The 144,179-nt window shown below is 33.4% G+C and overlaps 2 protein-coding genes across 2 annotated transcripts; one reads left to right on the forward strand and one right to left on the reverse strand.

Moving 5' to 3' along the window:
• Window positions 1-1,963: 1,963 nt before the first annotated feature.
• On the reverse strand, window positions 1,964-90,176 carry LOC128983944 (uncharacterized protein K02A2.6-like). Its single transcript, XM_054403220.1, has 3 exons — window positions 90,017-90,176; window positions 5,770-6,019; window positions 1,964-4,832 (listed from the first exon to the last, which is right to left on the reverse strand). Exons 1-3 carry the CDS (start codon window positions 90,174-90,176, stop codon window positions 1,964-1,966), a joined length of 3,279 nt encoding a protein of 1,092 aa, XP_054259195.1.
• Window positions 90,177-112,514: 22,338 nt separating this feature from the next.
• Window positions 112,515-113,765, forward strand: LOC128983946 (uncharacterized). Its single transcript, XM_054403222.1, has one exon. The coding sequence runs from the start codon at window positions 112,515-112,517 to the stop codon at window positions 113,763-113,765; it is 1,251 nt and encodes a 416-aa protein (XP_054259197.1).
• Window positions 113,766-144,179: the final 30,414 nt, after the last annotated feature.

The following is a 144,179-nucleotide window of genomic DNA, read 5'->3' on the forward strand; positions in this document are numbered from 1 at the left end:
TTGCTTGTTGATTTTTCTACATTCTGTTTTCTGATTTGACCAGACAGAAATTATACATCTTATTTACTTTTCTTATTTATTTTATTGCATCATGCTGTTGCCAATATAGAACAGTTGCTGAACCTAGTAATTAACAACTGGCCCTAAAATGAGGCTATTAGTAATGTAAGGAATAATAATTGATACATCAAACGACAGTATTCTATAACAAAAGCACTTACACTTATATCACACTATTAGTGAAACATCAGTTTTCAAGGTTTTGAAAGTGTTGTATGTGGATAGTTTGAAGTTTATTCAAAAGTATGCTCTCAGGGTTTTTCCACTGTAGATTCAAATTACGTGAGTGAATTAAACTCGTTCTTTTTCAAAGTATCCCCGATGTCAAGTGTTTAATTAGTGTTTTTGTGTTGTTTTTATTAAACATAATTTAAGATACCATACAAACTCATAAAGCGAAACGTGAATCTACATTCAACATCAGATACTATGAACCGTTTTGTAACGTTATACTAATGATTTTAACATGTGAAAAAACATCCATGTTTTTAGTGGGTGAAAGAAGAAAAATAATTTATTCTAAAGGTTTTAGCAATACTTTTGAATCATACTGATGAAACATAAGATATATATATTATATGTATAGTTGAATACTCTGAGGTTAGGATGAAGTTATATTTTGACATTGAGATGTTTACCACTTTAACCAATCTGGGGAAGAGAAAGTTTCATTTGCCAATCAACTTTTCCTTCGTTTCGACAGCGACTGTACCTTTTGCAGTGACATTTATCAAAGCCACAAATACATTGGTTGGTTACTCCATCATAATCCATTTTTAACTTTATTGATTATAATAAAGCAAAAAGATTAAAAAGTCTATTTACTTATTTAATACGCAAGCAGGTTTTTTGTGACAATTACTCCTCCGAAATTACTGAACCGATTGACATGTTTTTGGTGTCATAGGAAAGAGCGTAACGTAAAGTTGTGCAGGAAACTTTCTTTTTAGGGAAATAATTAGAGAGTGATGCCCCGGGACCCTTTAAAGTTTCATAGTTCTCCTTAAGATTAACATGGGAAACAAACATTTTTATGAAACTCCAGCTGTTGTCAGGAATTAAAAATGAGAAGAAGAACATATGGTATAAAACAGTCAAAAAGTTTGCTAATTTAACAGTTTGCTACAAACATTTACTAACTTGGTTGAAATGAAATATTTACTATTTCAATTTGGGTTGACGTAAATATTACAATGGAATAAAACGACAGAGCCTGGGTAAATTTATATAGGCTACTAAAAAGAAAACTGAATTAACACTGCGCTGCATTTTTTAGTAATCATTGAAGGAGCCGATTTGCAAACTATGGAAACATAGAAAAGTCATAGAACCAGCGAGCACATAATAATAATAATAATAGAGAGGACACGGCGTTTAACCAAATGCACTGAAAGTGTGGCCAAATCCGCCATCTTGGTCCGTCATACAGCCTGAATCCAAGACCCGCGAGCACAGTTCGCATTAAAAACCCCGCGACAAATACACGATCATAAACAACATTAATAGTTGACAAAAATTGCTGAAATTTTGCATACTTGTAGATCTGATACTGAGGATAACGATGGTGTTAATATAATGTCGTAACCTAACCGTTACGTTAGAAAGTGGACAGTAATTATAAAAGAACCACTTACGATCGCTGTTGGACATAGAAGACGGAGCCGTGACGAATCATCCCACTTCAGGGCCCAGTGCACAGTGCAGCAACCCCGCAAAACATAATAACTCTTCCGTTACTAATAATTATGACTGTTCATATATGAAACTATAATGACTTCTACTACACTCGTCTTGCCCCAAAAAAAAGTCAATAATATAAATTCAAAATTAACTCAAAATTAAATAAATTCACTTTCAATATAATGCAACAAAAATTTCTTCTTCCCATTATTCATTAATTATTTTACAAGTCCAGCCTGTGAGGCTTTCGCACAGTCCGTCCAGACTTCCTCAGCGAGGGTGGTGGGCTGCACTGTGCTAGCGGCGACGCAGGAGTTGGCTGAGGCTGGGCTTGCCCTAGGCTCTCCCTGGGACTGGTAGTAGGCCTAGGTACAGGTGACATCATCAGGGGACTAGTTGGTCGATCCTCCGGCGGGGGTGAATTCTTGGGTACTTGGGGTGATACAACGGGATCCTTGGGTGATACAAAAATCTCCTCCTCTTCTGCATACCGAGCTCTCAAGTGGTCTGCATGACAAAATCGGGGTTTTCCACCAATGACACTCACAAGATAGGTGACCGGACTTCTCTGTATAATTATTTTGCCAGGAACCCAAGATATCTTTTCATTTCGGACAGTTTTGACATAGACTGCCTGACCTTCTGAGAAAAATCTACTTCTTCCCCTAAGCCTATCAGCTGCATCTTTTTGTTCCCTGTGTTTTTGATCAATGGATGACTGGAGATTCGGTTTTAACATAACCAACTGTGTGCGAGGCTTCCAAGACAGGAACATTTCTGCAGGGGTTAAGCCTGTAACTGTATTTGGAGTGTTGCGGTACGCAAACAAGAAATTATCTAATTTCATTTGAAGAGTGGTACGCTGAGAACGCTGATGTTCCTCAATCACTTGACGCAAAAGGTTTTTCTTGACCTCCTGAACACTTCTATCTGCAGATCCATTTGAAGCCGCATGATACGGGGGAGTTAATGTGAACTTCACATTGTTGTTATGCAACAAGGTTTTGAACTCTTGACTAGTAAAAGATCTTCCGTTGTCCGACACCAGTTCGACAGGCAATCCATACGATGAAAACAAGGTACGGAGTTTCTCAATAACCTTGGAAGAATTCATGGAACTCATGATAAATACCTCTAACCATTTAGAGTATGTGTCAATCAAAACTAAAAGTTGCTGTCTCGACTCTGGATCCTCCGCAAAGTCAATGTGTATCCTCTGCCATCGAGTTGATGTTGTAGGCCATTGCTGCAACGGTACTTTAGGTACCGAATTCCTAGTTAACTGACAAGCAGAACAAGAAGCCACTACGTCCTCAATCGACTTTTCCATGCCTGGCCACCAGACATAACTTCTCGCCAGCATCTTCATGCGGGTAACTCCCGGGTGTTGATCATGCAACATTTGAAGCACAGATGAATACAGTTTCTTTGTAATCACTACACGAGAACCCCACAGCAAACAACCTTGTTCCACGGACAACTCGTCCTTCTTCCTTAGAAAAATAGCTAGTTCCGGCTCAACAGAGCTCGTCCAGCCGTACATCACAAAATCTCGGACCTTCGAAAGAATCGGATCCTTATCCGTCATTTTACCTATATGCAAGGCAGTAATAGGTGCAATGTCCTTGACAACACAGAAATTGTTCATCACTTCTGTACACACATCTACATGTGAAACAAAATTAGCATCCAGCTCTATAGGTTCCGCTTCTGCTAAGGGTAACCTAGACAACGCATCAGCGTGAGGGACATCCACTCCCTTCCGGTACCTAACCTCCAAATCATATGCTGATAGAATCAAGGCCCATCTCTGCAGCCTAGCTGCCGCCATACTAGGAACGCCCTTTTTAGAGCCAAAAATAGCCGTCAACGGCTGATGATCAGTCTGTAGAATACAGTGTCTTCCATATATATACTTATGAAACTTTTTGACTCCAAAGATCAAAGCCAGAGCCTCCCGATGTAACTGGGAATAATTCCGTTCACTGGAACTTAGCGTTTTCGATGCGAAGGCAATTGGCCTTTCCTGCCCATCGATAAGATGAGATAGAACAGCAGCCACCCCTCTGGGACTCGCATCACACGTCAGAACTATGGGCTTTTTCACATCATAGTGAACTAACAAACTTGAGTCCAACACCCATGATTTACTCTCCTGAAAAGTCTTAGAACACACCTCCGACCACACCCATGGATGATCCTTATGTAATAAGTCATAAAAACAGCTTATTCTAGCAGACAGGTTAGGTATAAATGCATGATAATAATTTATTAGACCAATATAGGCTCTTAACTCTTCCTTAGTACTAGGCTCAGGCGCTTTACGCAGCGCAGTTAACAAACTTTCTTGTGGACGGAGACCATCTCGGGTAATCACATGTCCTAAATACTCTATTGATGATTGCAAAAACTTACACTTTTGTTGGTTTACTCGAACACCAAACTCATCAAGGCGTTGCAGCACTTGCGCCAGACGGGCGAGCCCCTCTTCCTTAGAGCGAGCCGCTACTAAGACGTCATCTAAGTACGCCACCGTTCCTGGAAGACCTGTTAAAATTTGGTCGATGGCTGACTGAAAAATTGCAGGAGCTGAAGACAAACCATATGGTAGCCTTTTTAATCGATACAGACCCTTATGGGTGGCTAAGGTCAACAGATGTTGCGATTCATCCGCTACCGCCAATTGCTGATACGCATTTGAAAGATCAAGGCAGCTAAAAACTGAGCAACCGCCTAGAGTTGCAAAAATATCTTGAGCCTGTGGAAGCGGATAATGTTCCATTTCAATACACTGATTAAGAGTAATCTTATAATCGGCACAAAGCCTAACACCATTAGGCTTAGGGACAACCACAAGTGGAGTGCTCCACTGTGAATTAGTAACTCTGTACGCAACATCCTCTTGAACCATGCGGTCCAACTCACTCTCAACTTTCTCCCTTAACGCAAAAGGCACTGGTCTCGCCTTACAAAACTTAGGGACTGTCCTCTCCTTTAAGACAATATGAGCCTTAACACCCTTAATTTCGCCCGTTCCAGGCTGAAAAACTGACTTAAATTTACTCTTCAACTTAGCAATGTCCAAATCAGAACTGTGATCCACAGTGGCTTTACATGAAAACACATTTTGCCAATCTAACCTCAACTGACCTAACCAGTTTCGGCCCAACAGAATCGGTTGACTCTTACTTTCTAAACTAACTACTGTCAAAGGCAAACTCGCCTGCTGATTATTATATTTAACATTGACATTCACTTGTCCCAGAACAGGTACATCATGACCTGAATAAGTAGCAAGTTTTTACATTTGCTGGCCTAAGTTTGAGGTTAGAAAATTTTTCATAAAATATCTCAGAAGGACATATAGTCAAGGCACTGCCTGTATCTAGAATCATTTCTAAATATACATCATTAGCCACTAGGCATACCTTATAGCCGTTGGGGAGCGAGCTGGCGTAGTGGTTAGAGCGCGGGACTTCAGTCCCTGAGGTCCCGGGTTCGATCCCCGCCAAGTCACCAATGGATTTATCTAAGTGATAATGCCGCAACCCCTAGGTCTAGCCTGAAGTAATGTGAAAAAACAATCCCAGGCTCGTGCCTAGCGTCCTATGACAAAAAAAAAAAACCTTATAGCCGTTGTCTAATCCTGATTTAAGGTTGTACAGACCTATCTCTGTCATTGGAACTTCTAGGCCTAGGCCTACCTCTTCCTCCACTTGATGGACCCCCATCCTAGGTGTCGACTTTTTACCATGGAAACTAGAAGATTTCTTGGCTTTACACACTTTCTTGAGATGACCTACTCTCTAACAACCGTGACACTTGTAATTGGCGAACGCACACGCACTAGGCCAATGACCCGCAGAACCACACCTCCAGCAAGAGTTTCTAGAATTTTGATTTTCACTACTCCTATGCATGAAAGTTTTAGGCCTATTTTGACTTTTCACATTGATTTTCGCAATGTCCCCACGAGGTTGCACAAATAGGCTTGACTGCGATTCGGCCTGTTCCAGCCTGAGCGCTAACGCATAAGCTTCGTCAAAGTCCAATTCCTCCGACAACAATTTCTGCCGGATAGTTTCATTAGAAATGCCGGAAATCACTTTGTCCCTCAAAGCGTCTTTCAAAAAGGTACCAAATTTGCACGAACTAGCCAAATGTTTTATTGAAACCACAAACTCCGCTATGCTTTCGCCCGGCTTTTGCACACGAGAGTAGAATACATATCGCTCCGCCACAACCAACTTCTTGGGCGCATAATGTAATTTCAACAACGCTGCAAGTTCATCATAGGTCTTAGAATCTACCTCTACCGGTGATAATAAATCGGATAGGACCGATAAAACCCTGGGACCAATAACTGTAATTAAAACCGACACCTCGTTCTCCTTCTTAACATTGTTCGCTTTGAAAAAATGTTTCAGGCGCAACAAATAGGGCACAATGTCCTCCTCACTTGGATTAAATTCAGAAATCCTGCCAACACTAATACTCGCCATTTTTAATCATCTCAACTATAATACGCACTAAAACAACAACTGTTATCGCGTACTACCCTAACTATGATAAAAAGGTTTATTACCGACTGCGCCAAAATGTCGTAACCTAACCGTTACGTTAGAAAGTGGACAGTAATTATAAAAGAACCACTTACGATCGCTGTTGGACATAGAAGACGGAGCCGTGACGAATCATCCCACTTCAGGGCTCAGTGCACAGTGCAGCCACCCCGCAAAACATAATAACTCTTCCGTTACTAATAATTATGACTGTTCATATATGAAACTATAATGACTTCTACTACATATAAAATTATTAGTTATGATAGTAATTGATTTATAAATATTTGTATTACTTATGTAGTTTAATTTTTTACATTCAGACATGAAAAAGTTGTGTTGCGAGGAAATTTTTTATTTTTTGGTCAGAGTAATTTCGTCAGCGGGAAAGTTGTGGATAAATAACCAAATTTAACTATCCGATTCATCAAAAATTTTTATCGAGCGTGGTTTTCCAAAAATATCAGGTACAAAAGGGGTCCATTGCCGCTGCTCCGCGCCACGCCCGCTGCCCTGCCGGGCCGTCGTCTATAAATTTAGCGTGCAGTGTTTTAATGTTTTATTTATACTGTTGTACTGTAATATTGTATATATTAAAGACATTTTCAAATATATTGTCTATGAAGAATTTTCAACCGTTTAGCACAGTTTTTTAAGGACTAATTTGCTTTTAATATCATCCAAGATAAACTCAAGATAATTATGTAAGTTAAATAAAACTTCCCCAATATTTGTAAAATTACACTCAATTTATTGTCCCAGAAAAATTACAGTTTTATTGAGATGTTGCCCGACTTTATTTTTGTGAAGACTTTCGTTACTTATTTTACAGTAGTAGCGAACTCGTTTGAAATATATTTGAGCAATAATTTTAATTACAAAACAAAAATGATTGTTTTCTATTTCATATCCTGAGAAATGTGTACTATTTTTGTAAAAGAACAATCACTTGACTAGTTCTCAACAGGATGTAGGTTATCGCCATCGCACCAACTCTTCAGTATAACAGCGTTAGCTTAAGTACAAGTATTTTTTGTTTATGTGTTCTCAAACTGAATTTGCCCCATATTTTACAGCGGGCAGATACAATATTTGTTATTTAATTCTAGAATTATCAGTTTATTTTTTATTATAAATAATTTATTTTACAGCTGGAAACACTATTTGAATAAAGACCAGTTTTAATATGTCAACAATAATTATAATTGTATACAGTGTTCTGAAATATAGGAAATAAATTCATTCATTTAATATTTTTTAATTTGTTAAAACTAAACAACACGTTTAGTATTATGATTGTCTTGTATAAAAATATTTCAATAAGCCTAAATTAACGACTAACTAAGTGAAATAAATTAAAACCACTTAGTAATTTCCGAAAATAGTTTAATCATTAGTAGTACCCTACTTTTGTGTGTTTTAAAGAATTTCTCTTTTGCGATTGCCACGTAAAATCAAAACAATATTTAAGTTGAAATTGAAGGTCAATAACTCGGGTGAACTAACCCGATTGACCCGACACCCCAAAAACTGGAATGGGCTGTCGTAAAAGGGAAATCTAAGAAATTGCAAATGAAATGTATTCGGAGTAACATAAGGATTAACAATGTACTTCCAGAAAAACCTAAGTAATTTTTATACAAAAGTATTTTTACATTTAAACAAAGCCTATGTAAACAACCCTGACTCGAAGTATAGCAGACGACCAGCGCGTTGCAGACGCCGGGACTAGGCTAGCGCCGCCATCTTTGTCCGTTTCGTCGGCTAGTCAGACTACCACGCTCCTGCGCTCCGAGTAGCGCTTCTATTTTGTTATGTGTTCGCTGCATAGAACACCACCAAGGAGAAGATATAGAAATAATGTTTTTTTTTTATTTAATCGTTATTATGGACGATAAATATAAATCGTCATATAAATCGTTATAGACCTAATGTGGCTATGAGTGCGGAGTATGAGTAGGCTATTATTGTAGAAAACACTAAAAAACAAGATTAGCTTTTTTCATTATAAGATATTTACAAGAAATGTTGATTATATCGATCTGTTATGTACATCTTGAGTATTTCCATAATCTTTGAGTCGAATCTTTTAAAGTCATAAGAAATTATGACTGTTATTCGTTTTAAAATAACGCCTGTAATGCTTAGCAATTGCTCGAATTCGAGCAACATGGACACTAGTAAGTAATAATACTCTGTGTTCATACTTTAATACTGCACTTAGAATATATTAAATTCGAAACGGGCTATTTCAGTTCAGTAATGCTAAATAATTGTGTTTGTATCTGTATATTTTGTGAAATTCAACCAAAATAAGGTCTCTAGATGCTAAGCCATTGCTCATTTTTTTATAATTGTAGTTGTACGTATGTTGTATTTAATTCTTATTAAATTTAAATATAATTGAATTCTATTTGAACGCTTGTACTTATTTAACACCTATTTATATTCGTCATCTTGATTAAAAAAAAAATGAAGTCGATATGGTTTCTGAATTTACTGTATTTGTGAGCATATAAATATTGATTTTATAACAATGGTTAGCAAAGCATTTTAATGATACGCCCTTACAAGATTAAAAAAAATATTCTTAGTAAAGAGTTATAACTTTACTATTTTACTTCACTTTTTTTGTAGGAAAACTTTATAAACCCTGGTCTTGTCACCATCAAACATAGACCTTTTGTTAGATATCATCATAAGTACTAACGGCATATACATTTTTTTATAGTAGATATTGTAATGATCTATTGGAATCGAACCAGTGACCTTCAGATTTTGAAGGTAAGCACCATAATCACTTAACTACCTAACAATTAAGTGACAATTAAGTGAGAATTTTTAAGAATTGTAGATGACAACATTATTAGACACATGTAAACCTACATAAAGGTAAATTCTAACATGTTCTACGCGAAAAACACCTAGTAAACAAATGTCACGTAACAACCTATATTTCAGCCAAATATATACATTTTAATTCTAATGAGTACATTTCAAATCCAAAAAAAGCATCTTTGTTGATTTGTACGAAATGTTTTAGATTAGGGAATAATTGTCACACTGGCCATAAGCTTCTCCATTGGATATTATTACTTACCTCGTTGGCCACTTTTGTCAGCAGCACTGCACCTACCTATATACTCGAATTTTTTTAGCTCTATGTACATTCGTTATATTGAACTGATTCATGTATTTTTCTAAGCACTCTATTCTCAAACAAAATAAGCTTTTTTTGGATACACTGGTAAATAGTTATGGTTTAAATAGTATATCAACCACATGTTATATAGTTATTGATTATTGAAATGTTCTATGTTGGCAATAAGTTAAATCAAAACATCTGCCATACGTTAATCCACATATAAATCCCAAAGTACCCATGAACTTTTGAGAAAACTAAAAGTCACACTCCTATAAACCACATACTTAAAATGTTTATCATGACGAGAAACCCCGCGAAAAACCATACATTAATATCAATAAATTCATAAATTTGCGTTTTAAGGTCGTAATTCCTTTCTAAAAGGCACTTTCAATATACCTTATGTTAAAAATACCTCAGCTGTGCTTATTTGTTTGTTATTATTTCAATTTATTACCTTATTAAAATCAAGAGTGTGATTATTTGTTTGTATTATTGGGTGAGGTGAATAAAAGGTAGTATTTGGTAGTACGTACTTCTTTTCTAAGTATTTACTCGGTTTTCGGTGAATAAACATGCTAGTTGATACTAGCCTCTAGTACAAACTACGACTTGCAGGTGAATAAAATGCTAGTTCGTACTACCCCTAGTACATACTACATCACATAGGGAAAGTAGTATCTACTAGGCTTTTTCGGTGAATAAAAACCAGTCGGCGTAGTAGTTACTTCATTTTTATGTAGTACGATCAAGGGCATGCTTCAGTTTGGTCGTTTGCGAATATGGCGATGTTTTTACAAGTCCGTAACAGGAAAACATACCTTGAACGAAGAAAAATTGGTAACTTTAAGCAATTACTGCGATTTGAGAATGATAGTGTTGATTTTTTTACCAACGAGTTTTTGCCTGGCAATGGTGAAGTTGAGAGAAGAGGAGGGGCACTGTCATCTCGACAGAAAATTGAAGTTTTATTTTGTTATTTTGGTGATCCGGGTAAGTTGAGCTATTTTTAGTACAAATTAAAATACCTTCTTATCGGTCGTAAATTAGATTTAATTATATAATAACAAAGTGTTTAAATAAACGATATTTTTTAATTGGATTGAACATTAATTGCATATTAGGAATTATGTAAAATTGCAAATTAATTGTTTATTTTTTATCTCGATAGGATTGTTGCGTTTTGTTATTTTCTCTTTTTAGCGAATTTCCCTATAAGGAAGTAGCTATTACTGTAGGTGGCATGGTAAGACATAGGCCTGGGACCGATTTACTTTTTCATTTTGATGTCCCCAGAGGCCAAAACACCACCATTCGCTCAAATTTGTAGCAATGCTACTTACTAGTCACTCAACACGTCTGATACAACTGCAGGCGCTGTCAGGAATGACCAACGGAATAACGACAAACAGCTGATTATCGCCGCGCGCCTGTTTTGGCTTGTTTATTAGCGAATCACTCTAGTAGGTACTAGGGGGTAGTACGTACTAGGCAGGTAGTACTTACTACATCACATAGGGAACCCCTAGTACTTACTACCTAGTTCTAGCTAATTCTTATTCACTTCGATTTGAGCAAGTGCTAGAACTATGTAGTACGAACTATGTAGTATGTACTACATTTTATTCACCTCACCCATTGTATTATGTTTTGTTTATTTTAGCTTCTTAACCAAGAATAGTTTTATTAATACTTATGAAGTCAAACGGGGTGAAGCCCATCGTTAACAGTTAGTTATTAATAATTAGCGTTTAATGAAGTATTAACAACAGTTACTCACTTTTATATCAATCTATTACTTCTTGTAAAATAAATCATTTCAATTGTATAACCTTTTTCAATTATTAACTCTAACAAACATGCGTGCACCACACAGGGCACGACAGTATAAATTGATGTTGGTTTCTCTTGACTGTCATATGAACTTCAGAAGTTTTTCTAGGGACTAATATTGCACAGGTTTACAGGTTTAAGTTTTCATTTTCAACAAACATTTCGGTATATCGACGTAGAGACACTTTAACAAAGAAAAATAACTATTGCCGTAAACATCTTTTAATGTGTACAATCTAATGCGATTCTGCCGAAAGAAAAAATTGCACTTCCCAAAAATCTTCGTATCACAAACCTTATTTCACACAAATATAATTTACGACAGAACTTAGTTGAATGAGACATTTTAGGCTGTATAGTTAAAAAATTCACATATCTTCAAAACACAAATCCTGTACGGTAGGAAATTACTACATATGGTATGGCCTTAAAAAAATTCCACTTATATTTTGTTTACAACCTAAAACGTAATCATTTCTGAGACAGCTTGCAGAAAGAAACCGAAGGTCCATTAAACGAACATATACTGCACTGAAACAAACTTAAAATGTTAATTTCGACTGCTAGAATTTTTCAAAACTAAAAATGGATTTCTTAAAACACAAACAAAAAAATTTTAATTTTAGCTACGACATTCCCTTTATCTCAACTTTACTTTCTTTCTACAGTAGAATCATGAAAATCCATGTGTGATTGAATCACAGTCTGCCACTAAAATAATCTCTCATGTTCTAATTTCTAAGATTATGTAACAACGTATGATAACAGACATATGCAATTATTTGTCATGGTACTTCAATAACGATAAATGTTTATATGGGACTATCTTCTACGTGATATCAAAAAAAGCATTAACAGTATTCATGTTGAATTGTTTGCTTAGAATTATATTATTAGTTATTAATTGTTAAACAGATCTAACTAACACTCCTTGTCACAGACTTTCCTCACTCCTAGGCATGATTTGGTAAGGAGTTATCAGCGAAGGATAATATCCACGCATGTAAATAAAACTAAACGGATTAAGAAATGGACACATCTTGTCAGAACGTTAAGTATGTAATTTAATATAATGCACGTGTCCTCGTACATTTGGAAAACCTGAACTTAGAAAAGACAAAAGAACACTAGGGAATGGACACGTGGATCCGAGGTAAATGATGCGAAAAAGCTTCGTTTTGTGTTGGCTTAACTGAGGCAGAAAATCATCGTTTGGAAGCCCTCCACCCTCTTCTTTACTAGCATGATAACTTTTAAAAACATTAAACAAATTCAACGCCTACATCGATTGTCTGAGCAAACTAACGATTTATTATTTAATAATACGAGTAAAGAATTTAATTATTTAAACTGCAGTGTATATGGATACAGCCAATAGAATGAAACATTTTAAAAGGTAACATATTAAAAGTTGAGGAATCATATTTGAAGACACAAACCAAAGATAAATTTTAAGAGTATCCATAAACAATTTTTAAACTCCTAGGACTTTGATTTTACATTTACATTAAAGTATATAAGTTAATATTACATATTCTAGAGAGGTTTTAAAAGGTAATTAGATGTATACTTATTATATTAGTTGTGAGTCTTAATATGATGGTGGTGCTGTATATTGAATCAGTAATTGGGTTGGGTTTATTACTCATGTTACACGTAAAAACAATCTTCAGACACATGATAACAAAATGGTTTTATTCACTCACCCTGGAATTTATTTGATCTTCGATTTTATATAATTATAAAAATAAACATCAGAAAAAATGCCTAACTCTTTTACTCGAGAATAATAATATTTTTTGTCTGGATGCATGGATAATTCTTATTCAACCATTGGAATATAAATACCGTACTACTAGTAAATAATACTCATCATATATTTGAAAACAATAACTTTTTTGATGACACTTTTTAAAGGAGGGATTTTATCTTGATACAAACATTAAAACAAAAAGATTTATAGATTATTTGCTAAATATCCAGCATCAACCTTCAACGGCTACCAGTAGGCTACTGAAAATTTGCTTCTTACATATTTTATAATGCAGTAATATAAACATTTGTTCAAGGATTGTAATGCCACAAAATTCCTTTCAACATTGTGTATCTCAACCATTAATTCTTACATATTAAATCAATCAAGAATAAAAAACATAGTTGAAACTATTATGATTATTTTATCAAATCACGATTCTTGTTTAGATAGGTTATAAAATAAGACAAACCAACACAAAATCAAGTGTACGTATGTATTATGGTGTACACACTTACGTATGTATTATGGAAATGAATACTCTAAAATGTATGGCGGAATGTGTAAAACTTCTAAATTTTCTAAGGTAATAACCTCTGCAATACAATTGTGCAAAATAATAAAACTTTAGGTTACTCTTAAGAAAACTGTCACAGAAGAAGTTTTTATACTTTGTCTTATTTAGTTCCTTCTGAACCATTTTCTTTTTTTTATATCTTCTTTCAGTTCGAATCATGGAAAGAACTTATTTTCTTCTCTTTGATTATAAACTGTTTTGTAAAAGTAATTTAAGTTAATAGAATAGTTACGACAACATATTTATAAAATACAGGTGTTTATAAATTATTTATAGTGTTTATAAATTAATTATTTACATATTTATAAATTACTAGCTGTTGTACCCGTGCTTTGCAACGGGAAGAGAACACAAAATAGAATAGTTATTTGTGCAACTAGTGAGAAAAGTGAGCAATTGACTCACTCGAGAGAAATCCTTACTCACGAGCCTTAGGCGAGTGAGGAATCGTTTCTCGAGTGAGGCGATTTTACTTTGAACTCGAGTTGCACATTATACTTTTCCTACAGTTACCATAAAACAAATAAATTAGTGAAGAAACATAACCTATTTTTACACAGAAGTGAACTTTTAATATAACATTTTACGCCACACTACATTATTTTGACGAACTTACCACGCAAGGATTTAGTCCAGAAAACAGCTGTTTGCCGCCAGCTTGTTCAAATGGGGTTTCATTGCGTAATACTGTTCTGCAATGAGTTTTACCGGACACCAATCAGCTGATTATACTGTATTTGCGTGGCAATATAAACAAAAACATAACCTCTCATGACTAGTGATTTTTAGTCCTTTAGTTGGTGGAAATATATAAGGATTTGTACAGATTTAGTAGTATGGCGTAAACTATCGTACGTAACTCGTCCAAAATGTGCGTACCGGACTCGTATGGTAATCCCGTACTCGACTTCGTCTCGCACGGGAACGACCACACTCGTCCGGTAAACACTTATTTTCAGGACTAGTAACGTAATATACTATAATGTGAAGTGACAAATACAACAGTACAACAGCTGACCAGCTGATTTACAGCCAGTGCTGCCAACGTATTTCGCGCGCATACGACGTTGCCTGCATGTTACGCGCTCACTATTTCGTGAATTCACATTGCAAATCTGGAGTGAGACAAAGTAATTAGAGCGAGACAATGTTAACATTGTCTCACTGATGAGCGAATTGGCCACTTTGCTTTCTCAAATCAGTGAGAGAACATGTACATTGTTAGGTAACTGTAGGAAAACACTTTAATCTTTACATCTGTTGTATATATGTAATAGTTACACATCCGCCAACGCTTTTAGAAACAAAATTCAACTTTTATGGCCAAAATAGAAGCGTTTAAGTTATGACTTTTAAATCTGGTAAGTAGTGAATACCACAATTTTGGTTTTGACTAATTTTAAATCTTGTGTATGCTGATATGAGAAAACTGACCAAATCTTCGAATAAAACTTTATCATACATGATTCAAAAAAATCATCTGCCTTCATCTGCCTTAATTACACATCTTTTTTTTTTTCTTTATTTTTGACATTTTCAATTTCAATTTTGAAGTTGCAAAAATACTAATAATTAAATTTTAATGAACATTTTTTAAATTTCATTTTTCTTCATATTAAATCACAAATCCTTCCATCTACAGTTTCTTCACTCACAATAAATCATTAGCAAAACGGAGTATATTTTATCTATGGCAAAACTAAGTCAGCTGTTATAAACTTTAGAAATATTTTTGTGCCTTATCAATAGTCTTTTGAAATATTAAAGAAACTATATCTATACTATAAAAATGTTTAAACAAATAATTTAGCATTAAATACAGCAGACAAAACTAATATGATTATCAACGCATCAAGGACTAAAAAATGTAATAGCAAATACAGTATAATGTTTCATTGCATCTCTGATTCTACTCTACAAAAATATTAACAAACATCTTAATATACAAACCAGTTCTTTTAATCAGTTCCATCGTCCATTGGCTTTACATTTTCACACTTACCATAAAGTAAACTAGTAAACATAGTAACAGATATTTCATTGATTTTAGAAACAAAAGAACACTGTGTACTGCTTAGTTTTATGATATTTTCCTTGGTTTAATTTAATCAGTGGTGTGACAAAACACAATAGTAAATTTATCAAATAAAGTAAATGCGAATTGAAAGCTATGTTAAGATAAAATAAGAGTATTTTGTATTACCATTTGATAATTAAATATAGTTATACATATACAACAGATTTTAGAACACAAAAATCAACGACGTACAGTTGATTTTTGATGATATTTTTGAGTTTAATTTAAGCATAGGTTTAGCAAAACACAATAACTAAATTTACCTAAATATACATATAAAAAAAAAACAATGTGATGTGCAAGTTATGTTAAGTTAATCTAACTTATGTTAAGCAGTTCAAATTTATTTAAAGTAGCCTCCAAATTCATACAAAATATCTATACATTTTAATTTTCTTACTGTTTCCATGACAATATATCAATAACATTATTTTCATGACAATTTAAAAATCGAAAGCAGAGCCTGTGTTGATACAGCAATGCTTTTAGAATATATTTTTTATTTATATAATCATTGACATAGTTTTTGAATAAATCATCTTTGATAAATTTATAGATTAAATAAATCAACCACATAATTGTGTGAAATATTATATTTAACTTCATTGGATCAGCTGTCTTAAATTGTAAAATAATGCAATTTGGCAGTTGTTCTTCTTGTTTACCTACATTGAAATGTCAAAGCAAATGTAAATGTAAACATTGTGAGTATTCTCATTGCAGCCATGGAGACCAATCAATATTTACTTTTAAAATCCTCAACTCAGGACCTTTAAAGCCAAAGGGGCGAAGCCCACGGTCGGTATCGAAATTTGAATAGTCCTATAACAGTCCTTGGTATGGTAGCTATATTTTTGTAAAATTTAAACCCAGTTGGTTCAGTAGTTTTTGCACCTATTAGTAATACACATACAGACAGACACCATTAGATTTTTATATAATAGTATAGATTATAGCAGTTTACGCAACGATTGCGTAAAGATAGTGTTAACGACACGAGTAGAAAATTTAAGGTACGAGCCTTGGCGGTGCACACTAATTGCACCAATCAACAATTAAATTTGTCTGAAAAGCTGATTAGTTGAATTTCGAATCATTACAATTTTGCTTCTCCTCTCTCAATCCTTGAACCTCATTAATCCGTTACCCGTATTGTTATGAGTAAGACTATGCTGTTATGAAAGTAAACAATGCTGTTATGAGATACTTTTCAATTCTAAGAACTGTACTGAAACGGCTACTTTAAAAAACGGTCGTAGGTAAAATTATTTTTCGCTTACTAGATATTAAAACTGTAACAACTGCAGTAGTTTATTTGCCTACGCATAATACCAAGTGTCCCAAAAAGAATGATCAAAAGTAAACTGTACTAAACATTTTATTATAAAACATAAAAAGTTTACTATATAACTTGTTTCCCTTCCTTTTTCACCTCCTAACCTCTGCATGGTATCGGTTTATTTGCTCAAATAAAAACAAACCAGTGATCCAGCTCTGGCCACATATTGTGATGCATTTCATTTCATATTATTTCCAAAGGCTTTCATTTGCTTCATCTTTGTTTATAGTTTATCTATGCTTGATATCGGCATCGATACACTTATTCTTTCACAAATCCCCAGAAAAAAAAAAAAAAAAACACACACACCATAGATCTCGTCTCTATGAGGCATTCTATCTGCTGTGCTTTCAACTGCACCTCTTTATTGCAGCTGTATGTTTAGAAAATTCAAACGTTCCAACAACCATCTTAGTTGTAATGGAACAGCTGATTACTGTTGAAGGGTAATAAACAAACTTAAAGATGTTAGCCTTAAATTGCTAGTTAAAATAAATGCCAGCTATAGTTGACTTTTATACGACCCTGTTTGAATAAAGACCAGTTTTAATATGTCAACAATAATTATAATTGTATACAGTGTTCTGAAATATAGGAAATAAATTCATTCATTTAATATTTTTTAATTTGTTAAAACTAAACAACACGTTTAGTATTATGATTGTCTTGTATAAAAATATTTCAATAAGCCTAAATTAACGACTAACTAAGTGAAATAAATTAAAACCACTTAGTAATTTCCGAAAATAGTTTAATCATTAGTAGTACCCTACTTTTGTGTGTTTTAAAGAATTTCTCTTTTGCGATTGCCACGTAAAATCAAAACAATATTTAAGTTGAAATTGAAGGTCAATAACTCGGGTGAACTAACCCGATTGACCCGACACCCCAAAAACTGGAATGGGCTGTCGTAAAAGGGAAATCTAAGAAATTGCAAATGAAATGTATTCGGAGTAACATAAGGATTAACAATGTACTTCCAGAAAAACCTAAGTAATTTTTATACAAAAGTATTTTTACATTTAAACAAAGCCTATGTAAACAACCCTGACTCGAAGTATAGCAGACGACCAGCGCGTTGCAGACGCCGGGACTAGGCTAGCGCCGCCATCTTTGTCCGTTTCGTCGGCTAGTCAGACTACCACGCTCCTGCGCTCCGAGTAGCGCTTCTATTTTGTTATGTGTTCGCTGCATAGAACACCACCAAGGAGAAGATATAGAAATAATGTTTTTTTTTTATTTAATCGTTATTATGGACGATAAATATAAATCGTCATATAAATCGTTATAGACCTAATGTGGCTATGAGTGCGGAGTATGAGTAGGCTATTATTGTAGAAAACACTAAAAAACAAGATTAGCTTTTTTCATTATAAGATATTTACAAGAAATGTTGATTATATCGATCTGTTATGTACATCTTGAGTATTTCCATAATCTTTGAGTCGAATCTTTTAAAGTCATAAGAAATTATGACTGTTATTCGTTTTAAAATAACGCCTGTAATGCTTAGCAATTGCTCGAATTCGAGCAACATGGACACTAGTAAGTAATAATACTCTGTGTTCATACTTTAATACTGCACTTAGAATATATTAAATTCGAAACGGGCTATTTCAGTTCAGTAATGCTAAATAATTGTGTTTGTATCTGTATATTTTGTGAAATTCAACCAAAATAAGGTCTCTAGATGCTAAGCCATTGCTCATTTTTTTATAATTGTAGTTGTACGTATGTTGTATTTAATTCTTATTAAATTTAAATATAATTGAATTCTATTTGAACGCTTGTACTTATTTAACACCTATTTATATTCGTCATCTTGATTAAAAAAAAAATGAAGTCGATATGGTTTCTGAATTTACTGTATTTGTGAGCATATAAATATTGATTTTATAACAATGGTTAGCAAAGCATTTTAATGATACGCCCTTACAAGATTAAAAAAAATATTCTTAGTAAAGAGTTATAACTTTACTATTTTACTTCACTTTTTTTGTAGGAAAACTTTATAAACCCTGGTCTTGTCACCATCAAACATAGACCTTTTGTTAGATATCATCATAAGTACTAACGGCATATACATTTTTTTATAGTAGATATTGTAATGATCTATTGGAATCGAACCAGTGACCTTCAGATTTTGAAGGTAAGCACCATAATCACTTAACTACCTAACAATTAAGTGACAATTAAGTGAGAATTTTTAAGAATTGTAGATGACAACATTATTAGACACATGTAAACCTACATAAAGGTAAATTCTAACATGTTCTACGCGAAAAACACCTAGTAAACAAATGTCACGTAACAACCTATATTTCAGCCAAATATATACATTTTAATTCTAATGAGTACATTTCAAATCCAAAAAAAGCATCTTTGTTGATTTGTACGAAATGTTTTAGATTAGGGAATAATTGTCACACTGGCCATAAGCTTCTCCATTGGATATTATTACTTACCTCGTTGGCCACTTTTGTCAGCAGCACTGCACCTACCTATATACTCGAATTTTTTTAGCTCTATGTACATTCGTTATATTGAACTGATTCATGTATTTTTCTAAGCACTCTATTCTCAAACAAAATAAGCTTTTTTTGGATACACTGGTAAATAGTTATGGTTTAAATAGTATATCAACCACATGTTATATAGTTATTGATTATTGAAATGTTCTATGTTGGCAATAAGTTAAATCAAAACATCTGCCATACGTTAATCCACATATAAATCCCAAAGTACCCATGAACTTTTGAGAAAACTAAAAGTCACACTCCTATAAACCACATACTTAAAATGTTTATCATGACGAGAAACCCCGCGAAAAACCATACATTAATATCAATAAATTCATAAATTTGCGTTTTAAGGTCGTAATTCCTTTCTAAAAGGCACTTTCAATATACCTTATGTTAAAAATACCTCAGCTGTGCTTATTTGTTTGTTATTATTTCAATTTATTACCTTATTAAAATCAAGAGTGTGATTATTTGTTTGTATTATTGGGTGAGGTGAATAAAAGGTAGTATTTGGTAGTACGTACTTCTTTTCTAAGTATTTACTCGGTTTTCGGTGAATAAACATGCTAGTTGATACTAGCCTCTAGTACAAACTACGACTTGCAGGTGAATAAAATGCTAGTTCGTACTACCCCTAGTACATACTACATCACATAGGGAAAGTAGTATCTACTAGGCTTTTTCGGTGAATAAAAACCAGTCGGCGTAGTAGTTACTTCATTTTTATGTAGTACGATCAAGGGCATGCTTCAGTTTGGTCGTTTGCGAATATGGCGATGTTTTTACAAGTCCGTAACAGGAAAACATACCTTGAACGAAGAAAAATTGGTAACTTTAAGCAATTACTGCGATTTGAGAATGATAGTGTTGATTTTTTTACCAACGAGTTTTTGCCTGGCAATGGTGAAGTTGAGAGAAGAGGAGGGGCACTGTCATCTCGACAGAAAATTGAAGTTTTATTTTGTTATTTTGGTGATCCGGGTAAGTTGAGCTATTTTTAGTACAAATTAAAATACCTTCTTATCGGTCGTAAATTAGATTTAATTATATAATAACAAAGTGTTTAAATAAACGATATTTTTTAATTGGATTGAACATTAATTGCATATTAGGAATTATGTAAAATTGCAAATTAATTGTTTATTTTTTATCTCGATAGGATTGTTGCGTTTTGTTATTTTCTCTTTTTAGCGAATTTCCCTATAAGGAAGTAGCTATTACTGTAGGTGGCATGGTAAGACATAGGCCTGGGACCGATTTACTTTTTCATTTTGATGTCCCCAGAGGCCAAAACACCACCATTCGCTCAAATTTGTAGCAATGCTACTTACTAGTCACTCAACACGTCTGATACAACTGCAGGCGCTGTCAGGAATGACCAACGGAATAACGACAAACAGCTGATTATCGCCGCGCGCCTGTTTTGGCTTGTTTATTAGCGAATCACTCTAGTAGGTACTAGGGGGTAGTACGTACTAGGCAGGTAGTACTTACTACATCACATAGGGAACCCCTAGTACTTACTACCTAGTTCTAGCTAATTCTTATTCACTTCGATTTGAGCAAGTGCTAGAACTATGTAGTACGAACTATGTAGTATGTACTACATTTTATTCACCTCACCCATTGTATTATGTTTTGTTTATTTTAGCTTCTTAACCAAGAATAGTTTTATTAATACTTATGAAGTCAAACGGGGTGAAGCCCATCGTTAACAGTTAGTTATTAATAATTAGCGTTTAATGAAGTATTAACAACAGTTACTCACTTTTATATCAATCTATTACTTCTTGTAAAATAAATCATTTCAATTGTATAACCTTTTTCAATTATTAACTCTAACAAACATGCGTGCACCACACAGGGCACGACAGTATAAATTGATGTTGGTTTCTCTTGACTGTCATATGAACTTCAGAAGTTTTTCTAGGGACTAATATTGCACAGGTTTACAGGTTTAAGTTTTCATTTTCAACAAACATTTCGGTATATCGACGTAGAGACACTTTAACAAAGAAAAATAACTATTGCCGTAAACATCTTTTAATGTGTACAATCTAATGCGATTCTGCCGAAAGAAAAAATTGCACTTCCCAAAAATCTTCGTATCACAAACCTTATTTCACACAAATATAATTTACGACAGAACTTAGTTGAATGAGACATTTTAGGCTGTATAGTTAAAAAATTCACATATCTTCAAAACACAAATCCTGTACGGTAGGAAATTACTACATATGGTATGGCCTTAAAAAAATTCCACTTATATTTTGTTTACAACCTAAAACGTAATCATTTCTGAGACAGCTTGCAGAAAGAAACCGAAGGTCCATTAAACGAACATATACTGCACTGAAACAAACTTAAAATGTTAATTTCGACTGCTAGAATTTTTCAAAACTAAAAATGGATTTCTTAAAACACAAACAAAAAAATTTTAATTTTAGCTACGACATTCCCTTTATCTCAACTTTACTTTCTTTCTACAGTAGAATCATGAAAATCCATGTGTGATTGAATCACAGTCTGCCACTAAAATAATCTCTCATGTTCTAATTTCTAAGATTATGTAACAACGTATGATAACAGACATATGCAATTATTTGTCATGGTACTTCAATAACGATAAATGTTTATATGGGACTATCTTCTACGTGATATCAAAAAAAGCATTAACAGTATTCATGTTGAATTGTTTGCTTAGAATTATATTATTAGTTATTAATTGTTAAACAGATCTAACTAACACTCCTTGTCACAGACTTTCCTCACTCCTAGGCATGATTTGGTAAGGAGTTATCAGCGAAGGATAATATCCACGCATGTAAATAAAACTAAACGGATTAAGAAATGGACACATCTTGTCAGAACGTTAAGTATGTAATTTAATATAATGCACGTGTCCTCGTACATTTGGAAAACCTGAACTTAGAAAAGACAAAAGAACACTAGGGAATGGACACGTGGATCCGAGGTAAATGATGCGAAAAAGCTTCGTTTTGTGTTGGCTTAACTGAGGCAGAAAATCATCGTTTGGAAGCCCTCCACCCTCTTCTTTACTAGCATGATAACTTTTAAAAACATTAAACAAATTCAACGCCTACATCGATTGTCTGAGCAAACTAACGATTTATTATTTAATAATACGAGTAAAGAATTTAATTATTTAAACTGCAGTGTATATGGATACAGCCAATAGAATGAAACATTTTAAAAGGTAACATATTAAAAGTTGAGGAATCATATTTGAAGACACAAACCAAAGATAAATTTTAAGAGTATCCATAAACAATTTTTAAACTCCTAGGACTTTGATTTTACATTTACATTAAAGTATATAAGTTAATATTACATATTCTAGAGAGGTTTTAAAAGGTAATTAGATGTATACTTATTATATTAGTTGTGAGTCTTAATATGATGGTGGTGCTGTATATTGAATCAGTAATTGGGTTGGGTTTATTACTCATGTTACACGTAAAAACAATCTTCAGACACATGATAACAAAATGGTTTTATTCACTCACCCTGGAATTTATTTGATCTTCGATTTTATATAATTATAAAAATAAACATCAGAAAAAATGCCTAACTCTTTTACTCGAGAATAATAATATTTTTTGTCTGGATGCATGGATAATTCTTATTCAACCATTGGAATATAAATACCGTACTACTAGTAAATAATACTCATCATATATTTGAAAACAATAACTTTTTTGATGACACTTTTTAAAGGAGGGATTTTATCTTGATACAAACATTAAAACAAAAAGATTTATAGATTATTTGCTAAATATCCAGCATCAACCTTCAACGGCTACCAGTAGGCTACTGAAAATTTGCTTCTTACATATTTTATAATGCAGTAATATAAACATTTGTTCAAGGATTGTAATGCCACAAAATTCCTTTCAACATTGTGTATCTCAACCATTAATTCTTACATATTAAATCAATCAAGAATAAAAAACATAGTTGAAACTATTATGATTATTTTATCAAATCACGATTCTTGTTTAGATAGGTTATAAAATAAGACAAACCAACACAAAATCAAGTGTACGTATGTATTATGGTGTACACACTTACGTATGTATTATGGAAATGAATACTCTAAAATGTATGGCGGAATGTGTAAAACTTCTAAATTTTCTAAGGTAATAACCTCTGCAATACAATTGTGCAAAATAATAAAACTTTAGGTTACTCTTAAGAAAACTGTCACAGAAGAAGTTTTTATACTTTGTCTTATTTAGTTCCTTCTGAACCATTTTCTTTTTTTTATATCTTCTTTCAGTTCGAATCATGGAAAGAACTTATTTTCTTCTCTTTGATTATAAACTGTTTTGTAAAAGTAATTTAAGTTAATAGAATAGTTACGACAACATATTTATAAAATACAGGTGTTTATAAATTATTTATAGTGTTTATAAATTAATTATTTACATATTTATAAATTACTAGCTGTTGTACCCGTGCTTTGCAACGGGAAGAGAACACAAAATAGAATAGTTATTTGTGCAACTAGTGAGAAAAGTGAGCAATTGACTCACTCGAGAGAAATCCTTACTCACGAGCCTTAGGCGAGTGAGGAATCGTTTCTCGAGTGAGGCGATTTTACTTTGAACTCGAGTTGCACATTATACTTTTCCTACAGTTACCATAAAACAAATAAATTAGTGAAGAAACATAACCTATTTTTACACAGAAGTGAACTTTTAATATAACATTTTACGCCACACTACATTATTTTGACGAACTTACCACGCAAGGATTTAGTCCAGAAAACAGCTGTTTGCCGCCAGCTTGTTCAAATGGGGTTTCATTGCGTAATACTGTTCTGCAATGAGTTTTACCGGACACCAATCAGCTGATTATACTGTATTTGCGTGGCAATATAAACAAAAACATAACCTCTCATGACTAGTGATTTTTAGTCCTTTAGTTGGTGGAAATATATAAGGATTTGTACAGATTTAGTAGTATGGCGTAAACTATCGTACGTAACTCGTCCAAAATGTGCGTACCGGACTCGTATGGTAATCCCGTACTCGACTTCGTCTCGCACGGGAACGACCACACTCGTCCGGTAAACACTTATTTTCAGGACTAGTAACGTAATATACTATAATGTGAAGTGACAAATACAACAGTACAACAGCTGACCAGCTGATTTACAGCCAGTGCTGCCAACGTATTTCGCGCGCATACGACGTTGCCTGCATGTTACGCGCTCACTATTTCGTGAATTCACATTGCAAATCTGGAGTGAGACAAAGTAATTAGAGCGAGACAATGTTAACATTGTCTCACTGATGAGCGAATTGGCCACTTTGCTTTCTCAAATCAGTGAGAGAACATGTACATTGTTAGGTAACTGTAGGAAAACACTTTAATCTTTACATCTGTTGTATATATGTAATAGTTACACATCCGCCAACGCTTTTAGAAACAAAATTCAACTTTTATGGCCAAAATAGAAGCGTTTAAGTTATGACTTTTAAATCTGGTAAGTAGTGAATACCACAATTTTGGTTTTGACTAATTTTAAATCTTGTGTATGCTGATATGAGAAAACTGACCAAATCTTCGAATAAAACTTTATCATACATGATTCAAAAAAATCATCTGCCTTCATCTGCCTTAATTACACATCTTTTTTTTTTTCTTTATTTTTGACATTTTCAATTTCAATTTTGAAGTTGCAAAAATACTAATAATTAAATTTTAATGAACATTTTTTAAATTTCATTTTTCTTCATATTAAATCACAAATCCTTCCATCTACAGTTTCTTCACTCACAATAAATCATTAGCAAAACGGAGTATATTTTATCTATGGCAAAACTAAGTCAGCTGTTATAAACTTTAGAAATATTTTTGTGCCTTATCAATAGTCTTTTGAAATATTAAAGAAACTATATCTATACTATAAAAATGTTTAAACAAATAATTTAGCATTAAATACAGCAGACAAAACTAATATGATTATCAACGCATCAAGGACTAAAAAATGTAATAGCAAATACAGTATAATGTTTCATTGCATCTCTGATTCTACTCTACAAAAATATTAACAAACATCTTAATATACAAACCAGTTCTTTTAATCAGTTCCATCGTCCATTGGCTTTACATTTTCACACTTACCATAAAGTAAACTAGTAAACATAGTAACAGATATTTCATTGATTTTAGAAACAAAAGAACACTGTGTACTGCTTAGTTTTATGATATTTTCCTTGGTTTAATTTAATCAGTGGTGTGACAAAACACAATAGTAAATTTATCAAATAAAGTAAATGCGAATTGAAAGCTATGTTAAGATAAAATAAGAGTATTTTGTATTACCATTTGATAATTAAATATAGTTATACATATACAACAGATTTTAGAACACAAAAATCAACGACGTACAGTTGATTTTTGATGATATTTTTGAGTTTAATTTAAGCATAGGTTTAGCAAAACACAATAACTAAATTTACCTAAATATACATATAAAAAAAAAACAATGTGATGTGCAAGTTATGTTAAGTTAATCTAACTTATGTTAAGCAGTTCAAATTTATTTAAAGTAGCCTCCAAATTCATACAAAATATCTATACATTTTAATTTTCTTACTGTTTCCATGACAATATATCAATAACATTATTTTCATGACAATTTAAAAATCGAAAGCAGAGCCTGTGTTGATACAGCAATGCTTTTAGAATATATTTTTTATTTATATAATCATTGACATAGTTTTTGAATAAATCATCTTTGATAAATTTATAGATTAAATAAATCAACCACATAATTGTGTGAAATATTATATTTAACTTCATTGGATCAGCTGTCTTAAATTGTAAAATAATGCAATTTGGCAGTTGTTCTTCTTGTTTACCTACATTGAAATGTCAAAGCAAATGTAAATGTAAACATTGTGAGTATTCTCATTGCAGCCATGGAGACCAATCAATATTTACTTTTAAAATCCTCAACTCAGGACCTTTAAAGCCAAAGGGGCGAAGCCCACGGTCGGTATCGAAATTTGAATAGTCCTATAACAGTCCTTGGTATGGTAGCTATATTTTTGTAAAATTTAAACCCAGTTGGTTCAGTAGTTTTTGCACCTATTAGTAATACACATACAGACAGACACCATTAGATTTTTATATAATAGTATAGATTATAGCAGTTTACGCAACGATTGCGTAAAGATAGTGTTAACGACACGAGTAGAAAATTTAAGGTACGAGCCTTGGCGGTGCACACTAATTGCACCAATCAACAATTAAATTTGTCTGAAAAGCTGATTAGTTGAATTTCGAATCATTACAATTTTGCTTCTCCTCTCTCAATCCTTGAACCTCATTAATCCGTTACCCGTATTGTTATGAGTAAGACTATGCTGTTATGAAAGTAAACAATGCTGTTATGAGATACTTTTCAATTCTAAGAACTGTACTGAAACGGCTACTTTAAAAAACGGTCGTAGGTAAAATTATTTTTCGCTTACTAGATATTAAAACTGTAACAACTGCAGTAGTTTATTTGCCTACGCATAATACCAAGTGTCCCAAAAAGAATGATCAAAAGTAAACTGTACTAAACATTTTATTATAAAACATAAAAAGTTTACTATATAACTTGTTTCCCTTCCTTTTTCACCTCCTAACCTCTGCATGGTATCGGTTTATTTGCTCAAATAAAAACAAACCAGTGATCCAGCTCTGGCCACATATTGTGATGCATTTCATTTCATATTATTTCCAAAGGCTTTCATTTGCTTCATCTTTGTTTATAGTTTATCTATGCTTGATATCGGCATCGATACACTTATTCTTTCACAAATCCCCAGAAAAAAAAAAAAAAAAAACACACACACCATAGATCTCGTCTCTATGAGGCATTCTATCTGCTGTGCTTTCAACTGCACCTCTTTATTGCAGCTGTATGTTTAGAAAATTCAAACGTTCCAACAACCATCTTAGTTGTAATGGAACAGCTGATTACTGTTGAAGGGTAATAAACAAACTTAAAGATGTTAGCCTTAAATTGCTAGTTAAAATAAATGCCAGCTATAGTTGACTTTTATACGACCCTTGATAATACATATATTAAGCTGTAGATTAGATCCATTAGTTTTCGGGCACGATTTATATACTTACACTAGTACACAACTTACTAACTGATTTTATTCCAGTAAAGCTGTAAAAAATTGTAAGAAAACGATATTTTTCTGATCAAGAAATTAAAGTAATCATTAAAATAGTAATAGGTATTGAAGCATGACATTTGGTCTGCTATAAGCTATTTTAAACAAATACCCACGATGCAGATGGAAATTTGGCCTGAAGAATAAAATGAACAAAGGATTTTTTCTTAGGTAAGTAGTTCTTGGAGTTTAATAGGCATTCAAATCCTTTTTGAACATTGGAGAGGTTCCACAACGCATACCAATTCTTTTTAAAGCAATTTTTGATCACCTAATTAAGGTCAGCACAAACTTAAGATTTTTTCATTAAATAACCTTATTTTTAAAATCCAAAAATAGTTGTAAAACAGTTTAAAAAAAACAAATTAATGTAACATTTCTATATTATTAGTTTTTGTGTATTTTAAGATAACAATTTAGATGTCTAAAATAGTTTAATAGATCCAAAAACATACTTTTTTTCGTAATTCAGCTGTGAGCTTATCATGACGTGTGGCTATGCAGGATGCATCTTTATTAGAACTATTTAAAACACTTAAATCGGTAGAGCATTTCATCTTGAAGACGTGGAATTTTATTTCAGGGCCCTGTTAGAATTATGGGTCAAGGCATGTGGATGAGTCGTTCAGGTGAATATAAAAGAATTTATAAAGTCGTCGTCAGTAAAACGTAATTTCACGCATGTCACCAGATAAAAAGCTTTATCCACGTCATAAGCACAAGGTATGTGACAAAGCAAGGGTATGATGTTCGTTGGATACAAGCGGTTCTTACATTTGATAATTTTTCAACGAGATTCAAAAGGAATGCAATCCCTCTTACCAACGAATATTACGAATGGAGTAATTGAATGAGTTACGACTATTTTTTTGCTATTTACGCATGTAGACATTATGATTAAAAATAAATCTCATTTACAAAGAAATAATTTGAAATAGTAAAGCAGATATAATGTACTTATTTGTAATGGTTTTAATTTTGTCCAAATGCACATTTCAGTTGATTACAAAGGAGGCAGTTGTCAGTTAAAATTGGCCCGATTAGTCAACTTTTGAATAGCGTTGCTTATAGCTCTTTTTTAAACAACAAGCCCCAACACAAACTTCAATTTAATTACCGGTAGTAAATAATTCTAGTAGTGATTACTAATCATGATTACACCCCCCACACCTTGGTTTGAAACCCCACTGACCATTCACTTTCAGTTAACAAAGATATATAAACTCCTATGTATAAAACACAACTTTGTGATTCTCTTGCACAAATTAGGCAATAAATACTGAATTTATAATTCATAATTAAAAACTGTCCATAACATTCACAACACCAAGGATTGCCCGTAATGGTTATACGTCAACGTGGATAAAACAATTCTCGTGAGTTGGATGATTTAACATGTACTTCGTATGATATCATAATAAATAAATATATTCGGTAGCCTTCTGACTGTGGATGAGCTCGTGAAATACCCTTACTTCTGAAGCCATCAATCCTTCTGTCCAATCACTCAAGTCAATAAAACTTTGAGCTCCAACGTGCTGAGTCCACACAAGAGCTTTGCCTTCTTCTCTGCTTACTTTATCAGCATTTTTATCTACTGCTTACAATTTTTTGCCTTACCAAATTACAAAAATATGCTAAAATGATATTTTTTCAATTGTCCTACCCGAGCTGTTAATATGCTTTGGTCTTACATGTAAGGACATTGTAAGGCCAATATCTACATGGATAAAAAACAAATTATGATTGTCGATTTCTAACGTGATGAGCAGTTCTTAAATCACAAATGCAAAATTGTTTACCTTATTTTTGCAAGAGTTTTGGAAAGCTGTGTCTTATGCTCAGTTTTATGATGTATCAATTCTTACGCATTTCCTTTCTCAAACTCTATCAGAGAAATCAGTCTGCGGTTTTACGTGTTCTCCATAAGTAAAGCACGTGTTAAATAAAAAAGTTTCATATTACTAACTCCAATACGTGAACAATCGTTCCATAGAGACGACCATACAAAAATATTAGAACTATAAGATGGGAACATTTATTTGTCAAAAACAATAAATTATTAGTGGGTTCTTTCAACAATAAGACGTTAGAAGGTAAAAAGTAAAGTAATAAGGTGTATACGAACGCAAAAATAAAAATGCTAGATAAGTACTTAATAAGGTGTGCAGTTTATTTATTTTCAAAAATAAATCAAATAGTCCCACATAAAAGCTATTCATTGTAATAAACTACTCTAATCTTTAAATAATGTTTTCTCCAAATTGCCAGGAGTATAGTCAATGGTAATACCATACCAGCTCTTACAAACACTACACCTGGACAACTCTTCTATTTATCTGCTAATCCTACCTTGCAGTACGAAGAATGTTTACCAAGTTTAAACCTACGTATTATAACAAGCCAGCTTGATAAAAAATTTCAAACCCGTGTTGTATTACTTTCATCGTATAACCTATCCAAATTAGCTTATTTTTGACATTTAATTCAGTAATAACTCTTATAAATGAGTTGTATAGTTTCAAGGTTGAACATTAGCTTAGATGTTAAAAAACTGTTATTATAACTGTAAAATATCTCAACTGTTCAATACATTTTAGTTAATTAGTTTGTTAGTTAGTTTGAAATAAAAAAACAAAAGCTTAGTGGATTATTGATTTAACGTTTGGAAGAGTAACTTATATTTTAGTTTTTTTTATTGAACAAAAATATTTAGGGCTTAGTCTACGTGAGAGGTTTAGGGAATATATAAAATAACCCCGCCACAGCAAATCTGCAGACTAAGTGATTTACATTTGACTAGGTCATATTTATTGCAAAATATGGCCTTAGGATTTATCAATTCTTCGACTTTCCTCTATGGTGTGAAAAAGTTTATTTTTTAAAATATTAATAGTATACACTAATAGAAAGTAGTTGACGATTAAATGATATACAAATAGGTAAACGATTGACGAATCTACAGAGCTTATAACCATGCGACCGTTCCTAGCGGCCGAGACCGGAATCAAAGGCTGTTTAGTAATACTCCGAAAAGAGTGCTACTGCATTTCACTCCTATCAATAAATAATATCTTACTTGTTAATACATGGAATGTAGGTTTTAATTAGTGTTGCTTATCCAGGTTTGCTAAATTGGTTGAATTACTAGCATTAATAGATCATGATGGCTCAGTTGTGAAACTGTAAATGCTGTAATTTATCTACCGAGCTTTTAGTTTTTTGAGCCATTTTGATTTTCTATTCCGTCTATCAAGATACTGTACATTCCAAATTGAGATTAAAAGAAACAGAGACAGCAGCACAACTCATCGAAGTGATGCAGAACCAATGGAAAGTTTTGCTTATATTTTAAAAGTCAATCGTAGGCGTCCGTGGTGTAAAAGGTATTTAGATATTTGTATATTTGGTCAAAAAATAATTATTTTTAACATGAATATTATTTATTAGCCAGTCGTTCTATGCAACAAAAGACTTAAACTAAAGTTTGAAAACCCTTCCCTAATCCACCGTCTTCACCGATGGAGAACGATTTAGATTTTCTTTCATTCTCGTAATCTCTTAAATAGTTGACTGTATACATTATTCAACTGTATAAATATTTTACACATCTGTTAAATACGTTTCAGTTAATTATAAAGAAGAAATAAAAAAACTAATTTCGTTGTTAGCAGATTATTTTTTTATGTTATTGAATTACTCGTTATTACTCAGTATTTTGTAAAAAAGTCACTTTAAGGTTAACGTACTTCATTTAGAAATACCAATAAAAGATTACACTGTACGTGGAACTAAATCAAGACTAGGCCATGGAAATTAACGTTTCTTGTTATGTCACATGATTATATGCTGTTGGCAGCATTTGAATTTGTTCCCATTCATGATGAACCATTCATTGTTTACAGTTATTACATTTGAAAAATAATATTGCCAATTACACAAAATCGTACGATTAAGAGACAAGATGATTGCATACACGTATTTGCAAATAATCTAGAGAGAAAAATAAAGTACTTTGTACATAAGTAAGATGATTCACTTTGGATTTTGAGTGCATAAATCCTACTGTACAATCACTCAAGCCAATAAAGCTTTTGCCCTTCAAAAATAGACCAGTGCTTTTATCTTCCCATGTTTGCTTCTTTACTATATTTACAACCTTTCAAAGTATTTTGAAAACATAATTTTTGAATATAAATATATAAATAAGTAGTTCAATGAAATACAAACCGATATAAATACAACTATAGTTTTATCTGTTCAATGAGTAGTGTAGAAGTGTAGTAGAGTTTGGCTGTTTGACTATTAGTCTAAGAAAACCGAAACAAGTCTTACCTCAATTTCTGTCTGTCTGTCATTGACGCCGAAATGCCAATTTACGTGGACTACTCCAAGAAAACCAGAGTACCGATCAAGATTCAAATAGTTTTTTTCTATTTATTGGATTTATGAGAATATCTTTAGCTATTAAAATTTGGTAGGTATAACTAAAGATCAACGTTTTTAGGCAATCTGCAATGTTAAAATATATATCACAATAATTATATTATGTGAATGGAATTTATCTATTTTGTCGTAAAATATACTGTCTGGGTTCTAAATGTTAGTATATGCTATAAATATTTAAACATATTTAACTGAAGCAGTTTTTAAGTAAACCATCATGAATATTTATGCTCAACGTTTTGCAAATACCAATAGTTTGTAGACTGGTTATTGAGTGTTTATAATACTTTACCTAATTTTGTTATCGAACTCGTATTTACTATTTAATTACATATATTTAATCACTGTTATGTCATTTTTGATGATTTAGAAAATATTTAACTACTTTTAACCAGTTAGAGGGTAGCTTCCAATTTTTCCTGACTATGCCTGAAAGAGCAAAGCAATTTTTTATAAGTTATTGGATATCAAATGATCTATTCAAAAATAGATATCCGAGTGTCAATAATTTGAAAGGTAATTGTTTTGCATTACAACTCTCAGATATTGGGTTCACAAACTATGATTTGCATGTGTATAATAGTTTTGCATGTATATCTCGGAGAATGACAACTGATAGTCAAACAGTCTGCTGTTCAGAATGAATAAGGTTTCAGCCGACTACCAGATACCCGTCCGTACAACGGTAACACTTCAAGTCACGACAAAAAAATACAGTGACTAGAATGTTGGTCATAAGAGCATCTAAATAAAAATAATACTTGATTAGACTGTCTAATTTATATATGAATTTAATAGATTGTTTCAAGAAACAAACGTTGTACTTAAAGTTATTTCCAAGTTTTTTTCGTCAGCTAGACCAGACAAATAATCGTCTAAAGTGGCATTCGTTATTGGGGATGTACCGTATATCTATATTATGTACTTCTGGATACTTTCAATACTTTTAGAAAATGGGAAAAGGGGTTTTCATGGAATTTTTTATTAATTTTTTTTCAATGTGACATAGTCTGTCGAGAACCGATCCGTAGCACAAGGAAGACATTTAAGTTGAGTTTTGAATACCATCTAATCAGTAAGTCCCCATGCATATGGCCAAAACCAATACCTAGGTAAACCAATATTTGCTTAATGTTGAATTACCAAAACATTTGCTCTTAAAAAATACTGCATACTCTATAGTCGAAATGTTATTTTAGAATCACCTAAGTAAAAATCTATGAACAAAAACATTACAACCAAGCAATTGTGGTGCTGTTAACAACTATAACGCTACTACTTGTATTCTCAGATAGTAATTGAATGAGAATCGACTCATTCATATAAACATATCCTGAAGTACATCGTTGTTTGTTTCGTACTGAGGTTAAGACGCTCACTAAACAACTAATATTATCCTGCTGTAAGTGGTTTATTCGACAGAGGGTAACAATATCTGGTGTGCCCGTAAATGATTTACGCTGCTTTATGCTATTGGTATTATGGGTAATATTAATACAACTGTTCGCTAAGTTATAGGTTATTAATTAGATTAGTTGTGAAATTCACAACGTTATGTGTTTTGCCATTCAGAACACAAAGAGCTTGTATCTTTGATTTGCTTACTTTCTATCATTTTTTAAGGGTTGAAAGGTGACGGTCCAAACACTTGTCATGTTACAATCCTTTAATTGTCCACCCCATTCACAAAGACCATATGGGACTGAAAGTGATCTCGCTACAAGCAAGTGCAGTTTATGAAAATGTCCTACTGAATTTTTTCTTGATTCTACTTCTATAATTACATGTTAAAATGCTATTTGGTTTTACTCAAACCGAAGAAGCATCATAACAAAACCTTTATAATTAGCGCTGAAAATAGAATCGAGTATCCATGTTTTCTTAGTATATATTGTTAATTTTCTTTAAAATGGCGACCATACGAAAGTAGGTATTTCAAGCCAAGTATGAATGGAGATGAGTCTAGAATGAGTGGCACGATCTTGTAGTCTTGTTAGTGACTAAGGCCGACATGTTCCTTAGACACAGCTGTTAATTAATAGTCCATAAAGCCAATGGACACTGGACCTACAGTTTATGGTGGAATCTGTACCACATTTTTGCCTTGTAATTAACGAATTGTTCTAATTAACAGGATTGCACTGCAGCTAGTCGTAGTACTCACTAGTGTCGACGTTAATCCACACCGGGGAGTATCGCATCCACAGTGCGTGCATATAAATATCCACAATTCGTGACGTCCTAGTAGCTGGATCTCAGTTTTTACAATGAGATAATCGATTATTATTTGGTCACTAAATAATGATAAACCAATTTTTATAATTTTAATCTTAAGGAGGGTACACATTTATTTCATTAATACTTAGCATCTGTTACGTTTTGAATAATCAATTCTATTGCAGCCTCAATCATGAGATTTCAGTGATTGATGGGACGTTTACTTTAAGTGCAGTTGAGAATCTGCCTGTAATCTTAGTAAAGTATATTTTAGTCCCCTAAAGGTTGAGATGAAGAGCGCAGCTGTCTAGAATGGAGCAACAGCTAATCCCAACTTTGTTCATTTCACCTAATGTCGCTTCGCTAAAATGATTAAGTATATAGCCTAAGTAAATTAGCAACCATGGTGAGGTGCATATTCAAGATTATGAAGCAAACGAATGAAATGTCACTGCAATTTTGTTAAGTTTTACTATTTAGAAGTGATAGTGTATACGGTTTACAGCACATGCATAGGGAAACAATCTATATATTTAATACGCGGCATGAAACTTTGTGAACAATAAGGCTTTTTTGTTTTAAGATTTAACCCCACATATTATATACCAAAATGTTCATCTAGGTGTGTAGATGTGCAAACTGGCTTTAGATTTTCGAAATATATCTTTTTAAGGGCGTGGGTTGCCCTCAAAGTTCCTTCCATAAGGATAACATTGTGATTGATTTGAATCTTATTACATTCTGAAACAGATGTCAATACATTAGTTTTGTATAAAAAATAAATCCCATCTGTTTTGTTTGGAATTGAAATGTAAACAGTTTGCATGTTTTTTTTAACTAATTAGAACCCGGCAAAGAAATGTTACCTATAGGACACGTTGAGATAAAAGTTTTACATTTTATTTTCATTTAAACATTCCAAAGGACCTGACGACAAAGAAATATTGCCTACTATTTGAATTATGGTTGGCCTAAATATTACAATGGAATAGTAAAAATAAAACTGGACCAACACTGTGCTGCATTTCTTGATCAATAATTTAAAGAGCCAATTTGCAAACTATGGAAACATGGGAAAGTCATAGAACACCACCAAGTAGAAGAAATAGAAATAATGTGTTTTTTTAGAATTAATAATCATTATTATGGACAACCTAATGCGGCTATGAGTGGGAAACATTTGTAGAAGACACTTAAAAACATGATCATCAGCTTTTGAAAAGTGATAAGATATTTACAAGAAATGTTGATTATATCGAACTGTTATGTACATCGTGAGTATTTCCATAATCTTTGAGGCGACTCTGTTAAAGTAATCAGAAATTATGACTGTTTTTTATTTGAAAATAACGCCTGTAATACTTACCAATTGCTCGAATCCGAGCAACAGGCACACTAGTAATAATTTATAAGAGGAAAACGATGTAATAGAATTGTTGTATTTTTGGCAGATATAGGCAAGACGTCTACATAATCCAAGACGTCTGCAGGCAAACACAGCCATTAAGCTAATGGAATCTTACCGTCCCCAAAGGATTTACTAATAGTACTGTGGTCACATATACAAGACATATCTGTGCTACTGTTTGAGCTATCAGGCCAAATTCATTAGCCTACATATTTTTGGCATATTTGACATATTTTTTAATTGCTAAATAGCATTATTATTGTTTATAAGCCTACAAGTAAAACCTTATTATGTAGAAAAGGACATTGAATGTTTTGTAGATTGGAAAGATAATATCAAACATCAGACTCCAATAATTTTAAACGAACGAATTTCTGAAAATGATAACGCAGACAACTTTTGTTGGCAGATCATACTATTTTTGCAGTCCCATACAGCTTCCGCACAGTAAGTGGGCTTCTCTAAATCGGTTTATTATTGAAGAGGGTAGGTTTATATTTGGTTCATGTACCGATCATTCATAATACTGTTTGACTGAATCTCAAACAATGAACCAGTGAAGAGTTACCCTTCTCGAGTTTAAACAATTGAGCCAAGTCCAGTTAGAGCCGCATTGTATTGGATTATATCGCTGGAGTTTACTACGAATTGTCTCGTTGTGATAGTCTCGTTATGCAATTTTTGTATTTTAAACGTTTATTTTCTTACCTATATTCAAAGGTAACAATCTGTCCATACATCTATATAATATAATTCCACGCTACATGACAATTTGCCCTAGATTAGGTTATTTCTGTTTTTTAAGATTTACTCCCATATTATATTTACAAAAACGTATTTGTGTGTGCCACTCGCTTGAATGAAACACAAAAACCCCTGTATTTGCATTTGTCGGTTTACTTTTTAAAAATTACACTTCAGGAATCATATAGTTTAATTTGTGTAAACTAAAATACCTTCAATAGGTACTAAAAATGCCTGCTTTTAACCCTCAAAACACAAAATTTCCCAATTTCTCACCAGAGCTTTTTAAAGAGCTAAAAAACAAATAAGTTAACATATCAAAATATTTTTGTAAGGTTATTGATAACGGAGAAAATTATAAAAATTGTAAATTTAAAATTCCCACGTTATTCTAATGGAGATTATTGTATAATGTTTTAGTTTGCTTGTTTATGGATAAATTTTGATCAAACTTGGATCATTTATTTATTTTATACTAAGCTATTCATATTATACAAGGAAAAAAACACACTTTTATTTGTTTCCTTGTAGCAGCAAACCTTGGTACTCGTTAACGCTTATGTGAGTCGGTTTTACTAAATCAACAACTAAATCGGTTTTACTAATACTAAATGTTAGTCGGATTTAGTGAGTCGGTGGCCGGGGATAGTAGCTAGTACAGTATCATACGGTAACATTTGAAAGAGGGTTAAATTTAATGCAAATTAAACACAATACCAAAGTAACAACTCTTCATACAATGGTTTGAAAATAGCTTTAAATGTAAAATTTATTTTTATAAAAATTTCCGTTTAAATTGTATAGCTAAAAAGTTAGTAAAATATTTGATATTTTAATATTCAATAAACTAAAAACAAACTTTCTTATTTGTCTATCTTTAAAATGGTGTATTAACATTATTGGGTTATGTAGGGGGAAAATGCAGCTATTGTAACGGTATGTATTCCCCTCCTTGAAATACTTACTGTTACTTTGGGTGACGTGCTCAGGAATGAAACTCAGCACTGGCTTACATAACCCAACTTTATTAATTACTCAAAACAACACAAAGAAAAGGTAGAGTTGGCTAGAACTGTATGAATGATTTAGTTAGAAACTGAAACCCCAATTTGGAAAAGACTCTAAGCCCCAATTTTGAAAACCCTTAACATTTTCCTACCTGGAGCCCAAGGCCCTTGGCCTTGTCTCCAGCTCCCCCAGCAGGACCCCGTCCTCTGGTGCACCACACAAACACTACACACCAAAATGTCCCCTTAATCAAGTGCACTGGCCTACTTAAAGCAACAGCCTTCTGTAGGTTAGCACAAGTTATTGTTTAACAACACTACCAGCATACTCACAAAACATTGCCAAACACTACCTCTTTACAATATTTGACCCCTTCCATTACACTTTTCGTTAAAAATGTGATAAAGGCGCAGCACTTGGATTCATGGCGTTAATGCTAAAATACATAACAAATAACTGTATACCTCTAATTTCATTACCAAATTTGATCGTTAAATTGTAAACTTGTTTACTTACTTTATAATCAATCTGTAAAACTTAAATTAGCCTGTTAAAACAATTGTTTTGATTTACCTTGTCGTTTACTAGCGAACGGAAGTGGTTTACGGATTTTTCAATTGTAATGCGACAGAGAACTGCTGTGATATCCAGCACGCAGTCGCTGATATCCAAACAGAAGGCTTCCGTTTTGGGTAATTATACGTCAGTAGTCTAAATCCTTACCATTTTTTTGAGTGCAGGCTCTAGAACTAAAGAGCCTCCTCTAAGATTTAAATTTAACCATCACATGCATCAGTTAGATCATCATGATTTCCTCTACTCGATGTTGGAGAGAAATACAACTTTTAGGGATTGATCAGTCAACATCTATCCAAAGGAGAGTTTCTAACATTCACAACAAGCATTACTAAGTTTCAGAAAATCTTCACCTGCAGTTTTTTTCTACATAGCCCCCTAATGTTAATACACCATTTCAAAGATAGAATATAAGGAAGGTTTTTAGTTAATTTAATATTGGAAAATCAAACATTTTACTGACTTTTTTTAGCTGTACAATTTAAACGGAAATTTTAATGAAATGGATTTTACATTTAAAGCTATTTGCAAACCATTGTATGAAGAGTTGTTACTTTGGTATTGTGTTTAATTTGCAGTAAATTTAACCCTCTTTTAAATGATAACAGTTGTAATATCTTTCAAATGTGGGTTTGGCTTATAACGTCAAATTAACAGTGAAAAGTCCTCTTATTTGAAAAAATCACAAAATACGCCTTAGCAGCTAAACGGTAACGGTCAGGCTAGGGTTTATATATTTTTTTGGTTCCTTTTGATCAGTAGAATAAGCTGTTAAAATTCAGTAGTGACTATGATGTATTTTGTTGACATGGATTGGTTGCAAACAAATTCAAGCAATTTTTACCTGTTGTAGTTTAATATAAAGAAATTCTCAGCATGTAACGGATATTAGAGCTAGACTAACTAGTTTACCAAATCATACTTACTTTTTAAATTAATCAATAATATTCATACATTGCTTGGGTCTATTATGTTTTTTAAAATATTATCATGTCTTAATGTCACAAAGTACTGCATATACAGCCAGTTAACTTAATTTACATAATTGAAACAACGTATCTTAACTAAATACTAATTCTTGTAAATCATCTTGTACACATCATCAGGCAACATGTTACAAATGACCACTATATAGGCCGTCCTTAATAACCGTTACCTTAACGCTAGGGGAGTTGTCCCTTTGTCACATATCTCAGAAGAGCCATTATCATAATTGCCTTTTCCGCATATAGACGTTATTTCTTGTTGAGGAATTGTTATTCATGGATATGTTCACCAATGATGTATAAACATATTAGTTTATAGATAAGCTTTCCAAGACCGAATACTGAGTCTATCCGTCAAACAAAACACCATCTTAGTCGTAAAGAAAGTTTTAGTGGACGTGCTTTTCTATACAATGCTAAAATTAAGAGACTCACGATTTAAATTTGCTGAGGTGTATTAAGAAGTGACATAAAATGGCAGACCACCTTTTTCTTAGAATACTGACAATACAGCTCAGCATGTTGTCTTGTGTTATAGCCACATCTGGCTCTCCATCATAAATCTTGGGTATTGACTGATATTATACACATGGAACATTTTTAAAATATATAAAGTGTATTATTTTAGCTACAATGACAGTTTATCGAATGATTGTACAAATGATACGTCTATAAGGTTAATATAGTGATGCATATACATGGGAGAATAGGGCATTGTTGTGAACACAAGTGTGAGCAGCTATGAAATTTAATATTAAACATCTTGCCAAAAATTGAAGTGAAGTATATTTTTAATAAAATATGAACATTATTTAAGAGCTAATATGCCACAAGTATTCAATGGGCTTCTAGCAAACATCTTAAACCATGTCCATCAATTCTATTTGAAGAAGAGATAATAAATTATTATGTTATTCATCGTGACCCTTGGTTGGAATATATTATTGATATAATAAAAGGATTACCTTATCCAACCACAGTTTCGTTCATTAGAACTTCGTCAGGTCATTGTATGCAACCACATCATAATGTATTAATACATTGTGGTATGTCGAATGATTCTTTAAAACACTGTCAAAATAACAATAGTAAAAACTAGTCATGTTGATCAAATTATCAAAATAGAATAAAAAGTGATATAAAACTGGTTAAAAATGTAAAGGCTGGCCGGAGATATTTATTTAGTCAGTGACACTGATAAGACAGTGCTACTAAATAATTTTTTATTTAGTATAATTTTAAACAAAAATAGGTTTTAACTCAATCAAACATTTTAAATGGCTGCCATTTTAAAACGGTTAATGACTTTTAGTATACTTTTTAACAAAGATAATTTTTAATAAGATAAACATTTTTGAAAAATCTCAATGCTGTATCTCAAACCATTTAGGAGTTATTATTTTTTTGTAAAAAAAAAACATTAATACAGACAGACGAAAACTAGGCACCACAGACCCATGTTCCTATGGTGAAATGTGTTTGTTGACCTAAGCAATAACAATTTATACATATGTCCAGAGCGTTACGGGACACATAACGTTTTAGAGTACAATGTGAAATAAATAATTACAGATTCTTGATGGGTTTTATAAATTCAGTTATCATTGCATTGAAATGAGAAACATTCTTGATACGAATCTGCGTACATATCAATACACACATTTTTTTAGCAACCAAGAACCATTTAACCCTCAAATTGGGTTGGACTGCACCCAAACCAGATGCCTGGAGGCGTTCCAAATAATTAATGCATAAATAACCATAACTGTCTCCAACACTTGCAAACATATAGTCACAAACATTTGAACAAAGTTCGTAATATCAATAATGCCAGAACGAGATGTAACTATTTTGATAAAAACAATACGTTGGGAAAAATATTCGCAATAGAATATTACACTATATAGCTCATCCCACTCGAGATAAAACTCGTGTGTGGATAATGCCACATCCGCATTTTTTTACAGTAAGTGAAGAATCGAGTATTTTCAACATACGGTAGTGTAACAATAAATTAAATTACTTGATTTCGTTGTCTCATAGAGCTGTTACCTAAAGCATTCAATTTTAATCAAGCCCCTTGCAGTTCTGCAACAGTTAACTATAACATTTTATAAATATTTTTGAGAAAGTATTTGAATTATATTCTACAAAAGCTTTACCTAATTGTTATAATTAAATACACCCTGTTAATGAACACATATTTTCTCAGTGTATATATAACGGATACAGTTCCACAGAGATTTACGATACATTATAAGATGAAGCATTAGTTCGATGATATGTAAATTGGGTTTGAAGTTCTATTTATGCGATATACATGTAAACCTATCAATTGATTAAAAAAATTCAAGGAGGATCTTTTCAATACACCTCTTTCACACTGTGCTGCGGAGGTTATAATAGTTATAATAGGTTATAATAGTAAGCCTAGTTTTGTTTTACAAACAAAATACCATTTCATTTACAACTTCAAAAGTAGATCCTTTGAATGATTTTTAAAGAGGGAAATTTACAAATTCACCAATTTGTTTAGTGGTTTCTATTTTCATGAGCTAAACAAATTAATGTTTGAAATGGTATACCTTTTTTGTGACTACCAACACCTAGACTGAACTATACTGTACTTACCTAACAAATGGAAAAGAACACCATACTGTAAAAGAGTGGCAGGAGGCGCTCTTATGGTTCAGACCAAAAAACTGAAATTCAATATTTGTATAATGTGAGATATTTTGATCGAACAAATCTGATAATATATAGAAGGTTCTGTACGCAACTGTACCTAATATAACTGCACCTACTAACAAAAAATCATCAAGTATATATTGTGGTAATTCTATATTCATTAGAAAATATCACATATTTTGAAGATTATATTATTATTATATATTATTATAACGTTATAATATTATAATATATTATAATATTATAATATAATTAAATATTAAATATTAAATATAATTCCAATCGCTTTAGGCCCCTGTCACACGGAGCTGGTTTTTTCACCGCTAGTAACTAGCAGCTTGAACCAGCATAAAACCAGCATCGTGTGACTGATTCTCCAGCTGCTAGAAACACTCGCATGAGCTGGTATCTCCAGCCGCTGGAGGTTTTAAACAGTTTAATATTACAAGCGCTTGAAGAGTCACTAGCAGGTCACTTGACCACCCAGCTGTGGTCTCTAGCGCCATTCCACCTCCATCTGACAGTATCGTGCTAGTTCTCATAATAAGAAAAATGAATTTAAATTAATTTAATACATTTAAACTAATTAAGAACAAATTTAAAACTTCATGTTTAAAATTGTTGCATACATTGCTGTAATTCTCTCGTTGTTACGATTGCTACAGCTCACCTATATTAACTAAATAAATGTGTTTTTTATTAATAAAAGATAAAGAACTTTTGTTATAGGCCTACCACACCTTATTTGATTTTAGCTTGTTAATTTACATGCCTGCAGTAGATACAAAATAATAGTGTTTATATATTAACATTTCATTGTTTTCCTTGCGCTCTTTTTCTTCTTTTATGGCTGGTCATCGACAAAACATCACTTCTAATACAAACAGACGACATTATTTTTGTTAACTATACACCCCGTCCCAATTACATCCCCAGACTTGTAAGTTGTAGCGCTAGTTCTCCAGCTTCGTCTGACAGGATTTCTAGCGAACTAAAGCTGCTAGATCTCGCAGCGAGAACTAGCTGCTAAAACAAGCTCCGTGTGACAGGGGTTTTAGGAGTTTTCACAGTCATCCATACGTGTACATTTATAATTTCACAAAGATAAGATAAGATGGACAATGTTTGTACATATCAAAATACAAAAATATATGAATTACATTTTGATAAATTTTGCTTTATAGATAAGGCCGTAACGTGATATAAGATACCCATCAGTATACCCTTAGCTATTAGCAATATCGGGATTTGATGGAGCCATCCACGTGAAAAAAATTCCATTAACAAATAATTAGAGCATCATTGAATTTGAAAAGCTTTAGTACAGTATAAATACCCCCGCCGCAGCAAACCTGCAGACTTAGCGAATTTCCATCTGCCTGATTGGATTTAAACTAAAATGTCTCCTTAAAAATATCACATTTATTCCCTATTTTAACAGAATTAGTTTAATGAGTACTTAGGTTTGCTGCAACAGGGAGGGTAAAAAGTTTTTTTTTATGTAAAATATTAAAAGGTACTGTGGTTTAGTAAGAAATTAATGTATTTTCCAAATTTGATCAAAATATGTTCATAAACAAGCAAACTACAACAGTTGACTTATTCTCCATAAGAATAACATGGGAATTTTAAAATTACAATTTTTTTGAATTTTCTCCGTAACAATTAGGCGCATAATAACGCTTCAATATACTAAATTATTTGTTTTTTTAAGCTCTACAAAATGGTTTAAAAATAAATTGTGAAAGTTTGTGTTTTTAGGGTCAAAAATGGGAAAAACCTATTTTTACACCATAAAACCCCCCATAAGCCCCCGTTCCCATAGTCCGATCATGCTGGTTCGCGAACTCATTCAAGTTTATCCTGCCTTACACCTTCAAACCAAATTTGATCAAAATCGGACAAAAATTACTCAAGTTATCGTGCGGATGGACACACACACACACACATATATATATATATATATATATATATATATATATATATCTATATATAGATATATAAAAATTTGAACGAATGGTGTTTTTGGCCTCTGGGGACATCAAAATGAAAAAGTAAATCGGTCCCGGGCTTAAGTCTTACCATGAGACCTACGGTAATAGCTACTTCCCTATAGGGAAATTCGCTAAAAAAACAATTTAGCACAGTTTGGTTATTAAAAACAACAGAACCAGCGGAAAATACTGTATATAAAGTTATCTGGGAGTATTGATCCATTGTAAACATTGTAGGGGCTCAATCACTGTGTAAAACAACCAGAGTCGAGTTGTAGGGTATATAGAGTTCACATGAACCATTGATCACGTCAATGTACTGCGAGTGGGAGAACCAAAGGCTATTGAATCTGAAACGTTAGCGGTCGTGGCGTTTGTTCCAGAGCTTCTGTGTGTTAAACTCTCTTTAGCCGGGTTCTCTGTAATGAATTTAATGAAAAAACCAAAACATTGAAAGCCTTTCCTGGAATATTGATTTGATACCATTGATCTACTCCCCCTTTTCAGGTATAATGTTTATAGCTTTTAATCAGGGATATGGAGTACACTACAGTATTTACAAGCGGATTTATTATATCCACACCCATAGCAAATTTTGAACTTGAGTTATATTATAATAAACCCTGAAAACTACTATCGAGATAGTAAATAAAAGATAAAAGAATAGTATGGTAATACCTTTGTGAGTTCAGGTTATTCTCAACACTAAATCTCCAATCGAAACGTATTTCTTGATTCACCATTGTAAAATGTTATCTACGATCAGACTGGTTTTTGTAACTTACTGATTCACAACAAAAACATGTCTCGACATACGACTTTGTGGCGCCACTTCCGTTCCGGTAAACAAATATGTCATGCTTTAGCAAGTGTTGGGTAAATGTATAAAATATTGTTTATTAATGCTACAAGAAAGATTTTACATATTTTGTTTGTTATCATAATATTCTTTCGGATATCTTGCAATAAAAACGTCAGAGTTAAAGCTTACTAGCACATGAATAAAAGTAAATTTTAGAAAAGTAAGGGCAAGAGGAAACTTTATATTTGTGTGTCTTTGTCGCATAATGAGCCACTTTCAAGGTAGAGTATTCCTTCATAAGACATTTCCCAATATTTACACGCTAAATAACATCAAAAACCATCGATACAGGGATGATAGGATAAAATACACAACATATTCCATTTTTCAAAGACAAATACATTGTTGTTTTAAGGATAGTATAATTATATTACAGTGAAACTTAATCAACCTGATTAAATTTTTTAACACTTTTTCTATTCTGTTTTCTGTTATTGATATATTAAAACATGTGTTCTACATTTGAAAGTTAATAGTTAAATACCAATGCAGACCTAAATATTCAAATTTTAAAATGTTTCTACTAATAGCTTAGTTTAAAAAAATACATTGAAAATGTTAATAGATTGAAGTAATATTAAGTAAATCTATTTTAACTAATTACATTAGTATAGCTGATTTGTTGTAATACTAACTACTCTACCTATATCTAATCCAATAGTTTGCAGTACTAGTAATATTATTTTTGCCATTTTACGGCTTCATCTTTTTTACTTGGTGGATAATTCTAATGTAGTAACACAGCTATGTAATTTTTAACTCTGTGGTGATGTATTCTATAAAGAGAATATATATTAAAATTTTACAACAACCATCTCTTGTTTAAGAATCACACATTTAACAATACAATATCAACGGTAGTTGAACATACAATTCCAATTAGTGTAAAATGTTTTAGATTAACTCGTCTCACCTTGCTTGTAGACAAAAAGCTTGTTCTGGTCAAAGCAAACATTTAGTCTTCTCCAAACCTTTCCTGTTTTCGTCGTTACTGTCTGAAACAATATGTTACTTATACCTAATTTTGATCAAAAAAATTACATACTACTCATATTTTGTTGTTGTTTAAAAATGTTTAAGCAAGCAATACTCTATAGTAGAATTGTATAATCTTTTTTGATTTAAATATTCTATTACAACTTATTTTGAAACACTTTTACATTTTCTCATATTCTTTGACTTCATGGCTGGCAGTAATATAATTTTTCTCAATGCCTATTATTATGAATAAAAGGCTAGTATTATTCTTTGCTAGTTGAAATCAAACTTACTGTTTAACACTATTTTTAATTTTTTTCCCTATGTAAGGTTTTTAAATTTGGCGTACACTTTCGCTGTTTTTATGTTTGTAATAGTATATTACGTTACTAGTCCTGAAAATAAGTGTTTACCGGACGAGTGTGGTTGTTCCCGTGCGTGACGAAGTCGAGTACGGGATTACCATACGAGTCCGGTACACACATTTTGGACGAGTTACGTACGATAGTTTACGCCATACTACTAAATCTGTACAAATCCTTATATATTACCACTAACTAAAGGACTAAAAAGCACTAGTCATAACCCCTAAGAGAGTTACCTATGATTTTGCTCATAACCACTAATTGTCACCCAAATACAGTATAATCAGCTGGTTGGTGTCCGGTAAAACTCATTACAGTACAGTAGTACGCAATGAAACCTCATTTGATTAAGCTGGCGATAAACAGCTGTTTTCTGGACTAAATCCTTGTGGGAAGTTCGTCAAAATAGTGTTGTGTGGCGTATTAGCTATTTACCTTACAAGTGTAGTAAGAGCGTTTTTACATCACGCAGGTGAATGTTGTGATAATAATTTATCTAAGTGATGTAAACAGTAAACACGCTCTTGCGTAACGTGTAACGTACAAAATGTTACCTGACCCGACAATATACAGGAGGTTACGAACAATATTTTTCATTGTCCATTTCACTCATCTTCTAACATAGTAACGTTCATTTACAAACAAAAGCCAAGTTAGGAAAATTCTTCAAAACATAACCTTACAATCCAAGCGCACAGCTGATTTCTGGCGTTGAACGTCGTTGGCTCCATAGAGGTATATTTTTTAATGTTATTCAAATGTTCAAATTTCAATGTTATTTAAATGGGTTTCATTACCTCGCCGAGTGAGTTTTTTTCAACTTTATATCACTCGAGAAGTAAAGAAGTTGTATACTTGTATGCTTGGGATAGGGAAGTTTAACATGGCGGGTTAGGTAAACATATTTACAAGCTTCGTTAGGTGATAGGAATAAAGAAACTTAATGCATTTTTGTCGACTAAACAGTTTTTTTAAGATTTTTAAAATTTTGTATCAATAACTGAATGAGAAAGACTAAAAGCATAATTAAGCGTAAAGGGAAACAAATTAGATTAACAAAAAATGAATCGGTATATTATATTTAATTTTGTGTATACAGCTGGATCAGACTATCGTTATAATTCAAGGTGCAAAGTAGGCCTATATGTCCGTTCCTCCCTTGGACACAGTTGTATTCCTATCACTTTAGAATATTTTAAAATAGTTAACATCATTGTAACAAGTTCTTGAAATTGTGAAAAATTATTAACTAAAGAAACCTGTTATGTCAGCGTTATATAGTTGGGTAGCGGTAGTTAGTGATCGCCTTTTAATCAAAAGGTCGCCGTTTCCTGTTAAAGGTTGTTGTAGGCCGATACAGATCTCTAGGGACACACTCTGCCAGAAAGACTGTGTGGTCTCGGTGAGGCGATGGTGGTTGTCTTGTTAATGTTTAAACAATGACGGTCAAGATCCTTTCCGCCTTTTAACAGCCCCTCCGACAACAATAAACCCAAATAACTACGGTTAACTTTTTTTGTATATGCTATGACAACTGGTATGGATTATATTACATCTACTACATCTCCAATTCTAACAATATATTCTGTACTCCGAGACATAATGATTAAACCCAGCGGACCCCAGCGCCACATATGCGGGCTAGGATAAAGCTTGGTTTGGCTTTTGCAATTTGTTGAACACGAACTTTGGACCACAAGTTAAATACTACATTAGTGTGCATACAGCTAGTGCTCAACCACAATGTTTGCTAAAATAAAGGAACTTTAATTAAGCATGATTTACATAAATAATCCTAACTCATAAATATTCCTTGTAAATAAAAAAAATCTTGGAAAAAGTAATGCCCCCCAAGACCTTAAAACTTACCAAAACTTACCCCAAGTTAAAACATAATTATTCTGTTTTTTCTTCAATTTGACAATTATTATATCCTGTACATACAATCAGCTGATAATATTAAATTAAATGTTCTTTGTTTATTATGAATAAAAAACAAACAGAATAAGACTTCAGTTAGAGTTACTACATCTTTACATTATGAATCCTTGTTAAACTTGTTAATAAATAACTGTTATTAAAGTTGGTGTTTAATATACAATAATGGCGACGACTCAAAGAGAAATAAATCAAGCATTACTGTTATTTCTACAAGGGAAGTTTAGTGAAGAAAAGGAACAAAAGATTCGTCCCCCACTTCAAAAGTTGGAACCTTATGATGAAGGTAATGAAACATTTACAACCTACTTACTTAGGCTCACTAACTATCTTGAATTGAATGGATTAGGGGGAGAGCATGATGACAAAACACGCGTGCAGGTGTTAATTAGCTGCCTCAGTCCAAAGAATTTTCAACTCTTAAATGATTTATGCGCCCCAGACTTACCACATACTAAATCGTATAATGAACTGGTCAAGCTACTCAAAGATTACCTTTGTCCAACTCCAAATGAAGTTGCTGAACAACATAAGTTTTACACGCGTTCACAACAATCGGGTGAATCTATTTCCACATACATGAAAGAACTTCGTAGCATGACTCTACACTGTAATTTTTCCTGTACAAAATGCAAATCCAGTACGATTGACACCCACTTACGCACCCAGTTCATTAGAGGTTTGTACAGCAAAGAGATAAGAGAGAGGCTTCTACAAGAAGATTCCTTGACTTTACAAAGGGCGTATGAGTTAGCCTTATCTTTCGAGATATCGAAACAAGGTAACAATGAAATGTCATCACCAGCTATTGTAAATAAAATTAGTAAAACCATAAAAAACCAATCAAAATCCGACAGCTTTGTATCAATAGATGATCTGAAAGGCAAGTGTTTTAGGTGTGGTAAATCTAACCATAAAGCAAATGAATGCAAGCTACGCAATGCCACTTGTTTTACATGCAATGGTAAGGGTCATACTGCTGCTGTTTGTTTGAAGGCGAGTAAAATGAACAAAGGTAAGGCATTTCAAAAACAAATGGACTCTACGGAAAAAGATTATTCCAGTGAAAATGAAGAATTAGATGGTACAAGTAATTCTTTTACTATCACTGAAGAGCTACAACTCAATTCTTTGTCATCCAAATTCAATGACAAATACTTAGTAACACCGCTTCTAGATGGAGTACAATGCTCAATGGAGTATGATACGGGAGCTGCTGTATCATCTATGTCATTAAGTACCTTCAAACGATTATTCCCACACAAGAAAATTACAGAAGTCCCAAATGTTAAGCTAAAAACCTACACAGGGGAATCGATTAAGTTAAGTGGAACAAGTGAAGTTAAAGTTCAGTTAGGTTCGAAAACAATGGTAGGTAGAATTTTTGTTGTACAAAATAATGTTGATAATATATTTGGGCGCGAATGGATTCGTAACTTTGACATATCTATTCATGACGTAAATCACATGGAGAGTCCTAGTTCTTACAAGCAAAACATCCTAAAGGAAAATAATATAAAACAAGACATTTTTGACACATATGAATCCCTATTTACAAAAGAAGTAGGAATTGCACCAGATAAACAAGTCAATCTTCCATTAAAGCCTGATTCAAGACCCATTTTTATTAAATACCGTGTCCCTCCTGTTGCGTTAAAAACTAAAATAGAAGACGAATTGTGCTTACTGGAAGAAAAGGGCATCATTTCAAAGGTAACCAATTCAGAATGGGGAACACCCATAGTGCCTATATTGAAAGAAGATGGAACAGTAAGAATATGTGCTGATTATAAAGTAACTGTAAATTCCCAACTGCAAAATGATCACTATCCTATTCCCAGGATTGAAGAGATATTTGACAAGTTAAATGGAGGACAATACTTTACAACCTTGGACTTACATAAGGCGTATTTACACCTTCAAATGGACGATGATAGTGCCAACCTTCAAGCCATAAGTACCCATATGGGAGTTTTTAAGGTAAACAGACTTATGTTTGGAATAAAAACAGCTCCAAACATATGGCAACGCTACATGGACTCAGTTTTAACTGGACTGGAAGGTACTGCTGTTTTCTTTGATGATATAATAGTTCAAGGAAGGACTATTGAAGAAACAAAACTACGAACGATCAAGGTGTTGGAACGTTTGAAGGAAAACAACTTGCACATAAACAAGAATAAAAGTAAATTTTTTCAAGAGTCTGTGAACTACTTAGGATACAAAATTGATGGAAAAGGATTGCATAAGAGCCATGATAAGATAGAAGCTGTTTTGAAATGTCCCATACCCACTAACGTTACTGAATTGAAGCAGTTTCTTGGGCTTGTAAACTATTATCACAGGTTTCTACCCAACCTCGCAACTAAGATACATCCATTATATGAGCTGCTACATAAGAAGAAAACCTATACATGGACAAAACAATGTAATGATGCTTTTGAGGGCATTAAGAAGGAAATCACAACAGAGAGGGTTCTTACAACATTTTCACCAAACCTACCACTGACACTGGCAACGGACGCTTCGCCTCATGGACTATCTGCTGTTTTATCTCACAAGATGCCGGATGGAACAGAACGACCTATAGCTTTTGCTTCAAGGACATTAAGTAAAGCAGAACAAAATTACAGCCACATTATTAAGGAAGCGACTGCGATCTACTGGGGTGTTCATAAGTTTTTCCATTACTGCTATGGTCGAAAGTTTACACTTATAACCGACAACAAACCATTGTCTTCTATTTTCCATCCCTCAAAATGCCTACCACCCTTAACCGCCACTCGAATGTTACACTACGCTGTATTTCTGTCAGGTTTTGACTACGAAATACAGTATCGTAAAGCATCAAATCATGTCAACGCAGATTTCCTATCAAGGTTTCCTGTTAACAATACATGTGATCATCAAGAAACCTTAGATGAAACAGTATCAGACAAATACCTTTTACAAGTACAACTGAATTCCCTTCCTGTCACAGGTAATGAAGTAAGAAGGGAAACTATGAACGATCCAGAATTAAAGTTGGTATACAATGCACTAATGACATCCTCTTACATTACGAAGCCTGAACAATACAAAGGTTTAGAGGGAGAACTGTCAATTGAAAATGGATGTTTATTTCGAGGAGTTCGAGTTGTAATTCCATGTGCTTTACGAAAAACTATTCTGAAAGAACTACATGAAGCTCACACAGGCATAACAAAAATGAAAGAGCTAGCCAGGCAGTATTGTTGGTGGCCTACAGTGAATTGTGACATAGAAAACTATGTAAATTCATGTAAACCATGTGCATTGAATAAAAACGATCCTCCAAAGTACCATGAACCATGGCCAAACTCCAATATTCCTTGGGAAAGGGTGCACATAGATCATGCAGGACCATTCAGAGGTACATACTTTTTCATAGCAGTAGATTCATATACAAAGTGGTTGGAAGTAAAGGAAACAAAAAGCATATCTAGTTTCTCTACTATAAGAATCTTAAGAGAAATGTTTGCAAGATTCGGCATTCCAAGTACAATTGTTAGTGATAATGGTCCTGCGTTCATTTCACATGAGTTTAAACATTTTATGGAATCCAATGGCATCCAACATAAACTGATGGCACCATATCACCCAGCTTCAAATGGACAAGGGGAACGTTATGTACAAACTCTAAAAAGGAAACTAAGTGCAATGGCTGAAGAATCTGGAGACATCCATACAAACCTATGTAGATTCCTTCTACAAACCCGCAAAGTTATGAACATAAGCACAGGAAGAAGCCCTGCGGAGATGATGTTCAAACGGAGTATACGTACGAGAATTGATCTGCTAAAGGCGAAAAGGATCTCTGACACAGAAGGCGTTGGTACCTTAAGATGTTTTAGTACTGGCGATAACGTTCAAGTTCGAGACTACAGAAGTAATCATCCTAAATGGAAATTTGGTAAGGTGGTCAAAATATTAGGAAACTGCCATTATGAAGTTGAAGTTGGAGGTTTAATGGTTAAATGTCATGTTGATCAAATGCGCTCTACACTAGTATCTTTAAATGAACAGTCCGACAAAGCCTCAGAGTCTGAGTCACAGAAACATGCACAAGTGGTAAACAAACCAAATGACTCTCCTCAAGCATCACACAGGACAAAGAATTTTTATCCATCATCTGTAATAAGAAGATCTCAGCGAATACTGAAGAGGCAATAAGCTGATTCTTTTCCAGGGAAGATTATTATATCCTGTACATACAATCAGCTGATAATATTAAATTAAATGTTCTTTGTTTATTATGAATAAAAAACAAACAGAATAAGACTTCAGTTAGAGTTACTACATCTTTACATTATGAATCCTTGTTAAACTTGTTAATAAATAACTGTTATTAAAGTTGGTGTTTAATATACAATAACAATCTCTCTCTTGTCTATTATTGGTTGCAATTGACGAAAGCATCCTACCCCCATCAAACAAATAAAAACACCAAAAGTGTAATTTGATAGTATTACTGTAATGTTATAATTTGTTGTGTGTCAGAAAGATTATTATTTATAATAATAAGGTTCGGCCAACCAGAGTATTTACAACACTTAAGAATTAATGTAAGAGATATGTTTACTTTATAAGTGTATGAGTATAACTTTATGAGTGTAAAAAATGACTATTGAATAGCTGCTTTGGTCAAATTTAGACTTAACCTTTAGTTTTAATGTTCAAAATAAAAAACAATGAATATAAAGTTAGCAGTTAGCCCTTTGAACCAGAATCAAAGGAAATAACTACAGGGTGTTTTTTTAAAAACTTGCATCTTTATTTATGTAAAAACCGCAATAGATAGAAATATGCAGTTTGCGGGAATCATCTATTGACGTAGGGGGACCAATTGTTTTGAATTCAACGTTACATTCACATTCCCCCCTTTACCCCCCTGCCCCCAACTTAATTTTTTTAAATAGCAAGGTACCCCTTGTGACATATCAAATAAAAGAGCATGAAAAAAGAAAATGTTTGATGAAAAAAAATTGAAAATCGGTTCATAAATTTGTGAGATATTCCCCCCCCTCACCCCCTCGGAACTTAATTTTTTTTAATAGCAAAGTACCCCTTGTGACATATCAAAAGAAAGAGCATGAAAAAAGAAAATGTTTAGTGGAATTTATTTTTCATTTGATATGTCACAAGGGCGGGTACCTTGCTATTAAAAAACAAGTTATGGGTAGGGGAAAAGGGGGGTGATTATCTCACAAATTCATGAGCCGATTTTAATTTTTTTTTCACCAAAAATTTTCTTTTTTCATGCTCTTTCATTTGATATGTCACAAGGGGTACTTTGCTATTAAAAAAATTAAGTTCTGGGGGGTGAGGGGGGGAATATCTCACAAATTTATGAACCGATTTTCAATTTTTTTTCATCAAACATTTTCTTTTTTCATGCTCTTTTATTTAATATGTCACAAGGGGTACCTTTCTATTTAAAAAAATTAAGTTGGGGGCAGGGGGGAAAGGGGGGGAATGTGAATGTAACGTTGAATTCAAAACAATTGGTCCCCCTACGTCAATAGATGATTCCCGCAAACTGCATATTTCTATCTATTGCGGTTTTTACATAAATAAAGATGCAAGTTTTTAAAAAAACACCCTGTATATATGACTCACTGAATAAAAAGAAGTATCATTAAAAGTTTTTACTGTCAGTTAAATAATATAACAGTTTGTAAGTATCATATTTTGTTTGATAGTTAAACCAACCTTATATCCTCAAAGTAGGTAAGCTAGAATTCAATCATACCCCCTACGGAAATCAGACACACGGGCATTCTTCTCTCTACCAATGATTTATTTAGAAAATGTACCTCATTCAACCAAGTACAAATTTCCCAAGTGAACGTTTTCAATCGAATCGCTATACAATCCTATAAGTTATTTCTTATAACTACTTATGTTTTAAATAATAATAATTTCTTTTAACGTTAAGGGTAATTAAAGTTTACAATAAATTTAAATGAGTGATTCAGTAAACAAAGTATCGATTGTATGACTTTAGGATAGTCTATACACTGCTTAGACAAAATATGCTATTATTACTGGTGGGTACTATATATTAATCAACCTACAGCTCCGTGTATTGCGTTTGTGTAAAGAATTGAACTTATTGATTAGTAATTAGTATTTCGGATGTGCAAATACCATGTAAAGATTTTAAGGTGCTTTACTAATTATTAAATTTAAACTATTTGAACGTTCCTGTAATTGTTGAATATTTTGTTGTCTTTGTATGAGTATGAAGGGATCTCACACACAAGAACTGCTGATTATCTTAAAAAATACTGAGTTTATTACAGTATGATTGATTGAAGAAATACCAAATTTTAAAGAAAAGGATTCTTGTTATTTTGTGTGTAAATATATAAGTGAGTATTGAACCTCTTCAAGACCTTTTTTCCTTAGCATCTCAGAATCTGATGGGATTTTTTTAGGTAGTCCTTATAGTCCTTATGGTAATTTAAGATTCTATGCAGTTATCAATTTTTAAATTTTGTTCTTCATGGTAACTATACAATGTTAAATTAACATACACATATGTGTGGGTAACCCATTTGAGGGATATTTTTTGTTTAATATGGGGTGCACAACAACAACTTAATTGTGTTACTTAATTAACATATGATTTAACTGGTTTAAAAATACAAATACACATCACATCTGCTGAAAAACACACTGAATATTATGTTTTGCAACTAGCTGTAACCCGCGGGCTTTGCCCCGTTTAACTTCTTAATTTTCAAGATGATCTCGTTCGCATGGCTCAATCACGTCCTGACGTCCTGGTTGAAGTTCGTTCGCTACGCTCACTCACTTTTAGGTTAGAGCTCGTTTGCTGCGCTCACTTGCCTTCAGGTTAGCTCGTTCGCTACGCTAACTCGCCTCCAGGTTGAAGTTCGTTCGCTACGCTCACTCACCTTTTGGTTGCAAATTAGCTGTTGTCATAAATGTAAAAGAAATAATAGTGATGCATCCTGTTGGTAATCCTTGTAACTTAAATGTTATTGAACATCATAGAACAGAACCAACTTGTTTAATTGAAACAACTGTTAAGATTCATTAATTGCATTTAAATATGAGTACTCTAAATGTTAACATGGGAAACTCCAGAGCCACTGGGGTGGAGCCCAGACGTCGGAGGGTAAAATCCTTTCTTAGTGAGCGTCTACTAACCAAAAGGAATATGCCTGCCAAGTTTCAGGTTCCTAGGTCTTATGGTTTCTGAGATTTCGTGATGAGTGAGTCAGTGGTATTTGAGCTTTATGTATATAGATTATCATACAATAGAACAATCTATGGTGTGAAAACTAAATCCGAGTCAGGTACAGATAGCTACTTTATAATAAAAATCATATTATATTCAAGCGAAAAATTATTCAGTTAATTTTTAAACGGTAGGCAGGCTATACTATGGAATATATTTGAGATTAGGCGATTTAATTTTTCTAATGTTTTGTTTATTAATTTACTGAGGTCCTCTTTTGTACAAATAACACGTATGTGACGAAAAAAAAATCACTCAGTGGTACACTTTTGCCCAATAATCTATTTTATATAATGATGCTAACAATTGAGTAATTAATGAAAACGTTTAAATAACACATTTTGTTGATATTTGGTAAAACAAAGGATTAGATGGCAATACATTCTTTAAATAATGTTTTGTGTAAAAGGGATATGAGCTACCTTTAAACAGCTATTAGTTTACTTAAACCTGTAATTTGACTTTTTAAAACAGAAATTATAAACTTTTCAAGTATTTCCATCCCGTATTAGAGGTTTCTAAGACAGTAAAAACTCTAAAACGCATGGTGTATACAATCTTAAAAATAATATAAAATTTGTTTTGCATAAAATAACAGTACTATTTTTTTGACGCCATAAAACGTAAGCCAGTACAGGTTGATGGGCTTTCTTAAAGCAAATATTATGCAACTTAAGAGATTTTAAAACCTGGAAATGTACATTTTCAAGCGTCGTTTGTTGATTTATAGGCGGAATAAATATTTTATAGCAAAGTTTAAAGAATCTCCATTGTTTTTAGATTTACTGAGTAATTTTTCAAAATCATCTTTGAAATCTGATGTGCATTTAGATCCAAGAAGGTTATAAAATCAAAATAGTCCGGGTAGGAAGAAATCGTAATTTTGTTCTAAACACCGTGTCTCTTAACTCAAATAACATTGGTTGCTTAATTCAAATAGCTATTCGTTACAGCAAATGACATCGGTTTTAAAAACTATAGTTGGGAAAATAACCCTTCAAAAGCCTTAGTCGTTACCTTCTACTCTTATTAAAATCTATGTGGAAGGTGAAATAGTGCAGAGTAAATTACACAAATCTCTAACCATTTGGTTAAAAATGAAGGTAAATGCGTTTGATAAAGCAATATACAATGAATATGTGGACAATGTTTTCTTATGAGCTGCTGTTTGAGGACGTACTTTGCTCGATCTTTATCTCTGTTTACGACCTCAATATTGAGTTCATTGGAACGTTAGATAAAATATGCTAAGCGTTTGCAGATGTGCCTTTTTATTGATTTGATATGTTAAAAGAAATAAGAAGTAGCCACAAACTTGTTATCTTAAGCGACATGATGATAAAAAAAATAAATTTATAGTCACACTTATCTTGAATATTCATAAAGGGTGACTCACCTTAAGTGAACCAACTGCAACATTCTATTGAGAAAACTGCAATTATCGTATTATAGGACCCTTTATTTTTAAGATGTTTTTTGGGATGGTTTCGAATAATATATCCACCATTTTATAATATGGCCGATGACTTTTACACTTATCAAATTTCTTCCTCCCTGTGTTTATTGATAATTTTAAAATGTAAATGCTATCTAAAAACGTTGTTATTCTTAAAAATCTTTATCTTAAGCCAATCGTTTAGGAGTTACAGCGTGTACTCCTTAGAAAAAATTGCTTGTGAGGTACTTTCTAGATGTTGTAGCTCCTGAACGAGAAGTTTAGAAAGAAAATGCAAAGAATATATTATGCTTAAAATGTATCCATAAAATACAGAGTGTTCAGATTAATTATAAAGTTAACTGCCATATTGGAAAATGGCATCAATTTTTTAAACCATGGAAACGATTCTTTAGTTTATTTTATGCTCTTGAGAATGTGGATACAATTTTAATACGTATTTAATTTTTGCATTTCCTCCCTAAGCCAACTCGTTTATGAGTAACAAGATGCAGAAAGTACACCACAAGCCATTTCTTTCTTAGGTGAAACACGCTTTAATTCCTAAACGAGTTTATTCATAAAGTGCCATACCATGAATAAAAACAATTGTAAATAACATTTACATTCCGAAACAAACATAAAATACAAGGTGTCCCATAAGAAATAATATCAAAATTATTGGAAATGGCTTAGTATATTTCAAATTCAATACCATCCCAAAACCACATTTAAAAATATAGGGGAGTGCCACATAAGAAGTTAACTGTCCCTCTAATTTTTAAAAATTTAGATATTGGTTCACTTCAGGTGAGATGCCAATACAAATAGCCATAAAAAATGTTTACTTACAGATGACTTATTAAGCTGAATGTACGTGTATATGTGTATGTATGTGTGTATGCTATATGTATGTTGGTAAGTTCCCAGTTTGTATATTTACTAGGCAGTTTTCCTGTTTTACACCAAAAACAGTGGATAAAAAAAATAAAACAAACGTGCAATTTATACATTTAAAACATTTTTACTAAATATTTTGTAGTAGCACAGAAAAAGTAGATGTGGATGTACATAATGTTGTATGTTAAAATTTATAAAAAATTTTTTTTTGATAATGAATAAATATATTTGTAACAACATATTCTACATAAATTTAAGCTTTTTACGAACAAATATGAAACTTAGCGGTTGTTTTTAGATGCTGTATTAAGTAAATCAATCTTAATATAATATTAATGGCTGCACGTTTGCCACAAATATAAATAGAGTTAACAAACTATCAATATAACCGCAACTACTCTCTCTGGGGAACTGTAGTAAAGTAACTAATGACAACACGGACAGTAGAAGGTATGAACCACCAATCGTAATATAATGCATCTTTACGAGCTGTTTTACTCGTCTTTTATCACAGCATCCTAATTTTCTTTCTTGGAATGACGCAAGGGAGATTACTGTGCTACACTCAGTACCTAAAACACATTCTATTGCCCATTAGACAATCACCCTTAACAAGCAATATAAAATAAATTTGTAAATTGTATACGGTAAATATAATTTATGTTGATGTGTTTTAAATTACTATTTGTTAAACAAACTTATATAAATATAGTATAGTTGAATGTTGTTACATCTTATATAACGTCATAAATTAAATCAATGGTTCGCACAACTTTGAGCTTGTTACTCAGCCATTGTTATACATGTTTAACTGTAGAACATATATTAACTATTTAAAGGATCCCCTATAGGTCACTCTTTTTAATCCAAACAATACTCGTAAGATAAATGACTGTAAAACTAGGTAAAGATAATAAAAAAAGTCGGAAGTCTTAGACAAATCTGTAAGTTGACTTTATATTATAAATCACGTATACAGTACTAAAGTATAACAGTTATTCTGCTAAAAAATGTTCTTTCTGAAATATTAATAAAATCAAATTCATATATAAAGTAAAAACTAGAAAAATGTACGTTTCGTCACTAAACTAATTAATTTTTCAAATAAAATTATTTGTTTGAAGAATATTTAGAAGTTTGAGAAAAAAGAGTTTTAAATAAATATATAAATGCTTAATTGGACAAATTCCTAGGTGAAATAAAAAAAACCGTGGAAGCAAATATCTGGGTATTCAAATTATTGAACACTTAGGACAGGTAGCGTATACAATAATCCACGCAATAATTACAAAACGATCTGAAGGGTTCTTTAACTCTCATAATGCTTTACATTTTAAAATACTCGATTGCGCTAACTTTATGTATTTACGTATATTTTTCTAGACAACCGAGTTTAAACTAAAATAGATTACAAAATTGAGGGAGAAAACCCTATGGTATAAACCGTAAAGTTTTACTATTTATGCATAGAAATAAACATAGTTTACTTCCAAACAAAAGGTCGCACCTCCACGATCATCCATCTTGTACCCAACCACAATGTCAGTGACACTTTAACGAATCCTTCTTTGTGACCAAACACAAAAGCAAGCTTAACTTTGTTTAACGACTTAGTTACTGGTTTAATCTCCCAGCTTATATAGTTCATGAGACAAAACTCTCATTTTGGCTTTTCTACAACATTACATTCTTAGTGAGTTTTGACTATCCTCAACTTTACAAATGAAGTAATTGACATTAATTACGACATTATTGTTGATTGACTGTAGTATTATATAATGGTCTTGATTAGTTTACGGGTTATTCTGTTGGCGTTTATTGAATATCGTAGCACTAAGCTTACATTAGATTCAGAATACTTATTTTAAGATGTTAACATATACAATATTGATTATACAACATAATGGAACTTTATATTTTTCTAAGTACACTTATCTCTACACATATTCAAAATGTATTTTAATATTAAGATCGCAGAATTTAGAAAACGTAAAATTAAAAACTTTACCACAGTAAAATGGTCACTGGATACCAGGAAATTTATCCCTTATTATGGTTAGGAGAGTACTGGTTGTCCATGGTGTTATCAAAACTGGACATCGGCTGTCCTCACAATCTCAAAGGATTTGTTATCTTGATATCTTAAAGTACTAGTGATTAAAAGTATTAGTAGGATTATAAAGGTGTTTAAAAAGTCCTCTGGATCCTATTGAAGTTTAGTTTTAATCTTCTACACCACATTAAAATCAATTTTGTTGATACAATGTTTATATTCATAATACAACTTATCCCTCGAGTCAATTAATGTTTGCAATTTCAAATATTGTTCTGTGGATTCATTTTTTCACACTGCACATCAATAAAATTCTTTAACATTGCCCATATGAATTACTTAAAAGGCACCCACGCATGGTCTACTATTAACAGTTTTGCTACGTGAATTTGAACAATTCTTTACTCCAGCTATTTTGTGAGTTTTTATTGTGAAAATAAGTTGGCCTAGCAAAAAAAAAGCAACGTCCATACAAAGTAAATCTTCATATATTTTGTATAAACTGGTAAAGGAGGGCTCAACAGTTTTTCCTTTGATAATCTATTTGAGACGGAAAATTATATAAATAATTAATTGTTAACATTATTTTTGCATCTACAGTTGATAATGATTGTGGGATATGAGCAAATCCTTTACCTAAAACTTTTAAAGTATATTTTGTTGAGGTTAAATATAAATTTGCTTATCCTCATAAGCTTCATTTGATAATAAACTACTTTTACGTATTCTTTAAAATGGTTTCAGATCAGATTCATGCAGTGGTTGTATCCAACAACGACTAAAAGTTACCAGCATATGTAAATAAGGGTAAATAACGAGTTATTACAACTATTTACCCAATTTCGTCGGTACTTTAAGAACCACCTCTCAATGAGCGATGAACTGTTTGCAGATAGGAACTTTCAAAGCAAATATTGAACTAGCAGAATCGAGCTTTGCACGATCTTTGCCCGGAAGAAACACAGAACTTATTATTCGCTCTAAGCTAACGCTTCTTGATAATACAATGTAGAAGATAAAATATTTTAGTATGTATAAGAGATCAGTGTGTTGAAATTTAGTGTGGTTTAAATGATTAAAAAAGAAAAGAAACATCAGAAATACTGCGATCTATGAAAAAGGTTGAAATTTTAGGTTACAAAAAGTCTTTTTGCCTCGTTTTAGGTTTAAGTTCAACTGTTTACGCTTTCTCATGAGTTATTTGCACCATACTTCATTTAACTTAACACAGCCCCTTTAAACTAGTTAGAGCTTGATTTACTAAAGAAAAAAATGACATGTTATACCTACAAATAATTACTCAAATGAGGAAGTGTTTCCATTTCATAAAATAACAAATTTATCTTAGAAGTTGAGTATTCAGCTCTTGTATAAACTATATCGATTGTAAATAGATAAAGAATGCTAAAAAATCACAAGTTCACCGTTAGCAAAAAAGAGTCATATGAGTGTAAAAAAAGTAATAGTTGAAGTTTCCTAGAGCACGCATTATTAACTAGGTTTAAGTTAATATCATAAATTATTTTTAAACTGTTATAATTAAAAACTAATTAGATTGTTAAAATGTAGTCATAACGACTCTCCGGACGATGAGACACATTGTGACGATGTAATAATGTGTATTATTTGTATAATATAGCATATGTAGAAAAAAAACTTATACCACCTACGGTTAACTTATATCACCCAAGGTAAGATTAATAGTAGTATAGAAAGGTTGCTGATAAATTAAGTGCCTGTGAGCAATTGATACCTTAACTGTGTTTTCGGTCATGCCTGAAGACGTTTTTGATAAACTATTTGTGAAATTATTAATATAGCGGAGACCTCGGCGAACAAAGTCCCACGCTATCCCCTTCGATTTTTCCCTGGCAATGCTCAACCATGTAACTTTTGTTCGATTAATCGTAGTGAGACATTAGACTGTGGTGAGTTTTATATACGTGTGTCCCAGTATTTGTGTAACATGGCGCGGCCAAACAGTGGATGCTGTGTTTTACTGTCACATCTGGATTGACGTCGTAAACCTCGGTAAACACAACACTGATATTGGACATTAAACCAGTACTTTACCTCGGGGCCACTATAGCAGTACAAGTCTAGGGGGAGACAATGCAGACATCGGAATAGTGCTGCTAGCTAACAAGTCTGAACGGACTATTTACGGAGTATTTACTTATTGAAGGCACTTCATGCATAATATAGTCATGAAAGCATGTAGGACATATTAAGGTCTGGGAATTAATAGCAAGAATTAAAAATATTGTAATTGTTTGGAGCAAATAGACTGAAAACTGCCGGACTTGGTAAATGAAAAAATACATACCAAATCACAAATTTAACTAATGTATAATTATTGTTGTAGCAGTGAGGGGTTTGTTTTTAACTAGGATAAATAATCAATACAATCCTTCCCTAAAAACACTATGTTTAAAATTCTTTGAATCACCTTGCTGTTCTACATATATTTACGTAGTATTAAAAGAATATTAAAACTTTATTCACCAAAACTTCCCTACCAACTTTATTTATCTGGATATATTTGTCTGTTCGTAGGTTAACATTTTTGTATTCATACAGATACGGGTTTTCAGGAATAGATTTAACACGGAGCAAATCAAACACGGATTACCATGGGCACAATCAACATGGATATTGATATTTGTTGTCCCTCGGGAGTTGGGCCAAATAAAAAAAGATATAAGCATTTTTTTACATATCATGTTTAAAAGTTACGCCATTTGTTTGAGTTTATAAATGGATGCTGGGGCTAATAGAATACGTATCCTATAGCCACGAATAAAATGTGTCAAATTTAAAACAAATGCTTTGCTAGTTTGTTTTTTATTGGTTGGATATGCGGTAATTGCGACATGATGACATAATCATGGCATCTTGGTTGCAACAGTATAAGAAGATAGGTTTGCAAAACACTATAATAAAATAAAGTATTATACAATTAAATAATTGTATCGGGAGCTCGGATCGAATTAAACATTTATTAGATAGGATAATTAGCTAAATAATCAATATGTATTATGTTATTATCAATGTGAAAAATTTTTAGATAAAAAAGATTAATATACCTTTATAAACATACTGCAATCACGAATACTAGAAAAGTATTTTTCAAGTATCGTGCATTGCAATCCACATAACATTTTGTGTTTCAACTTCCATATCGGTGAGTTGTCGCATGAAGGGATTGGAGTAGCATTTGAAAGATTGTTTAACTTATATCCAAACTAAGTTGAGGGTGTGAGTAGGTTTGTTGGCAGTAAGACAATTTTCAAGCCTTTTTTGGTAACCCAAGAGTAAGCCACGTAAAGCATGCCATGCATGAAAACCCCGGTGAGTAGGATCACACAGGCGAATTTCAGACAGTCTTCTTGGTTCTTGCGTATGGTTTTTGCGGATGCTGGACGTATGAAAATTGATGACACTTCAATAATTTCAAAGATGGGTTTGCTTGAATCTAAGGCGATTCGTTGAATGTGAACTTATCTTCCAGAATTATCTCCAGTGATTATTATTTTGTCCTTAATAGATTTATGTTGCACATTCCTTCAGTAACGTGCAGGTTTCGAAATGGTATGATGTTGTTCTCCTTGAGATTTAGTTCAAGAGGTGGGAATCGTCAATTTTGATGGTGTTTAGGAATTCGGGTGTAAATTGTATGGTGTCGTCTGTCTGAATCTAAACTTTTGTAATCCTGGTAGCTTTTGGATAATCTCGTAGTTTATCTTTACAATTCCAGCATTAAGTGGAGCAAGGTTATCATGGGATTTCAAATCTTTGGATTATTGCCTTGCAATTTGGGCAACAAATGCTTCTTTAATAATATCTACTATCCGCTGACATGGTGACTTTAACGGTTTGAGGAATTTCATTGCGCTGACGTTGTTGTTCCTAACGTCGAGCATTGCTCGTCCACTCTCCTTCTCAATATGATCGGCCTGTAGTTCATCATATTGCTCGTCCATAAGACCTGAAATGTTTTCTCTATCTTTTATTCTTCGAAGCGTGACACGACCTAGGTTCTGGGACATTTGGTGAGATGTATGAGCTGGTTGGAACTGGCCCAGTTGTAGACGAAGTGGCAAGAATAGTTTCCTGACGATCGATTGTAGCTTCTATCTCCTGCAGATTCTGTATATATTTTCGCAACGATGGGTATATATTTTTCCGCGTGTTATTTTTAATATTGGAAATTAACTTTGAAAACATTTAACACTAATATCTACATAGTAAACCAAATATAAATATAATTATTCTTTAAAACGTTTATTTCAAACCTGGTGCAAACCAATCAATACAGTAAGTTTTGTTTACATTTAAAATCAAATGATGACAATTAAAATAAACTGTAATAACGTTTTTTGTTAAATGCAGCTACAAAAAAAAAAAAAAAACAAACAATGACGATAACATGGGCACTTGCAAGAGCTTAGTAGGACGGAAAATGGATAGGTATATATAACACACTTTTGCTAACATTGGTCAGTTTAAAAAAAAAAGAATTCTTGTGTATGGGTTTTTAGATCATTGTATTTTATGTAACCTTTCTATATTGATTTTATTTTATATTAATTATAATCACAATTTTAAACACTTTTAACTGGCCCATGAATATAATGCAGACTACACTAGCTTAATACGTGCAACGTAAACTATCATTAATTTATAAAATCACATAATTATAGTCAAAGATAAAATATATAAATGAATAATAGTTCTTAGAGAAAATGCTGGGATTTAAAAACTTCTTTGAACCAAATAAAATCATTCTTCATGACAAGAAAATTTTAAACAATTAATATTATATTCGTATGGCAACATACAGAATCACGACAATAAAACATTACAATTAACAATGTTCTTAAGCTTACGCAAGACAATGGTCTTATGCAATATAATGCAAGTCGACATAAGTTGATGTAACTGTCACATCAACAATTTCCAGGTTGTAATTATACTATATTATATGGGATTTCAATATTTTGTGTGTGGGTGTTCTAGTGCAAAAAACTTATTTTTAAACACTTAAATAAAAAAACAACACTTGTCAATTTAGTTTAGGTGGGGCCATGGGTTGCACATTGTATTTTTTTATTTTTTGCTAATTTAATTTAGCAATTTTTATAGTTACTCCAATAATTTATATTATTAATTATATAGAATAGTTTATTTTATTAATTATATAAAGGGTTACTGGTTTATAATCTGATTGCTCTAAAATAAAAGTTCCACTTTTAAACACTACTCCAGCCACGCATAGTATAATTAAACAAATTGTGTATAAAGATTACCAAAATGTATTCGATTGTAAAAATCAAATTACGTTGAGGCTGAGTGTACAAAACACCCAAACAAATGTTAATCCCTTAGAGCCCTCTTACATCGTACCCTCCTTTCACGCATTGTAAGAAGTAGACTCAACAGATTCAACAAAGATACAACAAACGACGTTACATTTGTAATTCCCTCAGTAGCCATTACATTAATTGCAGTTCCCTCAGGCTTATACACACAACACCGCTACCCACTTTCTCACTTATTATGTTTATGTATGTAAAAGATCCCTATGTATGCAGTAAAAAGTAAAATTGAGTACTTTTCTACAAACTATACAGCCATGCTAACTAAATTTAATTTACAAATTCGCGTTATTCAATTTTGATGACTGTATTGATGACAAATTAACTTTTATTGATTTTTGTAAAAAAATATAACTTGATATCAGTAAATTAAAATCTTAAAAAAGGATTATGTACTAAATCTGAATAATAAATACTTTTTACATGTTTTATATCATAGATCAATACAGAATGGCGTAAGATAATGGCATCACTGTTAATGCCATAACTGCTGTTAACTCTTATCATATCAATTTTATTTTTGATATTTACAAAGTGATTTGTTCATGTTACCAAATCATTAAAACTTAAAAGGGCATAATTTGTTTGAACTTGTCTAAATCATCCAAAACCTTTCTGACTTCTAGAAAGCTGTGCATTACATGTTTTAAAAATATTTTTTTATATTATTTATAATAAATAAGTTGAAATAAATACCCTATTTATATTGTATACTGATTCTTTTTGCATAAACTTTACTATTAATAATATCAACCTCAGTAGATTTATACAATTGCAAAGAAATATAATTAAGCTCCTTCACTGATACTGTATATCATTTCCTAGTTTAATGGCATTATGTACATAGCACGATGTGTCATGAAGAAAACATGATTCATAAACTAAAGAAGTATAATATACTACTTCACAGTCAATGGTGATAAATATTCACCAATGATTCTTGGTAAGTCCCGCGAGTTGTATCAGTATACACAATTTAAAGTTAATAATATGTTTCAAAACACTACTAAAATACTTTTTGAACGGATTATGAGCAGACGGAAGTTGCAAGAATAAACCCTGTTACAACAGTACCGGTAATGTGTAAGAAAAAAGTCATTGTTGCCCATAACCAGTTATTTATTTAAATACAGGGTTTTTAACGAACTCCAAAATACAAGAGTACCATAAGACACTGTTTAACGACCAAACAAGCTCTTATTTTGGTATCCCTGTATTCTTTAATTTACAATAAGCTAATATGGATTGCTGCATAGTTATCTATGAGTTTTAGTGATATTGGAAATTAATTTTGAATAAGTCTTATGTTTGCATTTTTGTAAACTCTCTAGCCATATTACGTCTTATTTACAATAAATCATCAATACCACTAAACTTCATACATAATTTGAACAATGCCCATTTGCTGGTCGGCATAAAAACAGGGATATCATCATAGGTTTTGTTGATGAGCTGACTTACAAAAGTTGTAATTATTTGGGTAGCGTTTTAACAAAGACATCCTGAACAGTTCAGGATACAAATATTAGGCTAAAGTCCTTTTAGAGAAGAAAACGTGAAGGTAGTGTTTAAAAAAAATCTTTATTTAGGGTTGATAATCAATACTTGGTCCTAAAGAAGTAGTTGGCTGACAGCCAGTCTACCTAACCTCGATAAAACCTTCCAGATTCGTTAAGCACTTTTATATTGTATGATTTATTAACTTTGAGAAAAATGCAACACAGTTCTTTAATATTATTATTTTTTTTATATGTGATATAACCGTGCATATGTCTTTTACAGTATACAAAGTAGTTTTAAAAACAGCAATTTTTGGTATTCGATAGTAAGTTTGATCTTTATAATTCATAAGTTTAATTTCCATAATTGGTTTAGTATAAAGTTTGGGTAAAATAATAGTGAAGATGAAATGGAAAGCTTAAAATACGAGTTGTTAGCCCGTCCTACGTACGGGAATTTAAAACCGTGTACAATTCAGATCAGCTATAGTTTACACATATAAAGATAAAATTTCTTGCAGTTTTAATGTGGAAAGACCATCTTGTAAACAAATGTTGTGTGAGCAAATATGTTTTTATTCCATCATAGGCCTATACGATATGCATTTTAAATCAAATAATTTTACAATAAAACAGCAATTCTGCAATTGTTACAATGTGAAAAGCGTTGAAGTGAGATTTGCAGTCGATTCGCACATACGCACACTGATTATAAGTAGCCTACAGTAGAGATAGTAATAGTCAATTGAGAAGTGTATAGACTTAGTCAACGATTCCACCTTCCATAGCATACCTGCTTCTTCCATTATTATTATCACCACAATACAACACTATACACAATTTCTGAATAGAAACGACCTAAAATAAAACGATAATATCCAATAAAATTCACAGTAGGCCTACACATAATTTAACTTTGGTGTTCTAACATCAAAACTAATCGTCACACCTATCCCTTATATCAATTTCACTGCATTAATTGCTAAATAAATAAGTGTAAACAAAGAAAAGTAAAAACAATAACAGTTTGTTTTGAAACAGCTGTTTGGTTCAAATAACATTCATTTGAAGAAAAAAAAAACTGGCCACATGTAGCACTACAATATATAGTTACAATACATAGTTGAAATAAAAGTGATATTTTCACGTTTGGGGCGCTGATATAGGCACCCCCAAACGTAACCATAAAAGAACACGATTTCATAAAAGGATGGTTTGTCTAAATGCAGTATCCTAGGTCAATGTTGACTGTCAATCTGTGTATAAAAGCCGGCTGAGGTTGTGGTGGTAATTTAAAATCGTGATTCCTGATTATTCTTGATCTTATGTTTATGACATCAATATTTCCGGGCCTAATCCAAACAAAGTTAAAGCAGACAAACATTAATTGTAAACAAAAAGCTACCATGAAGAATAAAAACATGTAAACATTGTTATTTTTCTATTCTTTCCTTGAAAAGTGGAGCTGTAAAATAATTTGCATTTATCCTTTTTTATTAAGACTCGTTTACAGAGCCTCGATTTGTACTGTGGTTTAATTAATTTTGGTCTAAACTATTTTAAACTGTGGTTACTTATTTCCTATAATCAATGACAAAATAAGAGTAAATAAAATAACCTCATAGTTCCATAGTTTATATTTAACCAGCTGTTAGTTAAAACAAATTATATTGCTCTAAAACAAATCGAAGATTACAAAGATTGCTTTAAAAATAATTTGAACATCCTAGTATTTTACTATGTATATTTAATTAATCTGTCATCCTCTTACAGAAGAATTGAACGTATCAATGATTGGCATTACACATAGTATAAATAAGTCAACCCTATATGTCTTTACATTTTTATCCAAATGCTTAATTTGTGACAAAAAGCTGAATGTTTACAGCTGTTATGTCAAGCAAATTATTTTATACCAAAAGCTAGTTTAGAATCTTAGCGTCGGCTGCTAGACTTTTTAAAAATTAAAACTTAATTTCTAAAAAACTGGGACCCTAAACTATAATTATGGCTTCGACATTCCCTAGTTCTCAAAATTATCTTTCTTTCAACACAAAAATCATGAAAATCCGTCGAGTGGTTGATTCAGAATCGTGAAATAAAAAAACACTGTTTCGTTTTAATATTATAGATTTCACTGCATTAATTGCTAAATAAATAAGCGTAAACAAAGAAAAGTAAAAACAATAACAGTTTGTTTTGAAGCAGCTGTTTGGTTCAAATAACATTCATTTGAAAAAAAGAACTGGTCACATGTAGCAGGAATATAAAAGGTAAACACGCTAGTAAAGCTAATGACGTAATTGTCAATGTTTATTATCAATACCGTTATCAGTTCTATCCTTGATAATTACCCACCCTCATTGAATAAATGTACATAGTAATTTCCATATTAGTTAATTTAAACTACAATATATTCATAGTTGAAATAAAAGTGATATTTTCACGTTTGGGGGCGCTGAAATAGGCACCCCCAAACGTAACCACAACTGAACACAATTTCATAAAAGGATGGTTTGTCTAATTGCAGTATCCTAGGTTAATGTTGACGCTGTGTTCAATCTATGTCATCCATCTGTTTATCTTTGTATAAAACCAAGGTTGTGGTGGTAATTTAAAATCGTGATTCCTGATTATTCTTGATCTTTTTATGACATCAATATTTCCGGGCATAATCCAAACAAAGTTAAAGCAGACAAACATTAATTGTAAACAAAAAGCTACCATGAAGAATTAAAACATGTAAACATTGTTATTTTTCTAATCTTTCCTTGAAAAGTAGAGCAGTAAACTATTTTCAACTATCTAAACTATTTTAAACTGTGGTATAATTATCTCTACTAATCTTACCTATTTCCTATAATCAATGACAAAATAAGAGTAAATAAAATAACCTCATAGTTCCATAGTTTATATTTAACTAGCTGTTAGTTAAAACAAATTATATTGCTCTAAAACAAATCGAAGATTACAAAGATTACTTTAAAAATAATTTGAACATCCTGGTATTTCACTATGTATATTTAATTAATCTGTCATCCTCTTACAGAAGAATTGAACGTATCAGTAATTAACATTACACATAGTATAAATAAGTCAACCCTAAGTATGTCTTTACATTTTTAGTGACACAAAAGCTGAATGTTTACAGCTGTTATGTTAAGCAAATTATTTTATGCCAAAAGCTAGTTTAGAATCTTAGCGTCGGCTGCTAGACTTTTTAAAAATTTAAACTTAATTTCTAAAAAACTGGGACCCTAAACTAAAATTATGGCTTCGACATTCCCTAGTTCTCAAAATTATCTTTCTTTCAACACAAAAATCATGAAAATCCGTCTAGTGGTTGATTCAGAATCGTGAAATAAAAAAAAACACTGTTTCGTTTTAATATTATATAGATATTTACCAAAAAAAAGACTACTTACTAATCATTGTAGTGTAGTAGTGATATTTTCAAAGGTGATTTTTAACGTGATAAACTTAAATTATTTTTATAATTATAATTTATTATTAAATTAATTTATTTATACGGGACCTTTTAAATTTTCAGATTTTCAAACTTATCGTTTTTTTATCTGCATGATGTCATATTCTTGGTAAGTGTAATGTAAAAAAGAGGTTGAGGGCATTGAATCATTGAATATCAAAGATAATAATATCACAGCCGTTCTGCTTTTCTACTGGTTGTTCGAAAAATAATCCATTGCTAATGGCAACTATGGAATTAATAGCTCCCATAAGAACAGTCAAAGTCGATTCTTGATTGTTGTTTCTTGTTGTTGGAGTAATAACAAGATCGTGGAGTTATGTGCAAAACTTAACACCATTTTGCACATTGTATTGTTTAATTTTGATTCGCAATACAATGTCCTGTTTTTAAAACAAATTAATACTACTGAGCTACTGTAATACTGTACTACTATCTTCCCTTAAAATAAATTACAAATAAAATACTAAAATAAATCAAACAGTTTGTGCACTTTTCTAAACATAGTAGAACAATACTGTTTGAAAAATTTTATGATTCGTTTTAGCGAATTTCCCTATAGGGAAGTAGCTATTATCCTAGGTGGCATGGAAAGACCTAGGTCCGGGACCGATTCACTTTTTCATTTTGATATTCCCATAGGTTAAAAATGCCAACCGTTCAAAATGGTTTATATATATATATGTGTGTGTGTGTGTGTGTGTGTGTCCGTGACTCGATAACTTGAGTAATTTTTGTTCGATTTTGATAAAATTTTGTTTGAAGGTGTAAGGTGGTATAAGCAAGAATGAGTTAGTGAACCAGCATGATCGAACTATTGGAACGGAGTTTTACGGGGGATTTTATGGGTTAAAAGTAAGTTTTTAAAATTGTTTGACCCTTAAAACACAACATTTCCATATTTTTCTCTAGACCATTATGAATAGCTTAAAAACAAATAATTTAGTTTAGCCAAGAGTTTTGGTGCGAGTATTGGCTACGGAGAAAAAAAAACTGTAAATTTAAAATTCCCATTTTATTCTTACAGAAGAATATTGTAACAGCTGTAGTTTATGCAAGTATATGGATATATTATGTATGAAAAAACTTGATTAATTTATTTTTTACCAAGCTACTATTATTTTACTAAAAAAACACGTTTTATTAGCCCTCCTGCAACAGAAAACCTGTAGGTACTCGTACCGTTAAATCTAATGTTATTTAAATATAGATTTAATCTAAAATCAATTCAGGAAAACGGAAATTTCGATTAGTCAGTAGGAATGTTGCGGTGGGAGTATTTAATATATTTAATGATGCTTGGACTTATTTGACTATTATTTAGCCTGTGCATTTTTTTAAATTAGTTAAATGTGGTTAACATTTTTTGCCTTTCTAATTTCATTTTCAAAATTATCCGTTGATCAATTCTGGGAAAAACTAAATAATATATATTTGTATAAAGAAACAGATTCTAAGGAATCTCTATTAATAATTAACTAATCACAGCCCCAGCCATAATATAATTTCGGTAATAAAAAATGTCGCACCTTTTTCATTTACTATAGTGGCTATAATATGATGATATTTAATAAAATTATATTCACACAAAAAATATTATGTATTTCACACTAAGCTATATCATTAAAAATAACACGTTAAAGATGAGGTAAATGTGAGGATGAGGTGTGTGAGGTAGATGATGGTATAAAGATGAGGTAATAGCAACGGTAGTAGTAGTTTGCGCAACAATCGCGCGAATATAGTCTTTAACACACGAGTACAAAATATAAGGTACGAGCCTTAGTGAGTGCTTTTAAAACTTCTACGAGTGTCTTAAAGGCTTATTACGCGAGTTACGTGCACTTCTTTACCTACGACCTTTTTTAAATTGCCAAAACTCACTACTCATAACGTCTAAGAGAGGTTATGTTTTGGTTTATAATCTATCATTGCAACTTATTTTGATGCAACTACTCATTGCCTCATCTACTCACTCGTTGTATAATCAATTAAATTGGTCTTAACAGCTGATAAGTTGATGCTCGAAGCTTTACAATTTTACTTCGTTTCTCTCGATTCTTGAACCTCATTGGTCCAAACGTGTACTGTTATAAGTAGACCTAACAAAACAATGTGGTTAAAAAATGAAACAAAACTATAAAGTGAATCATTTCAATTTTAAGAACTGAATTGAAAAGGCTAGTTAAAAAACGGTAGTAGGTAAAAGTATTAAAAACAATCTGTGTCACATATTTTTATGGATTTGATGTATATATTAGAGTTTTGCTAACCCAGCACAAAAAGGATATATTAAAAATAAGGTATATAAGGTAAGGAATTAAGGTAAAGTGAGGTATTTCCATATCATTAAATGATGAGGGTTTAAATAAAACCTTACGTTTACAACCCCTCCAACCAAAAAAGCTATAGTTATTGTTTATGATATACTAACAATTACAAATTAAAAGTCAGCCTGATTGAATGGGTCAATTGTATTTTTGTACTATAGTCAGTGTAGAAGCTGCATAAGATGTGTACAGGATGCAAAGTGTTTTTAAAGTACCTAGGGGAAGTATAAATATTCCCTAAATTGAGGTTCTAAATGAAAGGTTAACAAAAATATTAGTTTCAGTAACGCAAACATCAAAGAAGTATTAATTGATTAACACTTGAAGTAGGCCATATCAATAATAAGTGATAACTATGACAGTAATGCCCCGCCATTACTAGGTTTTAGTTTAATATTACTGGCTTTGTTATTAATCAAATTGCTATCATGCTAACCTATTGGGTCTGATGATGATTAGAGTGTCCGAACTAAATCGATCACCACTAACCATCCGTTAGATGTTACATAATGTCTTGTGAGATGGCAGTATAAGTGTCAATATATATGTTTCAAGCGTTTCATAATATGTGTTATTATTAGCTTAATGTAAATTTAACACGTACAATGCTGATCAAAAAGGTATTTGCATTAAGGTGTCTATTTGATCAACAAAATGTAGTGAACATTTTTTCCTTTTCGTTGAGAATTATATTTTACCCTTTAACTTAAACATGTTGTATAAATGCATATTTAAAAAAATCACTTAATGACTTATAAAGTTAACATAACTTACCTGAATTAAAATAAAGATGCTTGAAAACCAAGCAATACAATTGAATTTAATATACAGGCCTATAACATGTATAAAATAAATAATACACGTAAAACCATGTTATCAATAAAATTTCAAACAGAAGTCATCGTTATAACACCAAAAATCACAATAAAACGATTCGTCAAACCCGTACGAAGGACGTTATTTTTAGATTTTTATAATATAATATGTATGTAATATTATATGTGTTTAGTGTCTTATTAAATAGAAAACAACTCAATGCTTACGCTTGAAAAGAATAGAATATTAGAGATAAGTAAAGTGGTAATAAATGAATTTTACTTGTGTTGGGCTATGACCATTGACTATATTCTGGTCACACTATATTCTGTGTATAGTTCAATGCTATGACTCACTATATTTTGTTAATAAAACAAACAGCTCACCTACTGATTACTACATCTCATAAATGTAACCCATATTTATCATAGTGTTTCAATTGCTACCTAATGTGTAATAAGATATGAAATACATTCAGGAAATTTTTCAGGGAATCAAACAAACGTAAAAATTACATTTATGGTTTTTACCAAAGAGAGTTTAAGGAAACACAGACAAAAGTAAAAACTACTATTTAAAGCCATGACCCTTTATCAATAGTGCTCTAGTTTATGCAGTGCATGTCATTTTGCCATATAATTCTTTTCAAGTTAATATAGTTTTTTAACTTGTAGACGAATGTTGCATGAACTGAGTTAATACATTTTAAATTAGTCTGATATATATGTACGTTGAAAAGAACAACACACACGGATGAAAAATTTAGCAAAAAAAGGAGAATTGTTAGTTTTTTTTATGGAGTTAGATCAGATTTTGGGGTTTTAAGCCAAATATTTCTCGTTTCAGCTACCTCCGTTATCTTATTACTACAGTCACCAATGGATTGATCAACTGACTTATACTTTTATTTGTATATTGAGGGTGACAAGCAATCTTGGTTTAGAATCAAACAAACCATTTGACATTCATCTGAAGATAAATGTTCTAATTTTATAGTGTAAATATATTATCGATTCAAACATAGCCTTTTATTGCATCCATCTTTCTATTTCTCTTTAAAAATAATATTCGAATATAGATTTTAATCATGCAAATACATAATGATGTTACCAGTTTATGGTACATTTTCAAGTATAGAGATAACGATTTTTACATAAGCCTTTTGGAATGTAATGCTTTACTAAATCAATACATGCATATTATTATTTTATTTACGCTATTAGTTTGATCGAAATTTCAAATAGAAATACAACAACCAATAGACCCAACAGTTCTTTCGTATTTAATATCAGGCATTCTATTCAAACGATGAAAAACAATCTATATTAAACTTGCTCAGCTGAAGAGCTGCCATTGTTATGATGACTATGAATAACAACAGTCTGGAGACGCCAAACCAGCTGTCGTGCTTGGAACGGTCCCAACTGTTGTTTATTACAATTATTGTATCCGACACTTCAACACCATTCTGGTTACAACACATTAACTCTGGCTTTTGTATGAATTATGAATGAGCTGTCAATGTTAACAATATACTCAATGTACACTAATTTAATGTTTATAATACACTTTGCTGTTCATACTGTTACAAAAATCTTGTTCAGGTCTTCAACTAAAAGAATGTGGAGGACTACTATAAGACTACTACTACTGTTTGGTGCAACCGTTCAATATCGTATTAACGATTCACATGTATTGAGAATAATACACACTTAGATTTATTAAACTTTGTTTAGTTATCGATGTACAGTATTATTGACCAAGCTGGTACAAATTTAATTATTCCCGTTGAAATATCTATTTGATAATAGATAGTCCAAAAATTTTCGTACTGTATTCTTTGGAATTATTAGTGCAACCGTTCAATATCGTTCTAACGATTCACATGTATTGAGAATATATAACACACTTAGATTTATTAATCTTTTTTAATTATCGGGAGTTATCGATGTTCAGTATTATTAACCAAGCTGGTACAAATTTAATTATTCCCGTTGAAATATCTATTTGATAATAGATCGTCTAAAAATTATCGTACTATATTCTTTGGAATTATTATGAAACTCTTTCATTCAGTACGGCCCACCTAGGACGTTGCAAAGATGATATTGGTTTGTCTATGATCGGTATCCTTGTATGTATAATTTTTAATTAACTGTATTTAACTATTTAAGTAAAAAGAAATATAATGTTGTTAATCAATGGTTGTTTTCTCTAACTGCCAAAAATAAAGAAATAAAAATCAAGAGTTTTCGTAATTAATAGAATTTACTGGAAAAGATACATGTGATATTATACTACGAATCCATAGGGACAGACTCTTTGTGTCACTATATGGTTTTTATATTTAAAGTTAAATCGTATGACCTCAACGTTTCTGTTTGTTAATAATTATGGTTCTTTATTTGATCCAGCCTTCAGAGTTCACTATGCACGCATCCAACTATTTATAACCTTTAAGTTTATTCTAGTTTCTACAAGTTTATGGCCTGCTTGTTAAATGAAGTATTCAAGCTCTATTTCCATATATCCTAATGAGCAACACCAGCTCGTAGTTACGTGAGCCCACCACCCAAACTTGCCTTTACTTGTGCATCTCATGTTACACTAATCATTCTAAATTACACCTTAATGACCTTGTTACAACAAACACAACGTTGTAAAGTAGGCCTACACTTCTAGCATTGTTTCATAAAACCTCCACAAGAGAAAGGGGGTTAGGAGAACTCTGGTATTGCTTGTATTTCTAAGTATTGTATAAAAATACAATTGAAATAGTTTAGAGCTATCCCAAAGATTTCCAATATAATATGGAGGTGAAATATCTAGTACCCTACATGACAGCATTACCAAAAACTTATCTGAGTCCAGTTCACCAGATATCTTTCTGTTCTACTGTTCCTATATAGAGGGTATATAACATTTTGATTCGTGTTGGTAACTAAACTGTTTTTTTTTATTTTACGTAAATATTTAAGGGATATTATAAATAAATATAAACGTAGATGTGAGAAGACGCTTATTATTTCCAAATTCACCATGACATACGAATTTTGAGTGTCATGGCTCAAGACTAAAGCAGTTAAATAACGATGTAAACCTAATTGGCCCTGAGCTTAGCAAACTTGATAATTGGATTGTCGGGATCAGACTATACTCCACGACGATCGATTTTGGTGACATTTACCATTATGTAAGCCCAAGAAACACAACTGGTAACTTAATTAAGCTATACCGTAACACGGTAACATATGTTGTTACCGTGTTACGGTATGTAACAACACATGCAATAATACATAATGTTGTACAACAAACAATATTAATGTTGTATCAAACATTATTATTTTACAATATCTGAATATTGGTAAGGCTGATTGATAACTATTTAAATACTACAATATACTACATATCAGTTATTTGTTTTATAAAGTAATGACAAAACTACCTATTATAAAGATAACTAAAGGTAAGATAGGTTTTAATTTTACTACAAATTTAAAAAAATACAAATAGCATTAAAACGTCATAAAATTTACAGAACTATATTAATTAAGTATAAGAAACTAATTTATTCTAGTCTTTTGATAGAGCAATCGGATATTTCAACTGTACTACCATTGACTAAGGAAACAAAAGTTTCCTTTGTTTCCCTTGTCTGTGGTACTACCTAACAGTTTTTTATGAATGGGGAGTAATTTTAAAACTTATTATGCAGCAAATGGACGAATGGAAACTAAACAAGGTAATCTCCTTTAGGTCTTCACTCCTATTAAGTTTAGTTTATTTCTAGAATTCACTTTAACAAATCTAGTGATGCTGAACAAGTTCTTAAGACTGTACAAATACATTCCCCTCACGTATAAGATTTTTTATATAATTGAAATACAATCGCTTAAAATACAATGTGTTATATTAATTTGGTTCTTAATCTTTTACAAATACGTAACACTTTGAAGATTACCTGTCATTTTAAGTCTTTTATAAGGTATATTGTATATTTTAACCCAACATAGCTAAATGTTAACAAAGCAGCAACGTCATCTGCCTCGCGACCTGTCAATAAGAGAGTTGATTTCCCGTTGGGCTCTCCTTCCATTTCATCTATTGTTTTGGATTCACTCTATAAGATTATAGCAATGATACATGTCGTATATACGGTTTTAATAAGTATCAGTAAATTTATTAATTTAAAGTCAGACTGGTTTTTGACTTTGATAGAATGACTTTGTAATGAGAATACAAAAACCTTTATTTTAAGATTCTAAACATAACAATCATTAATGGTTGGTGTTAATATACTTGTAAATCTTTAATATGGCTTGGATTTTAATTCAAACATAACAGCCTTGTTCACATGGGCGAGTTTACACGGCTCACGCCAGCGAGTAGTACGCTAACCAGCGAGTTGGCGAGTGTGCTTGTATTCACACACACGATGCTTTAACCACTTCATCTTGCTGGCTGTGTTTGTTTTGTGTTGATGTTGATTCGTTGTTTCTGTGCATTCAAAATGAAGTGGCTCATCAAACTGATCACGTGTAATTCTTAAACTAGTTTATTAGTTTAAGATGCAGTGTCTTCGTTATTCAGCTCTTTCAGTAATGATTTTGATGCACCATAATCCGTGCATCTTCCTACCCATCGTCTCACCACTTTCCTCTTTTTTCGTTTCTCATCTTGCCGTCTAATTAACTCATTTTACACTTTTGCTACAACTAAAACTCCCGCTAGATAGAAGAACAATAAGTATAGCATTGCTGGTAAAAATGATAGTTTATTGTAAACAGGTAGGGCAAATTGAGTGCATTTTAAGTGACACCGGAACACATTTTGATCGACAACATTAAATAACATGCGCACAAGCAACTGTGTTCACACTAGGCTACTTTACACGCTATCTCGCTCAAAAGATGGCAAATAGGCAAATAAGTCGCCAGCAGAGTCATCTTTTTCCAGATCTTTCTGAAAAGCAGCTTTTGAGTGGGTACGAAGTTCACATGGGTCGTGTAAAAACAAAAACTGGCGTGTAGCTTGTGAATTAGTTAGTTATCATTAGGGCATAAATGTATTGTGTACGTAAAATATGAGTCAGTGAATGCCCGGGACAGTTATTGTTATTTAAGCAAGTTGTTGATCTGGATCTGCTCCAGACCAAGACATATGTGTTGGGATTGGTCCAAAAAATGGCTTATTATTTTATTATTGTTATACTGATACTTTTTATTTTCCTGCTAACATATCTTTGAAAAGTAAACGGTTGGAGAACACGTAATTTGTGCAGTGTGTATACTAACTCCCTTCTAATGCACACATACATTTTGAACCTCTTGAATGATTGAATGATATTTTTCTGTAACAGCAAATGCAATGACATTAGATGTCGAATTATACTTCGTACTGTGTTTTTCAATGCAGTTATTAGAAATAAAACAAATTGCCATATGTGTTACAAAATACTTATGAGATGATTTTTACTCAAGCCGTTTCGATAATAGTTTTGAAACCCCCTTAAACATAAATAAACATATTTTAAAATAATGCCATTCTTTAAAAACATAATTAAAAACATTCAGTCCAAATAAACGCTATAAAGAAAGGTGAAAAGCCCGTAAAATGTTAATTAGTTTCACTCCTTTCTAATTAGATCCTTCTCTCTGACACTCCAACAGGAAACATCAAATTGATCATTAACTAAGTTATTCCTGGATCTTTGTTTGAGTTTCAGGTTTTATGAAGGTAACGTTATATACGCTGATGACACTGATTACAACGGACATTGATATTACTATTTGATGTTTCTTTTTTAAACCATCAGTTGTATCTGATTTGTTTTTACCTCACGGTATTGGCGTTGATGCTGCAAAGTAAAGTGTAAGAAAAATGAAACGTAAAAGATAGTGCTAGAGAGTTTATAAAATACATTTCTAGAATTTATAAAAAAGATTTTCTAAACGTTGGTTCTTAAGTTAGTGGATTGTTATAAACATCTTTATACATTGATGCATTATTTTGTATGTATAAAAAGTGTAGAATATTCTATTTATATTTTGAAAACATTTAAAAATCATATGAGTTCTATCGTGTATTTGTGCAAAGTTCGGCGAACGGTGTTCCTGTTGTTTTGTTGTTGTTGTTGTTGCAGTTCTGTTTTTGTTTCCTTTCTACTGTTTGGTTTACTGATAAGTGTTGAAAATATTAATTTCAATCACATATTCATGTTGTGGCAAATAACACAATACCACCGTTGAAATGTAATAATAACGTTCTGTTTGATTTAGTGATTAGGATATGTGTTTAAAAACTACATTATCAAAAAGCTTCCATGATCCATGATGGTTTAGTTTTAATTTTGGAAATCGTTCAGCCACATAAAGCTTTTAGGAAAACTGTACTAATCAGAGCGTTACAAAAATGTTGTTACATAAGTAAGAGTGATAATTGTAAAGAAATAACTATATTACTGTAATGTACAAGGCATCTAAACGTAAACACGTCCTTTATAGGCTATGTGCCTCTCATGTTACTACCCTGTTTATGGTTTCACTTTTAAACGTAGGTTCAAATATATGATTGCATTTTGTTGCATAAAAGTGTTACATGAAGTGAAACCATATTATTTACATTTGAATGTGAGTAGGTTGTTTCGTATGTGTAATAAAATAGCTTATATTTAAATTTCAGCAGTGATTATTCAAATCTCCAAGGCTTAGATTCTAAGTGAACAATTAAGTTTGCAGGCATAAAATTACGTAACCTTGTTTATCTTCAGGTAAAAAACCCGGTGCCTTTTTTGAACAAAAATCCTTCTTTGTGCTCCGTGCACAAAAGCGCACTCCACTTACCATCCGGAAAAACAGACACTTGAGTTTGAAGCTCTACAGAAAAGTAACTAAACTACCGAAAAAAAACATGGAATGTATGACAATTTTAGTTTTTTAATACTACAGTACGTATTCCTGTGAAAACAAAAACTTGCTTTGAAGGTTTTGGTAATTGGAATATACATAATTCTCAACTATATTGTTACTAATATTGCGTTTTTTTTTCACAGCAGGTTGGTAGTTTTATAGCTTCTATACGGTACAACGATAATGACCTACTGTATTGCTTGATAATTATCTCCGCTGTGGCAAACCTGCAGACTAAGCGAATGCCGATTTGTATAATTAGATTATAAGTAAATACCCCCGCCACAGCAAACCTGCCGACTAAGTGAATTTCCATTTGTCTGAATTGATTTTCAGTTAAATATATTTTAATAACATTAGGTTTAACGAGTACCTAGGTTTGCTGCTACAAGGAAACTAATAAAGTGTGTTTTTGAGTAAAATATTGATAGCTTAGTACAAAATAAATAAATTTGCCAAGTTTGATCAAAATGTATCCATAAACAAGCAAACTACAACATTCGACAATATTCTCCATAAGAATAACATGGGAATTTTAAATTTACAATATTTTAAATTTTCTCCGTTACTAATAATCGAACAAAAATACTTTTATATACTAAATTATTTGTTTTTTTAATCTCTGTAAAAAGGTCTAAAGATAAATCAGGAAATTTTGTTTTTTGAGGGTCAAAAGTGAGAAAACCCAATTTTTACCCCATAAAACCCCCCGTAAAGCCCCGTTCTCATGGTCCGATCGTGCTGGTTCGCGAACTCATTCAAGTTTATCCCGCTTTACACCTTTAAACCAATTCATCAAAATCGGACAAAAATTACTCAAGTTATATATAAAAATTTGAACGAATGGTGTTTTTGGCCTCTGGGGACATCAAAATGAAAAAGTAAATAGGTCCCGGGTCTAGGTCTTACCGTGCCACCTACGGTAATAGCTACTTCCCTATAGGGAAATTCGCTAAAATGTTCTGAAAGATAACATATTTAATCCCAATTCAAATAACGTCAGATTTAGCGAGTACTTATTTTTTCTGATACGGGGAAGGAAAACAGTTTTTGTTTTCCGTGAAACATATACTCTATTAATAAATTAGCTGAATTTTATCAAAATATATCCATAAACAAGTAAACTGCAACAGTTAACATTTTCTCCGTAAGAATATCGTCAGAATATAAAATGTAAAGTGTTTATGAATTTTCTCCGTAACTTCTATTCATACAACAATGCTTCAATAAACAAAATATTCGAGCTATACACGATGGCTATAATAAAAACTAATTTTAGCGTGAAAATTGGAATACATAGTTTTACAAATACTGTATTTATAAAACCTTTACTACCCTGTTCCCATCAGTATAGTGTAGCCTATACTCTATGTGGTTTACATAGAGCTACTTTATGCGAATCTTACTGGTTCGCAAACTCATTTCCAAATTTCTTCAAAATCAGACTAAAACTCCTCGAGTTATCGTGTTCACGCACACGCACACACACACACACGCAACACACACATACCAAAACGTATAAAAAATTCGGTTTAGATCTAGGTCTTACCATACAACCTACGATAATAGCTTATTCTTTGTAGGGCAATTAAAAAAAATCCCCTCCTCCTAAAAAAGTATAATAAGCAGCATAAGCTACGTTTAACAAAACCGTACCTAGTCACAAAACACCACTCTAAACAATATATGGTTCAATAAGACCATTTTAAAAACTTATTCAACTTTATTATTTGTTGTTTAAAATTAAATCACAATCGTTGGGAACTGATTGGTTACCTGATTATATGAAAATTTAAGCTTAATTGACAACAAGCTTAGGAAACTCTGTAATCATATTAGTCAGAGTATATTATCGCAAGGATATTAATCCAACACACCCATGTAGTTTGGAACCTAGTAACCAGTTAATTATCGCCCAATCAATACGAATAAAAGTATAAAAACGTTATATTTTTCGTAGCTTTCCTTTTTCTTGAACAAGCTATTATGATCCGCATTTGTTTGCTTATTTAATTAAAGTAGGCCTTACTGTTCAGTGTTCATACAACCTTAGCCAGTCTGTACCTGGTGCACAAGTGATTCAATTAATGCACTTAATAACTCATCATTCTATAAAGGAAATATCTTAAAATAACCACCCCTATCTGACAATTATTGTTAATAGTATTACTTTAGGGCATCTGTAGCATGGTTTTGGATTCAAGTGACCACTTCAATATAATATATTCTACCAGCGTGATTTTTCACAGTCCTTAAGTATAAGCATATGAGACAAAACTATAATGTAGGGTAAGAGCATTGGTTATATGTATAAGGAAGAATAATTAAACTATGCAAACCAATCTAAAGTTTCTACGGCTTAAATGATTATAAACAATTAATTAACGGACCTGCAATTAACGTAACTAATGTATGCGTCGATGTACAATCTTAATGTGGTTAAATATTTATCGTCATCAATATGCAGAGCAGTGTCTGACTGTGTACATATTTAAAGATAAGCCGTGGTTAGATGATAGATGGAAACCGCATGGGTTTGGATTGGAACCGCTTCTGTGAATATTCGCTTGAAATCATTACTAAGTACTTTTTAAAAACTACATGACCGTAGCTTACAAACAGCTTTGGGGATGACAATCAAAGTGGTATAAATATTGTAGTTACTTCGTATTTTGCATCACATAAAGTTTTGATAATTTGAAATGAACTTAAATGTGACAACATGTACTCATTATTAGATTATGATGTTCTATTATTAGGATCACCATCAGTGTTTAGTAAAATTACATTTGGAATTGGATGAACGGTAATTTATAAAACAACTACTATATAGTACCATACTACAACATTCTATACAGTATAAAATACACTAGCAATATTGGACATTAAAACGTCAAACTAATATAACGTTGTAAATTTAACAGTCGATATCCTCAATAAATTTATACTATACACATTATGTGAATTTAATTACTGTACACATCTTGCAATAATTATTGTTAACATATAATAACTTTACACCTTAATTTACTTTATCTTATTTAAAGTAAAAACAATATACGCTGTATAAAACGATATTTACTACTTCTTGATTTGATCATATTAAGTAAATAACTAGTGAGCATCCATAATATTGGTGTTTAGAAGAGAAATGCTCTTCTTTTGACAGGTGTTTATGTAAAGAGGGATGCCTACGACAAGCAGAAAATCTTACGTAATCCTGGCGTAATCCTCTTCAGCTACCCAGCCTCCACCTCTCGACAGGAGTTGTACACGTGCTCTTCACGTGTTGTACGAGGATTAGCTCTTCACATACTATAACTTAAATACTTATGTCAACTATATGAACGTATATGCCAGGTTCGTAGTTTGTTTATTATAAGGCATCATAATATTTGTTGATGTGGTTTTCTACGTTTCAGACTTTACACCAAACTGTTAATAATGAAATAAAAGGTTAAAATTTTAAATTAAAATATTAAAATATTTAATTTCAAAACGTTTATCTACGAAATTTAACTTTTTTCATATTTTTGGTAGGTATAAAACAAGGTATATTTCCAATTGTTTTAAATCTAATATGCAATTTCAAATACTTAAAATGTTCAATCCATCTGTTTTTGATTACGATTTATTACCTATATTGTTATTAGGATAAGTGTTCTGTGATTATTAGGGCTTAGCTCAGTAAATCGCTTTATATTGCACGGCAAAATTCTTCTTATGACTAATGAAAATCTTATTGGCAACATGCATTATGTGTTACACAGTGACTTATAACGTATAACATCAAATGGAAGGAGGGTACAACTTAAAAAATAGATGGGGGCTGTAAATAATAAAAAAACTAATTAACTCATTATACATATAATCATAGAACTACACATTGAAATTATATTAGATACACCGAGCAACATATACTATACCAAGTGAACTATTAATTATTGCGTTTACGATTACGGTACACTTTCAAAAGGTGTCCAAGACCACATTCTAGCAAACTATGTAAAATGTAAGTTGACATAAATTAAACAATACTAAGGGTAATATTTACTGAGTTACGCTTGTGAAAGGAGCTTTCTTCGTTTTCGTACATATCTCCTAAAAATATTTCCTTCCCACCGATATATGTATAATTTGTGTATGCGGGGAGCGCAATTATGATAATGGCTCTTCTGAGATATGTGACAAAGGGACATTTCCTCCGGGGGTAAGGTAATGGTTACTGAGGACGGCCCATATAGTGGCCATTTGTAACATGTTGCGTGAAATGAGTGTAATGAATTACTAGGGTTGGAATGTTCCTGAGATGGCTGTGATACTTCCAGCTTGAATGAAAAAAATGGGAAAATATAAAGAGTTTTATAAGTACCTGTAGTTCATAGATTATTAGTAACCGAAGTCTTTAATGAACTTGTATCCATATTAACATAAATTATTATTATTGTAATGACACACATTATCAAATATAAGTGTATCACCTGTTGAGTTTATATCGAGTTGGATTTCAATGAAGGTTACCATTTGGCATTTCGTTTTGTACCGTACATTGTGTAGCAAGCCAAATTAAACTATAGAATTAAGTTTACTTTATAAACTGTGATGGTTATGTTAGTAATGCTCTAACCCTGTATTTTATACCGAAATTCTTGCTTTAAAGGTAATTAAAAAATTACCGTTCCTTACATAGTCATATACTAGTATTTAAAGGTTTAAATATTTCAAACACTAGTCAAATATTAATATTGTGTACTATACAAAGTTATTAAGATGGAAACAATGTTTGAATATTTTTCTCCTAGGACAATAGGCACGAGCCCAGGACTTGTTTTTTCACATTACTTCAGGCTAGTCCTATGGGTTGAGGCATTATCATATGGATAAAAGCCATTGGTGATTTGGCGGGATTTGAACCCAGGTCCTCTGGAACCGAAGTCCCGCGCTTTAACCACTAGACCAGCTCGCTTCCCAATGTTTGAATACAGTGTAATTAAGTATACTATTTAAATGCAATAAATAATTCAGTGAAATGCAACGAAATCCCTTTTTTTATCGCTTCTGAAATAAATATTTGAAATGAAAACCTAATACCGGAGATTGCGGTGCGAGATGAAACGCTGCAAACACTTTTAGATCATTCTCTTTCGCAGATTTGATCACAAGTTTCCTCACTCAACATTTGTAGGCGAAAACTATTGGATACACCTTTCAACAAGAAGTCTTTTAACTATTTCTCATATATTTACTCGTCCTTGCTAGATCTTGATTTTATTAATTTAGTTATTTATGAAGATAAATAGTGCCTTTAAATGTATAGTTTTGAAAGTAATTGATGAGGTTATTGTTCTGTTTATCATGCAATAAGGAGATAAGCACAATTCCTTAGAGAAGTGATATCTTAATGGCTTATGGTCAACATTTCTGTCACAGGAGATATTGGCAATAATCTGACTTCTTCACCTTCTTGACATTTGGCTCACCTCTGGAGATGCCGACAATAAACTATTTTAGTTTGGTTTCATGCAAAAAAACAATAGAAAAACGAAAAGCATTATAAAAATATATATTTGGGTTAAGTTACTCTGTATGAACAATTATATATATATATATATATATATATATATATATATTAGAGTATTTCTGAACTCAAAATTTGTAGAATATAATTACGAATAAAAATGTATATAGTATAATTTGTAGAATATTATTTGTACTAAGTAATACCGGATAAACCTTTTTATTTCGGAATTAATTGGAATTTCCTTGGAGATTCCCATGATATTCTTATCAGTATCTAAACCTGTAAACTCAATATCAACTGAAACATTATGCTGTATATTATCCAAACTTATTTATGTTATTTACTTATTTATAATTCACTTAAATTTCAGCTATATACTCAATAATCAATGTGCAGAAACATTCAATTAATAACTACACAATATGAAACGTGTATCTTAGCAGACATAATAATCCATGCATATAGAATCACTTCACATTGTACCCAATGTAATCCGTACAGATTTGTATTTAAACAAAGATAGCATTAACGATAGTTCCTAATAACGAATGCAAAGGATTGCTTTGAATAAAGTATGCATACTTGGTTAGGTTTATTTACGGAATATGTTCTCGAGTCGTCATAATTTTAAAGCTCTACTGTTAAAACAAATGGGCTATAACGGATTATAAGCTTTCATATAACTGAGAACTTGAAATAAATTTTTATGTATACATGGTTATCTGAATAATTGGTGTAATTATTATAACATAACCTATGCACTTGTTTGATAGTAATTTTAGTTTTATGTCGAACATTTTACAGTTACTAGTTAAGATCGGGGATTACTCTTACACGCGAACGTACTGTGTACTTTATCATATTAGCTACAAACTTTGGTTGAAAAGTAAGCTACAGTTACAGGATAATCCTTCAGTCACAACAATATTTGTAAGTACACGAATCACAGCAAATTTAATTAATGGAACAAGCTGGAATACATCAGTCCACTGGTTTGAATCACTACCCATTGTGTAGCTCGACAATTCACTAGTGACTGTTGGTTGAATGGTTGATTTAATCCAGCAGAACACTTTCTACTGTCAAATAAAAACTGAGTGATACTCGATTAATCAGCACATTTAAAAACTATAGGATTTATTAGAGGTAGTTTTAGAATGACAATAAGAGATTAATAATTATACATTTTTGTCACCATGACTGATGTACGAATAATGTGATAGTGTACGTACATTTTTATACCGGTTTTCAGTCATGTAATTAAAATACTTCAATTAAAAGACTGAAGACGGGCTAAAAGGTACGTAACGATCAATAATTTATATCAATGACCCTTGTCACAAGGCGTTTGTACAAGGATTCACTCGGAGTGTGAGTCGCCGGTTAGTATCGACTTGTTAGGATATGTAATGTTATAAAAGCAGTTTAATGCGGTGCTTACTCTCTCTTCGTACTTGCTATAAACAGAGGGGGATCTACCTTAAATAAATTTATTTTAATATCTTTAATATACGGGGTGTCCCACGAAGGGGTTTAAACGTTTGATTTTATATTACGTGCCCATTCATGCATTGAACTTTTTTAAACTTTACACAGTTTAAGAAGTAGGATGTAAAAATATTCTGGAAAAATTTCAACTCCCAAACCTTAGTAGAAACAAAATGGCGGCATATTGAAAAACGATGCTTTAAAAAGATTAAAGAAGGTATTTTTGGTTTTATCAAATATTTTTATTGTTACTTTACAGGGCAATATGACTTAAATAAAAAAAAAACTAGAACATAGCCTTAATGGAAAACCTTGATGTCCAAAATTATTTAAACTGTAACCCATCCACAGCTGTAATTTTCGTACTCACTGAACTATTTATAAATCAATATGCATATATTACAACAGCAACACATTGATAACAGCGCGTAACAAATTATTCTTAAGCTCTTACAAAGAAACTCCGCGGTATCCGGAGAAGTTCCTCTTCTATTGATCGTTTTAGTTTCTCATCAGTATTGAAGCTATGGGTATAAACTTGCTCCTTCAAGAAACCCCATAAAAAGATGTCGCAAACAGTTAAATCAGGTGATCGGGGTGGCCAATCTAAAAAATCATTTCCACGACCAATCCAACGGCCACGAAGGTTGCCATTTAGTAATCTTGTTGAAAGATTGGTTGATTCATTTCTGGTACCGTCAAATGAGGCAAGACCTGTCCATTTAAAACTCATTTTACAATAAAACAGCTGTTCTTCAACAATGAGCGTTAGAACCGCAACGTAGTAAACAAATCAGATAATTAATCATGAAAGTAGTTTTTATAGGAAGCAAATTGGTAAATTTTTCAATATGCCGCCATTTTATTTCTACTAAGGTTAGGGAGTTGACATTTTTCCAGAATATTTTTAGAACCTACTTTGTAAACTGTGTAAAGTTTAAAAAGTTCGGTGCACGAATGGGCACGTCATATAAAATCAAACGTTTAAACCCCTTCGTGGGACACCCTTTAGTTTTTAACATTTGTACATTCACAATGTACACCATGGTTTGGAATTAAAAAAAAACATGTGCTTTCTTGGAAATTGGTTTGGGTAATTTTAATGGTACGAATTAAGTTTTAGTTTTTCAAAGAAAAATGTCCATTAAGCAATGAACATACAATATAAATAATGGCCAACAAGCACGATTATTTTGTGGTAGCTATGATGCACAAACCGCACAACAACCTGCTGATTCACTACTTGTTTGTCAGTGGCTGGTACAGACCATTAGCCTAATGGAAACTTACGTACACCAACTGAGCCCCATATTCCGATAGTGGTGCCCACTGGAGAATAAAAAGTACAAAACACGGTTAGTTGTAGTAAAATACCATTTGAAACCATAATACACTAAGTTAAACATAGGTATAAGCCTTCATGCGTATATTTGACTAAATAACTTGGACTCAAATTAAGCTTTCACTTTGGATGTTAAGATTTGGGTGTAATTGCACTGTACTATAAACTATAATTCGTATATTCAGGAGAAGCTTCTCGATATACGATTATACTATTGATGTCAATTGGATCAAGTCGTAATAAAATTTAAAAGTTACGTATAATTTATTTATTTTGAACAATCTCTTAAAATCCTTTGAATGGATTTATTTATAGACAGTTTATTTATAGACCACACGATTATAAAATTTCAGTTGGAATCAAATGGTAGGCCTATATTATTGAATAGGTTTTGAATAAAAATCATTAACTGATTCTTAAAGTACCCAGAAGCATTTACATAGAATTAGAATTAGAATTTTACATAAATTGTTGACATAAAAAAAAAACTTATAACACCACTTCAAAATGTGTGTATTCTATTTGCAGAAGATCTTGATTATCATGATTATGCTATGAAGTCTTGATGATTGATACACGTGTAGTATTGAAGCATTAATTGATGTTGGTTACTCTACAGTATAATGCATCCTGAAGTTGTTGATAGCTCAATTATAAACACGTAAGTTCTAAAGCTACAAGTCGTTGTTCTTTTACAAAACATGGCAAGTAGCCGTATGTTACCTAAGGTAGAAATTTGTATCATAAGTCAAGTAATGTGTCTTAAGTATGGTATACTCCTCTTTTAATAAAAACTCCTTTCTTAAGAATTATTAACAAACAACAGAGCATTGTATGTATGTTGTATGTGGTACTTATAGAATTAGTTGTTATCCTAAGATTGTCCCTTCTGGGAACATACAAACGATTACTTCTCAAACAATGGTTGTTGTAGAACATAATATGACATATGTATGCTACCTGGAGCAGCAGTTAATAACAGAAGATCTTGCTTACAATCCTGTTAATTAATGCACGTGTACTGTGTAGTGTTTGAGCGGTGATTGCTGCTGCTGGCTCCGACCAATAAACTTAATGATACTCGCTCAAGACGCTTTAGTCTACGAGTTTTATGTAGTTCAATTCTTTTTTCCTTTATAAAATTTTTCGTACAGTAAAATTAAAGAATAAATCAATAAAAAATAAGGAACATTTTAGCCATCCAAGATTTGAAAACTTGATTAAATGTTATAAGTAGGTACCTTTTTGCCTTTACCTTTTTGCCTTTACCTTTTTATTGTCTTTGCTATTGAGAAGTATTTTATTGTGTTGCATGAGTGGGTAAACCCCCAAGTAAACACTCAGGATCCCGTCACTTCAACCAAAGTTTATCGTCCATGCCGTGGGGTACGCTTTGCCACTAACTAGGTAAGCCTGATCAGGTCCAGGGGATTCTTACCTAGTAATTCATTACCTGTTTCATTACCTAAATGCTAAAAAAAAAAAACAGGAACCTTCTTCTAGCCCTAAGTATGTCGAAATCCAGATTGATGTTCTTTACAGTCATGTCGGACAGGCTGTGCAAAGTAAAAGTAAGGCTAGCATCCAATATACTATAGGAAGTCACCTGATATCCTAGAGGCTCCGTACGCACCCACCACCGCTAGGTAGTCCGGTGATTCAGCTCTTCGGCACACGTCCCTTGACACCACTGAGTCGGATGCAAACAAAGTCAGAGGAAGAGAGAAGGGAAGAAGAGACACGAGAAAAAGAAGTGCGCTTGTCATAGAACTCAAAACGAAGAATAGAAGGGATCTGAGGGTTAGCTAGAGTTTCTTGGGATCACCAGCCCACAAGAGGCCTTCGGCATGGTCGTTGGGTTGTGACTTTCCTCTGAGCTCTGGTGTAGTAGTTTTTATACTACCCTGTGCACACTTGGCCAGCTTGTGTAGGGTCTTTAGAACGCTATCTTAAGTTGTTTTACTTACACTGTGGCGTTAGTGATAGTGTTACAGCACATGAAGACTCCCTTTAGATGACATACAGGCTGGTGGATTACGCATAGGATAATATACAATCTACTACTCAAGAAAAGAAGGTAATAACTACTACAAAACAATTTGTTGTCATAAGTAATGTACTTACTATAATTATAGAAAAAAATCTAGGTAATGAGTGAATATACAGAATAGTTTCAGTAAAGTATTATTTACAACAAAGCAGGACGTACCATCAACGTCAGTGAGCATCAATATTTTTTATCAACGGCGTTTCGAGCAGTATTATGAAACGCTTAGTTACTCCGAGACGATTCTCAATCGCCATCTTCTATTTTGAGTGTTTCTCAATATTTCAGTTTATTAGATACGTAGTAACTTACGGTGATTGAACCATGGGCTGGTTCAAAGTAATTTAAAAAATCGTTTAGTAAATTTATGAGACATATTATTAAGGGGTAATGTTCTGTATTGTGTTGCGTTCTACGTTAGCCTTATTAATGATACAATGTTTTATCTAAGCTCTTTTAAAGTAATCATAGCTTTGTAAAGCTAGAAATATCAAATGTGTTGCAAATGACCATTTCCTGAAGAGGTGAAGAAGATGATAATGAATGTGTCGTAAGAGTAACCATGATACTTTATAGTTTAGTTGTTTTATGCGGTTCGATATCATTATTGAATATCTCTATTAAAAATCTAAATTCCACAAACATGAGAAAAAAAACACATTTAGGGACAATAAATTAGTACCCACATTCCAAATGTCGTCCATAAGACAGAGGTGTAGTATGTAGCTTTGTAAACATCCACACACATCTAACTTTGGAAAATAACTTTTTTGGGTTAAGGGGAATCCAAACTATATTTCCACCCAAAAATAATTCCACCCATAACTCAAAATGTTTACAAAAACAATACTTTCTTATCCATACCATGTTTCGTGGAGAATGTAGAATTCTCCTCAGGTAAAAATAAAAAATTGGTATAAAATTGTATATTTTAGAAACCAAGAATGCATAGAACTGATATATCGAGTTTGGTTAGCTTACACAGAGGCAGTTTGCTGTAGAGAGGTATATAAACAGGACATTCCTTCAAGTGGCTGATTGTGAGACATATATTTTTGAATAATATTGAATTATTTTCAATTTTGAAACTAAGTCCTGTTCATAGCAATTAATTTTTAATAATATTCCATGTTTAAGAGTTTTCTACAATTATAGATTATTGTTAAAATTTTTGTCACATAACGCTACGAAACACAACTTTACGGATCAGGAAACCAAATTACTGTGGAGAGATAAAACAATGAAGAATGTTCAAATCAAATACAAGAAACAGTATTGGTATTCAAATATATTTAGACTGTATATTAAGGATTCAGAATGACCTAGTGTTATTGCAAGATGACTTGTATTAGCAACACATGATAAATAAAACTACTATTAATATTTCCGAGGATTTCACTCCAAATAACTTGTATAAGCTAAAGGCTATTGAATTCGACATGAAAGCCGAAACAGAGTTTACACCAAGATCTCTCCGTGTGTCGACCTCTTTGAGCGCTCTGTATTGGATTTAATTAAAAATCAAAACGTTGGTGGAAAATATTTAACTTTTTTCATTCATCCGAAAAAAGAGTGTTCGTTTTTAAGGTTTTTTAAGGTTGGACCATAATTATGAAAATTTACTACTGTTGGGGTTTTTACCTTATTTTTTTATCTTAGAATATGAAGTATAATTTAGTGGAGTGCAACATTATAAAGCATTAACTAAAACTGAACTATCCACTTTTCAATTTCTTTATTTTGTGGCTTTAAATCTCACGTTGATTTAATAGTGTTGTCTATCAGTCAAAGCTTACATACTTTATATGATAAACCTGTGCTCAGAAGGTGTTCAGATATATTTCTTAAAGAAAAGAAAATCTTGATCGGTCCCAATCGGTCAAGGCGATGGATTGATGGAGTGTGAAAGCCCAATATTATGGCTTCTTTGTCGTTTCAAAGAACCAGATAGCCTTTCTTTACCTTGACGACGACTTAATTTTTTCTATATTATTATACACCATATTGAGGATTTCGCCGTTTATTTGATTTGCAACACGGGTGTTGTTTTTATAAAACAGTCGCTACAGAGATTTGCTACAGGTTATTAACAATTGCTACAGGTTATTTGATAAGGTTTTTTAAAGCTACAGGTTTTAGAACAGGACTTGCACTTCATGTATTACATAATAATTGATGGATGAAACAACAAATATAACTCACAAAAACACTTACATAACACCAGTAGTGAAACCTAAGTTTTTATCAAGAGTCAAAAGGTGTTTTTTATGTAAAAGAAATTCATTTTAAAAACTATCCTCTCATGTTTTCTCCACTGAAGATTAGTGATAGTCCAGTAATTAACACACTTTCTATTTCAAATTATTATTATTGCTAAGTATTTTAGTATTGGTATATATTTTTTTAATAAATTTAACATTAATCTAGCCACCAAACAAACTTATGATGTAAAACTTAATCTATTTTCAAAATCAAGTTCTATGATCCGATTTTATATGGTTATACTAATGATTTTATCAGGTGAAAATAAACATTCACGGTTTTTAGCGATTCAAACAATAAAAATAAGAATAAAAGAAAGAATAGAAAATAGAAGTATGTGAGGTCAAGATGAAGTTATATTTAGACATTGAGATGTTAACCACTTACGCCAATCTGGGGAGGAGAAAGTTTCATTTGCCAAGCAACTTTTCTTTCGTTTAGACAGCTCATGTACCTTTTGTGATGGGATGTCTCAACGCAAAAAAAAAAAAACATTGGTTGGTAACTCTGTTATAAGCTAATATTTACCTTATCTATTATGATCAAGCCGGAAAATTAATTTGATGTTTTCTATGTTTATACTCCCTCGGCCTATTTCAAGGGTCATAGTAGATATAATATGATGGTTTAAAGTCACTTTAGGCACGTTTTTCCCATGCTATTCTTATGGGGATCATTTTTTAGCCACCAAATCCAAAAATCATGATCTTCGCCTGTACACCCTGTGCACAAATGTTCAATACCATTGTACAACTTCATTACTATCTCAAATCCACATGCATTCACATGTATATTCTCAAAATCATCAACTTGACAGTGCGAGGTTTGTACGCGAACTCGGGCGCGCTCCCGGCTCATGGCGTGCTCCTGACCCATGGTCAGGCTTCTTGCTCCCGACTCATGGTCGGGCTCCTGCTTCTTGCCTCTAGTGTTGGGGCTGTGAAATGGTATCTTTTGTGGAAATCCATGAATTCTGGCTACTTGGGAACCCAAGCCATTTGACATACAATAAATCACCCTTTTTCCTAATTACCTTTTCTATCAAATACATGTCTTTATACTTGGTCTTTAACAACTCCTCTGTGTAGAATCCTCCTCTGATTATATTGCCATTTTCATCTTTCAAGATATAAGTCACAGACTTTGTATTCTTAACTTCTGCTATTGTAAATAGCTCCCCTGTCCAATTCGGGGTATTAGTGTAGGCCAATATGTAATTTCGTGTTTTTTGTTTGTTAAAGTTAAAAACTTTATATATTTTGAAAGAAGATATAGTAATCTCCAAAAAAAATTAGGGTGTCATTTTTTCCAATCCAAGATGGCGTCCAAAATGGCCGCTGTTAGGTACCATTTTTAGGTTTTTCCTAAATATCTCGAAAACTATCTACATTTTGTATACTATACTAAATAAGGAAATTAAAGAAGATTAAATTTCCTACAAGAAAAGTATATGATGTAACTATTTCCGTTCAAACATTTACAAGATATAATAAATAACTTATTCAAATACTCCTTCCATAAGGAATACATGTAAATTTGTATGTATAATAAATGCTAAACATTACAAAACCTATCCACCTAAGGTCAATATAACAGATATTCTTGAAATATTGACAAATTTTCCAGCAATTTGACACTTAAATAATAAAAATTGGTCAAAAATTAAGGCGAGGGTGAGCACACAAAAAGTTGTAATTATTTAAGAAACTATTGCAAATAATGCGGTTTTTGTGAGACTGCCAACGCCTTAATTTTGGACTAATCTTTATGATTAAAGTGTTCAATTGCTGGAAATTTGATTAAGATTTAAAAATTATCAAATAAAAACCAAATTTTAAAAAATAAATAAAATAACGTATGGACCTGTGTAGGCTCATTTGTAATGAAATAAAAAATTCATGGATTTATTTAGTTAAAAGCAAAAGATTATTCTGTTAAAATATGATGTAAACATAAGGAAAAAATTAGGGCGGGATTTTTTTGATTTTTTGTGATTTTTTGTCGCACAAACAATCTCCCATGTACTGAAATCTGTGGTTGTTGGGCTTTTACTTGCAACAACAAAACAAGTCAACCAAGAATAAAAGAAGAGCGCGAAGACATTTGATGACCATTGCTACTCATATCACACAGTGTTTATTTGTATTTTAGCAGTCATACATCACTGAACACTAAGTAATAACGTGATTTAAATAGTTAAACCATATTTTAAAGATTGCACTGTATCATTTATACTAATTGGCTAATATAGTAATTTAACAATCGTTCATGTTTGTACATTTATTTCCAATTCCAGTATAATTTAAATTACATGTGTGCTACAGAAGAAATTAAATTATTGCTAAACGGCGGCCATTTTGGACGCCGTCTGGTATTCGAAAAATCACGCCCTAATTTTTTCCTTATGTTTACATCATATTTTACTAGAATAATCTTTAGCTTTAAACTAAATAAATCCACGAATTTTTATTTAATTACAAATGAGCCTACACAGGTCCATACGTAATTTCATTTATTTTTTTAATTTGGTTTTTTATTTGATAATTAAGTCTTGACCAAATTTCCAGCAATTGAACACTTTAATCATAAAGATTAGTCCAAAATTAAGGCGTTGCGGTCTCACAAAAACCGCATTATTTGCAATAGTTTCTTAAATAATTACAACTTTTTGGGTGCTCACCCTCGCCTTAATTTTTGTCCAATTTTTATTATTAAAGTGTCAAATTGCTGGAATATTTGTCAATATTTCAAGAATATTGGTTATATTGACCTTAGATGGATAGGTTTTGCCACGTTTAGCATTTATTATACATACAAATTTACATGTATTCCTTATGGAAGGAGTATTTGAATGAGTTATTTATTATATCTTGTAAATGGTTTGAACGGAAATAGTTACATCATATACTTTTCTTGTAGGAAATTTAATCTTCTTTAATTTCCTAATTTAGTATAGTATACAAAAAGTTGATAGTTTTCGAGATATTTAGGAAAAACCTAAAAATGGTACCTAACAGCGGCCATTTTGGACGCCATCTTGGATTGGAAAAAATGACACCCTAATTTTTTTTGGAGATTACTATATCTTCTTTCCAAATATATTAAGTTTTTGCCTTTAACAAACAAAAAACACGAATCTTTATTTTATTACAAATGAGCCTGCACTATATATCCTTTACTAAAAACATGTTTATACTTGGAAATTTTCACGCTATCACCTACCTTATATCTTGGCTTTTTAACTTGCACTACTTTAGAAGTCAACCTCTCATGCACATATTTACTGTTCTTAATACTCACTTGGTTAGGCTTCATGCCTATAGATCTATGCACTTTATTATTATATTTTCGAATTAACTTTGGAAGCAAATCCAACCATTCATAACTTCCCTGAGCACTAAATTCCCTATATAACCAATTCTTTAAAGTTCTCTGAAACCTCTCCACAATTGCAGCCTTAGTTGTAGAAAAAGTGTGATAGTGATTAATATTTAGTTTGCTAAAATATTGATTAAAAAATTCTTTTCCATTGTCAGATTCAATGTTTTTAACCCCCTTTGGTAGAATGGTTTTAATGGCTTCTGTAACCACCAACCCTGTCTTATTCTTTATTGGAGCAGCATAAGCTTTTTTAGAAAATGTATCTATTAAAGTTAAAATATATTCATTGCCAGATTTTTTACCATTTTGCTATATCTCAAATAGTTTTCGAGATATAAGTATTTTAAAACAATATCATGGACTTAAAAATGTCAAAATGTGCAAAAATGTCAAAAAGTCTGGACTTTTAAAATTTTCGTGATAACTGTTATTTGTACCCATATAAAGTAATGTTAAAATTGTTTTTGAATTTTAGATTTTTTTATGTTGTAATATTGTTTGTAATCAAAAGTTGACACCCACTATGTGTGCCAGAATTTCAACCGTTTTGCCATATCTCAAGCCGTTTTCGAGATATACGCATTTTTAAACAATATTATGGGCTTAAACAATTTGTGTACAGGCGAAAATCAGGATTTTTGGATTTGGTGGCTAAAAAATGACCCCCATAAGAATAACATGGGAAAAACGTGCCTAAAGTGACTTTAAACCATCATATTATATCTACTGGTCATTTATTAAATTCGAAATTAACTATATCAGTTAAGTAGTGCAAACCAATCAATGTGTATGTATCGGTGTATTTTGTAACATTTAACCAAACTATGCTCTCTAGATTCTAGATGATAATAAAACTTATACATTTTTTAAGGTAATAGTTATTTGTGTAACTAGTGGTGAAAGTGGCACTTTGCTGCACACGAGAGCAATGTTTACGCACGAGCCGCAGGCGAGTGTGGAATGATCTCGAGTGCAGCAAAGGCCTTTTTCACTCGTGTTACACATTATATTTTTCCTACAGTCACTGTAAAGCATATAAATATTTAGTCTTTCAAACACTATGAAACACGTTTTTAGGTTCAGCTGGCAACACAAATGGACAAATGGTACCCTTGAGAAAGTAGTACCCGCGGTCCATATCACTCCGCTATTTTTCCTCGGCAAGAAATGTGCTCCGCGTTTTGAGAATATAGTTCCGTATGTTTTTGTAATTTGAAGTGGTTTCCGCGCCTAAAAAAAATGCTTAAAAGGTATTTTCTTGTTTATTAAGATCGTAGGAAGGTTTTAAAAACGTTTAAAATAAAAGTCCAGGAAGTTCAGAAATACCGAAACTATAATAACGAAATGACAGGTTAAATCGTAGTTATAATAGTCAATCAGCTGCTCATAGTATAATTATCTTTAGGTGTTGCCAACCTATTTCCAAGCGTACACGGACTACGTGCATAATGGAACCACGCTGTTTTGTGTTGTTTCGTTGGAATCCTGATGTGCGGCAAAGTATAAACCGTACGGCAAAGTATAAACCGTACGGCAAAGTATAAATATGCAGCAATTAGCAGCTTTCTGTACTATAAACAGTACAAGGAAGCCAACTTTGTCGGGTGACTGTAGGAAAAAACTTTTACAGTACGATTGTACATAATAATAAAATAAAAGTTAGGTTACTCGAAAACTGTCACGAGAGAGGCTTTTATACTTTGTTTTATTTACTTCCCTTTCATTTCTTTTCGATTGTTATCGCTTTTTCGGTTTGAATTACTTAAAGAGTTTATTTCATGTTCATCTTTGTAATAAAAATCAGTTTTGTTATACAGTAAAAACCAGTACTTACCATATTGTACGCTAATCTGAATAATATTAGAATAGCTACGAAATAATATCTATAAATTGCAAGTACATCTTATTCACTTATTATCTGATCACTAAATCTTAAAGTTAAATTTGCAGTAGATCGTTTGCCTATGCGTAATGTATACGTCTACAGGTATACAATATATAAACAATTTGTATTCTATTTAAGGCTTTAAAATATGTTGTAATTAATTTTTAATTTCCTGGTCACTATACCTTATGATGATACCAACTGCTGAATATAGTTTGCCTATACAAAATACGTATGTGTATAATCTATAGTGTGATTGAAAAGTCCCGGAACGGTGTACTATTTTTTTCCCATTATAGATAAAGTAATGAGACTTGGTATATCAATAATAACCATAAATGTCTACTGTTTTGAGCTGTTATCGCTTTTTTTATCCCTTAGGAGCGGCCCACAAGGAGTCATACAACCTTCTTAAATAGCAGCATAGGTCGAGTTTGATATCAAATTAAAGGTTTTAATTAGTAGAACACATAGCCGCAAACTCGAATGCAAACGAACAATTGAGTCAAAAATGACAGCTGTTCAATGATTCATTCGATTTGCAATGCTATTATACGCTACCTCCTCAGGGGGACGCCCGCTAGCAATCTGAAGATAATAATAACTTAAGCATATGTCGATATGACATCAAAGTAAAAGTCTTTGTTAGTAAAATACAGTACCACAAATTTGAGCTCAATAGAAACACTGAGTGAAAAATGTACGCCGTTCAAAGATTTAAAATGGCAGATTCAAGAAATATTTGAACGGCTGCCATTTTTGACTCAATAGTCCGTCTCTTAAGGGATTACAAAGTGATAGTAGCATAAAAGAGTAAACTTTTATAGCTATTATTGATATACCAAGTGTTATTACTTTATCTATAGTAGTAATAAGTATATTACACCGTTCCGGGACTTTTCAATCACACTGTATACTAATATATAAATACCCTCGCTGAGGCAAACCTGCATACTAAGCGAATTTACTTGGCTGGATTTCTACTTAAATATTCCCTTTAAAATGTCGGATTTATTTCCTTTTAAATAACATTAATTTTAATGAGTACTTAAAGTCGCTGCTACGGTAATGTTTACCCCCATAAACCCCCACAAAAAGCCCATTCCCATAGTCGAACATGCTGGTTCACTAACTCGTTCAAATAAACGTAGTACACGAATTTTCACCCTTTTTCTCATAAGTTAGAATTCAACACAATCTTCTTATTTTCCGTAGATATTGTTTTATAATATATGTTCCTTATACAATGAACAACTAACTTTTTCCTGCTGTAAGGTTTATTCGACTGTGGGTAACGTCTGCTATACCAAATTCTTTTTACAATAAACGTGTTAAAAAATCTTTGTAATAATAGGTTTGTCAATACTGATTTTTGCAAAAATAATGATTTTAACCGATGGCAAGAAACACATATTTAGTAATTAAAAAATCTATAATGAAACTTGAAAATTAATACGACAAATTACAGAATAAGTTAATCCATCTCATGGTTAATGTTGTGGAAAGCTTAAAAGCAGAGGATGATAATTCAAGTGGACTGAAAATATGATTTAGGATTTAGAAAGTAGAAAAAAGTGTATGGCGTCAACCTACCCACAGCTGTGAATGAATTGCCTTTGATTATCACTTTATAGTAATATTCATTATGTCACAAAATATTCACTTATATGGTGGTGAATTTTATACAGATTAAGCATCACTATAAGTGTTATGAATGTTAAACATTTAATGAAATTAATCTAAACTCTAAAATATTATGCATTCATTATAACTAAATGTTAAGTTGCTTAAGAGCCCAAACGATGAATTAATATAGAAAACCCCTTGCTTTTATATAAAGGATGTTTGTATATATTTTTTAATCTTTAATGTTATCAAAATTCGTAATGTTTAGTCTTATCTTAACCACCTCTCACATAATAATAACAGTGGGCTGCTGATAATAAATGTTTTTTATGTTTTTCAAGTTTCCAATTTGAAGAGACGTGACTTGGGGAGATTTTAACAACCTTTTTACATAAACGTAGAACAAAAATTATACAGCCTATGATTAGTAGGTGGATAATGTGCCTTAAAGTTTTTTATATTTTTAAATATTTTTATATTTATTGAATCTACGATTAATATGACAAATTAATGTAATAGCAAATATGGTGGACACCTGTTATAAAAAAGACCAAAACCACATTGGTCTAAAATGTAACGTATACAGTACGTATACGTATATTGTTTGGTATTGTTAGCTTCTTATCTAAACGTAACACAAACACACGTGTTATTTTTAGCCACATACTGATATGTGACAAATCCGTTTTAGGTGATTTTTAGATTAATTTTCAATCACCAAAACAATAAAACATTTTTTATATATGGGTTGCATAACATAAAGCATGGCTAGGTCCTTTATATTTCCCTTAAGCAGGTGTAGTTTATAATACGTGTTGTATAATTTGACATCTTAGATCTAATTACTAGTTTATCCTACTTTATCTATGTTCTATTATTTTGTAACATATATTCTAAATTAAGGTAGTTTATTGTTTTTATAATACACATTAAGATGCCATATAGACTAGCTTAAACTGAACTTACATAATGACATATATAAAAAAAAACATTGTCCAGAAAATAGTATCAATTTTCCAATATTTCTTACGTTTTTGTTTTAAATTGTTATAATTATGTATTGTTTTTTAAATAGTCAACACTGTTTATCAATATTTTCATTAATACCCTAGTAGCACAAATATGTATTTTATAAATATTTTATATATTCAAAGTTGTATTTGATGGAACCTCAAATAAAATATATCAATAATATATCTTTAATAATAGTTTGATATATTCAAATATATATTTAAAATATTACCAAAAAGCAATGCAAAATATCAATTAAATATAAGTTTTGAATATATAAAAAAGATTCATAATATATATATATTGATAAAATAAGTATAGAATCTATAATATACGTATTTTATATGTATTTTTTTCCTATAAAATAAAAAAAAATTGTGTTGAGAATATTTTAAATATGTATATCAAATATTTTTGAAACTATATTATATATTTAAAATATTTATAAATATATTTTGAAACACGTCAGATATTTTTATAAATAAAATAATAATATAGGTAATCAATTATAATTGGCAAATAAATAATTTGCATCTTTTTGTTTTTTATAGGCCTATTGTCTATCAATTGATACATGCATTTTTTGTATGATATTTGCTATTGTGAAAGCGTTATAATTAAGTAAATAACAATACATACTCTGAATGGTGTCACTCTATCATGCACGTAAAGAAAAAAATACGCATATATAGTTAAGAGGCAGTATATATGTTCGCCAGCTACATGTGGGTCAAACGAAAAAAGTGTTGATGGGTTTTATTTTTTAATTGCAATATGTGACAATGAATGTCATCATATAAATCTCGAATGATTGGTTAGAAAAGGATACTAGTGACTGCCGACCTTTTAAGAAACTAATTATGGTCGTATATGAAGTTCTAAAAATAATTATTTTATTTACTTATGTCATAAATTACATAATCTTTGTCATAGTATTTCAATTCATTTTTGTAGTTTACTGTATTTATATTTGTGGTGACTACTCACTATTCACTACAGCACTATTCAACTCAACTACTTGATGCCACAACAGATTAACAGAATCATATTATACTGTAGTATCAAAAATATTTTAAGTACAGTATTGCAACCATTACAACTGTCGGCTACTCTTTCACCACATGAAAACTAGGATTAACAACAGTCACAGATAGCTCAGAGGTAAGGAAAGAGGTTCATAAGTCGAAGGACCCAGGTTTGAGACCCGTCTGGGCCATTAAAATTTTATCTAGTTTTTTTTATGAACTATTTGATCAATTTACTCAACTGATAGTTGTTCTTTTCATACTAATTCTATATTATTTTGTGTTTTTTACGTTTAGGCCCCATGGGATGTTTGGAAGTGATATTAAATACATTTGTTATTTAAATATTATTCTCTAAAATATATTATTGGAACATATTTTTTAAATATTTAATAGATTCAAAAACGTATTTTATATATATTTAATAAATTTTTAATATTATATAAAATTTACATTAATACACACTTGAGATATATAAAATAGATTTTAAATATATTTATTCATATGTATTTAATATATATTTGTGCTACTAGGGTAGTTTGGCATATATGCATTTTTATTATCATTGATGAATTAAGGTTTTAAACTGTTTATTCTGTAGCCGCTACAATGATAAGACTTCAGCAACTGATGGAATGTTTACTTTTAACGCGGTTGAGAGTCTTCCTGTAATCTTAGTAAAGTAGAGTACGTTTTAGTCCTTTAAAGCACAGAAAACTTACTACTATAACCAAAGGTTGAGATAAAGAATACAGCTGCCTAGAATGGAGCAACAGCTAATCCAAACTTTGTTTATTTCACCTAATCTTGATTCGCTAAAATAATTAAGTATTACTAAACTAAGCAATCATAGGGTAATGAATATTTAAGCTTACGATTTAACAAACTAATGAAATGTCACAGCTCTTTTGTTTAATTTTGATCTTAGAAAGTGGTAAATGATACAGTTTCCCATAATTTAAAAGCATATACAGTACAGCAATAATAAGTTCATAAGAATAAGCTTACGGAAGAGAATAGTTGTGGTTTTGCAGACACAAGCAAAGATAATTATATAATACAAGATGTCTGCAAGCTGCAATAATTAAGCTAATTGAATCTTACGGTCCCCAAATGTATTACTAATCGTACTGTGGTCACATATACAGGTGTATATATGGTACTGTTTGCACCATTAGACATTAGCCTGCATTGCCATATTTTTACAATGTTAAATAACATAACGTTTTTACCATTCGTGGTATCTTATAAAAAAAATTTTTGGTCGGATTACAATAGTAATATCAAACTTTAGACTCTAATTATTTTAAATTAACAATATAAAAATAATAGTGCCAATAACATTTGTTAACAGGTTTATAGGTGTTATTGTTGCAGTACTAAACAAATTCCGCACAATGAGAGTGCTTCACTAAATCGGCTTATAGTTAACGAGGGCAGGTTTATATTTTGGTTCATGTACTGTTCAGTCACGGTACTATTATATGGCTGAACCTTAAACAATGAATCAGTGAATAAAAGTTGCCATTCCCGGGACTTGACCAACTGGGTTAAGTCCAGATATAGTAGGTATAGATGTATTGTATTGTATTGTACTACTGGAGTTTACTGTATAACGGTAATGGTGCTATCTTGTTGTATCACATTAGCATTTTAAAACCTTTATTTTAAAATACATATGTGCATAGAAAATAATACGTAATATATTAGGCAAGTGATGTTATGTCATTAATATACAGGGCTTTCATAAAATAATAGTGGAGTTTGGTTATGTAATAATCAGAAAAGTCTAAAGATAAAAAACCTATTTATTTTGTTGGGTTCCTGACATAAAAAATACATAGCTAATAAAGTTCAACATTACATCCATTTCTTGCTCTACGGACGTCCAGACGATGATCTATTTCATCTTACAAGTGCAACATTTCTCTTGTTACAATGGAGACTGCATATCTGGTTCTTTCATCCTAAATGACCGTTATACGAAAGTCACTGACTTTATAAGTTCACTTAGTGAACTTAGCCTTTTCTTGACGGAAAACATGTTTATAAGAAAGTACAACTTGAAGTTAATTTAAAGGAATAAGTAAGTTGTCGATTAACACAACAATCAATAAAGCTGTTTCAAATAATGTAAACAAAACTGTTTGAGCTACAGGATATAAGGGTATCAATATGAAATATTAAATTTGACTTATTGAACTTTTAATATTTCTTTTGTTTTATAGACAGTTAAAACCCCGCCAATATTTTTATGAAAAACCTGTATTTAATCTCAATTTTCGTAATACCAAAGGTTATAGGTAAATTGCCGATGTTTAAAGTCTTGCTAAATTGATTAAATGTTAAAACGTGCTCTGAAAACACATCTCTTGTCTAAAATGTCAAATTACCAACCAAAATAAAATATAGTTATTTTGTACATTCAAGTATATTTTAGTATGTACAAGGCAATAAAAAAAAACTGTCGTTTATAATAGATAGGAGGTCAAAATTAATTATGTTTGTAAGTAATGCTCTTTAACTTCATAATTTTCTAATTGGGCCAATATTTTATTTAGTTCAGTAGTAACCACGCTTAGAAACTGAAAAACTGATCTGAATACATTTCATTGACCCCCGCTATACACAATCAATGAGTATGACGATAGACGAGTATGTTTTATCTATGCTATGACCTAACCCAAACTAACCTAGTCCTAATCCAGCCTAACTAGGGGTTATCGACCCCAAAACCACACCATAGAATACTATTCTAGTATACTATATATTATATTATACTATATATTATATATTATATATTATATATTATATATTATATTATACTATATATTATAGTATACTAGTTATACTATTCTAGTATAATTCTATATATAGTATAATTCTAGTATATAGTATATATTCTATATATTATATATTATATTATACTATATATTATAGTATACTAGTTATACTATTCTAGTATGGTGGATAGTAAAACTGCACCATAGTTTTCTGGATAGTTACGGTTAAGAGAAAGTAAGGCAAGAAAAACCATTGTGCTAAAAATTGTTTGTAAAACTCGTAAGATTATAGAATCGAGTTTTCACCCACTTGTTACGATGATAAAACTACCTTTAACAATAATATATAAATATTAAGTCGTTTACTTAATGTAAGCAGTATTTAAAATTGTTATTAAAATTCATTTAATTGAAGCCCACGAAAAAGGAAGTGTAATTGTATTAAGTTAATTATATTTTTGTTGTTGTTGATCTACAAACTAAGTCGAAAACAAGGGCAACAACAATTTTTTGTCATATAATACAAATTCTTGAATCTGTAACGAGTCAAATGGGTAGGGGGGTAAAAATATAACGATCTAGACCACGAACATTAAACAGCTAAACATAAGCTGTTGAGTAAGCCTAGTCGCGACACTAAACTGACGTCGTACCTAACCTCCAATTCCAAGACCGCAGACGACGTTGGTGTCAGTTTGGTTGTTTGGCTGTTCGACTGCATCTGAGGCCGGGCTACGGGAGAGAAGATGAGCAGCGAGGTCACCTTTGAGCGGTACGCGGCTGTAAGCCTGTTAAAGCTGCCATGCGCCTGCCTTCGCTGCCAGTTTTTTTTTTGTTTCGGTAACTCGTTGACCAATCAGGAATCGTTTTAACTTTCGTCTCGATTCTGAGACGAAGGTGAAGTAAGAAGAAGTTGTGTGAAGTTTTGGTCATTCGTATTCCCGGCTTTTCGCGAGTTCGTTCGTTCGTCTTGAATTCTAAGTGATTTCATTCAATTTCTTCGTCGTTTTTAAAGTTACGTTTCAGCAAGCTCTGAAAGCTTAAGTTCGAATAGTTTTGTAGTGAACTTGTGCAGGAACATAGTGGGTTATAATTTCGTCGACTGGTGAGTTTCGTAGTTAACTTCTCTGGTTTTCGTATATTACTTGACCAGCTTTCGTGTACGAAGCTTGGTTGAACTTGAAGACTAGGCCTGATACGCAGACCTAGTCACACGCCTTAACCAACTAATTTAGTAAAGTATTGCAGTTGGTGAAATATATTTTCGCTTAACGTTTCTTAATCCGTCTTGGGACTTTCTTTTAATTTTTAAAAACCCTTTTTAAAGTTCCCCAAACGTCCCAAAGCTTGTTCCAGCAGACAGGTTTCTGCTGGACATTTTCTGTCGAAGTTGGTTTAAGTTGAACACGTGAGGAAGTTAAAGTTTTAATTTTTCGTTTTCGGCTCAAGGAGCAGTTTTATTTTTAGTTTCAGTTTTTCTCTCGTTTCGTGTCTCACTTGGACAACTTAAGCCAACTCGTTTTCTTGTTTAGTAAATTCAGACTCTGTGGGAGTTAGGCTAGGTTAGGCCTATCTTGTACTAACCTTGTTTGTTTCAGGTTAACGACGTAACTCCGTAGGTAAGCGGAGTGACTACTTAGCTTACTTGTTGATTTGTTAAGTTAGCTAGTAGTGTGTCATTTAGATATTTGCCCACAGAGTCAAGTCAAAATTATTTATTTCCCCACAAGCCCTAGGCTAGAGTGGTGATTTCGAGTAGGGTGTTTAGTAACCCGCCACGTTCGTCTCGAGCTCTGACAACCAGGGCTATCAAACTTAGGCTATCCGAATCACTATCGACTCCTGGGAAACTCCCCGCGACCAGACTAGGGCGAATCCTGGGATCCTCGTTTTGTTACCGGTGGCGTAATTTCCCACTTGTCGTCCGCTAGGAAAATTACGTCACATAAATGGCGCCCGAACAGGGACCAGTGATTGGATAGTCTGATAGTACTTGGTGAGCTCAAGCTAAGATCGCTGTAACAGCTGACGTCGAGTTGAGATTTTAGCCTACGTTAACCGCTCTAGCCTTTCAAGTATTCGCCTAGGCCTACTGTTATTTTTTATTCTACGTTAACGTTCTAGCCTAGCATTTCTAGTTTATTAGGTAGCTTAGGCCTACATATTTTCTGGTTTCGTCATTGTAGCCTATTGCTAGCCTAGGCCTATTGGTGTTTAGCGTTAAATATTTTAGCCTATTTGTGTGATAGCCTATTTATTTTAGGTAAAACGTTTACTTTATAGTAGCCTATTGCATTTTAGCCTTTTTATTATTGGATTTTGGAGCAGTTTGGACTTGGTCCTATTTCAACAAATTTTCTGGGTTCTGAGTACCTAGTTGGGACTTAGGCTGAAAAAAAAAAAAATTTTTTTTTAGTTGTCTTGTTTGGACTTAGATAGTGCTGTTTAACGTTAGGCCTGAATTTAAAGAGGCCTATTGTGGATTTTTCATACTTGTTAAGCAATTTCAGCCTTTTTAAATTGTTGTTGCCATTTGTTTGTTTTGTTGTGCACTAATACTTTGCAGCTATGCCTAACTCACTCCCTGAAGTCTCGACGCCAGGAGTTTTAACCACGGCTGGTGCAGTGGTGACTACGCCTTCTGTTATCCCGACCTGCTCGTGCGCATCGACGGTTACTACCACGTCAACGGTGTACACACGACCGGTGACCTCAACCGGCTATACCGCTCCGCTCCAACCCACGGAAGATCCTCGTGTTGGCTGGATACACGAGCTGTCCAAGCAACAGTTGATGGTGGAGACGGCGCGACACCATTTGCCGTCCCATGGTACAGTGGCGGAACTGCGCAAACGTCTCTGCACGTACTGGCGAGACAACGCTGGTACATCGTCTTCTCCAACCTCCCAGGAGGAGGTGTTCACGACTGGCCAGGTGGTAGATAACCAGGCCCGGAGTTCGCTGCATGAGCCTACTCCACGCCTTTCGCCTTTCGACTGCCGAACGGGGTCAACGCATCGACCTACTGCTTGGAGACCACCTGGTACCTATGGCCTAGTAGTCCTACCGAGGGCTACGTTCCAACGTCAGAGCCCACCTGCTGCGGTCACCTCGGCATCACATGAACCCTCACTCGCAGGGCTAGAGAACTTGACTGACGCTCGACATGCCTTCGACTTCGCTCCGAGGTCTTCGCTCCCGGAAAATTCTGATGCCGATCCGGTACGTCACACTTTGGACCGCATGCGGCAGATGCTCGGCCTATCGCCCAATGCTGACATGCGCAGCCTAGAGCACACGTTAGCCGAGGTGTTGAACCTCGAACAGCGGGGCTCACGACGTGAGGAGGACTACGCCGAGCTTCCAGTCCACGGGATCGACCCGCTAACCTCCCGATACACAGCCCCGTCTCGGCCAAGGGATGGAGACGGAGGTGTCCGGTCTTCGTATGTCCTACGGAGTGATGACCGGCCTGATGACGTTGCTAAAACGTCGTCCGCCCTCTGTGACAAGGTCCGGAAGTGGAACTTGCGCTTCGACGGCAGACGAGATGCGGTTTCGTTCCTGGAGCGTCTAGAGGAGCTGCGCGAGGCCTACTCTCTGTCGCCAGAAGACGTTTTGAAGGCTTTGCCTTCACTTCTACATGGCCAAGCTCTCCTCTGGTACCGGAACAACAAAATGATGTGGCGTTCCTTCCACGACTTTAGGCGGGCATTCGAGGTCCAGTTCTTCCCGGCTGGCTATCATCGCCACTTGGATGACGAGATACGGAAGCGCACTCAGGGTGAAACAGAGGCATTTAAAGATTTTGTGATTGCTCTGACAACCCTGACCCGACGGAGCGGCACTTTCTCTAACCAGGAAACTATCGACCTGGTGTACTTGAACATGAGGCCGGAATACAAGTTCATGATACGACGTCATGACTTTGTCACGCTACCCGACCTCATCGAGCGAGCCGACGAATACGAGGAGCTGCTACGGGAGCGTAAGCTGTTCCGCCCTCCCCCTCCGGTTGCTCAAGCATTGGTGCCTGAGACGGCCTACACGCCCAGGCGTCGAATGGACCGTTTCGTCGATGTTGCGGTGATGGACTATTCTGAGCCCGACCGTAAACCGCAACCTACCTCGCCCAAGACCGGCCGCACTGGTGATTACCCTGCAAGGAGTGGGGGTAACCAGCCAAAGCATACGACAGCCACCGTTCCTAATAATAGAAACCGGGGCCTACCGTCTACGAATCCATCCCGACCATCGAGTAACCGCCACCCTCCGGTCTGCTGGAACTGTGATGCACGCGGACATGTCTTCCGAGATTGCACTCAGCCGAAGGTGTTGCGGTGTTACTACTGCAAGCAAGTCGGAGTGGCCACTACAAGCTGCGGTTGTCGCGCGGGAAACGCCAGACGGACTCAGGCCGCCGGAGGTCGCCTGAGCCCACGTCCCGTGGCCGCACTACCTCCGACGAATGGAGCTCATGGCTCCAGTACATAAGGGCCTTTACCGAATCGGGCTCAGGAATCGTGAGGTCACTTGAGCCCGCAGCGCAGCCACCTACGACCTCTACCGAGCTCAATTACGTGAGCACCTCGTACGTGTCGGCTGGAAAATCGTCTGAGTCGACCGACATCCGACCTTTTGTCAACGTCACGCTCCTTGGAAAGGGATTTCACGCTCTGTTGGATACCGGAGCAGTTGTAAACCTCGTCGGGGATGAGGTTGTTCGTCACTTCGACGAGTGTGGGGTGAAACCTGAGATTTCTTCAGCGGACCTGAGGATGGCTGATGGTACACGTTGTCGGATTGAGACGAAGTACCACATCCCGGCCCAGATCTTAGGTGAAAACCTCATACTCGGAGCCTATTTCGTGCCTGGGCTCACCACGGACGTCGTATTAGGTATGAGGTGTATTCGAGACCTTAACCTCATATGTATAAACGTCAACAACGATGGCACATTCGACACGACCACGACTCTCCCTTGTGCGACGGGCACATTGGAACCGCTGACGTCAAAGGAAGAACAGCATCTCAAGACTTTTCTCGAGAAAGAACTTCCTCTCTTCGATGCTGTTGCGGGACCCACGGCGTTGACTGAGCATGTCATCCGGCTCAAACCAAACGCAGTCCCGATCAAACAGCGCCACTACCCTCGTAACCCTGCAATGCAAGCGGTCATCAACGATGAAGTAGCTGCCATGTTGAAGGATGACGTAATCGAACCATCTGAGAGTCCATGGAGCTCTCCGATCGTGTTGATCCGGAAGTCGACTGGGAAATACCGCTTTTGCATCGACATGCGCAGGGTGAACGACTCCTCGATCAAGGACGCCTATCCTCTGCCTAGGATTAACGCCATCCTTGAGAAGCTCAGGCAGGCCAAGTTTATCAGTACCTTGGACCTGAAGCAAGGCTACTGGCAAGTGCCATTGGCCGTCGACAGTCGCCCCGTGACCGCCTTCACTGTGCCAGGCCTAGGCCTTTTTCAGTTCAAGGTCATGCCGTTTGGCCTACACTCGGCCGGTGCCACCTTCCAGCGCCTTCTGGATAGAGTCATCGGGCCTGAGCTGGAGCCGAAGGTCTTCGCGTACCTTGATGACCTTGTGGTGGTGTCGACGTCTTTCGAGGAGCATCTAGAACTTCTGGGGGTTGTATTTCGCCGCCTACGCGAGGCGGGCCTTCGTTTAAACCCCGAGAAGTGTCACTTCGCCCGTAGGGAGCTGAAGTATCTGGGACACATCGTGAGCCAAGATGGAATCGCCACGGATCCTGAGAAGGTCCGCGCCATTCAGGATTTCCCCGCACCCACGAACGTCAAGGGACTTCGCAGTTTCCTAGGCCTTGCGTCGTGGTATCGGCGATTCGTCGAGAAGTTCGCTTCAGTAACCATTCCACTTCGAGGTTTGCTGAAGAAGAACGCCAAGTGGCTCTGGGGACCCGAACAAACTAAGGCATTCGAAGCTCTGAAGCACGCCTTGGTGACGGCCCCGATTCTCGCTTGTCCCGACTTCAGCCAACCCTTCGTGCTCCAGGTCGACGCCTCGAATTATGGCCTGGGAGCAGCGTTAACTCAGGGTGTAAACGACCGAGAAGTGGTCGTTGCGTATGCCAGTAGGCTACTCTCTGAGGCCGAACAGAACTACACAACTACCGAGAAGGAGTGTCTCGCTCTTGTGTGGGCTGTTCGGAAATTCAAGGCTTATCTCGAAGGCTACCACTTCATTGCGATAACCGACCATGTCGCCCTAAAATGGCTGCTTAAGCTCAGTGAGCCTAGTGGGCGCCTGGCTCGGTGGGTTATGGAGTTGCAGCAATTCGACTTCGAGATAAGGTACCGCAAGGGGACAGCGAACAGAGTGGCCGACGCCCTGTCTCGTCAGCCGGTCCCTGAAGTGCCCAGCTCGTCTGGTGAACCCGATCAACCTACGTTTGAGGTCGGAGTTTTAACCAGACGCGGTGCTAGGAAACAGTTGCGGTTACGACGCCTAACCGATGCTGAAGGTGACGAACCTTCACTCGGCGATGATCCGGCGGGTGACGTTATCAACGACGAAGCTCCTGGTCCGACGCAGCTGGAGACTGACGACCCATCATCCGACGTGGACAACGATGGTAACCCGCCGGGCAGCCACGGTGCTTGGTATGACCGCCTTCGCAACCTGGTCAGCAAACACCCTGGGCGATACTCGAGATACCAGCTTCGCGACGGTAAGCTGTATCGTGCTGTCTCGAAGAAGGATCGACCTACGATATGGAGGGTGTGTGTGCCAAGCGACCAAGTATCCGTGGTACTGCACGAAAATCACGACACGGCTACGGCAGGACATCTTGGGGTGAAGAAGACGTTAGCCCGAGTTGGTGGGGAGTACTTTTGGCCTAACTGGCGTCGTGAGGTGAAGGCCTATGTACGGTCTTGCGCCCAATGCCAGGCCTATAAAGTACCCCAAACGAAACCAGCTGGGAAAATGTACTTCCGACAACCCCAAGGACCGTGGTACGCAGTGTCTGCTGACCTAGTAGGCCCATTGCCTAGATCACAGCGGGGTCAGCGATTTCTGCTCGTGGTGCAGGATACCTTCAGCAAATGGACGGAACTCGCCTCCATTGCGTCTGCAACCGCAAAGAATGTGGTGACGAAGCTAAAGGCTATCCTTCTTCGACATGGAGCTCCGGATGTGTTGATTACGGACAACGGCACGCAGTTCGTCGGTAAACTGGTTCGAGAGTTGGCTGCTGATTGGGGCATCACGCTACAGACAACGGCCCCTTACAGCCCGCAGTCAAACCCAGTCGAGAGGCAAAACCGGGTGGTGAAGACTATGATTGCGCAGTTCGTAAAAGGCAACCATTGGTCTTGGGACAACCACCTGGTGGAGTTTCAGTACGCCCTGAACACAGCTGTCCACGACTCTACTGGATTCACTCCTGCGATGCTGTGTTTTGGTCGCGAACTGAAACCTCCCTGTGCCGTCCGTGGCCCTTCGTTTGAGGTGTCCGAAACTCCCCAAAGTCCCTCGTTAAGCGAGACCCATCGCAAACGACTGGATGAGTTTCAGCGTCTGATCGCGCAGACACGCAAGAACCTCAAGGCCGCCTACGAAAGGCAATCAACCTATTATAACCTCCGTCGTAGGGAGGTGACGCACGAAGTTGGCGCGCGAGTGATGCGACGACTTCACGTATTGTCTTCAGCTGCCGACGCGATTGTCGGGAAGTTAGCGCCGAAATATCGCGGCCCCTGCACAGTTGTTGGCTGTCGGGGAACTAACCTTTACGAGGTGCGTGATGAGGACTCCGCGGCGGTGCATGTGGTCCATGCCAAAGACCTAAAACCTTTCTGTGCGCGCGTTTAGTGGTAAGGTGGTGGAGCTTAGTTGTGGCTACTAACTAACTCTGTAGTGACGCTTTATTTTACTCTTATATACTAATATAGCCTACCTTATCCCTTAACTGATTTCCCTTCTAGCTTTGTAGTGCTTGTACCTAGCTTGTAGCGCCCGTACCTAGCTTGTAGCACCTGTACCTAGCTTGTAGTACCTAGCTTGCATGGTCCCGCTTAGTTCTGGTTTTGTTGGGTAGGTACGATGGCATCCGATCCCCGCCCGTCTACGCCGAGCCGAGACATCCTCGACCCCGAGGACATGGTGCTGGACCAGGAGATCGGGGACTTCCTGGCGGCCAACTGGTCCTGGCCTTTCCGGGTGGACCCCGGGGACGTCCTCGACCTGGAATGCTCGGACCTCGAGGAGGGGGAGGTCCCGGCCCGATCATCGCCACGGGCCACGGAGCCGTCTCCTCAGCCCGACCGACCGACCTCGCCGACGGTGGATCCCCAGCCGGCCGTCGTCTCTCCGCCGGCTGCGTCGCCTCCGCTCCGAGTCCGGTTCGCTTCGTCACCTCGGCGGCGGATTCAGATTTCTCCGCCCCGTTCTCATCATCACCCCGCCTCTCCATCTCGTCCTCATCGTCGCCCCGCCTCTCCATCTCGTCCTCCTCGTCGCCCCGCCTCTCCATCTCGTCATCATCATCGCCCCGCCTCTCCATCTCGTCATCATCATCGCCCCGCCTCTCCACCTCGTCCTCATCGTCGCCCCGCCTCTCCATCTCGTCCTCCTCGTCGCCCCGCCTCTCCACCTCGTCCTCATCGTCGCCCCGCCTCTCCATCTCGTCCTCCTCGTCGCCCCGCCTCTCCATCTCGTCATCATCGCCGCCCCACCTCTCCGTCTCGTCGTCATCACCGCCCTGCCTCCCCGCCCCGTCATCCTCGCAGTCCTGCCTCTCCGCCCCATCGTCGCTGCCGTCCCGTCTCTTCATCCCGTCATAGCTGCCGTCCCGTCTCTTCATCCCGTCATAGCTGCCGTCCCGCCTCGCCACCCAGTCGCCATCCTGGCCCCGCCGCACTGCCTCGCCCACGTCTTGTCTTGCCGACTCGTCGCCTGCCCGAGCGTCGCCGTCGCGACTCCCCTCCTCGCCGCCCCCGTCTGGGAGAAGCACCAGCTGGAGCCGGAGCAGGCCCAGCGCGCCGCAGACCGTCCCCCATCATCTGGGAACCAGCTCGACCGAGTGGCCTGGCCCGAGCCCCTGTTCGCCGGACAGAGCCCGAAGAGACGGTCACCGGGAACGCCCTTCCGCTGTCCCGGGCAGTCCTACTACGGCTGGTAGCCGCCTACAACCAGCTCACACCGGAGCAGCGGCGCAACAAACGCTGGAGAATTATGCTGGGAGGCGACCGATACGTGCGGCTGCGACCGAGCCAGGTGCTGCGAGTCGTCCGAGGCCGACTGCCGGAGCTGAGGCGGCGCTTCCAGCAGCAAGGAGGCAATCGACCCCGCTAAACCGCCCTGGGCAGTTGTAGGGGCCGTCGACTCCTAATAACCACCTGGGAGGTGGTGCTAATATAATCCGCAGAATAACCCCTGCCAGGGGTGATAAATCCGTACTACCCTACCTTCGTCAACCCCACCATCTTCGGTTTTCTTCGCTCCGAGTCATTTCCGTCTAGACCTCTGAGGCGATTAGGCCTCAGACTGTCTACCTCATTTCTAGGTTCGTCCGCTTTTCGTCGTCAACATCCTTAACCACGATCCTACTGTGGTGCCATCTACAGAAAAGTTCAACAGTTTTTTTTCTTTTCTCGGTTTTCTTTTTTTTGGTTCCGAAGTGTGGAGGGGGTGTAACGAGTCAAATGGGTAGGGGGGTAAAAATATAACGATCTAGACCACGAACATTAAACAGCTAAACATAAGCTGTTGAGTAAGCCTAGTCGCGACACTAAACTGACGTCGTACCTAACCTCCAATTCCAAGACCGCAGACGACGTTGGTGTCAGTTTGGTTGTTTGGCTGTTCGACTGCATCTGAGGCCGGGCTACGGGAGAGAAGATGAGCAGCGAGGTCACCTTTGAGCGGTACGCGGCTGTAAGCCTGTTAAAGCTGCCATGCGCCTGCCTTCGCTGCCAGTTTTTTTTTTGTTTCGGTAACTCGTTGACCAATCAGGAATCGTTTTAACTTTCGTCTCGATTCTGAGACGAAGGTGAAGTAAGAAGAAGTTGTGTGAAGTTTTGGTCATTCGTATTCCCGGCTTTTCGCGAGTTCGTTCGTTCGTCTTGAATTCTAAGTGATTTCATTCAATTTCTTCGTCGTTTTTAAAGTTACGTTTCAGCAAGCTCTGAAAGCTTAAGTTCGAATAGTTTTGTAGTGAACTTGTGCAGGAACATAGTGGGTTATAATTTCGTCGACTGGTGAGTTTCGTAGTTAACTTCTCTGGTTTTCGTATATTACTTGACCAGCTTTCGTGTACGAAGCTTGGTTGAACTTGAAGACTAGGCCTGATACGCAGACCTAGTCACACGCCTTAACCAACTAATTTAGTAAAGTATTGCAGTTGGTGAAATATATTTTCGCTTAACGTTTCTTAATCCGTCTTGGGACTTTCTTTTAATTTTTAAAAACCCTTTTTAAAGTTCCCCAAACGTCCCAAAGCTTGTTCCAGCAGACAGGTTTCTGCTGGACATTTTCTGTCGAAGTTGGTTTAAGTTGAACACGTGAGGAAGTTAAAGTTTTAATTTTTCGTTTTCGGCTCAAGGAGCAGTTTTATTTTTAGTTTCAGTTTTTCTCTCGTTTCGTGTCTCACTTGGACAACTTAAGCCAACTCGTTTTCTTGTTTAGTAAATTCAGACTCTGTGGGAGTTAGGCTAGGTTAGGCCTATCTTGTACTAACCTTGTTTGTTTCAGGTTAACGACGTAACTCCGTAGGTAAGCGGAGTGACTACTTAGCTTACTTGTTGATTTGTTAAGTTAGCTAGTAGTGTGTCATTTAGATATTTGCCCACAGAGTCAAGTCAAAATTATTTATTTCCCCACAAGCCCTAGGCTAGAGTGGTGATTTCGAGTAGGGTGTTTAGTAACCCGCCACGTTCGTCTCGAGCTCTGACAACCAGGGCTATCAAACTTAGGCTATCCGAATCACTATCGACTCCTGGGAAACTCCCCGCGACCAGACTAGGGCGAATCCTGGGATCCTCGTTTTGTTACCGGTGGCGTAATTTCCCACTTGTCGTCCGCTAGGAAAATTACGTCACAAATCTGGGACGACACAACAAATAAAATACAATTATAAAGTTTTTTTTAGCTAATTAGATAAATAAAGGTAAGTTTAAAACATCTCAAACCAGAACCTGATACAATAATAAGCCTTTTGATTTAAGATGTTGCCCCAGGTCTAATAAATATCAGATATTGGCCAATAAATATCGCAGAGTGCTTCTACTTAACTCTAGCTCAGAGGCTGTAGGAATATTGGATGTATTTTTTATATCATGCATTGGTTGCATAGAAATCCTAGCAACTTTCTCTTAAATTAATAGCCCCAAAAATGTAATGGATTAGAGAGTTTACATTAACTAGTATACCAAATCGCTATATCTTTAAAATCAATTGAAGTTGTTCAAACATTGTGAAGTATGGTTTAAAACTTTACTACGTCTTACTATAACAAAGTACTGCTGAAAAAGTCAGTTAACTGTTTACTTACATAATTGAAACACCTATTATTTATTTAACCTATTAGGAAATTTTTCTAATCTGATTTTATTTATATAACTTTCTTCGTACTATAAATACTAAAATACTTATCCTATTTCCAGATTCAACAAAAAATTATGTTTTTTTAAACCCATCACGTGTAAATTTACGATGATATTTAGTAAAGGGTTTTCATAGTTATTGGGAATATTATTGAACTTTATTCATAGTGCATTCCCACGTAAAATACTTTGTATAAAGCGAAACATATATATACATGGCTGTTTGTAGATTGACTAGGACTCCAAAACAGAAAATAACAACTGTTCCGTAGTCTTAGTGTGGCAATGTCCACTTCCTAATAGAAAGATTTGCCATATGTGTCACAACCAAACATTCTAGCCTTAGTAATAATTTTATTTATTTCACTTTATATGTTACAAAAGGCCGTCCTTATTAACTATTACCCTAACTTCCAGAGGAAATGTCCCTTCGTCACATATCTCAGAAGAGCCATTATCATAGTTATTGCCCTTTCCGCATATACCCATTAAGTCTGGTTGAGGAATTGATTTTCATTGATGTGGGACCAATGATGTATTAGCGTATTAGTTCAGGGAGATGACATTTCATGACAAAAAATATTAATTTGTCAAACACCATCTTAGCCGAAGAGTAAATTATAGTATAGATATACTGCAAAGAAAAGCACGGTGTGTTGTGAAAAGAAATGTGCTAAGGTGTATTAAGAAGTGATATTATAAGCTATTACTTCAGCACATTTATTTTCCAAGATTTTCTTAAGGTGTGTTTTGTATAGACAATAACCTAAACATGACTGCTGTACGGTACGCAGCTACGGAGTTCCAAATATTGTTTTGTTTTACAACCACATCTGGCTTTCCATCATAAACCTTGGGCTTTTACTGATATTGTATATAGGAAATCCATAAACCTTTGTCTAAATATATATTATGTATTAGTATAGCTACTATACAAAATTATTTTACAAAAGCTATAGTGTATTGTTGCTAAAACAAAAAAAATGTTAAGTTTCCAGTTTAGAGATGTAGAATTGATCCTGCAAAAGCTCCAAGCCATGTCTGTCAATGGGGAAAATGTAAAAGGTATTCAAGAGCTATTTTGTCATTAAAATGGTATATGAGTTTTGTCAGCAATGATCACAAAGCATCGTAATAGCGTCTATTCAATTGTTTCAATAAGAATAAAAATAAGAAAATAAGAAAATAAATAATAAATTAATCATCAACTAACTGTGTTTGTGTATCAGAGTAAGCTTTATTAACCAGTGTTTTGGCTAATGAAAAATATAGCATACTAGTTATAAAAGTAGACACTCATACTAAACTGTCAATTGTAAAATGCAAACAGGCCTCTGATTAGTGTCTTCATAGTAAGACTTCATATTGAGACATAATAATTAAGACGACACCCATGTTATTACTTCCATTGAAGCGTATGCTTGGACAACAAGCCCACGTATAATCTACAAGCGTTAATATCCCTAACTTGGCAATTTTGTTTTGCTTTATTCCTAGAATGCAAAAAAAAATATAGCATGGACCCCATATAAAAGCGTATCACTTCATTTAGGCCCCATCCCGATATGCGTTTGCGTATCTACAGTGCTCGCTTGAATTCCAGGCTTTAAGTGAGAAATATTATAGTAGACTTTCTGACTTCCACTAGTAATTTGTCATCCAAACACCTCTAAAAAGAAAAAGGAGTTTACATTCCTTTGAGGGCGTTAGTTTTTCTTATCAACATTTGATAATGCAGCACTTATACAAATAGATAGCAGGTAATCGTTAGCAGGATAATCTGGTGTTTTTGATTTTTACTTGATCTTTTAAAAGAGCAAGGCATTAACTTAGAACATTATTCACTTCAGCATTAATCTTAAATTATATAAATACCTCCATATTAAGGGAGAGTTATACCTCTAAAGTTGTACAGTATAACCAAACGTAGTGTAAACACATTTTATGTGTTCGTTTATTATTATCTTGCTGTTGTTCGATCTTGATCTTCAGCACGTTTGGATATTTTAAATGAAATAAATAAATACAATGAAACATAAACTGATAGTATAACAGTTTAAAGGGTCACTATAGATATAGTTTGCGACGTACTTTTCCAAGGGGGAATGTAGAAATGTTGCTGAGATAGCTCAGCCTAAAACAGATAAGTGAAATTGCAGTTTCTGCGATAAGGGAACCACAAAAAGGACCAGCGCTTTTAGCGGGTCTGATGGACGTAGACTGACTCATAGACGGCTACTGGGAAAAAGTCAAATTAAGTCACCAAACAATCGTGCACCAAATCACTACTAGACCTGCGCCGGTCGAATTTCTACTCTCTTATGGGGTCATTGCTGACTTCGCAGCTGAGAGTAACACAAAGGTTGACAATTGTAACCTCAATACACGTTACCACCTGAAAGGGTCTACCAAGGACCCTCTAGAAAACAGGCCACGAAGCTGCATGGCATGTTTTCTAGTGGAGCCTTGGGATTACTTGGTCACTAAAATCCAACGTACTTCTCTAATATGCCCAGGTAGTTCAAACAGCAAATATGCGGTTCACTATACAAAAGTAATTCTAAGTAAGAATCAAAGTACAAGTAAACTAACTAAACACCAAGTAGCTGGTCTCTACAACTCACAAAAAGCTAAAACTATGTACATATCAGTTTTATTATTGCTAAATTAACTACGGTTTGGCAATGTGATGAATAGGATGCCTACCAAGCACTAAATAAATGTATCTGATAGCCTACCATGCTTTTCAAGCTACTGGAATAAAGTTCCGGAAGAAGAAAACAGGCTGCTTAATTATTATATTCATAAAATTATTAACTCATTTATACACTCTACTATGGTGAACCTGCTACTAACAGGGCTTCTATGAAAAGGTTTAATTTCTCTTGTTGCTTAGAACTCAAACCTGGGCAATAAGCCCAATTGCTAATTGTATGTACGGGATTATCTATCAACCATACGGTAAGACTATACGTTTATATGTTACTAGCTGTTGTACCCGTGCTTTGAAACGGTAAGAGGACACATAATAGAAACATTTTGGTATTTACATTTGTTTTATAAAATAGTTGCACATCCACGAACGCTTTTAGAAACAAAATTTGGACCTTTAGCATTTGTCCTACACTCATTCGAATGAAAAATATCGATATACGCTATAGATTATTTGATACATTGATTCGAATGAGTGTAGAACAGTTACTAAAGTGGGAGCCCACAATTCAACCTTTATGGCCTTTATAGAAATATTTATGGCTTTTTAATCTGGCAAGTAGTGGAAACCACAATTTTGGTTTTGATTAATTTTAAATCCTGTGTAGACTGATATGCGAAAATCTTTCCAAAATTTTAAATAACATTTTCACATACATGATTTACTTTCATCTGCCTTATAAAATTTTTTTTTTCATTATTTTTGACTTTTTGATTTCAATCTTAAAGGTGAAAAACCACTGATTATTATTTAATTCAAATGAAAATAATATATTTAGAATTAGAGATCACATAGGCCTAACATATGTCATTGCATCTCTGATTCTACTCTACAAAAATATCAATGAACAACATAATAATCAAACCAGTTCTTTTATTCAGTTCCATTGTCCATTGCCTTTACATTTTTACACTTACCATTTACTAAGTAAACATATCAACTTATATTTAATTGGTTTTTGTAACAGAATAACACTGTGTACAGCTTAATGCTATAAACATTTCCTTGTTTTGATATCAGTAGTGTAGAAACACACACAAAAAATAATTTTCTCAAAATTCAAAAAAATAATTGTGAACTGCAAGCTATGTTAAGATAAAATAAGAGTATTTTGATTGTACTGCCATTTTATAATTAAATTTAGTTAAAAGTCTACTACAGATTTTAAAACACAAAAATCAACGGTATACAATTTAGTTATGACATTCTTTAGTTTAATTTAAGCATAGCTGTAACAAAACACTATTACTAAATTAACCTAAAAAAAAACTAAAAAATCAATGTGAGGTGCAAGTTATGTTACGTTAATTAAACGCATGTTAAGCAGTTGAATTTATAAAGAAATCCTCAAAATTCATACAAAACATCTACACTGTAATTTTCATACTGTAATATGAAAATACATCAATCACATTATTTTCATAACTGAAACACTTTTAAAAATCTAAAGCAGAGCATGGGTTGATACAACAACAGTTATAATCTTTTTTTATTTCTATAACCATTGACATGAATTAGGAAAAAAATCTATAATGAAGTTTTAAATTAAAATTAATAGTACTGCACCCTGTTGGTAAACCTTATAACTTGTTAATGGTATTTAATATAATAGAACCAAATTGTGTATATTAAACAGCTGACAAAATTCTTTTATTCCTTTTTGGTTATTTTTACGTTTCATAGTCTAAGAAAGCCAAACCGAGTCTTATCTCAATTTCTGTCTGTCTGTCTGTTTGTCTGTCTGTCTGTCTGTTTGTCTGTCTGTTTGTCCATTCTGTCCAGAGAGCACAGTGCTCTCTGATTCTGTCATTCCGTCTGTAACGCCAAAATGTCATTTTACTCCTAGAAAAATAGAGTACCGATCAAGGTTCTAATCATTTTTCTGTATTTACTGGATTAGTGATAGTGTCTTTGGCTATAAAACATGACCTCGCTTCTTTGAAAACAAAATAACGAACCACCAAAACCCCAATTCCATTAGATTTTTGACAAATTTTCTCCCAATGTTTATTATTACATTCTAGCTGTCACTGATATGTTTAAATTAAAAGTTGTTTACAAATACCGCAACCATTTCCGATCAAGTTTTGTTAGCACATCCAAACCAAGTGAGATTAAAAACGTTGTGCCTTACTTAACCGGTTTAGTTAATCGCAAGTGCAACGATTGTTCTTGAGTTTTGATAGCCGGGAAAATACCGTGAATCAGTGTTGTATTAGTGCTGGGAAACTTCCATTTTTTAATCATCGTCACCAATATCTTACAAAAAAGGTTTCCACTCATTGACGGCGCTTCAAGGACAGTGTGTAAAGTGCAAAGTAAAAAATCACAACTGCAGTGGGTGATCGTGGATGTTGCTGCGATCTCGGAAGATCTTTCTGATTTTGCTGTGATCGTAACAAATGTTTAACTTACAGATGTAGATAAACTCGATTTTCCAATGTGTCACTTTTGGTTTCTACTTACTCACATTTTGACAACGATATCGGTACTTTTCCTACTTAGGAAGTAAAACTACAAACGTCCAAAACCCCAGATTTGTGCGTTTTTTTGTCACATTTCAATTTACTTCAAGATTCCCGTACGTAGAACGGGCAAACAGTTAGTTTATAATAGTAGTAAAATGTATCATGACACTTTTACATTTCTTTTGATTTATTAGTATATTAAATTTAATTAGATTCTGTTTTACGATTGAGAAGGCAACATAACACCTGACTCGTTACACTTCTCCTTAGGCCCTTCTAGTAAGCAAACACCCTAAATATTGCTAGGGAAAGTGGTCACTTAAAGCTGATTTAAATACACTAATAACTTGCTTATGATAACATCCACATTGTTAAAAAGCTTATTGACCAAAATATTGGTATAATGGTATAGTTAGGTCTATCCTCCTATTGGTATTATGGTATAGTTAGGTGTATCCTCCATCTCATATAGCACAAGTCATACCAAGCTTTTAACACAACATACAGTATTCCAAATAAATTATTGTACTACTGCGTACACATTTAGTGTAAATAGTAGTTTAAACATATAACACTTCATATCATGTATAAAACAAACCCAGCAGGAAATATCATCCATAAAAATGGTTTGAATTATTGATCCATTGTAAACATTCTAGGGGTTCAATCACTGTGTAAAACAACCAGAGTCGAGTTGTAGGGTATATAGAGTTCACATGAACCATTGATCACGTCAATGTACTCCGAGTGGGAGAACCAAAGGCTATTGAATCTGAAACGTTAGCGGTCGTGGCGTTTGTTCCAGAGCTTCTGTGTGTTAAACTCTCTTTAGCCGGGTTCTCTGTAATTAATTTAATGAAAAAACCAAAACATTGAAAGCCTTTCCTGAAATATTAATTTGAAACCTTTGAACTACTCTTCGAGTCACGTCAGGATATAGAGTTTATAAATATTTACTTTCCGTCACACAGTTCAAATCAACTGATTCCTGACAAAAACAATTGATCATTTTACTAAGGAATTAAGTCGGTTTTGAACACTTACTAGTAAAGTATTGCCAACCAAAACAACAACAAAAAATTGCACAAACAGTTTAACCATTATCAATCATTGATGCACACTTTTAAACACCTGTATTCGACCACTTGTATGAGACATAAACACAGTTCAGTATTCACAGTAGGAGCTGTTATCGCTCTTTCCAGCCCTGTTTGTACAACTGATCATATTTGACCACGTGACAGTAACTAACATCAATCAACAAGAACGGACATAGCACTGGCTTTACTGGTTCTGGTGTAAATGGAGTAAAATCATGTCTACTATGACTTTTGCTAAGCTTTAGTTCGTACACCTTTTATATATTTTTTTTAGATCTATAAGGTGCATTAATGCCAACAAAAAGAGGCTTGCAAATCTTTGACTAATATACAGGATATTAATCTAATACAACTACGATTCTAAATTCTACTATTGAACTAAAAGTGTTAGACACGTTCTTTACATCAAAGTATTTTTGTTCGGTTATTGGTAACGGAGAAAATTAAAAAAAATTTAAATTTAAAATTTCCATGTTATTCTTATGGAGAATATTGTAAAATGTTGTAGTTTGCTTGAATATGGATATATTTTGATCAAACTTGGCAAATTAATTTATTTAACACTAAGCTATTAATATTTGACTAAAAAACTTTATTACACACACACTTATTAGTTTCCTTGTAGCAGCAAACCTAGGTACTCGTTAAACCTTATGTTATTTAAATATATTTAACGAAAATCAATTCAGACAAATGGAAATTCGCTTAGTCGGCAGGTTTGCTGCGGCGGGGGTATTTTTATATAACTGGTAGTTCTGTCGATGCTTCGCAAAGGGACAAGAATACTTAAGAGAATAATGTGGGTCTCAAAATCTACTGTAAAAACAGTTACACACACTTACCATGCTAATTATAAAGTCAAATCTCTATGGTACTTATTGTGTAATCTTTTGTGTATTTGCATTAAAATGTGTGGCAGAATCAAATTATTAAGTCAGACTTTCATATGTTGTTCGTAAACAAATAATAATTAAAATCTTTTCAAAATCCCTGACATTGGTAACTATAAGACGGTCCCAGGGCTAATCCCTGAAAGTTATCACGACGAAAATGATGGTGTATAACCTACTCCGTGAAATTCTACCATGTATGTACCAAGTGTCGTGACCACACATGTACCATAAATACAAACAAACCAAGATCCTCTGTTATACTTATGGTTGAATACACTATTTATAGGCAAATTCATGTATAGAGCAAAGTTTGAAAGTGTATTTTTATTATAATAAAGCTTGCAAACTAACTATTAACTTGCGATACAGCAAATAAATAAATCAAAACAATAGTATGGTTATTTTTAACACACTATCTCCAATGTAGCCGTATTTCTTGATTCACCATTGTGAAATGTTATCTACGATCAGACTGGTTTTTGTAACTTACTGATTCACAACAAAAAGATGTCTCGACATACGACTTTGTGACGCCACTTCCGTCCCGGTAAACAAATATGCCATGCTTTAGCTGGGCGAATAAAATGCTACGATTTTACATATTCGTTTGGTAAAGATTTTCATACTATCCTTTATGATATCTTTTAGTTGCCATGAAAATGTCAAAGTTGAAACTAGTGCACAACAATAAATGGGAAAAGTTAGCATATGTAGGGCAGGATGAACATTTATATTTGAATGTTTTTGTCGCTCAATGAGCCATTTTTAAGGTATTATGAGAAATTCCCCATTATATCCAATATCATTGATTCAGGGTTGATGAGGTAAAACATTAATTTTTTTAATTTATTTAGTCAAACATTGATTTAATGTATCGATGTTTTGTGGATAATAAGAGTAAGCCTGTATTACAGTCACTTTAAATTATCCCAAATAAGTTTGCTGAAAGTCTTCACGTGTACATTATTGATGGAGTAAAACAATCCTGCATTCTACATTTGAAAGTTACAGTAGAATATCTACGTAGACCTGATCTTTAAATGGCTTTTCATTCATTTTTTCATTGTATCAAACCTTTTTTTTTCAAAAATACTTCAAATTTGTCCAGCCAGCTTCCTCCCTATTTTGAAAACACTGTTGCCACCTTATTGATTTAAATATATTTACCAAATTTGTCAGGTGCAAGGAATAAACTAAACGTATGTCTGTAGACTAACTAGTAGGAGTGTAAGTCCCTAAAATCTCAAATTTTAAACAAATTATTGTGATATTTAAACAAAATCTGAATCCAACCTTTGCGTTCGGATAAGTATTCCTGGTTACCCCTTCTTTGGCGTACTATTTGTTTGTTTTTGTTTACGTTATTTTTAATAAATAATTCCAGAAGTTTATTTCTGTTTAAGGCAATACTGGTTTACTAAGGTAGCTTTGGTCTTGTGGTTCATGATAATAAAAAAGGCTTCCTTGATTTGAATTTTGGAAATGATCTTCGTCAAATGTGAAAAGGCATGTAAAGGTGCGTTGAGATAAGCTTAGCTCTTCGTGAGAACCCTAAACTAGCACACCAACCCAGTTTTATTTATAATTTTATACTTTTTTGTAAAGCTTGAAAATATTTGGGTGAAGTAATTTATATTGACCAAACTTTGCCCTATGATGCAATGGTATATTACGTTACTAACTCGGTGGTGTTTTGTGATTTTCGTGCGAGTACGGTAAAGCTTACCAGGCAAGTAACGTTAACGTACGATACTTTACTTAATACCACACAGAACAAATTAGTGCATTTTAAACTCATAACACTATTTATTTAGAGCGTAACATATATTATAATATGTTTATATTTCTGAAAAAAAAATATAACGTTGTGAAGTTGTTTATTTTTTCATCAGCTGACTAAGTGGTAAAAGTACATTACGTTACTTTTCCGTGTGTAGGCACGGCAATGTTTAATTGAGACAATTACAAATTAAATAATTTAAAACTTTATAAAAACTTCTTTTAAAATAATTTTAACTTCATTATTTTGTCAGCAATTCTAAGTTCAATTCCTTTTATTTAAGCCATTTCCCATGATTCTACTTCTTATCATACACTGAACTAATTTAAATTAATATACACAAATTTGCAAATTGCACAAAAAAATTCATTTAAACATTCAAAACTTTTCAATTACTGTTACGAAATTTCGGGGTTTTATATTTTTTGAAATGGGATAGAGACCTTTAATTGGAGCCCTCTCCACGATCTACGACTTTCCAGTCACCCTCAGTTTTAACGCTTAGCTTCACCTTACTTAATTAAATAGCTGTAGACCAACTCGCTTTAAATACAATTCTACCACAGTTCTCTAGGGACACACTCTGCCAGAAAGACTGTGTGGCCTCGGTGAGGCGATGGTGGTTGTCTTGTTAATGTTTAAATAATGACGGTCAAGATCCTTTCCGGCCGTTAACAGCTCCTCAAACACATTTACCTAGATATCCGCCATTTTGTTTTTTATACCTAAACACTATTATCTTTGAAGTTTTCCAACCGATGTTTACGAATCTGGCCTGTATATTATAGTTTAACAGATCTTTGTTTAGAAAAAAATGGAGCCCGTTTTAGTTTTTACAAAAAGCATGGCCAATATTATAAAAATAATCACTTGATAAAACAGATGTTGCTAAATGAACACTTTGGTTTTGAATCTAAAATCCCACAATAAACGACACCAAAGTGAAAAAGATCAAAATATAATAGCTGAAATATTTTGTTGTTAGTCGTAAAATAAGGCTCAGCTAATCAGGTAGCATTATTAAAAAAATATATATATATTAAGTATCGGTAATATAATAAATTAAAAAATATAATAGCTTGTAAATAGCTTTTAGGACGGAAAAATATTTTACGCAAAACACATGAAAATCCACAAGTAAACTTTGTCCAACGGTATACTATTCTATATCTACTAGGACATTTTATGTATTCATCCTTTATTTTTTAAACTTGAAAGGTAAGCAATGTGTGTTTACAATAAATCTAAAACAGTGTTTGATAAATTTAACAAAGTTTTGTATAATTTGAGGATAAACTAAATACAATGCTGAAACAAAATTTAATATTTCTATAAGTGACTATGTAACTTTAAACTCCGTGTGTTGTGTTCGTGTAAAGGAAAAGAATTGCAGTTATTAATACATTTGAGAGTGTTAATGCAATGAAAAATTGGTAAGGTTACTGTTCGCTTTTAATTACCTCACTGATGAGTAAAAATCCGAATTTTGATCTAAGCGATATTGAGTTTGCTATAAAAAAATTTAAACGCCATAGTATGACGAATATTTGAAATCTTAATCTTACAGAGAAACATTCTTATTATTTAAAGCCTTATAAATATTAATTTAAAAACATTAAACTATTAGGTAAAAGGTAGTCCTTTTAGAATAAATACCTCAATAAAAATTACTTCCAAATCAAGATAGATGTAATGTATTTACGATTAATCTTAGGATTTTTGTAGGAAAACTGTTTTATACATTACACAGATTTACATTAGATTTACATTGAACAGTAATGAAATACAATCTAAGAACCGCTACCAATAGCGTTATTCTGCGGCGTTTCAATAAGGACATGGGAAAACACACGTGAACCCAGGCCAAATGACGTGGAAAGCTTTGTCTTGTGGTGGTGAACCGAAGCAGAAACCAATAGTGTGAATATCCATTCATTCTCTCTTCGCTGACGTTACTAACAATAAACTTATAAAACAACGTTTAACTGAAACGGTTTGTTGATTTTTACACTAAACAAAAGATTATCTGGCAATAGATTTAACAATGGTTTGTATACAACGGAACTGAGCTAATTTAAAGCGGCTATTACATTACTTACACCTTTAATGTAAGGTGTTAATACTGAAATAGGAAACATTAATAATATCAAATTCTCCTCTCTGTATTAGAGAAGGATATGACATATGCAGCTCCACAGTATTGCCCGTATACGTATCAAAAATTGCAAACAATAGTACAAAATAAAAACGGTTTTAACTCAAATAAAGGTACTATTTCTTTTGTAGTGAAATGTAAAACCGTTTCGGTTGTTCGGGTTTCTTTAGAAAACATGCTCCGACACAGTTTGAGCTTAAAACTTAAAACTGTTTTTAAACGTGGAAATGTACATTTTCGAGCGTCGTAATTCGGTTTAAGTGCGGTTAAACAGTTTCAAGCAAAGTTTTGACCACTGCGTTGTTTCAGTTTTACGGAGTTATTTTTAAAACCTGATCATTATCATTCAAGTAGGCTATTAAAAAGACTTTAACAGCACTATTACAAGTAGTAAAAAGTAAATAAGATGGCAAAAAATCGTTATTTTAATCGAAACAGTTGTTCGATCGAAACAGCTTTGGTTGCTTAATTTAAATATACATCTTTAACAGCATACAACCATTTGCTTTTACAATTTATATTAGTCAAATAACCTCTCAAGTTACTACAATATAGCATAAAATTTTCCTTTTGTCCTCATTAAGAGCTACGTATAGCTTATATTTAATTAAGGTGAAATACTGCAGTGTAAATTGCTCGTATCTATTACGATTGGGTTTAAAATGAAGGTTTGAAAATCCAATATACAATGAATATCCGAACAATGTTTTTCTTATGAGCAGCTGTCTGAGGACGTACTTTCCTCGAACTTTATCTCTGTTTACGAGTTCAATATTGAGTTCATTGGAACGCTAGATAAAATAACCAAAGCATTTACAGATGTGCCTTTTTATTGATTTCATATTTGAAAAGACATAGGTGTTTGCAACAAATTTGTTTTTTAGGGATGTGATGTTTTCAAAGTGATTTGCTAATTTTGCTTCTCATACTTATCTTAAAGATACGAATGACCATTTTTAAAGTTGACTGATTTGTCATGACAAATTTATTGGAGCGAAAATACGAAACTAGGTACCACTAGTAAAACATATTTACTGCTTACAGTTATACACATCGGCTTTCTTATTTTCACAAAATAACAGTTATTTATAAAAGAAATGTTAAAAACAATTTTAAAAGAACGAAATTAAAATCTAGGTAGTAAAAATAATTAATAATAAACAATTCCACCGAATCTCCTGATATTTTACATGACTATTTTCTTTACTACATTTCCTATTGTCCCATATATTTGGAATAATAAAATATGTATTTAAATTGAATTTTTATTTTATATTGAATATATTCATGAAAAATATATTGTAAAATATACTTAAACTTTCCATGAATTTTGTTCAAATTTAGTAGTTGTTTTTTAATACTGTAATAAATAAATCAATCTTCATACGGTATATAGAAACAATGGCAGCATTTTCGACGCCAATGTAGTTAGAGTGAATAAACCGTCAATATAACCGCATCCCGCAACTACTCTCTCTGGGGAACTGTAGTAAAGTAACTAATGACAACACGGTCATTTAAAGGAAGGAACCGCGTTATAATGCATCTTTACGAGCTGTTTTACTCGTCTTTTATCACAGCATCCTAATTTCCTTTCTTGGAATGACGCAATTACTCTGCTACACTCAGTACCTAAAACACATTCTATTGGCCACTAGACAATCGCCCTACAAAATCTACTTAAAATACCTTAAAAGTTGTTCTCAGTAATAATTACTTATTTATAATTTACTAGCTGTACCCGCGGGCTTTGCCCCGCGTTCAACTTCATAAGTATTCGCATGGCTCATTCACGTCCTGGTTGAAGTTCGTTCGCTACGCTCACTCACCTTTTGTTTGGAGCTCGTTCGCTGCGCTCACTTGCCTTCAGGTTAGCTCGTTCGCTACGCTAACTCGCCTCCAGGTTGAAGTTCGTTCGCTACGCTCACTCACCTTTTGGTTGGAAATTAGCTGTTGTCATAAATTAAAAAAAAATAATAGTACTGCACCCTGTTGGTAATCATTGTAACTTTTATGCTATTGAACATCATAGAACAGAATCAACTTGTTTAATTGAAACAGCTGTTAAGATTCACTAGTTCCTTTTAAATATGAAAAATCATAAGGTTAACATGGGAAACTACAGAGCCACTTGTGCGGAGCCCGAAAGGATTTTTGAGATGTGAATATGATTTAATGTTAATCGGGAATGTAAGCTATCATCATGCCAAATTTCAGCCCAATCCGTCCAGTAGTTTATGCGTACGAGCAACACACACACAAACACACACACAAACTCACACACAAACTCACAAACTTTCAGATTTATAATATTAGTAAGTTTTGTTCTCGTTTTGCTAGTTTTTTCTACTTTTTATAAAAATAATTACATAGATAATTATATTAGATTTACTACAATTATTTCTATAATACTATAACAGTAATCTCGAGATGACTTTTACTATAAAAGGTCATATATTAGTATAACGGTTTACACCCCACTAAGCTTGGTGTGTTAAATATATATTTAAAATTTAATTACTTTAAACGATTGATTTATTTTAAAGACCTATTACTTCCATTAATTTCAGCAATGTTTTGCGGAAGATAACACAGTATTTGCAAAACTAGGTGAAGACAAATAGTTGAATGTTTTTTAAGGATATTAGAGTTTGAGTTCATAAATATTTTATTTTTATTAGAGTATAATGATAATGTAATATAAAGATGTTCATCCAGAAATAAAATTCATTAAGAAAGCCTGTCTCGTAAAATCGTCAATAAAAGCCACTGGCGTAATAATACACAATATGGTAAAAACGTCTAGACAAACCACAAAATAATCTATTTTTACCTAGGCCAACTATTATAAACTAAAAATATTTTTTTAAGAATAGTTAGAGCTAAAAAAGCAAAATTTCCTGAATAAATATTAAAACGCTTACGTGTAAAAAACACTCTTTAGCCTTTTTTTGCGTTGGAAATCCTTCGGCGTTTCATTGTTGAACCCTTGGAACATGTTACGATCAATCTGCTCGTTGTAATCTGTAATCCATGCTAAAGCACAAAACGATCTAAAGTTCTCTTTCAAAAGACTCTAAATTTAGTAATTAAAACACTCGATTCGTTTTGTTTCTAAAAAAAGTTGTAAATTTTAAATTTTCTTATGTGTTTTTTATTTTTAAGTTCCACGTAAATATCCAATAATCAATTATATAAGCTAATCATTAGTTTACTACTATTTATTAACCACCTGGTGAAGTCGGGTTGGGTTGATTGTTATTACAGTAACATTGCGTTATTTACCATTTTAACAAATTATATTTGTTATCGATGTAAATATGTACGCAACAAGTCATCCAGATTAACCTTATCTGCTGTTCTGTTTATTTATTTTTATGACACATTTATTTTCTAGACACATACTGAACATGATAAGTAGTTTTAAATACTACACCCTTTACTGACAATTATTATCAAGAAGGTGCTCAAAAGATATTTATGTTTAAAGTCAAAGTCCTTAAGACAATCGTGTTGTTGTTTGTCAAATTATTTATTGTTAGCTTTACTTGGTAACAGAACAAATATATTTTTAAAGATTTTAACTTGGGTTCAATATCTTAACACTTAGGTATTAATTCAATAAATCAACAAAGCAAAATTAGAAAACTCAAGACCAATGACCGTGAGTTGTGATAAAAATCTTCAGCATGATTCTTAAACAATTTTTATATTATACTTATCATGTGGTTGTGGCGCAGTTATACGGGTAAGGGGGGACTTTGAAGACATCAATTTAAAGAATTCTTAACAGAGTGCAAACAAAACAGCTGGAAACTACGTATAATGTCCACCCAGAGAAAGACCAACTTTCCGACATGCAACGCTGAATGATCGAAAGTAGAATTATTTAAGTCACAAACAGAGGTTTTTCTAACGTGAATAAAGGACTGTATTCACGTTTTTTTAATGTACTTCAATCAACAGATTTAGCATTGAAATTTTACACAGAAAGTAAATCGATAAAGTACTGTACCCCACTATTCGTTAACACTGCATTATTATAATGCACCTTTGTATTTTCAATGGCGGACGTAGGGTTTGATGATTGTTGGTCCATAACAATATTTCAGCATGATTTGTTGAAAATAGTCATGTTTAAAGAAAAAACCAAACATGAAATCTCCCATGATGTTCTAATCCCTAGTTAAGTATAATTTTGGGTTTCTGATGATAACCTGTCAATTATAAGCTATTAATAGGTCATTAGTACATACACTAAGGATGGTAAATGTATATGCTATAAGTGAATTTGATGGTGAACATGTTACTAATATGAAGGAATTTCACACTTCAGCCAAAATACAACCACGAAAATAGAGAGAGAGAAACATATTAAATGTACCGTAGCCTATAGTTTGACTATTTCATAGATTACTTAAAACAAGAGGTCGCACCTCCACGATCATCCATCTTGTGCCCAACCACAATGTCAGTGACACTTTAACGAATCCTTCTTTGTGACCAAACACAAAAGCACGCTTAACTTTGTTTAACGACTTAGTTACTGGTTTAATTTCTTAGCTTATATAGTTCATGAGACAAAAACTCCCATTTTGGCTTTTCTACAACATTACATTCTGATTGAGTTTTAACAAACCTAAACTTTACAAATGCCGTTATAACAACCATCTTAGTGTCGAGTGAGTGTAGTAAAATTGCAATGTTTATTCTAGTTAAGTAAAGAGTTCAGTGTGTATCATAGCACTAGTCTTGACTTGATTTGACCCCACTCTTCTGTCAAATTTAATCTTATAATAGTTTTCAAATTTTAACGAATTTACCATATAGGCAGTAATATATTACCGGAGATCTCATGGTATGACCCTGAAATTATTAGTTTTGATGTCCCAAGAGACCAAAAACTCCATCCGTTTGAATTTATATATACAAAAAAAAATATATAAATTAATGATGTTTATTAGAGCTGCTATTTTAATATTTTAAGCACATTATTGATAACTAAGTACCCTTTTAAATTTATTTTACCAAACAACAACTTATTTTGACATTTATGTCAAAAAAAAATCATCTGACTCGATTAATTACTTGTTTTTGTGGTATCGAACTTATTCTCTTCAAGATTGTTCAGTTAAATATATCCTATAATCTTTAAGTTATATATATTTAGTTATATATATATATATTAGTTCAGTTATATATTAGTATATAAATATTAATTTCTTTTTATATTTAACTGCAGGTTTTAATAAAAGTTTGGATTTGTTGATGTTCATTTTGTTAAGTAAGTTTCCTGGATGTTGCTTGTAGTTTTTGTAAGTATAAAATTTTGTTAACGTGAAATTTTGATTTGTCTGTTTTATATTTGAGAATTTTTGTTAAATTTTCATGAATGTCTTTGTTTTCATGTAGTATTTGCATCAAGTGTTGTATGGATCTGGATTTCATCGTTTTATTTCCTGATGTTAGGGCTTGAATACGTTCCTTAAATCTGTTCTGAAAACTTCGGCTTGTTTGTCCAATGTCGGACTTCTCACATTCAGAACATTAAATTTCACGAATTCCCGGTTGGTTTGTATCTTGTACTTGGTGCTCAATATTATATATTTTGATATTTTGTTATTTATAATTTTAAATGCAAACTCTTTGCTCTGTAACTGCTTCCATATTTTAAATTATTTATTATGGTAGTATTTGTTAGTATTTGTTGGTGAGTATTTATTAGTATTTGTTATGGTTGAAAGAATATGACAATAATGACGTAAATTAGTCGTTAATAAAAATAAAATGAATTTTAAATGGGTATTAGTTACTATTTAGGTATTCAAAAATGAACGAAATTGGTGATTCTTGTGAGAAAATATGTAACCAATAAATTAACCTAACACATTTTATAAAACTTTCTGAAAATAAAGTTTCGTAAACATTATAAACGAAGCTTAATTTGATTTACTCTTTAAAATGGTTTCAGTTCTGATACAGGTAAGTGCTATATACAACATACCAGAACAAGTAAGTACGTATTTTCTGTTATCATTATTTACCCAATTCTATCCGTACTTTATGGCCGACCCTTCAATGAGTGATGAAGATGGAAACTTCTGAAACAAATATTGAACTAGCAGAATCGAGCTTTGCGCGATCTTTGTCCGGAAGAAACACAGAACTTATTATTCGCTCTAAGCTAACGCTTCTCAGTAATATAACTTATAGAAGATAAACGATTTTAATGTGTTGTCATTTAGTGTGGTTAAAGTTATTCTACAAGAAAATAAAATTCATAAACACTGCAACATATGAAACCAGTTGGATCAATTTAAACTAATAATTAAAAATCATTGTATGGTTACACCATATCCTTAAAATATGTATTGATCAACCAAATCGGGACAGTTTGTTATATACATTAGGCTATTTGTTCAAAGAATATATTAGAAATATTTTAAGAAATCTTAGTACCATTTTAGGGAATTAAGCCTTTTTATGTGCTAGAAAATGCTCTATTTTATTTTAAAAAGTACGACTAAGATGTTATAAATACAAATCATTGCTTAAATATGGTGGAGTTTTTGATCCAGTGAAATAAGAAATCCAAGAAGACATATAAAAGTGAAATATTCTGCCCTGGCGTAGATTCTTTAGAATGGTTAAAAGACCTAACCCTGGAAGAATCACAAGTTCTCTGAGAGACGTAAGGGATTGATGTGAATAAGCTAATGTAATGTTATTGTATTATGAATGTAAAAAAATCTAAGTAGTTTCGTAAACTGTTGTCAACAGGATTTCAGTTACTAACCTACTGTAAACTTTAAAAATGCTCTTGCCCTTGTACAAACCCATGAGAATTATAACAGAACGAATCTACCCCTCAGTCGAGCAGCTTACGCTATCGATAATGTAGCATTTATCACAATGCACGTATGTAAAGAAGACCAACAAGCCAAAGAGAGTGCTCTACATTTAACATGTTTAATTAACCAAACAGTTTTTTTTTCTTTTCGTTCAAACACCCTGGAGGTTAAAACATACAAGACACATGTATGATAAAACAATATTATTAGTGTAGTGGTATGTTGTATGTCTTTTCTTGACTTGTTATTGGTAGTAGTATGCGGTATAACCAGACACTGGATCTTAATATGTTGTTTTTTATGTTTAAATTGGTGTGTATAGATAGCGAAATATCGGACATTAGGGAGGTTTATCTATAAGTATAAAAGAGGATGTTTGTATATATATATATATATATATATATATATATATATATATATACATGTATATTTGGCAGTGATAAACTCAGACACCGCTGAACCGATTGCCACGAAACTTGGTACATACGTGTAGAATTTCATGGAATAGGTTTATACACCATCAATTTCGTGATACGTCCTCCAATCGGCTCCGCCCCAGTGGCTCTGGAGTTTCCCATGTCAACCTTATGAGAAATGGAATTAATGAATCTTAACAGCTGTTTCAATTAAACAAGTTGGTTCTGTTCTATGATGTTCAATAGCATTAAAGTTACAAGGATTACCAACAGGGTGCAGCACTATTATTTCTTTTACATTTATGACAATAGTTAATTTGCAACCAAAAGTTAAGTGAGCATAGCGAACGAACTTCAACCTGGAGGCGAGTTAGCGTAGTGAACGAGCTAACCTGAAGGCAAGTGAGCGCAGCGAACGAGCTCCAACCTAAAGGTGAGTGAGCGTGGCGAACGAACTTCAACCAGGACGTGATTGAGTCATGCGAACGAGATCATCTTGAAAATTAAGAAGTTAAACGGGGCAAAGCCCGCGGGTTACAGCTAGTATATTATAAATATGAATAAGTTTAACCTGTTATTGGGAGTGTAATTGGATAACCATGCATTGGATATTGATGTGTTGTAGAGCTAACTTTAAGCTCGTTGTAGGTGTAGTATGGGTGGTAGAACACTGGGCAATGGTCAGTTTTATATACATGTGTCCTGGTATTTGTGTAACATGGCGCGGCCAAACAGTGGATGCTGTGTTTTACTGTCACATCTGGATTGACGTCGTAAACCTCGGTAAACACAACAGCTTCACTGATATTGGACATTAAGCCGGAACTTTACCCCGGGTCTACTATAGCATTACAAGTCTAGAGACATTCTATATGTGGGACCCAGATATGTGGGAATAACGGTGCTGTAAGCTAACGAGTCTGAACTGACAAATGATCAAAATAATGTGAAGCTATGTAGTGACGGTGCTTCAATATTTGTATAACACACTGATGAAGATATTTTGTTCAAATTGGGTCTAGAAATCAATGGGAAGAATTAAAAATGTTTTATTGTTGGAGCAAACATATTAAAAACCACCCTACTCGTTACATATAAAAATACATACCAAAATACGAATTTTACAAATAAAATAATGTGGATGACCTAATATAAAACTTTTTAGTAGTATATGGGTATTTTTTACTTAAATCAGCCATCCTTAAAATATTTTCCAAAATTTTTTCCAATGTTTACTGTTACATACTGTATAGATTTACGTAGTATTGAAATAATATTTAATCTTTATCACAAAAACTATTTCCTAGCAACTTTATTTTGCCAGGATATATCTGTCTATTGTATAGGTTAACATGTTTGTATCCATGCAGACACGGGTTTTCAGGAATAGATTTAACACGGAGCAAATCACACACGGATTACGGTGGGCACAATCAACATGGATATTGACATTTGTGGTCCCTCGGGAGTTGGGTCGAATGTAGAATTATTAGATAAATTTTTTTTTTAGTTTCATAATTGAAAATTATACAATTTAATTCATTTTATAAATGGAAGGCTGGCTTTCGAATACGTATTTCAGAGCCCCGAATCGAAGTTGTCAAAACTAAAACAAATGTTCTGTCAGTTTGTTGTTTTTGTTGTTGTTTTATATTTATGATAATTATGACATGATAACACAATCAGGGCATCTTAGCTGCAAAATATGCCTACTGTCGTTGATATACAGTAGATCAAAACAAAATCAGTAATATTAATGATGGCTTGTTGAAAAACATACTAGGCCTAGAATGAAAACCATTAGTTTACAATTAAATACTATTCATTGGCTAACACAGGTTATTTAAAAAGGCAAACACTCATTTTTATGAGTTTTTAGATCATGTACATGTATTTCATCCGGTTCGGTACATTGATTATTGTCCATTCTAATTGACAATTATACACATTTTTAACCGATCTACGAATAACAAAAACATACACTCTTTAACTATACTAACTTAAAAAGTAAACAACAAAATCCTGTAATTGTTGGTGAGTCGGTGGCTCAGGCAGTAGCATCACGGATTTTGGGCACAAAGCAGCGATGTCGTGGGTTCGGGTCTTAGTCACTGCCACAAAAATTTTATCGGTACAGTCCATCTTTGTACTGTGCCGGCTCACCCCTTTCTTTGCTGGATACGTTCCACGCAAGGGCAGTTAGTCTATGTGGACGGGCAAACGCAAGAGTTAAAAGAGGCCGCCAACCTCTTATAAAAAAAACAAAATAAAACAGATATTTATAAAATCACATCATTTTAGTCAATGGCCATTGGTCAATCGATAAAAGGAGAAGAACATTTGGAATGATAGTTTTGGAATCACATTCCAATCGACCATTCGTGCACTTACTAAGACTACTTAAAATAAAATGGAATCATCTACATGACACTTAACTTTAAAGAGTTGGGTTTATAATCAACTGACCAATTCTAATTGGTAAATTAATTGATTGGAAGTAACAGGTCCGTGAAGTTGGCGTACCCATATTAGCGTATCCACTTTTGATCATACCAATCGTTAGTTCATCGTTAGTTCTCGATAGTTCCCAAATTTTTTCGTTAGTTCTCAAAAAATAAAAAAGTTATAGCCGATTATAAGTGGGTACGCTAACTTCACACTTCCGGGTTCTAGCACGCGCCGTTTTCTGAGGAGAAATGTTTACATCTATATACCAATCGTTAGTTCTTCGTTAGTCCTCGATAGTTCCCAAATTTTTTCGTTAGTTCTCAAAAAATAAAAAAGTTATGAGGCATACAAAGTGGGTACGCTAACTTCACAATTGTACAATTTCCAGCGGGAACAGTTTTTTTACTATAAATGCCTATATCTATATACCAATCGTTAGTTCTTCGTTAGTTCTCGATAGTTCTCCAAAATTAACGTTAGTTCTCAAAAAATAAAAAGTTACGAAGCATAAAAAGTGGGTACGCCAACTTCACAGTTATAGAATTTCCAGCGGGCACAGTTTTTTTACTATAAATGCCTATGTCTATATACCAATCGTTAGTTCTTCGTTAGTTCTCGATAGTTCTCCAATATTTACGTTAGTTCTCAAAAAATAAAAAAGTTAAGAGGCATACAAAGTGGGTACGCCAACTTCACAATTATAGAATTTCCAGCGGGCACAGTTTTTTTACTATAAATACCTATATCTATATACCAATCGTTAGTTCTTCGTTAGTTCTCGATAGTTCTCTAATATTTACGTTAGTTCTCAAAAAATAAAAAAGTTAAGAGGCATACAAAGTGGGTACGCTAACTTCACAATTGTACAATTTCCAGCGGGAACAGTTTTTTTACTGTAAATGCCTATATCTATATACCAATCGTTAGTTCTTCGTTAGTTCTCGATAGTTCTCCAAAATTAACGTTAGTTCTCAAAAAATAAAAAAGTTACGAAGCATAAAAAGTGGGTACGCCAACTTCACAGTTATAGAATTTCCAGCGGGCACAGTTTTTTTACTATAAATGCCTATATCTATATACCAATCGTTAGTTCTTCGTTAGTTCTCGATAGTTCTCCAATATTTACGTTAGTTCTCAAAAAATAAAAAAGTTAAGAGGCATACAAAGTGGGTACGCACACTTCACAATTATAGAATTTCCAGCGGGCACAGTTTCTTTACTATAAATACCTATATCTATATACCAAACGTTAGTTTGTCGTTAGTTCTCGATAGTTCTCCAATTTTTTCGTTAGTTCTCAAAAAATAAAAAAGTTATGAGGCATACAAAGTGGGTACGCTAACTTCACAATTGTACAATTTCCAGCGGGAACAGTTTTTTTTACTATAAATGCCTATATCTATATACCAATCGTTAGTTCTCGATAGTTCTCCAATATTTACGTTAGTTCTCAAAAAATAAAAAAGTTACGAAGCATAAAAAGTGGGTACGCCAACTTCACAATTATAGAATTTCCACCGGGCACAGTTTTCTAAATAAAAATGCTTATATTTATATACCAATCGTTAGTTCTTCGTTAGTTCTCGATAGTTCTCCAATATTTGCGTTAGTTCTCAAAAAATGAAAAAGTTACGAAGCATAAAAATTGGGTACGCCAACTTCACAATTATAGAATTTCCAGCGGGCACAGTTTTTTTAAATAAAAATGCTTACATCTATATACCAATCGTTAGTTCTTTGTTAGTTCTCGATATTTCTCCAATATTTACGTTAGTTCTAAAAAAAAAAAAATAAAAAAGTTACGAGGCATACAAAGTGAGTACGCTGACTTCAAAATTATAAAATTTCCAGCGGGCACCGTTTTCCGACTAAAAACGCTTAAATCTATATACCAATTTTTAGTTCCATGCATTGTAATTTGATTCATCTTCACACAATGAAAATCAAAGTAACACTGACATTAGAATAACTATCACATTATGATTCTCTCGAAGAGAAAGGATTGCTTATCAGTTCCAGGATAGCGCTTATCTGTGATATTCGCAATAGTAGTTGCAGGTGTCACTCGGTTAGATTATTTTTTAGGAGTGATAATTTTGATTACGTTATCAAAATGATTAACAGTTGAATATGTTCAGTTAATTAGAACATCCAAAAAAGACAACGCTTCCAAAAATTGGTTTTAGATAAGCAATGAAATCATATTTATACCTACTTAGTTGTGTGAAAAAGTGCATTTTATAAAAAGTCCATCATGGAAACAAAATAAACTATCCATCAAAATGAAAACCAGAGTCTGCTAAGTAAAATGGTATAAAGTAATTTATAAGCAGTGATTATTTGAATTGGATTAAGCAGATAAAATATGTACGATCAAAGAACTTCTGTTTGGTTAATTAAACTAATCGTTTGTATTGTTTGTATTTGTTTGTGTTCGGTATTAGTATTATAAAATTACATCATTAAACGTAACACGTTACGAGTGACAGTTGCACGGATCGAGACTGGAAGGTCATACGGACTTGAACAAACTGGAGACTGGAGTAGTGGATGGAATAAATGTGTACAACACATTACTAGCATGGCGTATTGGGTATGGCGGGGTCGAGACAATATTTATTTAGTTGTATAGTAGTATACTGTAAGCATTTTTCGTTGAATGAAGGTGCGCGCTGGAAATCAGAAGCATTAAGGGGAGATGCCCAGTTTTTTCGGTCAAAAAATTAATTTTTTGTTTATTGCATTGAAAAATTCTTCATCTTTTCCTGATTCAGAAAATATATAATTTTAATATATTTACTACAGTCTAACAATCATAAAAAATAATATAAATAGTACTACACACTCGGTTTTAGTCACAATGGGCTGAATTAACGTCAATTAAATTTATGTTAGAAATTTAATTTTGTTGAATGGTTGCACTGAATTAATGTTGTTGCTAGGTTAAATAGTCAACAAAAATCTTTTTCTGTTTGTTTTTCTTTCTTCATAACATATGTGTATATAATAATAGTGCTGTTTGTGATGAGGAATAATGTGGCATAGGGTAGGCCTAGGCTTGACTTTAAATGAGTTTTTCCGAAACTGTGTTTTTTAATGTTTAGGTACCATTTTCCAGACTACTATAAGTACCACTGACTTCAAATTTTTTTCTGTTACTTAGGACATCATGGCCCACAAAGTGTACTAAAAGTTTGCTTCTATGTTTAAAAAAACATTAACAATAAAATTAATTAATATTTGTAAAATAGTGAAAAAAAATTATATATTTTAAAAATCTTGATAAAATATGATTTTTTTGGTAGAACATATTTAAATTAGTACAGTTTGTCTTAAATGTAAATACAAATAAGTAGTTAAAATTTGATAAGCATAGCTAAAAGGGTTCTTTCTTAAATGGTACCTAAGCAACACGATGTTTACTCATATAAAATGCATTAAATCTAAAAAGTGGGCATCTCCCCTTAAATAAGTTAATCTATTGATTATTGGCTATACGTATATTTATTTAATTTTTTTAGAACTAACAAAATAAATGAGTGAGCCCATCTTACGATTAATATTAAGATATAGGCACTTTTAGTCAGACAAGGGTGCACGCTAGGAATGATTTGGGTTTGAGGTTGGCATAACCACGTTTAAGACCTTATTGCCTTTTTATTTTTTAAGAACTAGTAATAATATTGGGGAACTAACACGACATAACGAAGAACTAAAGATTGGTAAATAGATATAAGCGTTTTTAGTCATAAAACGGTGCCCGCAGGAAATTTTATAAATTTGAAGTCAGCGTACTCACTTTGTACGCCTCGTAACTTTTTTATTTTTTTGAGAACTAACGTAAATATTACAGAACTATCGAGAACTAACGAAGAACTAACGATTGGTATATAGATATAGGCATTTATAGTAAAAAAACTGTTCCCGCTGGAAATTGTACAATTGTGAAGTTAGCGTACCCACTTTGTATGCCTCTTAACTTTTTTATTTTTTGAGAACTAACGTTAATATTGGAGAACTATCGAGAACTAACGAAGAACTAACGATTGGTATATAGATATAGGTATTTATAGTAAAAAAACTGTGCCCGCTGGAAATTCTATAATTGTGAAGTTGGCGTACCCACTTTGTATGCCTCTTAACTTTTTTATTTTTTGAGAACTAACGTAAATATTGGAGAACTATCGAGAACTAACGAAGAACTAACGATTGGTGTATAGATATAGTCATTTATAGTAAAAAAACTGTGCCCGCTGGAAATTCTATAACTGTGAAGTTGGCGTACCCACTTTTTATGCTTCGTAACTTTTTTATTTTTTGAGAACTAACGTTAATTTTGGAGAACTATCGAGAACTAACGAAGAACTATCGATTGGTATATAGATATAGGCATTTATAGTAAAAAAACTGTTCCCGCTGGAAATTGTACAATTGTGAAGTTAGCGTACCCACTTTGTATGCCTCTTCACTTTTTTATTTTTTGAGAACTAACGTTAATATTGGAGAACTATCGAGAACTAACGAAGAACTAACGATTAATATATAGATATAGGTATTTATAGTAAAAAAACTGTGCCCGCTGGAAATTCTATAATTGTGAAGTTGGCGTACCCACTTTGTATGCCTCTTAACTTTTTTATTTTTTGAGAACTAACGTAAATATTGGAGAACTATCGAGAACTAATGAAGAACTAACGATTGGTATATAGATATAGTCATTTATAGTAAAAAAAACTGTGCCCGCTGGAAATTCTATAACTGTGAAGTTGGCGTACCCACTTTTTATGCTTCGTAACTTTTTTATTTTTTGAGAACTAACGTTAATTTTGGAGAACTATCGAGAACTAACGAAGAACTAACGATTGGTGTATAGATATAGTCATTTATAGTAAAAAAACTGTGCCCGCTGGAAATTCTATAACTGTGAAGTTGGCGTACCCACTTTTTATGCTTCGTAACTTTTTTATTTTTTGAGAACTAACGTTAATTTTGGAGAACTATCGAGAACTAACGAAGAACTAACGATTGGTATATAGATATAGGCATTTATAGTAAAAAAACTGTTCCCGCTGGAAATTGTACAATTGTGAAGTTAGCGTACACACTTTGTATGCCTCTTCACTTTTTTATTTTTTGAGAACTAACGTTAATATTGGAGAACTATCGAGAACTAACGAAGAACTAACGATTAATATATAGATATAGGTATTTATAGTAAAAAAACTGTGCTTGCTGGAAATTCTATAATTGTGAAGTTGGCGTACCCACTTTGTATGCCTCTTAACTTTTTTATTTTTTGAGAACTAACGTAAATATTGGAGAACTATCGAGAACTAATGAAGAACTAACGATTGGTATATAGATATAGTCATTTATAGTAAAAAAAACTGTGCCCGCTGGAAATTCTATAACTGTGAAGTTGGCGTACCCACTTTTTATGCTTCGTAACTTTTTTATTTTTTGAGAACTAACGTTAATTTTGGAGAACTATCGAGAACTAACGAAGAACTAACGATTGGTATATAGATATAGGCATTTATAGTAAAAAAACTGTTCCCGCTGGAAATTGTACAATTGTGAAGTTAGCGTACCCACTTTGTATGCCTCATAACTTTTTTATTTTTTGAGAACTAACGAAAAAATTTGGGAACTATCGAGGACTAACGAAGAACTAACGATTGGTATATAGATGTAAACATTTCTCCTCAGAAAACGGCGCGTGCTAGAACCCGGAAGTGTGAAGTTAGCGTACCCACTTATAATCGGCTATAACTTTTTTATTTTTTGAGAACTAACGAAAAAATTTGGGAACTATCGAGAACTAACGATGAACTAACGATTGGTATGATCAAAAGTGGATACGCTAATATGGGTACGCCAACTTCACGGACCTGGAAGTAACTATTGAAATTATTGTCAACCTAGTTATGTTTAAATAGATGTGTATTTGCATTAGAACCACCACACAATAATATCAAAATCGTATATCATAATATAATTTACCAACAACATGAAACAATTTTCACGTTACACAATTAATTAAAAAACTGTTTCGTATTATATGTAATTTTCACAAAATAACTTTCACAAAATAACAAAATAAGATGTGACAGTTTTATAATTTTATGTAGAAACACACATTATGAAATAACTAAAAAAAATTTTACAAATTAATAATGTATTTGAACGAGAAAAAATATATATGCGGTGATTGCGGTTCAATAGTTTATGGCCGTGATGCACGGGATTTGTCGGGACGACAATACATGCGGAACTGACCAAGTGGCCGTTGAAGATTCGGAACGTCTTTACCTCTCCACTAACATTGAAATTGACCAATAAGAGGACAGGGATAAGGATAAGTCAGGAAAGGGTTTGATTGTGTTGAGGTACAGATGTTTAAAACTTGTTGAATTATGTTTTGTGATATTGTCCATCTTGTATTTCGATAAATATAGTGTTTGTCTTTTGCTACACCCCTGATTACACTAAACCAAAGAAAATATAATCAAACTAATTTGTTCACAGTGTTCTTTTGTTTCTAAACTCAATATCTGTTTTCATGCTATAGTCCACGGACTGTAGAACTATCGTAAAAAGAACTGATTTGTGTGTTATGTTGTTCGTTAATATTTTTGCAGTTCATAATCAAACATGTAATAAAACATATAACCACCATAAAATTACCTTAAAATTTTTTAGTACTTGATGTTTTGATAATTATCATTGTTAATTATTTGTTTTGTTTGTTATCTTTAATGCTCAATTTTGTTTGTAAATTAATAACATGAAATAAATATAGAAAGGTGAAAGTTTTTGTCCTATTATTTAATTTAAATAAAAACAAATGATTGACATTGTTACCTATACGTGGTACCATTGACTTGGTATATTAATAATTTACAACTGTATATATACAACTTTATATTTTCCAATACTATGGATAAGGCATAACAATAATTATTAAGGTAATGACAGCTGATAGGATTTATTGTGACTTGTGATAGATTGAAGGCTTTGTGATTTGGTTTAAAGAGATTGATGTACCTAATAAAGAATGTTGATAAGTAAAAAGAAAGACGAATGTGAATCAAAAATATGAAAATGAAAGTTGGCAAGATTTGCTTGTATTATTTTATGTACACAATCTAAAATTAATTCAAAATTAAAATTGAATTTTCCTCTACTTATCTGATTCAAAAGCCATCGACATTTATCAAATGTAGAGGTATGGTTGAATTTTGCTTTTAAAATTGCTGGCGGATGTCTAAATATTTTAAACAAAGTATTATGTAAAGAAAAAATGTATCTATTTTACAACCTCTTCCTATTGCAAAGCAC

Source organism: Macrosteles quadrilineatus, unplaced genomic scaffold (genome assembly GCF_028750875.1).
Source record: "Macrosteles quadrilineatus isolate MER2022 unplaced genomic scaffold, UCM_ALF_1.0 Scaffold_2__2_contigs__length_208266976, whole genome shotgun sequence".
NCBI classification, from domain to species: Eukaryota; Metazoa; Arthropoda; class Insecta; order Hemiptera; family Cicadellidae; genus Macrosteles; species Macrosteles quadrilineatus.

What these genes read in the sequence shown, in the direction of transcription:
- LOC128983944 (XM_054403220.1), bottom strand. Translation starts at nt 90,176, where the DNA reads ATGACAAGCGCACTTCTTTTTCTCGTGTCTCTTCTTCCCTTCTCTCTT. An exon ending in CGGAGCCTCTAGGATATCAG is followed by an intron (nt 6,020 to 90,016) that starts GTGACTTCCTAT and finishes ATGAACTTGCAG; the next exon opens with CGTTGTTGAAATTACATTAT. An exon ending in GACTTTGACGAAGCTTATGC is followed by an intron (nt 4,833 to 5,769) that starts GTTAGCGCTCAG and finishes TGTGGATCACAG; the next exon opens with TTCTGATTTGGACATTGCTA.
- LOC128983946 (XM_054403222.1), top strand. Translation starts at nt 112,515, where the DNA reads ATGGCATCCGATCCCCGCCCGTCTACGCCGAGCCGAGACATCCTCGAC.